The sequence below is a fragment of the Ambystoma mexicanum genome, chromosome 10, assembly GCF_040938575.1.
Source record: "Ambystoma mexicanum isolate Mex_15411 chromosome 10, UKY_AmexF1_1, whole genome shotgun sequence".
NCBI classification, from domain to species: domain Eukaryota; kingdom Metazoa; phylum Chordata; class Amphibia; order Caudata; family Ambystomatidae; genus Ambystoma; species Ambystoma mexicanum.
The window spans coordinates 1,135,045,691-1,135,189,869 of NC_090932.1; the positions used below are offsets into that span (position 1 = coordinate 1,135,045,691).

Below are 144,179 nucleotides of genomic sequence, written 5' to 3' on the forward strand. Positions count from 1 at the left end.
CACACATTCTTATCCGCCTATCACCCACAAGCCAATAGTGTTTGTAAGTGCCTCAATGGCCTCTTGAAAGAACGGATTGCCAAACTAATAGAGACCCTAAAGAGGAATTGTTTGCATTTCCTTCCATTGGCATTATTTGCCTTAAGTAATAAGCCAGGCTCTGACAATCACCTGACTCCCCATACGCTGGTGACAGACGCAGAATGCCCATGCCCATTGCTCCTTCAGCACAGGCTCATACTGATGGGAGAGTGCCGCTATTGTGTTAGGAAAAGAGATGCACGATTATTTGACAGCTAAGATGGAGTCTCTTAAATGTATGTCTCAAAAGGTACTGTAAGGGAGGCATGGTATCACAAGTATGACACTGACACAATAGGTACAATTTGTAAAACCTTTATTCAATTTTCAGGGTTTGGGAAAATCTCCTGTTTTGCCCTATAGCTATGATGGGAGTAGTCTCTAGCATAAAATAATACAGAAAACACAGCCCTAGTCAGTCTCTGTGAAATCAAAAATTGCCTATACTAACAAAACCAAATGCCTGCCCTATCTCTTATACAAAAAGTGTGTAAAGGGGAATATGTATGCAAAGGAAAATCAGTGTTAAAATATAAAGAACCAATGTGACTGAGTGAGCTCTCCTCCCCGCATTGGACAACAAGGCGAAAGGTGGCCCCTAGACAGGATGACACACTCTGGCTCAAGTTCTCAAAACAAAGGCAGTTCAAAACGTGGATCGAGGCCTGCTTGTCCTTCCACATTAAAGTCACGTATTGCAGCTTTCAAAAGTTCTTTCACAGTTCAACAAAAGTTCATGCAGGTCTCCCTTGGTCAGGCTTGGACCTCTCAAAACAAAATGTTCAAAGGACTCCCTCGTCGGGCTCAGACCTTTCAATCACAGCACTTAATGTTATTATAGAGAACCAGTCCTAAATTGTATGGCTTTCTACCATGTTTTCTCAAGAATTGTGCTGTAAAGTACCCAATTTCAATACATTATTTCATTTGTTTCCACATAGTGCGATCCCCCTCCAGTCACACCTACATTACTTAGTGCTCCCCCTCTGCAATGGGGCCATCATGGGAGCAGGAAATGTTAATGGCCAGTCACTAAAAATATTCACCTGCTACCAATGACCTTGAATTATTTGCCCTCCCATGAGACTCCTCCCCGTGTCACAAAAAGATGCATCCTGCACTGGTATGTGCATAATGTTATGGGTCATGCACAGTGGAAGCAGGTGCATTGGATGCATGTTTGTTGCTCAAATAAAAAGCCTCCATTAGTTTTACCACAGAAAGTGGTGGGAGACCCCTGCAGCCGCCTACCACTCCCCCCTCCCATGACCCCCAGCAATAATGCCTGACCCAACCAACCATCTATATTTTGATGGTAGCAAAGTTCACGCTAGGAAACCCAGCAAAATAAATTCTAGCAATTATTGGTTATATGATATGATGTGGCATTTATAACACGCCTATACACAAGTGTTTCAAGGCGCAACGAGGCAAGGGAGGGGAAACAGAGGGAAGACCGAGACAACAATCCTACTAGGCCAGGTGAAATTGAGATCGCACAAGTGCAGTGTAGGGGGGGGAAGGGGAAAAGTGCAAGGGGGAAAGGGGAGGGGGCAGTGCAGTACATAGCATAACAGTGAAATAAATAAAGAGAATAAATAAAAGTGTGGTCAGTTGGTGGCAAGTGCAAGGGTATGTGCAGACATCAAGTGTCAAGTGCTAGTGGAGGCTGTAGAGATACAGAAACAGCCCCAGAGTGCAAGAGTTGCCAGGGGGCCTGTGCTGGTGTGTGACTTGCGAGGGGGACCTGGGCCCAAAATCAGAGGGTAGCCAGGTAACCAGTGTAATTTCAGATTCAGCCAGGAGATCAGCAGGTAAGAGGAGGAGAGAAAGCAGAAGCAAAGAGGAAGGTGTTGAGGTGCTTCTGGAACTGAAGATGGTTCTCCTCAAGTTTCAGAGAGGTAGGGAGGATGTTCCAGAGGGAGGCCCCAGTATACAAGAGAGCTCTACCAGTAACTTGCTGCTTGGAAAAGCGACTAACCCTGAGGGAGTTGGGGGCGGATGAGAGAAGAGCTCGAGAAGAAAGATATTTAGGAAGAGAGAGTTGAAGGTATTGAGGTCCCAAGTCCCAGAAGGCCTTGTGGACAATGTTGAGGGTTTTGAACTTAATCCTCGCCACCACGGGAGCCAGTGCAGAGATTTCAGTCCTGGAGAGATACGATCCCTGGGCTTGAGGCCAAGGACAAGTCTTGCAGTTCTGTTTTGGATGAGTTACAGAGGGCGGAGAGGAGAGCCCGGCAGATTTAGAAAGAAGCTGTTGCAGTAGTCCAGCCTAGAGAGAACCAGAGCTCTGGAGACAGTGAACTTCTGGGTGAAGGAGAGGAAAGGAAGAATACCTCTGAGGATGTGCAGCTGGTAGTGTGACTTCTTAGAGACGTCAGAGATGTGAGGAGAGAAGGAAAATGTGGAGTCGAAGATGACCCCAAAGTTTTTAGCCTCACAGGTGGAAGCAGGAATAGGGCCAAGAGAGGCTGGCCATAGAGTGACAGGAAAGGAGGGTGCAGGTGTGCCCATGAGGAGAATCACAGTCTTACTGGCATTAAGTCAGAGATCATTGGCAGCGCACCACTCCTGGATGGCGGAGACACAGTCGGAGATGAGAGAAGGAGTAGAGGTGCCTTTAAGGGAGCCTGAAAATTAGCTGAGTGTCATCTGCATAGCACTGAAAGTTGGGGCAGAGAGCGGCAATTCGGTGTGCAAGAAGTGCCAGGTGTTGGTAGAACAGCCAGGGAGAGAGGTTAGACCAATGGGGAACACCACACGTAGAGATAGAGGGGAGGAAGGACGCAAGTTGGGTCTGGGAGGGTCGATCGAAGAGGATGGTCAGCCAATACAGGGCCTGATCAGTGATGCCCAGGTCATCACAAAGATGGTTGAGCAGGATGGCATGGTTGACCTTGTCAAAGGCAGAAGAGAGATCAAGTAAGATGAGGACACAGGGGGTGTTGGGATCGAGGTTGGAGAGCAGGGTTCAGGAGAGCAGTTTCCGTGCTTCTGGCAGCTCTGAAGCCAGACTGATGGTCAATGAGACAACCAACAGATTCAGAGTGAAGATTAAGCTGGGAGATGGCAAGTTTTTCCAGGAGTTTGCCCAGAAACGGAGTGATGGAGATTGGACGATAGTTAGCCGGGCAGGAAGGGTCGACTGTGGGTTTCTGAAGAAGAAGGTGCACAAGGGAGTGCTTCAGGGGGGAGGTGAAGACTCCATTGGTGAAGGGGTGGTTGCAGAAGTCAGCCAGAGGAGGAACCAGGGTGTCAACGTGGTCTTTGATGGTTTTGGAGGAACAGGGGTGAACCTGTTTTGATGAGATTTTCATAGATTGGACTTGTCTAGAAACCTTGTCTGAGGAGAACAGGGGAAAAGCAGTGGAGGGAGGAGAGGTGGCTGAAGAAGAGCCAGAGGAAGAGCAGGAAGTAGAGAGAGGAGGAGAGGAAGAGAGAGGAAAGGATGTCCTGAGTTTTGGAGATGAAATGAGAAGCCAGGGCCGTGCAGAGGGTCTGGGAGGGGACAGGAGAGGTAGAGACTGCAACAGGATTGGCCAGCTCCTTGCAGATTTTAAAGAGTTTGGCTGAGTTGTTAGATGCCGCAGAGACGCGGGCTTTGATGTGGGCTTTCTTGGTGCGGAGAGAGAGCCGGTATTGCCTTTGGAGCAGGCGTCAGGCCAGTTTGTCAGTTTATGTACCAGAAGCATGCCATTTCCCTTCAGCCACCCTACACTTGTGTTTAAGGGTGACGAGGTCTGAGTCGTACCAAGAGTTGCACTTCACTTTGGGCTTCAAGCGGATACTCATAATAAAGCAGTACTTTGCCATATTCCTCGAGTCTTTCCGATTATTTGGTCTGAGATCATTATTTGCAATTCCATCTAGCACAAAAGACGCTTCTAGGGGCTAGAGCACGATACTGTTCTCTAATACCGGGCAAAATGAATAAGCTGCATGTTGATGAACTGATCAGTGACAGTGTTAGGAAAGAGGTCAGTGACTGCTAAAATAGTTACGAGTGACAGTTACCTCTGTGAAGGGGGTGAGGAGTGCTGTGTTTGTGTGTGTGTCTGTGTGTCTGTGTGTTTATGGGTATTACAGACCCAGTCTTTCAATTCCGAAAGTTGCTTTTAAACGTGACGTTTACATAATGGAGTTAAAAATTCTGTGTATATATAGGCACATTGTATGCTGTGCAGTTAATCATTATACTCTCCTAAAACAATATGCTGTTTTTGTTGTTATATTTACGGTTTCACTTGAGTGGCAGACAGCAACTGCTGCAAGATGGAGGCAAGCACTATCTTAGAACCCCCCAAGCAATGGACAGTGTGCGGTGTGGTGTGAAGCAGTAGTTCTCAGATACACAACTATTGTATTATTCCTGCAAAAGGCTGATTCTTGGCATCATTTTTCCCCTGCACGGAACCTAAACAATTGGCACTTCTGTCCCAGCATTTTGTGCACATTGCTGGATGTGCCATGTTAGGCAGAATTACATTACACACAATTAGGACTACAAGTGGCAGCACAAATTCACCTTTGGTACAAGCCTGTACTACACAGTAAAGTGGTAGCAATGACCGAGCAGCCAGACTTATCTCACGAGCAAGTGAGCAGTATCAAATAGTTACACAAAGGACAGCAGTTACTATGATTCAAACAAACACTGACTCAAGGTTTCCAAGTAAAAGAATATACATTTATTTACTTTTCAGTTGTGTAACATTTCATTAAAGTGAAGCAGTTCAAACAGCATACTCTTAATACATCACACCACTCCCAATAGTTGACAGACAAGTTAAGCTGACATAATGAAGTGGAAGCAAAAGGGTACTCTGTTAATTAAAAAGGGAGGGAAAGACAAGGTTAGGCTGGAAGAAGCAGTACCAACAGGTAAGTAATCAGGGCAATCTAGAAAGAGGAACTACAATGATAGGATCAAGTAAAATAGGCTTACGGCCAAAGTCAATAGGACAAAAGTCTTTTGCTCAAGATCACACAGTTCAGGGTAGTTCGCGGTTAAGTCTTTGCCAAAAGTTCAGAACGAAGTTGATCGGCAGAAAAGTTAGCTTAAAGAGAAGAGAAGGACAAGCCCTCGGATTGGCGAAAGGTTTCACACCCTTCCTCCGCGGCAGGACAAAACGAACAAACGGATGTTGAAGAGTACCTTAAATGGAGAAGAAGCTGTAGCTGCGGCGGACGTTCCTGGTAGTTCCTGCAACCTCACGGTTTCTGAAGCGACTGTCGGACTGAGGGGAAGTAGGAAGACTGGAGGGTCATGCACTACCCAGGGAAGAAACCAGCAGCAGAGCAAAGTAACAAATAAAACGTGTGCACCTTAAAACCCAAGCAGAGTCCGACCTTCCTGGCTATCCGGCCCACTGTAGTCTGTACAGCGAATTCGACCAGAAGAGGGGGTCCTGGCTTGGAGTTTGGGTGAACTGGTTGGTCCCACCAGCTCATGGAAGAAGATTCTTGGAAGATCCTCTCTGTCGTTGGAGTCTGAAGAGTCGGACCTGCAGCAGGGCTTCACCGGGCGATCCAGTTCTTGTAGGGGTCCTCTTCTGTCAGCTCCTCTTCAGTTCTCCAGTTCCAGTGGCGACTCTGCTCTTCCAGACCCAGAGACCTGCTATTTATGCAGTTTTCCCCCATTTACACAGCCTGGCTATCAATCACAAAGCAGGGTGGCTGTCCTGGTGGGACAGACACCCAGCCAATCAAACAGGAGTGCGACTTGGGTTACCAAGGGAACCCATGGCAGGGGTCCTAAAACCCCTCCCTCACATCCTGCCTACCCAGACTTTCAGGTGCCTAAAGGAGGGCTTCTGTGCAGAAGCCTGCGAAAAGACAGTGAACAAAGGAACCAAACCTGGTTTGGCGCGTAGAGACGAACACGAGGAAGACTTTTCCAAAAAGAAATGGCGACTAAACCCAGCTGGAGAAATAGTAAAAACAATATGGTCAAGCGGATTTAAGTTCGAGGCTACCAAGATAGCCTAAAACAATACCATGGTTATTTAAGATAACCGCGGTAGAAAAAATAAGGGTAGTTACCTCTGCCACCAGCCAAGTCTTAATGGAAAGGGAGCAAAACACTGCTCCAAGAGAAACAGTCAAAAAGGGATAAGTAGTAACCCTTTCCAGTACCCCATGTAAGATGGTTTGTACTGGGTCTGTGGTTTTTAAAAGAAACTAGTAAAGTTAATGGCAACTTTACATGTTCTGGGGGACAGTAGTCAGCCCCAGAAAATGGAGTCTGAGTGGGAAGTCTAAAAGACAACCCTGTGTCACTGCACTGAAGGTGCTGTGTAACACACAGTAAAAAGATGATGCCTGTGGAGTAGGTGAGGCTCCACAGTCTATGAACACAAAAATGTTAAACACACACAGCAACACACATGTAAGAGTGGGAAAAAGGGCTCTCACTCTTACCAGGTGGAAAAAAATAAATCTTAGAAATCCAGCAAAGCGGCTGAGGGACTCACTAGGTAAGGGAAATTAGCCATATATGAGAATTCTCCCTAACACGCCACATGCATTTAAACATGGGCACCTATACAGGCCCCTAAGATCATGACTCTGGCTCCGTAGAGATCAGGTGCTAGTGCTGCTTTTGACACTATTGGCTTTGGGCCTTCAGCTGCCAAAGCAGCTCTTCGTGTTCTGAGTCGCCTTGTATGGCCACTAGCTTGATGCGGCTGTATTTCATTTTCTGGTTTCCATGCATTATGCGGTTTGCCTTGAGATTCTTTTGGGACCAGGTCTTATGCTCATCCAATTACATTTCTCGCACATGTGTGTGTTTTCTCAACCAGAGGTAGCACTGCCACTTGCCAAGGAGCAGTGGTGCTGGTCAGCCTGCTTTCTTGGACATATTTCCCTAAATAAAGATTCCACTCACTGCCAAAGCCTAAGGCAATTTTGGCTAGCAGTAGCTCTCGCAATTACCTGATAGGGGAGCAGACATGTGTTTGGAAGCAATTCCTTTTTGCTACACTCGTACGTACGTCCCTAGGTATTGCCTGATATGGTGGATGTCTTGCTTGGTCAGAGTTAAATCATGGGTTTAAGATTTTCCCCAAAGGTTCAGAGTACGCAGGGCAAAAGGGTAAACCCCATATGGAAATCCTTATAGAAACCTTGCACCGAGGCCAGTACTTGGAACAGATGAATATGTAAATTACATTTTCACTGAATATGCAAAATTAATTTAGTGTACAACTTTCTTCGACATAAATCTTTGGACAGATCCGATTTAATTTCTTACTATACAAGAGAGAGGAGCATTTAGTCATCTTATTTTTGTTTTTTCCATCAAAAGAAACATGTCAAAAAAATATAATTGTAGCTTTAGTTTCAACGTCATGCATTGAAAACTACAAGTCCTAAAATGCAAAATAACGCGAGACTTTTAAATCTCCTGTTTTTCACCATAGTACTTTCAGCACTTAACGACAAACACTAAAATAAATTGTGCAATAAGGTCCACTCATACTTGCCTAACCTCCGGATTTTTCAAGGAGACTCCGGTATTTTTACAATTTCTCTGGGTCTCTGGGAAAGACCCTGGAATCTCAGGAATTTTGGTGTTCTTTTTATGAGGTGAAAGAAGTAGAAGGTGTGAAGAAATTGGCGTGCTTTATTTTGCCCACTCGCGTTTCAGTTGGCAAACTTTAAGCTGTTCTAGATAATAGTTAATTTCCTTTCCGAAAAAGTTCTCTTAACAACAATGAGGGCATTCCACTGACAGGTGGGTGGGGCGTGTGGAGGGAGCCAAATGGGCGGAGTCTTGTGTGGTTGTAGGCGAGGCATACATCTCAGGAATTTTGATTTTCAAATGTAGGCAGGTATGGGTCCTTTTGGTATAGAGTGTTTTTGTCACAAACTTCCGTGTTGCTGTTAAGCAATGATGTTAAGAACATTTGACTATCCACAATAAAAGCAAACCCTTTTTTTGCATGATTAGACAGATGGAAACACATCTTGTATTTGTTTTGAAAGCAGAAAGATTTGGCAGGTAACTGGAGCCGTGTACGATTAATGCCCCATCATGGTGCCACATTTATAAGCACTCATGAACGAGGAAGGTGCGGCGAATAACCAAAGGATGCGATTACGAGGCTGTTAAGGCGCAGGACGTGCAACCCAGGACACAGTTTATCTGCTGTATGTGTTGTCCTGCGCAAGACCAGCAGGTCCCCCCAGAATTCTGGAAGGGAGGAGGCGAGGGGGGGCTAAAGCCAAGGAGCCCAATGCGTTATACGCCTCGGGGGCAGAAAACTCACTTGGTCACTGTATCAATCTTTACAGTTTCCAGTCACTGTACATCCCGAATGAGGCCACCATGCTGGAGCGTCCAGTTTCTGATGCAGGAAGCTGGAAAGGCCAAATCAGGCCACCAGGTGGAGCAACTATTGCTGAGCTGGACATGTTGTGAGGAGCCTTTAATATCTATAAAATGTTTACAATTTGTTGTCAAAAACGTTCCCTAAAATGCACTGTTTCCACCACGGACCAGGCCTCATAGGACTCACCTCTGAGCTGGAGAAATGCTGTTGGTGTGCAAAGAAATGGCAAGAGCCAATTTATGCACCCAGGCATGACATTGGTTACATGCACCAAGATTGACCTTTCACTGTGGTTTATCAGGCCCATTTCATGGTCTGGGCGAGGCAGGCAACTGCCTGGGGTGCAATAGCCCCAGGGGGGCGCGATTGCCCCGGTCCCTGGAGCCTCTGGAGGGGAGGAAATACCCCAGTTTGTGGGGCGGCGCATTGCCGTGGGGAAAAAACTGTACTACGTGACATTAAAGTCAGAGTGTCCCTCTGACCACTTTCCCACCACTTGGGTGGGGGATAAGCACAACAATTAAAACACTTCAGGTCCCCCTGCAGCTAAGACCAGCCCCTCCCATCACAATGCCGGCAGGAAACTGCTAATGGGGGACCATTAATCACTGAATGGTTTTGTGCTGGCATTTTGATGGGAGGGGAGGTACAGTGGAGTGTGGGGAGTGGGCGTACATTGTAGGCAGCTTTGCCTCTCCCAAAATAATAATTTAAAGCAACGTTACTTCATTATGCTGATAATAGTTTTGACCAGTGTTGCTGAGTAAATATTCTTTAAGGCACTACCCGGTTTATTTATTTATGCAATGTTTGTCGGGTACATGGATACGGATAATTTATGTATTTATTTATGCAAGGTTTGTCAGATACCTGTATTCGACAATCATTGCATAATAAATAAATAATCCGGGTCCATGTATCCTTATAAGAAGTCAACAGTCAGACTTTACTGTATCAAAGCATACACTCGATTCCCATTCAAAGAATTTTAAAGTGATTGTTTATTGGGTTCAGGTGTCTCCTTGTCATTGCCCTTTTGGCTTAGGTTGCCTCCAAACCCCCTTCAGAATCTTTTTTTTTTTTTTTTTTTTAAGACTTCCGTCCCCCCTTCAGAATCTTGTGTTCTTTGTTGGTTGCATATACTGCATCCTATGCCATATTCAAGGTCTCTTAGTGAGCCCATTCCTCATTATCTGCAGCCTAAGTGGGACTGGGGCATACAATTGTCTTGGGCACCAATGAAAAAGTGGCCCACCGTTGCAAATGGCAATTCATTCCTTGTGTGACTGTTTGACTTTGGCTAGGAGTCCCTTAACGGTGCAGTTTGGGAGTGGCACGCGGGGTGCAGTGGGGTTGGCGCGCAGGATGCAGTGGGGTTGGTGCGCAGGATAGGGTGTGGGGGGGGGTGCATTCCTAGTGTTTCGCCCTGGGCACCAACTGGACTAGAAACTGCCCTGCAATGTATGACCATGTTCCTGCAACAGCTGTGCTTGCTCCCCAAGAATCCAAAACAGCAAGTTGTGGCACACTACAAACGACAACTGTATTTGTATTGTTATATTTATATAGGGCACATGACGGACCAAATCATATAGTGGCACAGCTGAAACACTAAATTTAAGCAAAGCATAACAAAGGTCCACAACCGGCGCACAGAAAAAGACGCTAATCTAGCAAAGACCCTATCTAAACAGAAACGTCTTCAAGGCCTTGTGAAACTGATAGAGTGATCGAGTGTCCTCATTTCTCTGGGAATCGAGTTCCACAGTTTCAGACCAAACACTGTGAATCTTCCGTCTCCCCTTGTTGTACACACTGAGGGGGGATTGACAAAAGCAAGCAGCCCTTAGACTGCCATTGCCCAGTGCATTGATCTGTGAGGGATCAGTGTGAACTGGAGGCGGGCAGGCTCAAGCAGACAACGTTATAATTCAGATACCACAAGATTGCCTGTGTTATGGTACAAACAAGAACAGTAGTCTTCTATTTAATGACAGCAGGCTCCTCACATGAGGAAATGGAATCTGTGAGACAGCTTGTACACCTTGGCACCACACTCCTGGAGGGTACGCATACAGGTCTGGTGGGACACTCGCATGCTCTTGTTCACACTGGAACAACACTGTTCCGAAATCTGAGAAAATCTTAGCAGTGTCTGAGCATGGGAGGTTAGGCAGGCAATGCCAACTACACGTTGGGGTCCCAATTCCAGCCTGCGGTCCAGAGCCTTCTGTTTTCATGTGGGTGCCCAATCTCTGCCTCGGGAGACATTAGCACACAGCCCCACACTCATGACCCAAGCACAAGGGCACAATGCCTTAAAAATGTTTGTTTGATCTTAGCATGCAAATGAGTTGTAAGTTAGACCGGTTCTATCAGCGAAGTCATCACTTGGTGTGTCCCTGCAAATTTCACAGCACTGGGGATGCCCACTCACCTCAGCAGCTAGAAACGGAGCATTACAGTGCCGGTGACCCATGGAATGGATTTGCCTGCCTGTTCTCTTACCAGAAATAATTGTGCAGTTGAAATCATGTCACAGTTAGAGCAACATGATTAAGTAAATAAAACACAACTCTGTGGATATTGCAAATTCTGATGCGATGCAATAGCGCGTGTTTTATGCCCTGCTCACCTATTAATAGAAACTCCAGAAAAGCATAAAGGAAAGGAAAGATTGGACATTTCACCTTTGGGGTCAGAGAAGCCTTGGAATGATTGGATGTCTGCATTATATCCCTTGTTTGACCTCTACTTAAAATAATGTCTTGATTGTAAATTGTCGAACCTCAGGAGAACAGGAGCTACACAAGTCTGCTTAGCTACAAGGGTAGGATGGTTATTCTTCCAATAATAAGATCACTAACATCCTGATTGGAGCAGCTGTGATGCAGCTCAAATCTTGACCATCTATCCTGTTGGCAGGGCCATCTTAATCAATTTTGCGGCCCTGGGCACAGGCAGCTTTGACCAAAGATGCTATGGAATGCAAATTATCTCGTTGTGCTCTCCTTTCATCGCACTCGTAACCCCATAGCTTGGTTTGCGGTCTTACAGAATTCAAAAGATGTCTGGCATTGCTTTTGAGCTCCTTTACCTTCTTCATCCTTGCTGGAATCAGATTAAAAAAAAAAAAAACAAGGGGTATTTGAAGGGAAAAATGAAACGCAGGACACAGATCTCAAGAGGTGTTGCCATTAGATTGCAAGGAAACAAATGGCTCTGGTATGTAATATTTCAATGATCACTCTTATTACATATGAAGCAACAGTAGAGCCAGTAAAAACATGAGCGAGGCTTTTTTGAAGAGCATATGTTGAGAACGAAATCACTCAAGGGCTAACAATTTTGAAATGTTTAGGTACTGCCAATTTTGACAGGTTAGGGAATATGAGATTAAATGTGTTGCACGGATTTTGGGGTTTAATGGCAGCCCCAGGATGAAATTAACAGAAAGGCCATGTTAGGCCACACAATATTTTTCTGTGAAATGTGATATTTTATAAATAGCTCCTCAAGCCCTGTTTATTTATTGCCATCTATGTGCCATGATGCTATCTGAGCCCACACAGTTGCCTTCCGCAGAGTGCCGAGGCCAATTTCTAGCATCCATGTGATACATACTCCTATCCCGTTTCAGGGGTATCAATATTTTTTGTTTAATTTTTTCACTGGTAGTTACACGTGTAGAGGTAATGACACGTCTAAGCCTCAAAGCACCATCTATAATACACCTCTCATGTAGGTTTAATGTCAGGCCCATCGCCTCCCTTTTGGCAAGGATGTAGGAGCCCTGGCTTTTTTGATTTTTATTAAATTAATACAATTATGCAGGTAATTCCATCTTTGAAAGAGTAATCTGCTGAACAGTTTCCCCTTTCATAAGCTCCATGCCAAAAGCATGGCGAGTACCCGTGTCCTGCTGCATCAGTAGCCTGATTTGCCGCGTGCTCTACCAGTGGCACAGAGGAAGTTCATAGGTCACAGGTGCCCATGTGACAGCTGCAGTGACCGTCAAGCCCTGGCAGTGGACAGGGTGCATTTAAGTGATGCACCCTTGTTCCAAAACTCTATAAATTATGGGTCTACGTCCTGGTGGCAGAAACATCTTTAAATAGAAGCCATACCTGGGTTAGGGTATGGTAGATGGTATTCTCAAATATTACAGCCACATCCAATTTGATATCACATCTATCAACTCCGGTGAGCCAAGCTCAGCTCTGGAAGGTGATGTGTATTCAGGTCAGAGGGGTTGAGTCGGACAGGACAGGAAATTGAATGGCCATGCCTCTTTGTTGATCTCTTTGTGAGGGCAGGTAACCCTCCTCCAAGGTCTGCGGAACAGCAGGCAGCTGCCCTGGAGCCAGCATCATAGGAGCACACCCATTCATACAGAGTAGCCTCACAGCAGGGTGCTGCATTTCTAAAGGCTTTTTAGTCTAATGAGAAGGGGAGGGGCAGGGTTAGAGTAGTCGGGAGCGATCTGTTCAGTGGAAGGAGACTGCCATCATTGCGTCTCATTCTGCCTCTCTCTCCTTCCTGTCCCCTCCACTTACTCTAGAGTAAAGAACTTTGGGTGGGATGTCAGAACGGCAAAATCCACTTGATTGGGCCACTAAGGTAGGCTAGCTTTTGTAAAGTCACCTGCAGGTTTTTGCTTTTAAAAGGAGGGTTCTCCCACCACTTCTTTGACTTTGCAACGACACCTGAGAAGGATTCACTGGACCGCTTTTGGGACAGTTTTACTTTTCAATGCCCTCAGACTGAGGTGAAGAAGGAGCAATCCAAGGCAGAGGAGTGCTCTGCCCCCTACTACGCACTTCCCCGGGCACACTGGGGGTTACCTTTGCTGTGGACTAGGATCTGGCACTCTGCACCATGATCACCTAAAACTGGGAGAGCATACCCTGAACGGAACCATCCTGCACTTGAGTCCCTCTGAGTGGGCTTCACAGCGACCGGAGGACCAGACCAGCTGAAGCTCCCCATTCTATCACACTGAACCAGTCGCACCAAAGTCACTGCACCTTGAACGAGAGGGAAGTCGCTGTAGCTAGATTTTGTGCTTCTCCACCAATCTGAACTATTGCCTGCACTTCGCACCAGCTCAACGTTGCATCATCCCCTAGCTGAGCCAGTCACTTGCTAGGCCTGAATCCACTGCTTGACGCCGGGACCCAATTCAAACTGCTGGAGAGTCACACGCAACTTTGGCCAGGGGTTACAACCATGGATCGACCCGGCTTGCCCTTGAATGGCTACCTCACCAACCCGCAAATCGACGTCACTAAGATCACCATTTCGACGACTGTCAGCCACTGACTTGAACCGCTGGAGCATCACACACTGACCCATTCCAGTGTCTAAGTCCTGACTAAGCCTGGTCCAACTACGAAGAGATCCTGGGACCACCCCAACCTGCATCGCTGAGAGCCCTCCTTCGTCCACACAGAGTGACCGCTTTCACCCCTGCTTGATGCCCGCTTGCTGCTTGGACCCACACAATCCAACGTACCCGAACTGAGCTTGGTCCACTTGCATAAACATTCAGCACCAGGTAATGACAACGTCAACCCACCAAAGAACAGAAACAAGGTTCTTTTGATCACTAACTGTCCACTTTAGCTCTAGAAACTGGTTAAGTCACTACTGTACCTTCTTTCACCCAATGACATATCCTTTTCATGGTTAGTAATTTGCCCATCGCTCCTGTATTCATGCTCAGAGTGCTACTTTCTTCAGTCTGTTGTATTTTCTCTGTCTTTCCAAAAGGGTGGGTTTTGTAGTTATCTTGCAGATGGTGTTTGATTAAAGTATATTTATTTTATAGGAACTCGATTGGACTTTGCCTTTAGTCTGTACTGTTCTGCTTTGATGTTGGGTTCACTACTGCATCACATTCACACCCCTCTTAGGAGCACAGCCTATCCTCGGCCCACGCGGAATAGAGGACAGAGCAAGCCATAGAAGCAATGATGATGTAACTCCAGGAAATAAGAGCAGCCATAAAGTGCAAACTTTAATCAAAGAACAGAGAAACACTTGAGAGCCAATGCTGCATTGCCGGTGGAGCAACTATTGCTGAGCTGGGACATGTTGCGAGGAGCCTTTAATATCTATAAAATGTTTACAATTTGTTGTCAAAAACGTTCCCTAAAATGCACTGTTTCCACCACGGACCAGGCCTCATAGGACTCACCTCTGAGCTGGAGAAATGCTGTTGGTGTGCAAAGAAATGGCAAGAGCCAATTTATGCACCCAGGCATGACATTGGTTACATGCACCAAGATTGACCTTTCACTGTGGTTTATCAGGCCCATTTCATGGTCTGGGGGCGAGGCAGGCAACTGCCTGGGGTGCAATAGCCCCAGGGGGCGCGATTGCCCCGGTCCCTGGAGCCTCTGGAGGGGAGGAAATTGTGGGGCGGCGCATTGCCGTGGGGAAAAAACTGTACTACGTGACATTAAAGTCAGAGTGTCCCTCTGACCACTTTCCCACCACTTGGGTGGGGTGGGGGATAAGCACAACAATTAAAACACTTCAGGTCCCCCTGCAGCTAAGACCAGCCCCTCCCATCACAATGCCGGCAGGAAACTACTATTGGGGGACCATTATTCACTGAATGGTTTTGTGCTGGCATTGTGATGGGAGAGGAGGTACAGTGGAGTGTGGGGAGTGGGCGTACATTGTAGGCAGCTTTGCCTCTCCCAAAATAATAATTTAAAGCGACGTTACTTCATTATGCTGATAATAGTTTTGACCAGTGTTGCTGAGTAAATATTCTTTAAGCCACTACCCGGTTTATTTATTTATGCAATGTTTGTCGGGTACATGGATACAGATAATTTATGTATTTATTTATGCAAGGTTTGTCAGATACCTGTATTCGACAATCATTGCATAATAAATAAATAATCCGGGTCCATGTATCCTTATAAGAAGTCAACAGTCAGACTTTACTGTATCAAAGCATACACTCGATTCCCATTCAAAGAATTTTAAAGTGATTGTTTATTGGGTTCAGGTGTCTCCTTGTCATTGCCCTTTTGGCTTAGGTTGCCTCCAAACCCCCTTCAGAATCTTGTGTTTGTTGGTTGTATATACTGCATCCTATGCCATATTCAAGGTCTCTTAGTGTGCCCATTCCTCATTATCTGCAGCCTAAGTGGGACTGGGGCATACAATTGTTTTGGGCACCAATGAAAAAGTGGCCCACCGTTGCAAATGGCAATTCCTTCCTTGTGTGACTGTTTGACTTTGGCTAGGAGTCCCTTAACGGTGCAGTTTGGGAGTGGCACGCGGGGTGCAGTGGGGTTGGCGCGCAGGATGCAGTGGGGTTGGTGCACAGGATAGGGTGTGTGGGGGGGGGGGTGCATTCCTAGTGTTTCACCCTGGGCACCAACTGGACTAGAAACTGCCCTGCAATGTATGACCATGTTCCTGCAACAGCTGTGCCTGCTCCCCAAGAATCCAAAACAGCAAGTTGTGGCACACTACAAACGACAACTGTATTTGTATTGTTATATTTATATAGGGCACATGACGGACCAAATCATATAGTGGCACAGCTGAAACACTAAATTTAAGCAAAGCATAACAAAGGTCCACAACCGGCGCACAGAAAAAGACGCTAATCTAGCAAAGACCCTATCTAAACAGAAACGTCTTCAAGGCCTTGTGAAACTGATAGACTGATCGAGTGTCCTCATTTCTCTTGGAATCGAGTTCCACAGTTTCAGATCAAACACTGTGAATCTTCCGTCTCCCCTTGTTGTACACACTGAGGGGGGTTTGACAAAAGCAAGCAGCCCTTGGACTGCCATTGCCCAGTGTATTGATCTGTGAGGGATCAGTGTGAACTGGAGGCGGGCAGGCTCAAGCAGACTTTCTTATCAGAGCATGAACACGTTATAATTCAGATACCACAAGATTCCTGTGTTATGGTACAAACAAGAACAGTAGTCTTCTATTTAATGACAGCAGGCTCCTCACATGAGGAAATGGAATCTGTGAGACAGCTTGTACACCTTGGCACCACACTCCTGGAGGGTACGCATACAGGTCTGGTGGGACACTCACATGCTCTTGTTCACACTGGAACAACACTGTTCCGAAATCTGAGAAAATCTTAGCAGTGTCTGAGCATGGGAGGTCAGGCAGGCAATGCCAACTACACGTTGGGGTCCCAATTCCAGTCTGCGGTCCAGAACCTTCTGTTTTCATGTGGGTGCCCAATCTCTGCCTCGGGAGACATTAGCACACAGCCCCACACTCATGACCCAAGCACAAGGGCACAATGCCTTAAAAATGTTTGTTTGATCTTAGCATGCAAATGAGTTGTAAGTTAGACCGGTTCTATCAGCGAAGTCATCACTTGGGGTGTCCCTGCAAATTTCACAGCACTGGGGATGCCCACTCACCTCAGCAGCTAGAAACGGAGCATTACAGTGCCGGTGACCCATGGAATGGATTTGCCTGCCTGTTCTCTTACCAGAAATAATTGTGCAGTTGAAATCATGTCACAGTTAGAGCAACATGATTAAGTAAATAAAACACAACTCTGGATATTGCAAATTCTGATGCGATGCAATAGCGCGTGTTTTATGCCCTGCTCACCTATTAATAGAAACTCCAGAAAAGCATAAAGGAAAGGAAAGATTGGACATTTCACCTTTGGGGTCAGAGTAGCCTTGGAATGATTGGATGTCTGCATTATATCCCTTGTTTGACCTCTACTTAAAATAATGTCTTGATTGTAAATTGTCGAACCTCAGGAGAACAGGAGCTACACAAGTCTGCTTAGCTACAAGGGTAGGATGGTTATTCTTCCAATAATAAGATCACTAACAACCTGATTGGAGCAGCTGTGATGCAGCTCAAATCTTGACCATCTATCCTGTTGGCAGGGCCATCTTAATCAATTTTGCGGCCCTGGGCACAGGCAGCTTTGACCAAAGATGCTATGGAATGCAAATTATCTCGTTGTGCTCTCCTTTCATCGCACTCGCAACCCCATAGCTTGGTTTGCGGTCTTACAGAATTCAAAAGATGTCTGGCATTGCTTTTGAGCTCCTTTACCTTCTTCATCCTTGCTGGAATCAGATTAAAAAAAAAAAACAAGGGGTATTTGAAGGGAAAAATGAAACGCAGGACACAGATCTCAAGAGGTGTTGCCATTAGATTGCAAGGAAACAAATGGCTCTGGTATGTAATATTTCAATGATCACTCCTATTACATATGAAGCAACAGTAGAGCCAGTAAAAACATGAGCGAGGCTTTTTTGAAGAGCATATGTTGAGAACGAAATCACTCAAGGGCTAACAATTTTGATATGTTTAGGTACTGACAATTTTGACAGGTTAGGGAATATGAGATTAAATGTGTTGCACGGATTTTGGGGTTTAATGGCAGCCCCAGGATGAAATTAACAGAAAGGCCATGTTAGGCCACACAATATTTTTCTGTGAAATGTGATATTTTATAAATAGCTCCTCAAGCCCGGTTTATTTATTGCCATCTATGTGCCATGATGCTATCTGAGCCCACACAGTTGCCTTCCGCAGAGTGCCGAGGCCAATTTCTAGCATCCATGCGATACATACTCCTATCCCGTTTCAGGGGTATCAATATTTTTTGTTTAATTCTTTCACTGGTAGTTACACGTGTAGAGGTAATGACACGTCTAAGCCTCAAAGCACCATCTATAATACACCTCTCATGTAGGTTTAATGTCAGGCCCATCGCCTCCCTTTTGGCAAGGATGTAGGAGCCCTGGCTTTTTTGATTTTTATTAAATTAATACAATTATGCAGGTAATTCCATCTTTGAAAGAGTAATCTGCTGAACAGTTTCCCCTTTCATAAGCTCCATGCCAAAAGCATGGCGAGTACCCGTGTCCTGCTGCATCAGTAGCCTGATTTGCCGCGTGCTCTACCAGTGGCACAGAGGAGGTTCATAGGTCATAGGTGCCCATGTGACAGCTGCAGTGACCGTCAAGCCCTGGCAGTGGACAGGGTGCATTTAAGCGATGCACCCTTGTTCCAAAACTCTATAAATTATGGGTCTACGTCCTGGTGGCAGAAACATCTTTAAATAGAAGCCATACCTGGGTTAGGGTTTGGTAGATGGTATTCTCAAATATTACAGCCACATCCAATTTGATATCACATCTATCAACTCCGGTGAGCCAAGCTCAGCTCTGGAAGGTGATGTGTATTCAGGTCAGAGGGGTTGAGTCGGACAGGACAGGAAATTGAATGGCCATACCTCTTTGTTGATCTCTTTGTGAGGGCAGGTAACCCTCCTCCAAGGTCTGCGGAACAGCAGGCAGCTGCCCTGGAGCCAGCATCATAGGAGCACACCCATTCATACAGAGTAGCCTCACAGCAGGGTGCTGCATTTCTAAAGGCTTTTTAGTCTAATGAGAAGGGGAGGGGCAGGGTTAGAGTAGTCGGGAGCGATCTGTTCAGTGGAAGGAGACTGCCATCATTGCGTCTCATTCTGCCTCTCTCTCCTTCCTGTCCCCTCCACTTACTCTAGAGTAAAGCACTTTGGGTGGGATGTCAGAACGGCAAAATCCACTTGATTGGGCCACTAAGGTAGGCTAGCTTTTGTAAAGTCACCTGCAGGTTTTTGCTTTTAAAAGGAGGGTTCTCCCACCACTTCTTTGACTTTGCAACGACACCTGAGAAGGATTCACTGGACCGCTTTTGGGACTATTAATTGATTATTTTCAGATCACCAATCATAGACTCCATTATATAGCTTTCCTTGCCTGAACACAACCACTGCTCCAAATAATGGGCTGTCCCGCAATCATTTTCCCTACAACCAAGGCATTGACACATCAGTGATGCCCTGTAAGATCAAGGCAGGTACTAGCGCATGTGCACTGGGTCTTAGTCAAATGATGATAATTTTGAGAGTGATGAAAGTAGTACCACTGAAGCGAGCAGTACTACACAGGGAAACATCCCCCTCGCAGGCAGCTTAATCTATGGCAGCCAGAAATATGGCCGGCGTTCATGGTTCAACCGTCTCAGCTTTCATGACTACCATTGAAGTGGGTATTATAAACATTCACATTTTAAGGACCTGTGTGTCACATTCTCAGTACTAGATCTGCAGTGCTGACATGTGGTACAATTTGTTTCAGCATTTAATGGTCCATGCAGTTAGCTCTGTGCAGAACATTTGATGCAGTAAAGTGATAATACAGCGAGTTTTCATAGGGATCTTGCAGGATCATAGATCTTAAATAGCGTCAGTTTCACGTCAGTTGCGCCAGAGTTCCATTGTCCAGATGGCAACAAACCGAGCACCATTGCGGTGGATAATGCCCCAGGCCCGGGACGCATGAAATGAGGGACAATAGAGGGTCTGGGAGTTTAGGCGCGGGGTGGGGGAAAACGGCGCAAAAGCGTAGGGAGGGACGTCCGAACTGCGCCACAAGAAACAAAAGCCCAGGAAAGGGCAGGAAGCAGCACCTGGGAAGGTGCGAAATATAACAGCAAGGTGGCAGGGGGGTAACCCGGCTGCCCCCAAGAAGGAACAAAAGGCCGGGGGTGTATAAGTAAGCCAGGAGAAGGAGAGGCGGCACAAACCAGGTAAGAGCTCACCTCTCTCGGGTAGGCTCTTAGTGCCTGGATAAGGGGAAGGAAAAACGTTTGCCACCCAACCCACCCTACAAAAATAACTGAAGAAGAGGGGTGCAGGCAGGAGCCGGTACGCCGAGTACTCTTTCGGTACACGGTCCAAAAAAAAAGGAGCAGGCACAAGTGGGAACGCTGAGTACTCTTTCGGTACACGGTCCAAGGCATGTCGTAGGTGGCATGTGCCCAGGAACGAAGGCCTAGGGATAACAAGGACTCAGGAGGAGCCTTGGGTACCTTCGGGACTGGACACAAGGTGCCCAAAAGCATATGGCAGTGTAATGATTTTTGTTGTGTTGTATTTTCTGTAAGAAAATAAAATGCCTACGGCCTACAACTTTTCCATACACATAATTGGTCTGTGATTTATTATTTAGGTAGGGATCTGCTAAGAGGAGCAAAGCGAGCCCACACTACTCAGCCTATAAGAAAGGGGAGAACAACGCTAAAGGGCCGGACTCCTTGACATGACAATTTTGCACGATTCGAACCTTTACTAATTTATTTAGGCTGACAAAATAGGACTTTGTTAAAATGTCAGTACTATACATTGCGCTTGATGCTGCGTTCCTCCCGCTTCGAGGCACTGTAATAATAGCTGGTGTTGTACCCAATGCAACAGTGCTCAATTCAGTGCTTTAATTGGGATCAGACGAGTGGTTTGGGGGCGGGCTGTGGTTGCGCCATGGTGCAAATATTTGGGGGTCAGGCTTACAAAGGTTTGGGGCACCCTTAAATCCCAAAGCCTTCAAAACAGGTGGGGTATACGCAATTAAGAGGTACCTAACAGACCCAATCAAGCTGTCACACATGCAATTAAAAATTCGACTTTAAAATATATAATCAATATAATAAATGTGCTTAGAAATATGACCAAAATAAATATATTCATATGTAAAATAGAACTTCAAATCAAAATAGGTCACTGCAAGATGCAATCCAATAGTTCGTTTGAAAGAAATCTGTGATTCTTATGCAGTAATCAACATCATTGTAATGATAATGCTTTGAAAGGCGTTACAATAATCAAACCTGTTTGAAATGAACCCAATTAAAAATATATTTAACTTAAGTTGTATTTGTAAACATGACCGATAGTGACATCTACTGGTGAAGAGCAGTATTGTAACTCGGCCTTGTATTTACATTACTGCAAGGAAGACATCTGGTCGGGAAAGTCCGTTCGAGAGCCCAGCATAAGTGCAATATTTAGAGACTGCAGGGGCTGAGCCCTAACTAGCCCTGGCCCACACAAAGCCCTGACTCAATGAATTAAATTTGGAAGTCCAAAGAGCGGACTACAGGCTTCTGGGATTTGAACCTGCAAAGTACACACTTTTCCCACTCTGCAGAAATGTGCATAACCTGTGATCAATCTAAGCTAAGACAATACAGGGGTTACAGGCAACACTTTCAAAAGAATGATGGGGCAGTGGCAGAGTCAGCCGACTGAAGTATTGAACACACATACAGCCACAAAGTACAGTTATCCCACACTCTTATGGATAACACACAGATATGTCATTTACAGTAAACAGAACAAAACAAACCCAATGACAGAACGCGACTTTGGCGCAAATGAGAGCCCCCCCCCTACTTCAATGCAGCGTTCTCTTATACACAAAGGAACACATACATTTCAATGGAAGGGGAGGTCCAGACTGGGCAAATAATTCTACTGAAACAATGTTGCAAGCAGGGAACAAAGCCCCTCTATGCAAGTCTATGGATACCAGCTCTGCTGTCACATAGTGTCATCAGGGATGCCAGTATAACATGATATATTTGAAGTTGAACATACTCCTCAAAGATGCACACATGCTTTTAGGCAGGCTCTTACAGTATGACGCCTTCCGTGTGCTAAAGCCGCTTTTCATAAGAACGTGGGAGCCTAAAACACACTTACATATGCCAAAAGGGAAACACGTCAGAAGCGAGAGATGTGAAGGTGAGCATTCCTGAACACTAGGCAAAGAGCCTTCATTGCAAAGACATGCACAGTAAAGCCTAAAGACTCACCTCGCATGGGCAAGAACCAGTGTTTAAACATGGCAGTTTACAGTGCCTACTCAATATCATATTACAACAGTTATCAGTCCCAGACTTCCCCCACAAATGCGTATTGCATACCGACACACAATGATATTCATTATTTTATTGTGGACCTAGCTGGAGAGAAGCAGAGCTCTGTACAAGGTTTTAGGCTAGCATCTTATAATGGCAGCATAGTACTGTGAGGTGCGTTCTGTGCGTCCATTGGGCTTAGTCCAGGCTAAAGTGCCAAACTGTCGGCTTTGTCAATGCTAATTAGAGCTATAAAACACATGCTTTTTCTGAACAGTCCCGAAGAAGAACTCGCCAACAGGCAGGGGAGCATCTGAATGGATTTGGCAAGAGGCATTTGAAATGTTCCCTCTCGCAAGTTAATTTCCAATCCGATGCTCTTCAGACTTGATAGGGTTAATCAGACAGTTCTGTGACCATGATGGTAAGTTTGCATTTTACTTACGGGTAGATCTAGGACAGGTCCCATGATTTGGCAAGCCATCCCAGTCAGGGGGGCAACCATTAACCCCCTTTTCCTTTTCCATGTGTGTGGCCTTTCCATCTTCAGCCAAGTCAAAAAAAGAAGAACTTTTACAAAGGTAGCGGGCGCCCCTCTCTCGCAAGAACAGACATGATAACCTGTTCAGTGGTTATTAACCACTTGAGAGTTCGCAGCCACTGCTTTTACTCACTGTGCCTTTCACAGATGGGAAATATCCATTTGCATATCAGTCTTTGTCCTGCCCAGGAGCAGTCCAGCACCGAAATACAATGGCAATTCCAATCTGAACGAGAGTACCGCCAGCAACCACATACACGTGTTTCACCCTTGTTGGGGATCATCAGTGAGGTGAAGCTGATGCCTCTCTAAGCACAGTGAGAGGGAGACCACGTCTGGTTGCCCCCAGGAGACCTAGGGTTACCAATCCCAGGTTCCTTAACAAATAGTTTTACAAAGGTAGCGGGCGCCCCTCTCTCGCAAGAACAGACATGATAACCTGTTCAGTGGTTATTAACCACTTGAGAGTTCGCAGCCACTGCTTTTACTCACTGTGCCTTTCACAGATGGGAAATATCCATTTGCATATCAGTCTTTGTCCTGCCCAGGAGCAGTCCAGCACCGAAATACAATGGCAATTCCAATCTGAACGAGAGTACCGCCAGCAACCCCATACACGTGTTTCACCCTTGTTGGGGATCATCAGTGAGGTGAAGCTGATGCCTCTCTAAGCACAGTGAGAGGGAGACCACGTCTGGTTGCCCCCAGGAGACCTAGGGTTACCAATCCCAGGTTCCTTAACAAATAGTTTTACAAAGGTAGCGGGCGCCCCTCTCTCGCAAGAACAGACATGATAACCTGTTCAGTGGTTATTAACCACTTGAGAGTTCGCAGCCACTGCTTTTACTCACTGTGCCTTTCACAGATGGGAAATATCCATTTGCATATCAGTCTTTGTCCTGCCCAGGAGCAGTCCAGCACCGAAATACAATGGCAATTCCAATCTGAACGAGAGTACCGCCAGCAACCCCATACACGTGTTTCACCCTTGTTGGGGATCATCAGTGAGGTGAAGCTGATGCCTCTCTAAGCACAGTGAGAGGGAGACCACGTCTGGTTGCCCCCAGGAGACCTAGGGTTACCAATCCCAGGTTCCTTAACAAATAGTTTTACAAAGGTAGCGGGCGCCCCTCTCTCGCAAGAACAGACATGATAACCTGTTCAGTGGTTATTAACCACTTGAGAGTTCGCAGCCACTGCTTTTACTCACTGTGCCTTTCACAGATGGGAAATATCCATTTGCATATCAGTCTTTGTCCTGCCCAGGAGCAGTCCAGCACCGAAATACAATGGCAATTCCAATCTGAACGAGAGTACCGCCAGCAACCCCATACACGTGTTTCACCCTTGTTGGGGATCATCAGTGAGGTGAAGCTGATGCCTCTCTAAGCACAGTGAGAGGGAGACCACGTCTGGTTGCCCCCAGGAGACCTAGGGTTACCAATCCCAGGTTCCTTAACAAATAGTTTTACAAAGGTAGCGGGCGCCCCTCTCTCGCAAGAACAGACATGATAACCTGTTCAGTGGTTATTAACCACTTGAGAGTTCGCAGCCACTGCTTTTACTCACTGTGCCTTTCACAGATGGGAAATATCCATTTGCATATCAGTCTTTGTCCTGCCCAGGAGCAGTCCAGCACCGAAATACAATGGCAATTCCAATCTGAACGAGAGTACCGCCAGCAACCCCATACACGTGTTTCACCCTTGTTGGGGATCATCAGTGAGGTGAAGCTGATGCCTCTCTAAGCACAGTGAGAGGGAGACCACGTCTGGTTGCCCCCAGGAGACCTAGGGTTACCAATCCCAGGTTCCTTAACAAATAGTTTTACAAAGGTAGCGGGCGCCCCTCTCTCGCAAGAACAGACATGATAACCTGTTCAGTGGTTATTAACCACTTGAGAGTTCGCAGCCACTGGTTTTACTCACTGTGCCTTTCACAGATGGGAAATATCCATTTGCATATCAGTCTTTGTCCTGCCCAGGAGCAGTCCAGCACCGAAATACAATGGCAATTCCAATCTGAACGAGAGTACCGCCAGCAACCCCATACACGTGTTTCACCCTTGTTGGGGATCATCAGTGAGGTGAAGCTGATGCCTCTCTAAGCACAGTGAGAGGGAGACCACGTCTGGTTGCCCCCAGGAGACCTAGGGTTACCAATCCCAGGTTCCTTAACAAATAGTTTTACAAAGGTAGCGGGCGCCCCTCTCTCGCAAGAACAGACATGATAACCTGTTCAGTGGTTATTAACCACTTGAGAGTTCGCAGCCACTGCTTTTACTCACTGTGCCTTTCACAGATGGGAAATATCCATTTGCATATCAGTCTTTGTCCTGCCCAGGAGCAGTCCAGCACCGAAATACAATGGCAATTCCAATCTGAACGAGAGTACCGCCAGCAACCCCATACACGTGTTTCACCCTTGTTGGGGATCATCAGTGAGGTGAAGCTGATGCCTCTCTAAGCACAGTGAGAGGGAGACCACGTCTGGTTGCCCCCAGGAGACCTAGGGTTACCAATCCCAGGTTCCTTAACAAATAGTTTTACAAAGGTAGCGGGCGCCCCTCTCTCGCAAGAACAGACATGATAACCTGTTCTCACTGTGCTTAGAGAGGCATCAGCTTCACCTCACTGATGATCCCCAACAAGGGTGAAACACGTGTATGGGGTTGCTGGTGGTACTCTCGTTCAGATTGGAATTGCCATTGTATTTCGGTGCTGGACTGCCCCTGGGCAGGACAAAGACTGATATGCAAATGGATATTTCCCCATCTGTGAAAGGCACAGTGAGTAAAGGCAGTGGCTGCGAACTCTCAAGTGGTTAATAACCACTGAACAGATTATCATGTCTGTTCTTGCGAGAGAGGGGCGCCCGCTACCTTTGTAAAACAATTTTTGAGGAACCTGGGATTGGTAACCCTAGGTCTCCTGGGGGCAACCAGACGTGGTCTCCCTCTCACTGTGCTTAGAGAGGCATCAGCTTCACCTCACTGATGATCCCCAACAAGGGTGAAACACGTGTATGGGGTTGCTGGTGGTACTCTCGTTCAGATTGGAATTGCCATTGTATTTCGGTGCTGGACTGCCCCTGGGCAGGACAAAGACTGATATGCAAATGGATATTTCCCCATCTGTGAAAGGCACAGTGAGTAAAGGCAGTGGCTGCGAACTCTCAAGTGGTTAATAACTACTGAACAGATTATCATGTCTGTTCTTGCGAGAGAGGGGCGCCCGCTACCTTTGTAAAACAATTTTTGAGGAACCTGGGATTGGTAACCCTAGGTCTCCTGGGGGCAACCAGACGTGGTCTCCCTCTCACTGTGCTTAGAGAGGCATCAGCTTCACCTCACTGATGATCCCCAACAAGGGTGAAACACGTGTATGGGGTTGCTGGTGGTACTCTCGTTCAGATTGGAATTGCCATTGTATTTCGGTGCTGGACTGCCCCTGGGCAGGACAAAGACTGATATGCAAATGGATATTTCCCCATCTGTGAAAGGCACAGTGAGTAAAGGCAGTGGCTGCGAACTCTCAAGTGGTTAATAACCACTGAACAGATTATCATGTCTGTTCTTGCGAGAGAGGGGCGCCCGCTACCTTTGTAAAACAAAAAAAGAAGAACGTCTGCAGCACCTGATGCAATATGGGACAGAGTAATATTAAACAATCTTTCATAACTGCTAGGTAATCCTTTCCAGTGGCAAGCTCAAATAAACACCCCTATCACGATCTTTACGATGGTGTCATTTCTCTAAAATCACAGAGACAGCACACACCCTTTGACCCGAATGGCTGTGAGCGCAACCACAGCACATTCAAACCCGATAACCAGCCACAACAGACCCCTGTGGTCTCCCTTGCTATCCCTGCAATCTCCCTTGCTACCACTACATTAAAAAAAATGTTCTAAACAGAAGCTCCTGTGTACTGGATTAGTTGGAGCCCCTGCAGTGCGGGCACCCCGCAATACCGGATCTGGGGGGACCCAGCCCAGTCCTCACCTATCAGGGTGAAGGCTGGTCCGGGGCTTGCTGCGCTGAGTAGGGGTTGGAACTGACTGGGACATGTGGCACGTGTCACATGTCACGTTCAGCTCCAACCCCTTCTCACATAGGAGTTCTGGCATATATTGGCAGAGCCAGCTCTGTGTCTAGTGCCAGTAATGATACTATCAAAAAACATCTCAAAGCGAACATAGCATATGTTGGTGGAGCCAGCATGGAAATGTATGGGCACAGCCAGTATTAAAATGTTTTTTATACTGGCATATATTAAAGGGACTGGCATGACAATACATTGAGAAATGTGCTTGTGCACATTTAGTGGCTTGCATCTATTGTACTTTTTTTTACAAGTCCTAAACAACCGATTGTAAAGTGTCTGGCCTTTTACCCACATTTTCAGAAGTATGCTGTGTAATGCACCATTTCAACCCCTTATTGAAAACATTTTCTCATGGGAGGGGGATGAATCCCCCCCCTTCCCTCCGAGACCCCTCAAACCCATTTTCGTTAGTTCGGGCCCCCTCGCTATGCTTAGTTGCAATCACATGCTTTTTGGCAAATATTTACACCCTCCAATAAAACAACTCATTAAACACCACCGGTGGCTGGTATATTTGTGGACCAGGCACCGCCCCTTCTTTGTACATGAAACATTTAAGCTTTGAACAAAAAACGTATTTACTTCTTTCACTTGGAGTAGTGCATGCCCCTGCAGCGGCACAATCATCATGGACATTGTGCACACGTGGTGGTCCGGGCCCGCCCGGGGTGTGGCGTGCCCTGTGTTTTGTTAAGGAGCTACCCCACTGATTAAGCTCTGCTCACCATGAACTCATTCAAGTGTGATGTGAATGATTGAGAGGGGCTGCAAACTCGTCCAGGACCCTGCTCTGGTGCAACACTGTTTAAGAAAATAAACGCTGGACACAGTCTCAGAATGGAGAGATCCATGGACTGACCCACCCCTCCCCACTCAAACACCTTCTTGGAAAGAGCTTTATGGAAGCTTCATTCACTGGCCTATAGAGAAGGAGCTAAGTACCCCCACCTCAACCACTTTACCCAGAATGCCTATATGTTGGAAAAAAGAGTATTTGACCTATGCAGAACCATTGACACGACAGATGCCAAAGGAAATCCTGGAGGCAAGGTTCCTGTTGAGAAAACCATACCTGCATTCAAGACAGTATGATGGCCGTTTAAACAAATTCCCTGAAGAAGCCGGACGTCTGACTGACAAAGCAGATTGGTGACATCATGTGAGAGTCGAGCTGACGTACATAGAAGAGATGCAGAGATGAGAGAATGCGGATATTCCATAAGGCATCAAGAAAGTACCAAAGATAAGCAACATCTTGGGCTCAAGATGAAGAGGCTTATGCTGAAGAAACGATGAAGATATTAAGCCAGTTCACACGTGTACACACGCAAAGTAACGCAAGCAGATGAAGTTTTCATGAGGCTAGCTTTATAGTGAATAGATTGCGGCAAGCGACAATGTATGGATACATAGGAATGAGTAAAGAATGGATGATCCCATTATGAACTATAAGCAGAGCTGAGCTAAAGGAAAAAGGCCACTTTTTGCAGCATGGCACAGTTAGAAAACAAATGAATTACAAGCGAATTTCAGAAAGGCGAGGTTGAACGAGCCAAGAAGCCAAGGTCGTATTCGGCTGAGAACAGAAATGAGTTCCAATCTTGTGAAGGAATGAACCTCCTGTTCAGAAGCTAGGAGAGAACAAAAAAGACATCAGAGGCTCATTGGAAAATAGTATTTTTAATACACTGAAAGCTCAATTTCGTGGTCTCCAGTCAGGTGGGGAGAAGAAGTTGGACAAGCAGGATGGTCGCACCTACATACGAGGGCAGAACACGCCTCTACTCACCTGTATCTTCGTGAGCAAAAGAACAATCCCAAGGACAAGTTCACAGGCTCTAATTGACAACCAACCACTGAGGTGATGATGGATGATGTTCCAATTCGTGGGAAGCGGATATTTAAGACTAACTCACCATCACCTGGCAGTCTGGCCTGCGTGCGGCTAGCGTGGGCTGAAGGATGCTGACGGAGGTTAGTAGCCAACTAATTATAGAGGATTGCATGATTGGGGGGTCATATAATTTTGTAGCCAATAGGACGTTGTATATTTAGTGACGTTCATAGTGACCTATTTGGAGGGAAGGGCTTAGTTGCCCCACCTGATGTTAAGAAACCTATCACCTTTCTCACACCCATTAGATGAGTATGGATTTTATACTTGGTTGTTCCCTTAGACCCTATCACTCTCTTCAGTAGGTTTTTGTAGTTTGCCACGTAGGATGATGTTAGTAATATGCAGGTTGTACGCCATCTGACACGGGATTTTAGTATAAAGGTGTGCTTTTTATGAAGTTCGTTGTGACCTTACTATAATACGTCCGATGACGTTCGTTGTACTCCCCGTTTTAGATAATTGATATTAAAACAGTTATCTTTTTGCCAACTTCCTGAGTCGTTTCATTTATTGATGTTTGGGTAACCTCTGCATCCCCATTCCTCTCAAATGTATTGCTGACCCGTCTTAAAGGGCTGGAAGTTCTCCAGTTCAGGCCGGTTCTGGGCGGGGTATAATTTACCTTGGACATAGAGCTCTGAAAATCGTAGACGCATTGAACCCCACTCTTGAGGGAAGTGCAGCCCCTCCTACACCTCACCCCATTAAAAAACATTGAAGAAGTGTCATGTATCAAAACCTAGGACGTTAAGGTGTTCTGTCCGGCTGTGGGTTATGGTGGACAACATGTGGTTGCTTGTCACATAATTTAAAGATAAATACACACAGAGACAGATGGCCTCAGTTTACACCCACACAATAGGTTTATTCTATCTCAGTGGTAGATGACTCGTAGATAGATTTATAACCAGGGAATTTTGCTGATACTAAATCCTAGTCAACGATTTAATTTTCAGGCCTTGCTCATGCAGCATTTTGCTCCTGGGTAAACAGACAGCGCACGGCTGCCCAGTTCAGTGCTTTTTTAAAAAACTTGTTTAACACATCAATGCCACAGATAATAAGAACTTCTGTGTCCATTGATCTATAGATGTTTCATACACAAGCTGTAGCCTGCGTTAGAGATTTCGGTTACCCTGTTACAAGTACGGCATTATGTATGTTTTACATATAGGCCACATGTCGAATCTGGAAAATTCCCCAAATGTGTCATTGTGGACAAATCACGCCTCCCTCTGTGCCTCAGTTCTTATATCTGGCTGAAATGAGTGCACCTGGACACACGGGTCTTAGACACATCTGAAGGTTGTGTGCCATCACTTCCTGTGATGTCACTTGGGGGATGGGGTGAAATGAAATAACATTGCATGATGTCATCAGGGGTCAAGGTGTCATGTGATGTCACCTCCGCTAGCCCTGGCATTTTGGTAAAATTATGTCCCTGGCTGAAATATGCCAACAGGTTATTAAATCGGTCAAAAGATAAAACGGCTTGCTTCTTTTTAATAGATCAGAAGTTAGATTGATTAGATGACTATGGTGGCAAAGATGTACATTGGCGTTCCTTATAGCAGCACATGGTCAACATTTGCTACGTTACCTTACATAACGAACCTGTATCCGAGCTACAAATTCAGGGGAGGTCTGCGTGCATAGCATCAAACTTTACACAACCCATATTACTCCTTACCTTCCACCTGATTTGACAGTAAGCCGTACTAGAATCAACATATTCATTTAAACCAAGTAATACATCAAGTGGACTTGAGATGTGCACAGACAAGTTGGATGGACACAAGTCTTTATTCCCTAAAGTCTAAACTGCGGCTTGCTACTTTCTGAAACCGAAGCCGGAGTATGTTTGCGGGACTTAGATGTGACAAGCAAAAGCTGCAATGATACTGCAGTTCATTGAATATTAGGCTTGATCAATAATTTTATACATACAAATTGCAGTAGCTGTGACTAGATTACATGAATTCCTCGAATGGTACGAGCTCTCGTATCGTTGTGGACGTGACTGTGAGACCGAGGAATTCATGTAATCTAGTCAGAGCTACTGCAATTCGTAAGCAGACAAGAAACTAATATCATTACTTATCTGGGCTACAATCTGTCCCTGGATACACAAGATTAACAGCCAATAGTTACCTCGGCATCTGAAGATCCATGACTTGGATGTTGACCCTACATTGACATTCCCAGAAGATTTCGTGACGACTAAATCACTTTATTAGAATACCAACTTTTTGATGCATTTCCGGACACAGCCCACATGGGATCCATCCTAGAATATCGAACACTCACTTCCAACACTTGTATAACAGAGATTATATTGCTCACCCCATCCTCCTACGAGGCAACTAATAGTGGATAGTTGACCTCTGTCCTGATGAAGGTTGGCAGATTCGAAGGGCACGAGCTGTGAAGCCCTACTCAATATCAACCGAAACTCGTGTCAACTGTTAAAAGTCTTGTGTAATAGATAAAGAGGGACACACCTAAAATGAGAATGGGTTTAAGTTCACATTTGTATTGCGTTTTATGACATGGTGAAACCAAGACTCCGTTCCTTGAAAACACTCTAGAGCCTATGTGTATGAATTAGTGAGAAAGAGTATGAATGATGGCTTAAAAGTTATGAGCTTCTTTTTTAGATATTAACTTTGTATTGTATTGACATATGATGAATTAAAATCAATCTCTGAATTATTGAAACAGAAAAAAGCGTACTCTGTCATCTTTATCTATTGGTCAATGTTTTGTTACACTGGAATCAGTAAGAAAACACATGGCCCAGCTTCACTTTTAAGGGGAAATCTAGTGACTGTATCATGAGGGAAAACAACAAAAGGCCCTTTTTAATAAGAACTGGTGGCAAAGTATAGGGCCAGAAAGATAATGCGGTGAGCACATTGATACCGATCTGCTGGGATATTCCCCTTTTACTTTCTTCCAAGCTCCTATAAACAAGCCCCCCTCCCAATCTTACCAAAATCAAGCTCTTATAGAGGAACCGATGGGCTCAGATTCCCCACCTCGACAACTTGGTGAAAAAAGATATTGGGCCTCATTACGACCCTGCCGGTCCGGAAAGAACGGTGGCGGTAAAAACGCCACCACTGTTCTTTCCGGATCGTCTGATTCAGAGTCCTGCAGAAGGAAGGTGTCACTCCCGTCAGGTCTGACCTGGCGGGAGTAATGCCACCCGCCTGCAGGCGCAAATTGAAACACCGGCTGCGTCATAGACGGAACCAGTGTTTCCATTGTCCCCATCCCAATGGAGTCGGAATGGGGACTTACAGAATTCCGCCTCCGGAATTCCCGGGTCGATTGGGTCATAATGCCCCAGTGATTCCGGAAATCACGGAGGCAGAATTGTAATACGGGTCTGGCGGTAGCCTGCCAGTTTTTCCGGCACGGTTACCGCCAGACTCGTAATGAGGCCCATGGACTGTGTCTGCAGTGTAACTATTCCCAGCAGAAAACCTTCCTAACATGCAGCCACATGGAGAAAAATAAAAGCATACTGCAACTATAAGTTCAGGCTATTAGGTCATCTCAAACCATCAGCTCAACATCGGCTTCCTGTACGTAAGCGGATTAAATTAAAATCCCCACGTATGAAATATTTCTCCGATTTCAGAAAAGGCCCTACCTCCTGCTTTCTAAATTCCATCCATACGGCCCCTCGAGAAACTCGTGCTCCTAATCCAGAAACCTGCTCACAAACTGCTTCTTCAACAAATCCGGCTTGAATGGTCAAGCATTTGTTGCACCCGCATCAAGACACACCTAGGACCTTGCTATTCAAACCGCACCGACTCTGTGTCCTCTTTCCACCATCCCAAGCTATACCACCATGATGTGGCCAAATAATAACAATGGGGATCATAAACTGAGGTTTTAGATATTTCTTTTCAACTGGATTACCGGAAACGTATAGCTCAGCAAACGGTTTCATTCAATTTAATAAATGTATTTAAAGCCATGATTGCTCATTCATAATAAAAAAAAAAAACATTTAAATAAGAAAACTGTTACAAACACAGCTACTACCCTGATCCGTGTAAAACCTAGCTAAATCTAATTTCCGGATTATCTACAGGACCCCACATTTTAAAAAGGTAGACTTTTCTAATGCCATCTTTTTATTTAATGTTTTCCCCAGTATCCCGCCGGAATTTCCGCGGGATACCGGGGAATGACCTTAACATCTCTGCCGCCTGACATCCTGGTTATACTGGGATATTAGGAGTAGTGGAGACGCCGGTAACTCCCCATTCCATGGAGTCCAATAGGACGGGGTTGCCCGAATCACTGACACCGTTAGTAACGGTGCTGGTGATTCAGGCATTCAGCAGCCTCTAGGGAGGGGCCTGATCTACCTGCAGGCCTATCGGTAGATCAGAGCCCCTACCGGCAGACTTGAAGTTGGCTGGTTCGGAAAGGTGCCGGTATACGTTGTTACCAGCACTTTATTTCCAGACCGGCCAACGCGTTATGAGGTTAAATGTCTCATAAACCTCTGACAATTTGTTACAAAATTGCGATCTCAAGAATAGTAGGACATTTAAAAAACTTTAAACAAACCAGATTTATTCATTAAATATCCAGGGAAAGAAAAGCAAGACAAATACAATTCACAAAGACTATATATTACTCAGAATTCAACATATCACATCTTCACATTGATTAGGGGAAACAGGAAAAATGCAGAATTAATATATATTTATATGGAAAATACTGTAAGCGTTTCTGTGATAATAACAACAACATTCCTCTTGCATCATAGTGCTGCACCAGGGGAGTTGCTAGGTCTGGAAAAGACCCGGGGCTAAGCTGATGTCAGTACTGTTGGGATTGGGGGCTAGCTAGTCTTTTGGCTGTAGCTCCTGAGATTCTATCCGGGGCTACAACCAAAAGATCGGGGGCTATAGCCCCCTTAGCCCCCCCCCCTAGCAACGCCCCTGTGCTGCACTAAAACTGGTTATCATTACTCAACCAGATAGTACTTCATGTATTGGATTTGGAAGGCTGAAAATCTGAATCTTCCCCTATGGTATTTGAACTTGTGATGGCAGGCTGCACTCATTCTATTTATTTATTTAAATTTATAAATGGCACTAACAGCCCAAATGCGCCAAGGCTCTGTTACAGGGAAATGAACTTAGTTACATGAGGTGTGAGTCAGCCATAGTAGAAACATTGCATACATATAGTGCGATCAGACATTGTAAAAACATTGCATGCATATAGTCTGGGATCAGGCGAATAAAAATGTCTTGATGGCTTTGCGGAAGGCCATTTCTCTGAAGCAAGCATTCCCCAAGTTACTTGCAAAGGCAATGCGGAGTAAGAGTTTCTCATGTTAGCACATTATGGGCAGTGGACAAAGACCCAAGAAGTGGGCTATGTCTTCTAATATGACTCCATTGCACTGCATTACGCACAAGACCATCAATCTCCCTTAAAAGGTGCTTCAGGTCCACCTTCTCGCTAGAACATCAAGTGCATGCAGAGTCTACATTTAATGTGGACGAATCCAGGTTCCATTGGGAAGCGGTGCAAACTGTATTTTTGCAGAGTTAACATTGGGACATCATAGGCTGAAATGAGACTCTAATAGGATCTGCAGCCAAAGCCCTGCCTACTCTGGTTGGGGGACGTCCACCAGCAAGAAACACTTTTGAAAGATGGGCAGATGCCAGGCGAGGTTCCAGATTGCAATTCTTTCTGCTCGCTTCTTCCCGTCCTGCTTGCCTGTTCTGTTCCAGGATTCCTTTCAGACAACCGCCTCTTACCGTAATATAGAGTTGATCTGCCATTTGGAATTGGCCAATTGACAACTATACCAAGTTGTGCGCTTCTCACATTTGTTGAAGTAACCCCACGTTAAGCCTCATTGTGAGGATGGCAGGAATGCTGACACATGTCTCGGGATGATAGCTCAGGGGCAACGTGCTCACCTTGGAAGCAAGACGACACAGAGCAACACAGGTTTCGATCCCCGGGTCTGCGCTTAGAAACCTCAGGGTAGTAAGCGTGTTATAAATAACTTATGATATCATGCAGTATTTAAGTACCTCCCATTCGAAAATACTGCCAAATTAAAAGTTGGGACTGCATGGGGGGAAATAGGAAAGCACTGCAGTTAGTAAATATGAATGACCCTATCGAGTATTCTCTTTGTACTGCATGCAGTAAATATCCAATGAGACCCCAACTCAAAATTAGGAGGCGGTTTAAAATAGAAGTTATTTAAAACACTGCAGGTCTTAACCATTCATGCCATAACAATGCCCTCGGTAGCAGCAGCAGGATCATCCTGTCCAAAGACTGGGGAATAAAGTTGGGTTGGAAAAGCTTCCATGCTCGATCATTTCCATCTCTGTGCTACTCTGCGTACACCCATCCCTCCGAAGAGGGTGGCCAAGCCCAGAAGTATCCCTCGTCAATCTTCAGCTGTTCCACAGTTCATGAAGGAGGTCAAGACCCTCCACTTCCACCTAGACCCAGACACCCTAAACGCCCCACCCTGCCCGAGACAAGGTGATCTGACCCCCACTGTTTCCTCCCCTGCTTGCTTGTAGATTCCTTGCTGACAAACTGCTCATCTTCCCCCTTCTTTGTTGTTAACTCCCCACTCTCTTGTTTCTCTGCTCCCCACACCATGTGGTTCCCCCTCCCGAAGCCAGGTCTGTGCTCAACAAATACCCCAATAATAAAAATAGCTGTGAAGCGAACGCGAGGACAGAAAATATGTGCTGGATTGTTTTTAAGGCCCTCTACTTCCTGTCCTTCATTTATGTTCCTATTACCCCTTCACCACTCGGTAAACGTCATGCAATGCAACAATGGTCTTGTATACAGGCACCCTTTCCTAGGACGGATTTCTGTTTGAAATGACACCATAGTCTTAATTAATTACAAATAAAATACAAATACTTGGGCCTATGTCTAGTACCTGGTTTAGCACAGGAAATTACTCTCTCTCTCTGTAAAAGCGGTGTTGTTAGCTGAATTGCAGATAGTTGGACATCATAGCACTTCACCAAACATTACCACTGACTCTCAATGTTCCCCGACATTCCTAACCCTTTTGGATCCGCAGCAGATTCTGAGAGTCGACCGCTCTCTACCAGCTTACTTAAAAGTGGCATGGAGGGGAGCAGTCCTACAGGACATATCGCATTCTTGCTTGCAATTGCCCTCACGTTGCTATAGCCAGCCTGTGATATTGTTACTGTCGGAGCCTGAAACTCCTGTTTTGTTGTCATTGCCAACTAGTGATGGTGGATTCTGGTCCTTTGGTCTGCACCACGAGGCTGAGTTGGTAGCTTTTTATCACTAGGCTGTACTTTTACTGTGTGTGTCTGTGTCTACTCATTGGATCTTTAGAATTTCTTGAAGGAAGGAAGGTCTTGGTGGGCCTGGGCACTCGGATGTGATACTGGTGAATGGAGAGTGTATGACTTGTGCAAAAAAGCCAAAGAGACAACGTCATCTCCGAGTCCTGTCTGTGGATCTGAGACAACTTGAGTTATGTTGGCAGTGCCAACAACTTTCTGTTCCATGTGAGTCTCCCCTCAGCTGAGAAGTTTCATCATTTTCTTTGTTCTCAGAGCAAGAACCACCATTGTGCATTGCATAACTGCCCCCCGACGGGGGAAGAGGAGCCCAATATGGATGTCAATTCGTAAAAAACAGAGCAGTGTGCTCACTGTCAAGGTTGACTTCAAGGATGGTGTATGCTGAAATCCGTCATGGCGACTAAGCATGTCCAGACAAGTGAGGCAGAAGGGAGGTGGCTGTTCTGTGCCTTGAACTGTGTCTATATCTCTTGATCAACTCAATACGTTGGAAAGGTTACTGTTCGCGCTGCTGTGGGGGAACATGCTGAAGGGGGATCGATGGGGAAATTCTGAAGCCTGGCTACTCCTGCTTTGGTGGAAACCTTTCCGGATATGTGGAGGAGGAGGAGGGTGGTCGCATTACGCCCTTCTTCTGTGCTCCAAGCAACACCCGAGAGGAAGCCATCCTGAAGGAGTCCTTTTGTTGACTTCCTATGGTGATAATCTTGCAGAGTGTTGAGAGGCTCTCCGGATGCAATGTCTGCTATTTTGTCCTCAGTGGCCTCTTAATTCAGTTGTGTGATGATTTGCTTGCTACTTCATGCTGTTTGTATATCGGTTTGCAAATGCAGAGTATGATTGTATACAAACCGTCCATTTTTTTGGAAATGGGCTAGGTTCACTGGCCCTAGTTTTAACATTCGCAATGAAACGACGGAGTCTTTGAAGCATGACGGAGGACTTCTATCTAGGATGGACACAGCAAACGGGGACCTTGTATCCCAATTGCATGCATGAAGATTTTCTATACAATAATACAAATATAGCCATTGTTTGCCATCTCAGGCTTCCTTTCGTCATGAGTTCCATAATAACTATATCCGGTTTGCCTGCCGTCACGTGATATATCCACTGCTTCTATGCCATGCCTGGCTCCTTTTACTGTGGTTTATGAATTATTATTATTGCAGTCGCTGCTTCCCGTCACGTGATATATCTACTGCTTCTAGGCCATGCCTGGCTCCTTTTACTGTGGTTTATGAATTATTATTATTGCAGTCGCTGCTTCCCGTCACGTGATATATCCACTGCTTCTATGCCATGCCTGGCTCCTTTTACAGTGGTTTATGAATTATTATTATTGCAGTCGCTGCTTCCCGTCACGTGATATATCCACTGCTTCTATGCCATGCCTGGCTCCTTTTACTGTGGTTTATGAATTATTATTATTGCAGTCGCTGCTTCCCGTCACGTGATATATCCACTGCTTCTATGCCATGCCTGGCTTCTTTTACTGCGATTTACGTATTATTATTATTATTATTATTGCAGTCGCTGCTTCCCGTCACGTGATATATCCAGTGCTTCTATGCCATGCCTGGCTCCTTTTACTGCGATTTATGTATTATTATTATTGCAGTCGCTGCCTCCCGTCACATGATATATCCACTGCTTCTATGCCATGCCTGGCTTCTTTTACTGCGATTTATGTATTATTATTATTATTATTATTATTATTATTATTGCAGTCGCTGCCTCCCGTCACATGATATATCCACTGCTTCTATGCCATGCCTGGCTTCTTTTACTGCGATTTATGTATTATTATTATTACTGCAGTCGCTGCCCCCCTTGTTGTAATATATCTAGTGTTACTCTCTCTGGCCTGCCTCTCTTTACTGGGTCATGTCTAGTGTTACTATCTCAGACTCTGTTTCTCATGATTGGGGCTTATCTTGTGTTACTATCTCTGCACCTACGAGTCATAGGTTGCTGTTACTTCAGCACTGCCTCTCTGGAGCCTGATGTGATGGTTTTTCTGCTCACTGTCACGGGGCTGCCACTCTCGAGTTGGACACACACCCTGTACACATCCCAATGCTGCATCACTGCATTGCAACACATTTAACGTTACCCCTCCAATTGCTCTTCCCAAAATCAAAATCTCTGTTTTTCACCCCCTCAGGAGAAGTCAGGAGATTGAAGTCTATGCTTGTATTCGTGACCTGGCACAGCAGCAGAAGCCTGGATACACAGACATGCTTCGGACAAGCGAGACTGCCCAATAGGAGCCATGTGGGGACATAAGGGAACGTTCAACTGACTCAAGAACCTCCATAGGGTGATGTGTGGAGACAGAGTAAAGTAATGTTCGAGCAACATAAATCTGGACACCTGGCGATGCCTGACAAAGGAATGATCGGCTAAGTAAAGGCACTGCACACAGTAGTCTGGAGAGCTAAAGGAATGCTCGCCTAACTCAAAGCTATACATCCAGTTATGTCCATTGCCCTACAGAAATGTTCAGACACTACCATCGGGCAATGCCTGGAGCCCTAAAGGAATGCCTGTCTAACTAGAGGCACTACAACAGAGAAGGCCTGTAGACTTCAAGGCAGTACATCAGGCAATGCCTGGAGCCCCACAGGAATGCCTGTCTAACTAGAGGCACTACAGCAGAGAATGCCTGAAGACCTCAAGGCAGTACATCAGGCAATGCCTGGAAATAGAAAGTCACATTCAGCTAACTCGAGACCCAGCATCAGGTGATCTGTGGAGACACATAGTAAGGCAATGTTTAGACAACTTCAAGCTCTACAACAGGCAATGCCTGGAGCCCTAAAGGAATGTTTGGCTAGTAACGGCACTACACTAGGGAATGAGTAAAGGGATGTTCAGCACAGTTATGATTCTAAATCAGGAGACAAGAGACAAACCTTGTGTTTGTACCTATGGCATTTTCTGGTGCAGAGCCTTAATTTATCCAGAGGACAATGCTCTGGTCATCAGACCTGCTACATTATGAGATGTCTGGAAATGAAAGCCAATGATCACCTCTGTTCCAGACATACATGAGAGCTTGCGGCGGCACCAGTCTTTGCTCTTCAGGGTGCGGGTGTACTGAGATTAGCATGCCTCTCATTCCCCGCCTCCATTCCCTCAGACTCTGCCCCCGTGCCGTTGATGGACAGAACGCATATGAGAATGATGAGGATCAATCCCGCAGCAATGCAGGTGCCTATGATGATCTTGGACCTGGTGCTGGTGCCGGTGGTGGTGGTGGAGCTGCGCGTCTTGGACACCGCTGGATCCCGCGTCGTCTGGAAGTGAACCTCACACTAGTTGGAAAGAGAAAAAGAAAATGCTCAGCATTTTGAAATGAAACATTTGTTCCTGTTACCAAACATCTTTTGGTGAATGCTAAAGTATCACAAAACTCCCACCACCATCTGCACCCTCCTGGCAGCAAGCTATTGGAAGGGTCATTTTAACAGTATCGGGGAAAACCTTTCTTTGCCAGGGAGAAGGGAAAGAGCAATTAAACTATTCCTAGGTAACACAAACAAAACTTATGCCGACACCAAGGATACATGGAAAGCCCAACGCCAGCTACCCTGTGCCATAGAGACAACTCCTAGGAAACGCACAAATGAGCAAACTCGTACCAACGCATATGCCAAGAAGCCATGGAAGTTGTGAAGGTTGTGCTTTTCAAATACTGCAAAATATAACGTAACAACGGAATCACTGTGTGTCCGATCACCCTCTGCCAACTACCCAGACACGGTTTCCCACAGGAACGTAGAATGGTCAATTGAACTCAATGTGGCCTATTGGTTAGGTTCAGGGAAAGGTCGGCGAGCAGTTATCCTAGAGATACGGCCTAGTGGTTCCGTTTAGAGGCCTCTGGCCAGGTGATAGGACCTAGTGGTTACACTCTGGGGCACGTGGCCTGGTGGTTGAGCATGGGGAGAGGGGACTTGGTGGCCACATTCAGCAGCATGTGACCTTGTGGTTGGGTACATGAGCTGTGGCCTAATGTTTACACTCTAGTGCACGTGGATCAGGGTGAAAGCCTGGCTAGATGCGGCCCGGTGTCTGAGCAAGAGGAAGTGTGTCCTAGGGGTTAGCAGTGAGGAGATGTGGCCTAGTACTTGCATAGAGGAACATGTGGACTTGAGGTGAAGCATGCAGTGATGAGGCCTGGCAATTACATTCGGGCGTATGCAGCCTTGGATAAGCATGGGGGCATTTAGCAGAGTATTAAGTGCAGGTGGGCTAGCCACTAGATGTGTGGATATGTGCACTACTGATTGTGTCTAGTAGCAGGTCTGCTGTCTGTGAAGCATGAGGTGATGTAATCGCAGTCCCAGGATTACATTATGTGTCCTAGTAGTCCAGCATGAGGAGATGTGGATTAGTAGTTAAACAAATGGTTTAACCTCGTGGTTAGGCATGTGGAGATATAAGGAAGCGAATCACATTCATGGATATACGACCTGGTGGCTGGGCATGGGGAGATTTAAGGAAGCGAGTCACATTCATGGATATGTGACCTGGTGGCTGGGCATGCAGAGATATAATGAATCGAATCACATTCATGGATATGTGACCTGGTGCTGGGTATGGGGAGATATAAGGAAGCGAGTCACATTCATGGATATGTGGCCTGGTGGCTGGGCATGGGGAGATATAAGGAAGCGAGTCACATTCATGGATATGTGACCTGGTGGCTGGGCATGGGGAGATACAAGGAAGTGAGTCACATTCATGGATATGTGACCTGGTGGCTGGACATGGGGAGATATAATGAAGCGAGTCACATTCATGGATATGGGACCTGGTGGCTGGGCATGGGGAGATTTAAGGAAGCAAGTCACATTCATGGATATGTGGCCTGGTGCTGGGCATGGGGAGATTTAAGGAAGCTAGTCACATTCATGGATATTTGGCCTGGTGGCTGGGCATGGGGAGATATAAGGACGCAAGTCACATTCATGGATATGTGACCTGGTGGCTGGGCATGGGGAGATAAGGAAGTGAGTCACATTCATGGATATGTGACCTGGTGGCTGAGCATGTGGAGATATAGGGAAGCGAGTCACATTCGTGGATATGTGACCTGGTGGCTGGGCATGGGGAGATATAGCAAAGCGAGTCACATTCATGGATATGTGGCTTGGTGGTTGGGCATGGGGAGATTTAAGGAAGCGTGTCACATTCATGGATATGTGGCCTGGTGGCTGGGCATGGGGAGATTCAAGGAAGCGAGTCACATTCATGGATATGTGACCTGGTGGATGAGCATGGGGAGCTGGGCATGGAGAGATTTAAGGAAGTGAGTCACATTCATGGATATGTGACCTGGTGGCTGGGCATGGGGAGATTTAAGGAAGTGAGTCACATTCATGGATATGTGGCTTGGTGGCTGGGCATGGGGAGATTTAAGGAAGTGAGTCACATTCATGGATATGTGACCTGGTGGCTGGGCATGGGGAGATTTAAGGAAGTGAGTCACATTCATGGATATGTGGCTTGGTGGCTGGGCATCGGGAGATTTAAGGAAAAGTCACATTCAAGGATATGTGACCTGGTGGCTGGGCATGGGGAGATTCAAGGAATCGAGTCACATTCATGGATATGTGACCTGGTGGCTGAGCATGGGGAGAGTTGAGGAAGAAAGTCACATTGATGGATATGTGGCTTGGTGTCTGGGCATGGGGAGATTTAAGGAAGCGAGTCACATTCATGGATATGTGGCCTAGTGGCTGGCCATGGGGAGATGTGGCACAGTGGTTATGCTCAGGGACATTTGGACTAGAGGTAGGTTTGCCTCTTCTCGGATGTCAATCGAGCTACACATCTAGCCATTTGTCTCTCCATCTACCTGCCTCAGGCTACCCCTGCATTGCAACATATTAGGATATGTGGTGTTCACAGGGACACCCAAAAGCCAATGCACAACACCTCCCCTGAATCATCCCATGGGAACACACAAATCATTTTAACAAACCTAAAGCGGAAGGTGATGGGAAGGGCCGTTGCTTTTCCAACCCCCTGCCTAGACCGACCCCTCCCAAACGCGGATGAACTGGAAGGAGAAGGGAAGGGCTGCTACGTTTCTGACCTCCAATGTCAGGACTGTCCCCCAGACACCCCGACTTCCTGCATACTGTTCTGGATTCAGCGATCACATAAAAAAGGAGGATCATTAGTACCTGCGGGGCGGGTCCACATAACAGAAGAAGAGGGTTATCTAAACATAGGGGCGATGGATGGATAGATTTCCCAATACAGTTTAGTTTGGCTGGCCGCTGGATACAGGTTCTTTCGGGAATATGGGAAGAAAAGGAGAGCAAATGCTCGAGGTGGGTACAGAGATGACAGAATTCCACTGCACATGTGGTGTAGTCAGGTGATCCACCCTTTGCTGCATAATTTGAAGATTTTGGCAAAAATGTAATAGTTACAACAACAGAAAAACCATCTAAACATGCAGGCATTTAAAGAGAATTGTGGTTGTATTAATTTTGCCTTTTTCGCATTTTTAGTAGGTTTTCACTGAAATGACACCAGTTAGCAGGTACTCAAATGTGTGAAACATTTGACGATACATTAAACAGGCATTGGCAATGCCAACAGTTTAGGCTTTTGTGTAGGGATGGGAAAGGAGCGTGCCAGACACTGTCGTAGGGGCATTAACTGCCCATTGATGGTGCAAATACCTTGGCATCCAATAGCAGTGCCTGGCAAGCAAAAACTGTTGGTTTTGCCAATGCTTGTTTTTAATAGGCCTTCATTGAAGGATGCACAGAGTGCTTATAAATAGAATGGCTGAAGGCAAACCTGGTTAAGACATTTTTTATTGCATATAAGAGTGTTTACAACTCCAATTAAGTCGTTGACTCTCAGAAGACTGCTTTGAAAAACACTGGCAGGCTTGAGTGCAAAGTTTGATGGGAATGGTTGATTAAAGTGGGCTCAAAGAGTTCCCACGAGGAGGGGTTTTTGGCAGGGAGGGGTGAGAAGTGGGTGAGACTGGATAATGGATCAATGGGTGGGCAAATAACCAAACAACTACAAGCTGTGCGTCCCTCATCATATGCCATTTCTCCCTATCTGCACTCTTATTCAATAGTTTCGACTTGTAAGTGGGCCACCTAATAGCCCACAATAAAAAACAATCTCTGGATAGAATTCAAGGGCCGGTAAAGAAGTCAATGAAATCAAATTGCAATATATAGTTGAATGGCAATTTAATAATGGCCAACTCCTTGGGAGTGATTGGCTAACAGGGCACTAATTATGATATGTAAAGGACGTGATGATGAGCAGACAGAAAATCTTCCAGTAGGAGAGGTTGTAACCTACTCTAACAGGACGGTAAAAGGACAATTCAAATTCATGGTTTCAGGTGTATGCATAGAGGGTCCCGGGACGCAGTGCTGCGAACCAAATACACAAATACAAATGAGTGGGGGGAAGCAGGCTTAGACCGAAACTTTAAAACAAACCCACAAGCCAGCACCCACGGACTGCCAAATAAATACTGGATCATTTTCCAGCAAGTACCTGAAAAAGTCTACTACTCCAGTGGTAGAAGCAGATGCCGAGTTCTGCATTATTGCAGAATCCATGACTATAGCACCCTAGGGCTATGCAAGCAGTGGGCCGCAGGATGATCTGACCTACGACTTTCATGATCCCTCAACATTGACTATAATGGCTAGGGCTGACGGGAGTTGTAGACCGAAACATCTGGGGAGTCGAATATTGACTACAGTGACAGAGGTATTTACCCTGGAATGAGCAGAGGCTTTACCCACCCTGAACACTTCCGGGGCACAGGCCCGTCAAGGGTTAAACTTTCTTTCACCCAATACCCGATGATGCCATTTATATAGGGTGAAGTGCAGAGAAGAGAGCTATATGCCTGGAAGCAAGAAGTGTCAGGGTATGAACTCTCTGAACACATTACTGCATGGGTCATATTTAAAGCAGAGAGTCATGTATATTTAGGAACTGCCATAGGGACCTGCATACATTTTGGGAAAATCCACACAGAAGGCATGATAATGTTCATGAATACACTTTGCGAAGTCCAAGTAGTATCTCTGTGTACAGACTCCTTGGCAAGAGACAGCATATTAATTTAAAGGGTCCCTCTAGCCCCAAAAGACTGCATGTATTTGGAACCGTCCCAAATCATAAAATGGGTTACATATTAGGGGGTACCCCAGATCTTATGTTTTTAAATGTGCATAGAACACCCGAGCTAACAGGCAAGCACATGTTTGGACATTCTTCCCATGAAAGAAACAGCAACTACAGGTGTGTAGAGAGGAAAAATAAAGTGTAATCCAACAAGACAATAAGGCAGCTGCTCTAATTCTAGTACTGGTAGACTTAGAATTTTTGGGGTATGGAAATTCTGGGTTTCCACTAACCCTGAGCTAAAAGCAATGATGGGATGTAGACTACCTCTGGCCATACATATTACATGATGGTGGGGGATACTCTCAAGTAGAAGGGGGACACACAGTTAAGCACATGGCAAGTCGCTGCAACCCATCCTGTGAACTCACATCCTCATTAAGGTTCTGCAATCGATCCATCATGTCGGGCACCTGCTCGCTCCTGTCGTTCACCTGCTGGACGGTGCCCACCATTAAGCTACCAATCTCGTCGACTTCCTGCTGGAGCTTCTGCAGGTGCTGGTCACCCTAAAATGAAAGTAAAATACAAGAGAAGGTAAATACTCCACAGAATGCTTAAACCCCCACTATGCTACAGGCTGCCAGTGGGAGGGTGAATCTGCAGATAGTTAGCAACAGATTTCCACCTGCTTCCCTCATTCTTTGCCCCAGAAGATGGAAGAGCGGTCACCTATACAGAGACTCATCTTCAGCCAAAGACAGTTATACCGATTGGCATTAAAAATGCCAAAAAGGATCAGATTGCTTTCCTAACCATGTAAAAAGGGGTTGGGAATGGGCATGGACACAGGCCAGTTTCAGGCTTTGTTTTCAGCAGGAACTGGTTGGTTTCCTGGTGAATACAACCCTAAAAGTACTTTATCGGAAGGAAGGAAGAAAACTGAAACTGCTTCCAGGATACTTGGTAAAAATTCCCAGTCGTTTCCATTGAGACCAGCTCCTATTAATACGACTGAACCTCTTCCCTACTAATGAGATAATAGCAATAAGATCAAAATCGGACCAAAATGGGTGTCATTTTTGTAAAGGTGTTGACACAGTAATGCATCTTCTGATCCATTGTTCTGGTTTAACCAAGGAGCGAACGAAGATACTAGGTCACCACTTGTCGAAATTTCCCTCGCTTGATGCAGAGGACTGGTGGGCAACCTTAATGCATGGGGGAAAAGCACATTTGCGCTAGCAGTGGTGGCATTCATAGTCAAGATTTTCCCAAGAAAACTTAGTTATCAGACGTTATCCCCAAAGGAAGGATTTACAGTGGTACCTTGGTTGTATCTTATGGAATTGGTACATTAATTAAAATGTTGTAACAAAAATGTATTTCAAATAAAAAATACATTTTTTAAAAATAAAGTACTTTATTTTCCCTATACAGGTTCTGGATAGGGCATACTACAGTAATTTTGCAGTCCTGAAACCCCTGCATGCGAGATTGGCGAGAACAAGCCGATTAGGATCGCTAAAATGAAAAAAAAGTGGGCCCTCACCTGGAGGGTGTGGCTGGAGAAGGGCCAATAGCCAGGAGGGAGCAGCCTCTTTACCCATACACGGCCACTATTCATCACTTGCCGGCTCCCTCTGTGCTTGCCCAAAACCCTCCCGATTCCTTAGTTCTGGGGCGAGGCTCTGTGCTGAAAGCACAGGTGTGATTTCAGGTCCCGGGGTGATGAGGTGCAGAAGGTCTACATTTAGCTATTATTATTATTATGTTTATTGTGTTTTGGTTTTACATAAAAACCTTTCGCGAATTCAGTGCATAAAACATTTAAAGCCATAAATATCATATAGTTGAAAACATTTCCAACACTCAGACTGTCGAACATTATTAAAAATCCAACACAATTCCTCAACATCTTCTCAATACTAATGTTCAGTAAAATCAATTATCCAGACTTAAGAGCAATTTGGTTTGAGTACAGATATCACCTAACCTTGCAAAGATTCCTTTTAGAAATGCAAACAAAGCAATCGATAAAGATATATACTTGGTAGACAGCAACTGTCTGAACAAATTCTCTGACAGGGCAGCCGAGGGAGAGTGTATCAAATGATTAAAATAAAACAAGCCTCTTGGTATTAAAGCCTCACATTGTATAATTAAATGTTGCAAGGTCTCAGCCCTCTTGCACAGTCTGCAAATCCTGTTAGAGGCTAACGGGCCTAGGCGAGGTCCTACCACCTCCAATGAACGGAGGCAGTTTAATTTAAAGTGTAAAAGCCATGTCCTAAAATTCCTCGAGGGGAACGTACATGCATAGGGCTGAGGTACTGTACCACTCTGAACTACACTGCCTTATGTATAGACTCCCTATAGAGCTTCAGCTTCTGCAGGGTGTCCAAAGTTCTCAATATGATCCCAGTCTTTTAACTGTTTAATTATTACTGATTCCTTCCAATCTGGCTTTACAGCTGCTGCTCTGAAAGATTCAGCACAAACCTTCATAAACTCATTTAGGGATGTATCGGTTTCTTCTCTGAATGTCTTCCCCAAGTTTATAGCCTTTAACTCCTCTAATTTTAAAATATAATTGCAGTTTGTTTACTTTATATAGGTGCCACCAAGACACAAGTGCTCGTTTGATACGAATTACCCCGATGGGCACCGCCAAGAACAAGTTTAATATAGAACCCCACATTCTCCCCTGAGCTATTTAGCCATTTTCTAATATTACTGGGAAGCAACTCAAGACCATACAAATCGAGGAGTGACTTTGGCCCGGTAAAATTCGATCAAAAGGTAACAAGGAATACAAACTGAATTTTCTTTGGATTGGCTTAATTTGTAGAATAAAAGCCTACATTTTCACTTCCAATTTCTCCTTTAAAAGAAAAAGCTACCTTTTGGTTGCAAAGATAAACCCCAAATAAGTTATGCTATTAACCTCTGCAATCTTCTCACCATTGATGTACCAACCACAGAGTTTAACATTAGCCCTTTTCTTGTGTACCATAATATGCGATTTAGTTGGATTGATTAGCAGATTCTTTTGCAGCATAATCTTCCATGCAAATCAGCCTTCTGTGCAATCCTAGAGTGGAAGCATCCAGAAAAATAAAATAATCTGCATTGGCCATCCAACGTATTTCCAAGCACCCCATTTTTGGTGGAAAATAGGAAACCTCTATAAATGCCAGCACTAGATCCGATTTATATAAATTGAAAACCGTGGGGGCAAAAACACAGCCGTGTCTTAAGCCAGATTTTACCCCTATGTCCCGAGATATTAAACCCTCTGAATTCAATCTTACCTTCAATTTATTGTTAGAATGGAACAATAGGATCATACTTAGTATTCGCAACTGGGGAAAGACACACAGCCAATCAGGTGGCTGGAACAGCGGGTGAGAATAATCATTCCCTGCCCGCTGTTCCAGCCACCCGAGACCCTTCCCCGGGTGGCACAATCTTTAATACATTTTTTTGTAATGTGGGGAGGCAAAATGGAGCCTCTCCTTGTTGCCTCCCCACAACCCCAAAGCAATCCCAAACACTTCCCCACACCCTCTCTCCCTTCCGACTTGTCCGCTGTACCTCCCGCTCTGGATGCCATAGAAATGGAAAAGAGACTGTCCCTTTTCCTTATGGCGGCAGCCATCTTCGGAGATTCGCATCGCTTACAGCAGCCAATCTCCGGCGGAAAAAAATAAAGCCATTCGCACCTTGGATGAACCCCGTGGGGGGCTGGTGGATTGTTTTCACGGGAACGGCCATGACCACCCCCGCCATTGGGGCGTAAAAGCCATAATCCATCCAGTATACTCAAATTACTCAATTTAGCCCATGATCTACGACGACCCACCCTATGAAACGCTGATGACATGTTCAGGCTAGCCAGATACAGAGGTTTCTTGCTGCCAATTTTCTCTCTTAATAAAATTAGTGAAAGAATGAGGCTAATCGAGGAAGCTCTCATTCCTCTTCTAAAACCTATTTGCAATAAACGGAGGCTCTGGGAACTTTCCATCCATTGCGTCAGTTATTTCAGCACAAAGCTAGCCAGATATAGGAATTGCAGGTCCTCGATATCCTCTCAAGTGTGGGTCCTGGATCTCTCCTTGCATCCGTGTCTTTTGTTATCAACCCCTACCTTGCAGGTAAGGCTGGATGATCCTCAGTTAAGGTAGCAGGCGATGGCCTGGGTTGAAGGAAATGTCGGTGTCACGGTCATTCAGATGCTGTGGGAAAATGTTCCTCCCAGATGGGGACCGAAGGGGTATCAGCCAAACCATATGCCTTTGGGTGCTGCTCAATCACTTCTGACATTCCGGCTGGGAGGGCATGTGTGGGAGAAGCTGGTCTGAGCTCTGGGGAAGGGGACACACAAGCTCAAAATTGATGAAAAAAGAGGCCTTGGGGACATAGGGTACCAAAGAAAACTGCCCCCGCCCGACATGGTTGGATAAAGAACTTGGCAGTGGTCTCACAGTGGGTCCGATGGCAGCAGGCTGAATCACCCATCTGTGGAATGTTAAATTGTGTGGTTCAAGGATATGATGTGCAGTGGTAATGTTCTTGAAGCTGAATGTTTTAAATCTTTTTCTTTTGAACATTGCAATTTTTGATCATGTAATATTTGTGCCTGCAATAGATATTCCCTAGATTTCAAAACAGATTTGTTGACACTGTTTTTGTAGGATAATTGAGTTACTGGCTTCCCTTCAAGGGCCGATGTAGTGCACACAGAGGGACGTGTAATGGGCCCTGTTAGCAAAATCAGGGCATATCAAGCCAGGCAGGCAATTCAAAGTCAAGTACAAAATCTTGAAGGTGGACTCACAGGATGCCCGTGGGGGGAACGTCTAAGCCAATTGTTGTTTGCGACTTATAAAATCTATTTTTTATGTATAGATTCTTTAAAAGCGTGAACAGAGCACTGTATAAAAATAACATACAAATATTAAAAGATCAAAAAATAGTCCATAGGCGCCCCTCTACGAGAAGGAACACGGCCCATTGACCTGTTCTTTGGGAAGGTACCCACTCGACAGTCCGCAGCCACACTTTAGCTCACTGCACCTTTCACAAATGGGAAATATCCATTTGCATATCAGTCTTTGTCTCGCCCACATGGGCAGTCCAACACCGACATGCTATGGCAATTCCTCTCTGAACAAGAGTACCAAAAGCAACCCCATACACGTGTTTCAGCCTTGTTGGGACTCATCGGTGAGGTGGAGCTGTGCCTCTTGTTCAGAAGGGAATTGCCATAGCATCTGTGAAAGGTACAGAGAGCTAAAGTGTGGCTGCAGACTCTTGAGTGGGTACCTTCCCAAAGTACAGGTCAGTTAGCTGTGTTCGTTCTCAAAGAGGGGCGCCGATGGACTATTTTTTGTTTTTTAAAAATATTAAAAGATATACATTGATACAGAATCGAAATGTAAATACAAAATCAAGCTAATACAACAATAACTAACTGTAAACCGTCCCTACCAAAACTGGTTAGCATAGGAAGAATCAAAATTTGGCAACATATGCCTACATGTCATCTAGTTTAAACTGAATCAACACAGCATGTAGGGCGGCAAGCTTTGGAGCATTTATAGTGGAAACACAATCACTGGTCTCCGCTCGGATCGGTTATCCCTACACTGGGGTGTGGGGGACGGTGGCGGGGGGAGGAGTTGCCATTATATTGAAGTCCAAGTTTACTGGTACACTTCTTGCCATTCTGGTTCGCCTCGTCCTTTCCCCCACTGCTTCAGTCCACATTCTGCTTGTTTATCCCCCCCAACCCCCCTCCCCCCCCAGCTCTGACCTTAAGTTTCCTGTATCATTCATTGAATTGGTCTTTGACCTGCAACTCAGTTTCTCTAACCTCTAGGTATTGGGCGATTTCAATCTTAAGCCTAATGAGTCACCCAACGCCCCTGGAAACGGCATTATCTCCGCCATGCTTGATCTGGCTCATCCCCACTGCCCCACTCACATTTTGGGCAACACTCTAGATTTCATTTGTGCATCTGAGTTATGTATCACCACCTTTGCTCACTGCTCTGTGACCTGCTCTGATCACTTTTTGATTTCGCTTGTGTGGAAACTTTCTTCTCCTATTGCCAGACACAAAATTCCCTTGGTAGACTGCCACAGGTGGCGCACTGTCTCCCCTGTTGATATTGCCACCTCTCTGCTTTCTCACTGTGATGCTCACCTATACGTAGATCTGGACTGCGTTTCTTGGGCCCGTTTGGCCGCGGCTGATTCCCTCACCCCTCTTAAGTGCTCAAGATCCTGAGCTCGTTGGTCGGAGCCTTGGTTTGATGACTCCCTTCGAGCACTGTGCCTTAAGAGGAGGCAAGCCGAGCAGAGATCGCGTTCCATCTATAGCCCCCAAGACAGTCTCCTACGGCGGCAGACCTCTTTATACTTTAAGGCTGTCAGTGAAGCTAAATGTACCTATTTTCTTTTCAAATCGAGGGCTCCCTTAATCGGCCTAGAGAGATGTACAGTATTGTAAGCTCTCTGTCCTCTATTCCTCCTTGACTGTGGCCCTGTCTCAGGCCCTATGTGACTCATAAGCCCTCTTCTTTGTGGAAAAAATTTACACCAACCGCAAACAGATATGCCCTTCTGGTCTGCAACTGGAGCAGAGTACTCCTACCTCTCATGCTATGAAACCTGGTGAACTCTGGTCCTTTTTTCGGATCTATGTCATCACTGCGCCGCTTGTACCTGCACTGACGAAAATGTAGACAGCAATTACGGCATGGTGCAGTGATCAGATAGATCACTTCTGTCCGCCTGCCCCAGCCTGCAATCCCCAAAACCTCACCCCGACCCCCCACTTACCTTTACTGCAGCACATATCTGTGTGCACGCCATAATTCTTGTACCCCAGCAGCGTCAGCTCCTCCCATTTACATGGGGTGGTGCTGATGCTACAGGGTCCTTTTTTTTGTTATCTTATCCACCGCTTACCGTAATGGTAAGCTGGGGACACCCCTGAAGCCCTCCACCCCTGTTACTGCACCCGAGGAGAGCGGGGGACACCCCTGCAACCTCCGCGCTGCATGGTTACCTTAATGGTGGTCAGGATTTTTGAACCACGCTCAAGCGCAGTTAGTAACATCTCCACAATCGTGGTGACATTATGGTATGATTACCTTTTTTCTACCTTTCTCTGCTCAGGACATTAGGAAAGCTACGCCCAAGCTTAGGTCTGCTTCTCCTACTGATGCAATACCTCTGTGCTGAAGGATATTGTGTCTTCCATTGCTCTTCTCATCACCCAGGCCATTAATCCTTCTTTCAGCACAGGCCCTATCCCAGTCAGACTTAAACACAAGTTGGTCATTGCCCTTTTGAAAAAACGCTCACTGGATCCTTCTATCTTAGCCAATTTCTGCCCTATTTCTCATCTACCCTTTTTGGCTAAACGTCTTGAATCCCTGGTGGTTCAGTGTCCGAATTCTGTTTTGGAAAGCTCCTCCTCCTTTGATGTCCCTCAGTCTGGTTTTCACCCTGGGCACGGGACAGAGGGAGTGCTTGTTGCCACTGTGGATGATCCCACGCACCTCCAGGACTAGGGCGGTGAGGGAGCCCTCATTTTACTTGATCTCTCCACCACCTTTGTCACGGTTAACCACTCAGTCCTGTTGCAGCGCCTTACCCTGGCAGGCAACGCTCGAACCATCCTTGCCTAATTTCTCTATAACCAGACTCAGTCTCTTCTTCTCCCTCCCTTTTGGTCTGTCCCTGCCCCTCTCACTTGTGATGTTCCCCCAAGGGTCTGCCATCTCACCCATTTTGTTTAACATCTACATTCTGCCTCTGACCAAACTCATCGCCTTCCACGGTTTCCTTGGTTACTCCTATGCCACCCAAATAATTGTGTGCCTCGACTTTCCTCTGAGGAGATGACCTCTTGCTTTAGAGCATGTTTGGCAGCCAAGGGGGATTGGATGAGTAGTAATTGGCTCATGCTTAATGGTAGCAAAACTGAGGTGTTGGTGGTAGCCTCGCCACCCCCCGCCACTGCTTTCTGGACTCCTTCTCTTGGACCTTTACCTGCCCCCATCGCTATGGTGAAAGACCTGTGGGTCAAGCAGATTGGTGCGGTATGCTAACAGTGCCACTTGCCGTTAAAAAAACTTAAGTAAGGTTCTTCTCTTCAGTTCATGGCTCTAGTTGTAGCCTCCTTGGTGCGGTCTGCCTTGGTGGACTACTGCAACACCCTGTACTTGGGGCAACCGGCTTGTCCGATTCATCGACTCCAGGTTCTCCTAAATTCGGCAGCCAACTCCGCTCTCTGTTTTTCTCATGTCACTCCCATTTTGTGCCACCTATACTGGCTCCCTGTCGACAAGATTTCTTTTGTGCATCTGTCTTGTCCACCGGGAGTAATACACTAGAAATGTGCTCACTATGCCCCCGTTCGAGCACTGCAGTCGACTCATTTGTGCTTAGTTGCTGTCCCTCGGGCTCCGTATACTCGGATTGGTAGCCGGACCTTTTCCATCCCAGCTGCCAGACAGTGGAATTCTCTCCCTCCTTCCCTCTGTGTTATCGAGGACCATCTCCACTTCAGTAGATCTCTTAAAACCCACTTGTTCTGATCCCCGGCTGCTCTGTTTTGACTCCCAGTACCTACCCTTGGGCATATGTCACACTTTACAATTTCCAAACCAATCATGAATCACTGTGCACTACTGCTTCCATTAAGGCATTGAGACAAAGATCCTCTTTTTAAAAGGATCCCCGAGTGTTTAACCTTTCTGGCAAAGATTGGGTCTGTGCCAGGTAACGCTACAGGACTTGGAAGTAGGTTTATTAATCAGAGTTGAAAAAATGAGGATCCGTCTTTCTGGCTTTTCTTTTCAGATAACTTGTGTCCTGCCAATCTGCAATTAATTCAAGACCTTTGCCACCGAGAAAAGGCTATCCTGAGTTTCCCTGACAGCACAGCTACATCTGTGAGCTATGAGAATAAGGTTGAAAACACTGATGTTCTTTTGAAGTTTAAGATAGATATTAAAAAGAAGAAGCAGTATAAGGCAGTATAAGGCAGCACTGGAGAACCTCTCATGGCAGACTTGGAACACGCATGATGCAAGTTAACCCACAATCAACAAAAATGCAAAGTCTTGTATGAATAGTGAAAACCATTCAAGAGCCAACTCAGAAACCTGGGCCACTGACTTGTGCCTTTCCAACCGAAGAGGAAGCAAAGCATTGTAAAAATGATGCAGACAGTTCCATTATCATCAGAAAGGGTAGAGACCTAGCATTTCTTTGGACCATGATACTATCATATATGGCAAGCAGCCTCAGTCACTGCTCAGAATACATAGTTGGCCACACAATCTGCATTCTTCAACTCATGCATCAAGGTTCAGAGTTGGGGACATCAATATTGCTGCTCCGACCACTTCCTGATTATAGGTCAAATGACCAACCTTGGGTATAAACTTCTCATCTTGAAAATGACAACCGCTGGAGATCAGGTTCCTGTGGGTTCTGCACCACTGAAGGTGTAATAAAAGACCTTGTTTTCTTTAATTTCATCAGACGTACCTCTGCTCCTAGAGCTTTTCACACATAGTGGCCCTGGCCAAGAGAAAAAAAAAATCTACATCCGAGTGTAAAGCTGTCAAGAAGTGGTCCATGATAGAATTAACATATCTCATAAGATTGTGCCAATGTCAGGAATCAGGATTTAATTAAGGCAAGCTAGTGTGCAAAAATGAAACTGCTGGAAAGGAAATCGATTTCACAAACAAAACCACAGACGAGGATATCCAAAGGAATATCAGACCCGGACCAGGTGAAGAACACTTATCTCCTTCAAGAAGCTTGCAGACACAGAAGCTTTTGCTCTTATAAAATGACAATATCAAACTCAGAATAGAAAAATAGAAGAATAGAAGACAGTTGCCGAACATCCTCACCAATAGCCGTGTCAATGCCAGACATTAAAGCAGTCTGCACAGCCCTTCTCCAAAATTACAATAACATTGTTAACCAAATAGGTCACCCTGAACAAGACCCCAAATGCTTATTGATCATCTTGTCTGATGAGCTTCATCAAAGGCCACACCTCCACTTTTTTTAGTGCTGAGATAATTTACCATCACTACACTATGGTCTAGTGCAAGAGAACCTGAGAAAGATGCACAGGAGCTGATTCACATATGTCACTTAAGAGAAATACACCACGCCAGAGTCAAACTCTCTGACCCATGGTACACCCAGGAATTAGCTGAAAGTAAATTCACGATCAGAGCGCGTAAAAACTGTGGAGAAAAATGTGCAAACCAGAAGACTGCCTCACCCCTAAAAGCCTTATGCTCAACACGTCATTTTACATGCTGGTCCCTGGAAACGAAACCAAAGCCTCTTAATACTCAACAATTGCGGCAGCTTCCAATATGGTTAAAGTCCTCTTCGCAACAGTCAAACATTGCACAAACCCCTTTCCAGACTAAGAAATACCACAGTCCTTCAAGAAATGCAACATCAACAGTGGTTTCTTCTTTAGTAAAATGGGCACAATTAAGACATTGCATCAATGCCTCCAAAATCACCTGTACCACCGCTATTCATCCCACCCCAGGCCGCCCCACCCTTGAGTGACTTCACTCGCCTCAGATAAAAAGGATGTTGCAGACAAGCGCACACCATGGAAGCCAACCTCTTATGCCATTGCTATCCTACATCCCATCACCCTGCCATGCTCTCATTGCTCTCCATCATGGTTAATGCTGCCCACCAACAGGACATTTCCCAAGCTTCTCAAAAAATGACTGACCTTCTCACTCCTTAAGAAACCCACAGTGGATCCAGAAGACCTTGCCAACTACCAACCAGTCACCAGCCTTTCATTAATTGGTAAAATGATTGAGAATGTAGTGGCAAATCAACTTCACAAGCAGATGAACCAGTAAGCATTGCTCCAGGACTACCGGATATTGCACTTGCACGATCCGAATGTCTCAAGGCCCGGTAGGACCGATATTGTTGTTTCTCCTCTGTCCCCCCCGCACCCCTCCTTTTTGTCTTGTGGCACCTGGAAACACTTTCTGCTGTATAGGCACCATACAAATGCTCAATAAATAAAATAAAATGGATACCATCCCAAATGCAGCATCGATGCAGCCACAATCCAGGTCATCAATGATCTCTCCAGATTATGCACAAAGGAGACTCTTGGCCCGATCCATCACCTTAGATGTGGTGGACCATTATCATCATCCCACAAAGACAGGGTTTGTGGAAAAAGTGCTTAACTGATTTTCCACATACATCTTGGACAGATACCAAGCTGTCCAGATCGGAACCTTCAGATCTGACCTCCGCCCGGTTACCTGCAGAGGTCCACATGGCCCAACCATCCCCCAGGAGATCTTTAATCTATAATTGGAAGCACTGCAATTACTCCTTAATGATCCAGGTACTGCACTACACCAGTATACAGACGACAAACAGTTGTGCCTTAAAGGTATCCCAGAACATCACTCGCCCCCAGAAATGCCTTGCCACCATTCACATATGGAAGGCAAGAGCATACCTGAACCTCAGCCAGACCAAAACGGAATGCATGCTCCTCGCCACCTCTCCAGACATGAAGCCATCCAAAGATGGCTGAATGAGATGCACCTGGTTTCCTCTGGTTCATAGTGGACAGCAACATCTTCTTTCAACTGTAAATCAACAGAAATGCACACACAGCATTTTAGCAGATCCTGCTGCTCAGCTTAATGAAGCCCTTCCCCCTCCCTGCCCAGGACTTATGGATCGTGATACAGGCTCCCATGACTGCACACATTGATGGGGATAACACCCTAACTCACCACGCTACTCACAGTAAACCTGCCTCTCCTTAAAGGGGTTCATCAAGCTGCAACCTGTCTCATCACCAGTGCTAAAACAATTCAACCTCATCATCCCCATGCTGTGTAACCTTCACTGGCTTCATATCACTGCCCAGATCCTTTTTTAAAATGTGCCTGTATCACCTACCAGGCAACAGATACCCACCTACCTTGTGGACAAACTTGAACATCTCACGTGATACACACTCCTCTAGGAGCCAGACCATTGATAGGATGGAAACTAAACTAGCCTGCAGGGAAAAGTCCTGGAAGAAGCCTTTTCTCCTGATATGCCCTGGCATACTGGAATACCATCCCAGTTGCCATCAGGACTGCTCCAAAGCTCCTGCAGTTTAGTAAACAACTGAAAACTGTGTTCTTTAGGGAATTCCTAGGCATGACTTTGGTATCTCTGTCCCCGGTTCTACCACAACACCGGAACTACTGTAAACCGCCCTCCTCTTCCTTGAGTTCTTGGACATTGCTCTGTTGCTCTCAGGCTAGGTTTCTGCCATATAAAATACACAAATGCAAAATGTGCCTGTCCCAGGAGCTGCAGAAAGAGTTCACTGTCCAGTGCCCAGAGGTAGGATCCCCTCTTTACCTGATGGAGTGCGTAAATGGGGTCAGCTAAATCAATTTCTGAAACAAAATGGCGTTTCACTTGGAAGTCCTCCACCAGCCACTCTGGTCAGCTCTCCTCCCAGGGACTTCCTCCCTTCAGAGTCTGACCTGAAGACTGTCAGAACAGATCTGATGTATACCTTCTCGTGTGTTCTTGAAACCCAAAAGCTACGTCTCTATCAGCACCATAACGGAGGACTTTAAGCGTGGGTGAAAGCTAGTTTCTGGGCTCTGGCCTTGTCAAAACCTACTTGGTGATTAAATCCAATCACAGCAAGTATCTGGCCTCTCTCACAGTCCTCTGAAGCCTTCACGGTATGTTTATCCAGGCAGCCATGGAGTCAAGTCTCCACAGACTCCAAGACGGAAGTACAGGAAGTCGCAACTGAAGTGGCAATAAAAAGGCAATTGTCCATTGAACTGGCTCAGGGAAATCCCAACAAACCCTTTTCGGACTGTTCTTTAAAGGCACGAGACTCTAACGCTGGTACTTGCGAAAACACTTTAGGGGTCGTTTTACAAGACTTGGTAATCCACAATGTGTAAAAGCAGGGTGTAAACCAGCTCTGCCTTTCTCGTACAGTTCAGGGAATTGTGTTGTCATTTGAAGGAGGAGTATGCAACTAACTCCGAATTGCGTTTGTAACAGGCTCCTGTAGAGGGGTAGCAGATAGCAAATAGCAGATAGCAAAACGTTCATATTGATCAATCGTTGATTTAACCGCTTGTTAAACTACTATCTTCAAGGACGTAATCCTCGTAATTGCGGTTGTGGAGTTGACTCATGTTAGTGGGTTGAGAAGATTCAAATCTTAAAAGGTTCTTGCAATCTCTTAATTAGGTTGTGTGCGTGAACATCCTTCTGAACACTATGGTGCCAACAAGTTGATTTAGTCAAAGCTGAATGTAGCTGTGGAGGTTCCATGTCATTTCACTGACAGTAATTACTTTGAGATAATTACTTGGAAATGTTACTACGATTGTTTTTTTTAATTTCGTTTTTTTTATATTGGGGTCCCCCATGCCTTCCTTTCCCCTTCATTACTACCCCTACACCAAACCCATCCCCACCCCCTAAAACCCACAAATACCTGTATTATTCAAAGTAATTTCGAAGTAATTACTTCGAAGTAGATTACCTCGAAATAGTTACTGTGGTTGAAGCCTGGGGCTTTAATGGTTGGGTCACCATTTTATATCCATTGAAGATGCCTCACAGACAAAATGGTTTGTATTGCAGTGATTTTTGCTGCCAGTTTCCCATTCTTGATGTTGAAAGATGTACAGCGGCTCAGATTGTTTGGCTCTGAAACCTGGTGAAGGAACTCTATAAATATAAACTCATGATTCACGTGCTGGCTCCCTGGGGGGGGGGGCGGGTCAAAGGGTAATATTGCAGTTTATTTTTCCGACGTCTCTCACAGTAGAAAAACAAGCATTAGCAATGCCAACAGTTTTGGTCGTTTACAGCCGTTATTTGCATTTATAGGTACCAGGGTACGAGGAGGAGAGTGTAAAGTTTCTAACGAGGATGTGATAAGGGGCGCGGGTGTGCAAAAGAATGAGAAGGAAGGAGAATAGTGGAAGGGAGGAAACGATTGCAGGAGGGTGCCATCGATGATGAGCAAGAGGAAACACGAGTGAGAAAGGATGAGAGTGAGAGGCTAAGAAATAAAGTCAGTGTGTCAGAGGAAGGAGGAGGGGCGGGTAGAGTAGGGTGAGGTGGGTGAGTGAGTGGGTTGTAGAGAGATTTTGGTAGAGATTGGGGGCAGGGTGGATGGGTGAGAGTAGGTAGAGTGGACGAGGCTGCGTGGGGTAGAGAGAGTTGGTGTTGGTTTACTGGGGGTAGAGAGAGTGGAGGTAGCGAGCGAAGGAAGAGATAGTGGGGGTAGGGTTGGAGGTGTTAGAGAAAGTGGAGGTAGGGTGGGTGGGGTAGAGAGAATGGGGGTAGGGTGCGTGGGAAAGGGTAGAGAGAATGGTGCATTCTGGCACTTGCAGTTTTACCTTTTGCATTATAAATATTGGCTTGCACGTTTGCGAGTTAAGGCGCGGACTGGCTGAACATCACCCACTTGACATGGGAATATCACTTGTACATTTATTTAGACTTTTTGACATGTAATTTAATTTACTGTGAGTAAAAGGTTGATAAGCACTGCTAATTTCTGTTGGAATCAAGTGCTAAACAGCAAGAAATGATCTCTTACCACGTGTAGAGAAAAATACAAGATTCAGGGGTTTAACCAAATTATATAAGATTTAATTAACCGTTTGTATTAAACAGATGGCACTTTTGTTTTTTTAGAGAGAAACGCAACCCCTTAGTTTTAAAGTTGACGATTCATAAATGTAGTGAATAGCCAAATACCAAAGTCTCTTAAACTGTGCATTTACCATTATGTTTAAACATTTCAGGGTTCTTTTACAAATCCACCCCAATAGACAATAGAGGCATGTGTGTGCATCGCTCTGAATGTGTCCGGCTCGGCAGGGTCATAGGGAAGCAGCGTCATTGGCGCACACACTCCATAAGCCAAATCGACCTCTAGCCTCGTGCAGAAGTCAGAATCGAGGTAGTCAGAATTGCGGGAAGGTGAAGACCAGCAGCTCTGGTGCCGCCTGGTGAAGATGTTGCTGGTGATCAAGCTCTGGGGCTACCCTATGCTCTCTGGTTAGATACCATGAAACCAAAACACACACTAAGCTGCCCCTCTGCTGCGGGTGGGCAAAGTTTCGAGCAGCAAAGTGAATTTCACCTTACATTTACCTTTTAATGAGAAAAGGCATTTTGCGCGGGCATTTGCACCTGTGCAAAACCTGAAATTTCGTGTTCATCCGCAAGCATGATTGCTGCATTTTTGCAATTTTGCAGCAATATCGGCGGTGCCAATTGCTGCAAAATTGTGGGAAACGTGACATTTCAGACGGAGCGAAATCGAGCCAAAGACGTGAATCTCACACAAATGTTGTGTCAATTTCTACGAAATTGCTAGCAAACTAAATCACAGACTTCCATCAACCCCTGGTCATTACTACATCCAATACAAGTTCTATGGACTGTTGCACCTGCTTTGCTGGTGTTAGTGTAAATGACCGCAGTGCAAATCTCCATGCTGGGAAATGTGCAGATGACATCGATAGAGGAGACGACAATGTTTTGACAAACTCAATCGCCCGAGAGAATCGACACTCCAGCCCCCACTGAGCATTTACAGCACAATGATCTCCATGGAAGCGACTCATTTTACTCCCATTTATAGTACAGCACATGTGCCTTCAAAGCATTAGCATGCCCTACTGCACAGTGCACACGCTTATTGCAAACAATCAATGTACTAGTGCACAAACATGATGAATCGTTTCGGACTCCTGCTCTCGGTGCCGGAAGAAGTGCCCTGCGATCGCTGTGGCAAGCTCCGTAACAGTGAAGAGTAGCGAAGAGAAAGCTAGGAGACCTCCCTCAGGCAGAGGGGCTGCATGCTCCGAAGCGCAGTGGGCCTGGGCCCCATGGATTCTGGTGTCCCCGTCTACACCGCTCAGTCTCTGTCTCCCAGAGATCACTCGGCGGCTCCCATTGCAAGTCCCACAAACATGTGACAGTACTCCAGATTGGTCGAAAATACCTTAAACAACCCCCTATTGGATTACATCTGCGTAGTACAACAGGAATGAACACTTTGTGCATTGGGAATTGTATGCCACAGCATTTCCAGTTGTCATGCCAACCACATAGACTGCTTCTTGGAACCCCTATCTTGTAGCAATTGTTCTGGTGATATTTTGGTGGGATATGCCACCAAAAAGCACCTTAAAAAAAAAAAAGAAAAGAAATCGCAATAGGCTGAGGCCAGGAGCAACTAATGTGGAGTGCACTACTCACAGGGATGTACAGATATCATGGTTCTCTTCCCTGGGGGTTTAGGAATCTTAAAATAAAAGGTGCAGACTTTCCCAGAAAACGATTAGCATATGGATCTCATTGCTTAATTTTTACTGGTTTGGTTTAGTATGGGAAACACTCAAGGGAAGGAAGGGCACATTTCCCTGACCCTTCATTCCCTCAACACTCATGTGTGGTATTCCATTAAAACTGTGGAATTGCAACCATTTTTACAGGCTCAATTTAAACGCCATCACTGAAGTCCAGGGGATGGGGTTATGACTGTTCATGTGCATAGTGTGTGTTGAGTATCATGTAAAAAGTTCAGTTATTTTCTGCTCTACTCTGACTCCGTTAACTCCTTTTTTTCAAAGGAATCTTTTTTATTGTTTGATCACCATGAGATTTTTACAATATTATAGTCGAAGCTCGTCTAAACCATGATTGGGTACTGCTTTACGGCAGCGTGGATGATGTTTTATTACTTATTTGTGACCGTGTCGCCTTCAGAGGAGGTGGTTTCCATTGAAGCAAGTTGTTCACAATATGTTCAAGCATTTTTGCTGTTGCGATTTGCCAACTGGTTCTGTCACCATCTATGAGCCTGTTCCTCTTAAGTTGGTTAGGTATCTTGCTCTAATCGATCGCGTCCCTGAACATACCATCAAAAGGTGTCAAATGGTTTCTTGGGCGGGGGGGCGATGACTCTTGGCAAAAGCGGCAGGTTGGTGTTAGAGAACGGCCTCTAATGTCTAGAATTTCATTTGTTTGTAGCAGGTTTAATCTCGCTCTTAGTATCATATTTCGAGCCACCCTGTTGGGAAATTTCTTTATGTAATTTAGCAATTCGTTGAGCTTTTTGGCCGCCGTTTCTGTCGTCTTTGCCCAATCTAGGTCTTTGATTTTACAGAGGACTCTGCATGGATTTCAAATGAGCTCTTCTTCAGAAGCAATTGAGTCCAGTAAAAGTTAATTTTCCTTTTGCCAATTTGTTAACAGATCACAGCCGTCATCCTGCATTTCTTTGTTGATCATTTTGTAAATTGGGTTGCCGTCAGCCATCCTACACAGCATTATCGAACTGCATCTGACAGTGCATTCAAGTGATAGTAGGCTCAATTTGAGTCTGATCACCACTCCAGACGTTGACTGCGGCAACCCTAGGACAGATCTTCAGACGATAAGTCCCTTGGAATGGTTGGCATGGCCTCGGATCCATACGTCACGGCCAGCACCACCTTCATTTTGTAAAAGTTAATTGTCGGGATCAAGGAGTACATTTTCCGTCTATGGCTTTTGCCCGGGCCACTAACTTTTTGATCTTTCCATATAAGGCGACTTGCATTGCATTTTTGGAACTGTCCAGCATGATTCCCAAGTATTTAAATGTTTCAACTGTATCTACTTTTGTTTCTCCCCAAAAACATTTTTTTCCATCAGCTTTCCTGGTAGATTTTTGCAGGATCATCACTTTCGTTTTTTCTTTGTTGATCAAGAAAGTTTTCTTTTGTGTACAGGAGTAGATTATTTAATTGCCGTTGTAGGCCGATGGGTGTTTGATCGAATAATGCAAGATCATCGGCGTACAGTAGCTGTGAAATTGAGGTGTTTCCGATTTTTGGAGGAAATGCACATACCACCGCCTCAGTCTTTGGAAATCTCCTACATAGGCCAAGAATAGAGCTGAAGCCAAGGGACATCTCTGTCTGACTCCACGTGTGATTGGAATTTCTGCCGATAGATCCCTTTGTCGGCTGAGGCGAACTAAAATGTAGAGCGTGTATTGGAGCCAAGATTTCTTTGGGGCACTTCCAGTCTAGGAGTTTCTGCCAAAGTCGAGGTCTTTCGACGCGATCAAACGCCTGAGTGAAGTCGACTAAGACAACAAAGAGGCGATGACCGTGTTGTAAAGCCTTGCTTTTCAGGATGCTGAGCAGGAGAATGTTGCCTGCAGTCCCTGCATTTTTTTTTTTAATTCCAGTTTGCAGATGGTCATTGCAGTTTGCAGAGGCGGCCCAAGTTTGACATTTTTTTAGCAGTAAAGACCCAAACACCTTTCCCATAGCGTCAAGGGGGGCTATGGGTCGGAAGTTATGGGGGTAATTTCTGTTCCCTTATTTGTAAATCGGAATCACTGCAGTGGTGCATGATGGTGGAAGTGACCTTGATTCTGCACATCGACGAAAAATTATGCTTAACATGGCAGCACATTCCATCGGGATGCGCTTTGAGCTCAAAGTTGGTGATTCCGTCGGGTCCCGGAGCCCTGGAGTTTTTGAGCTTCATAATTACTTCCTTGATGTTCTCGCTGTTTGAGGTTGATCCACTTCATGTTACTATGTTGCACATCTTCTCTGCACTCGGGCCTGACAGATTTGAATACTGCGTCGAAGCGTGTTTCCCAGGTCTGCTGTCTGATGTTATTGGGCACTGGATCTTCCAATGGCGCATCAATGGATTTCATCAGAGTCCAAAAGTCTCTTGTATGGTATGTGCTTAATGTTTTGACAATGTCCTCTGCATCCTGTTGGTATAGCTTGTCCCGGTGACATCTCACCCATGCCTTGTACGCTCATGTGATTTCTTTGATCTTCGTGCATGCATTTGGCATTGTCAGCTTTTTTGCCATCCTCTGGTCTCTTCTGAATTCACGTCTCTTGTCTACAAGCTCTTTGTTGTAGGCGTGATTTTTTGGGATGCATGGACACTTCTGTCTTGGCAAATTTTGTTTATATGCCGATAGTAAGTGTTGATAGTCAACCGATTTCTCTACCTCATATTGCCCATTCGTCTTGTATTTTGCCGTCAGTTCTTGGATTGCCTTTGCGCTCAATTTAATGCGCGATCCTTGCGAGTTGGTCGCGACTTGTGTGCTCATCCTGTTATTCTGCTTGCCAGGGATTTGCCAGCAAGTTATGATCACTGGCAATTGTTCGCCGAACTTCGAAGGAGGTCATTAGTGTCAGCAAAGGCTGAGAAACGAAAATATAATCGATTGGGGCAACCGAATCAGCAAGTTCCCATGTTGGTGGTCTGTTAGTTTGTATGAAGACATCATCTAAGTTGGGAAGGTCGCTTGACTGGGTCAGGTCAAGTCAGGCTTTCCCTCGCTGTTCTGCCGGAGGTTTCTTGAGTTTGTCTCGATTGCCCATCGCTGGACGGCATACTGCATTGAAATCCCCACAGATAAGTAGGAAGGTCACCATTAGCGTAGCCATGGACTCATCGATCACCTGCTCACCTAACGAGATGAATTCTTCGGCTTTGATGGCAGCTGGGTTCCAGTAAGTATTAACAATCACTACTGTGTTTAATGCGTCACATTCAGTCTTATTTTGATCCCAAGTAGCAGTAACTGCCAATATCGACAGATTTGCGATCAGCGTTTTTCCCATGGAAAGCCTGCAGCCGTTACAACATGCAATCAAGAGGCCTGTTGAAGGGCGGGCAAGATTACCTTTTGCTGCTGGTGCCATGGCAATTTGAGAGTCCTCTAAAGTCGGTGGTTGTAATAGCCAGGTCTCCTGGAGACATATGATGTTGTATGTTCCAAGATGTAACTCTCCCGACACAGTTAGGTGAGAGTGCCATCGAGTATTCCATGAGCACAATTTCACTTTTCGCGGTGTTGCTTCTTCTTGAGGAATCAGAGCCTGCCTGTGATCTTTGCTCGCTGGTTGCTACTTTTTCAGGTGCACAGTTAACGGGAGTATAATCCTTTGCTCATTCTTCAGCCTTTTGACATTACAGACTCAAGCTGCTGGGGTGCCCGCAAATGCAGTGCCGCATCTCACGTCAGGCGTAATATCTTGGGTTTTCATTTTGCATGAGGTCACAAGGGGTAAAAATGTCCAAGTTGCAAACTACAATCCAGCATAAAAGGCCCCTTGGCCCTTCAGTGGTCCACATGCACACACTCACAGCCCACCATTTCTTACTCGCCAAGAGGCAGGTATCACTCGCTAATTCCATGTGGCAAGTGCAGAGGCCTGCTGTCACGATACAACTCATTCTGGGAGCAAATGTCACATTTACCCTGTCACAATCCATGACCCTCAGTCTAAGTCTAGTGAACCTTTGTTATAGTGGTTCAGTCCATAGCATGGACTGCTATATAAAAGTCTGATTGGTAGTGTCAGAGTATGCATTGCATATGAGAAAGTATGCCACCACGTAGCTCTATGCGTCACCCTTGTAGCGTGCATATAAACAAAAGCATTGGATGTATTTGTTTGTGCTGTTTAAATGTGTCCATGTATTGGAACATGTCAAACTAACAAACAACATTTTGGAAAACAGTGCCCCAGTCCAACATATAAACGTAATGGGAGCTACTGCTGCACACAGTAAAATGGGAAAAGGATTGTTCAAAGCATGTTATGCTATACTTGTGTTATATATGTTATGCCCCAAACAGAAGTCCCTTTCACATGAATAGCAAGATTTTAAACAATGAAACAAAAATGGCCTGGCCTTTGTTTTGTTTTTCAAGTAAAATTAAAGAGCCATGTGGAAATGGGCCTACATGTCATTACCAATGGATAAGCAGCATTTTAATTTACAAAAAGAAGGAGGAATGAAAGATCCCCGTCACAAGGAAAACCGGATTTTTAAACATTTAAAACAAAAAACGGCCTGCACGTGTGCGCAAATAAAAACGGTTTGAAAAAGTAAAAGTGAAGAAAAAAAAATCACTGCTCACAGAAAAATGTCAGGGAAACAAAACATGATGTGTGATTTGACAAATGGCAATGTATATTATGTTTCACCCACAAACCTCCAGTGACATTTGAAGAGCCACTTTGTCTTCATGAAAAAATGTCAGCCCAAGGCAGACCCTTTTGCTGGCTGTGGGCAAAACCTCACCAGGAAAACTTCCACTCCCAGCCTGGATGTGACATCTCCCATCTAATGACCAACTACATTAAAAATGTCTTGCTAAAGGCATCGAAATGCAATGTTCTCCAGACCTGCTGGCACTGAAAGCAAAAGTTACCCTTGGCTGGAGCATGACTAATATGTGTGAAAATGGGGGCAATCCCCTCAAAGAACAAGCTTCCAACACAAAGGAGACTGATAAAGGCAGAGGCTGACCCAGTGAAAGCAAATGGCTGGAAGCAGGAGCAGGACCATTTGTCCCACATGAAGATTCATAATTCATTTAAAAAGGACCATCATAATTTAGGCCTTTTTCTCAGCCATCATAAGGCGGATGGATTTCATCTATGTACCATTTTCTATGTAATTTCCAGGCGATTTTGGGGATATACAATTCATCTTCCTGTGACTCAGGGAACTGTAAGGGCCAGTTAAACTAGGTTTGTAGCTGATCTGAACTTGGTGAGTGGGTGGAAATTGAAATTAAGGATATGCTTAATAACGGACATATTCATAACTGTTGTACTTTTTATGGACATGGCAGCACGGTGCCACATAGCCGTGCTACATGATACAGATTTGGTGGTCGGCTTATCCAATTCCCCCTGATTAGCTGAAATATAAAATATGTTTAGTCTGGCATTTGCTAGTAAAATTATGAAGTTGTGATACATAACTAGTTTTTGCCAAAAAGTTGGACGGAGAACAAAGGATGATGACAAATGGAAATTGACATATGATGCTGCAGACCCATAAACCAATCCGGACTTGGAGGCTGGGTTTGGGAGGAGAGAGAAGGGTAACTGTCCAATCCTCGTGGCAGGAATTATTGCAGGGTACTTCCCCAAGATATTAAAATTGGTGATGTAATTGCTGCTATATAAGGGGAACTGCACTAGGACAGAGACAGAAAATGGAGGAGATGATCAGACAGACAAGAGACAGACCTCCATCAGGAAGGGTGCTGAAACTTACCATCTGACATCTGTAAGCAGACACCAGAGGTGATTGCTGAGAGTGCATCTGGGTGGAGCGGTCTATTTCTAGGACGGTCTCAAAGCTGCCTGCGTCCTATGGTGGCAAGCGGGAGGCCATCTTTGAGAGTGGAATGACCAGAGCACTGCCCTATCTTTCCAGAGTGTCCCGAGATGAAGCTGGCTTTCCTGAACCTTAAACAGAGGCTTGCTATGCAAGTAGAACTGAGCCCTGGGAAACCAAACGGTGGGGTACTCTGCTTGCCTTGAACACCTTCCCTTTATAGTGGGTGGGGGAGGGCAAAACTGTGTAGATCCTTAGCCCATTTAACCAAAAATATTAATTTAATTAATACCCCATTTGGCAGAACACTACAGGGTGAATTGTGTTAAAATTCGAGAAAGCTATGGCCTATAAATTGAGGAATCCTTGCTGTCCAGCTGACCCCGACTTCTTTAAGGAAGAGGGTGTCTTTGTTCTTAAATCAGTCCAACCTTTTTATTCATCTTGCCCAACACACATGCCTTTCAGTAAGGGGGGTCTGAAATCCAGAATTCCCCAAAGCATTCCAATTTTTCTGTATGACTTCCCAACATAGACCAAAGCAATGGGAGGTTTGAAAAACAAAGCGATAAATCACTCTGTGTTTAAAGTGTGTGCAAAATTATGATTGCCATATGTATTTTTTTCCAATCTTTAAATCCTACTGCTACCCTTGTAAGCCTGCAGAAAAATCAAAATCGCACATTACATAAGAGACTTTGTTATTGATCAGTGTAATTATTTTGTGAAGTGAAATCTGCAGAAAGTTACGAATTGTGATTGTGTTCTTTGTAACTCACTTTTGAGATTAATTATGCTGAGAGAAGTTGATTGTGTTATGCCACGGATAAAGTGTTTTTTTGATATTTTCGTGCTCCTTTTTATTACTTTTAATTTCAATAAATACCAATATATTTTCCGTACACAGGCCTTGTTCTTGGCTCATTGGGGGCTAAGGGGAGAGGGATCCAAGGGAAATGATATGTGTCTGAGATAGACCTAAAAAATAATCTGTTAAACAGTTTGTTGTGTCACCACTTGAGTGGGGAGGGAAAACTCCCTGCATTGAGGGTGGCTTCTCAATAAACCGTTACACATTCTTTACAAAACAACAACTGAAATGCTTACCTGTGTATCATTTAGTGTGATGAACAGGACTCAAAGTCAGGCAAATGGGGAAAGGCAGCATTTCCTGGAGCTGGATTATGTTGGAATTACTGGTTTAAAGGATTGACTGCAGACGTGGAGGTTTTCATGTTTAAGTCTTTCAGGGGGATCCAGGACAGGTGCCGGTCATCAGGGGGGCAAAGAGGAACGAAATGTTTTCCTCATGATAGGTCTCACAGGGAGATGAGATCCTCCGACCCATGCCCTGCTTGAGAGCCCCTCCCCCTCCATAATAGCCCTGGACAAAATGATTACCTGCGGACCAGACCTGTTATCAAATCCACCTGCCCCTCCTCCACTCTACCCAGGTTTGCTCACCCATCCCCCTCGCCTCCAGACACCCTCCCTCAGGCCCTCCGGAGAGGGTACACCAACTGCCTCTGGAGGGAACAGCCCAATCTGGCAGGCAGTGGCAGCAGTGGACACTGCAACCTGTGACACTTTGATAATGCCTCAAGACGCAGGCATCAGCACAGGGGAATCACCCCTGTATCAAGTCAGCCACTTCCACTTACTGCTGCTTTGCCATCCACAGCCCACTGTCGGACCCAGAAGAAATACGGGGGCCTTGGCTGGGAACCCATTTGACCCCACCCATTGGAAAGAGGAGCAAAGAACATGTGGGGACTAGTCATGGCTGGATATGTGGTTATGAGGACTGTGAGCGATAGCAGAGATGATATTGTCTCTAACACAATAAATGACCTAAACACAGACTTAAGGCTACCTTCATACTGAAAGTGTTCAATCAGCATTCCCATGCATATCTCATTTGAAATCTACTGTTCAAGCCAGCACTGCTCGTTCTTTAGTGCCTACTGATGTGGTGGGTGGCCTACCGTTTAACCCAATAGTACACATTCAACTTATCTCCAATAGATTTATGTCCATAATAATTGAAAATAAAGGAGAGAGCAATGATAGACACAGCGCAAATATACTAAACATCAAGTCCACAAAATGTACACAGCATGAGCAATACATAGATGTTACATGTTTTCTCAAAAAGAATGTTTCACTATTTTGTCATACTAAGAAAAATGTACCAACAAAAAAAATAAAAATAAAAAAAAATCAAAGAAGGACTACAAAGATTTATCAAAATATAATTCGTTTTAACTTGTCTAATGTTACAAAAAACCCTACATTTAAAAAGGAAAACAAGAAAAAAGTACAGACCAGGATACATGTTTTAAGTACTATGCCAAAAAAAGAAAGGAGAATGTGATGGGACACCAATTAACATTGTTATAGATGTATAGGTCTAAGGGCCAAAGAAAATAAAGGCAACGAGTTCAATGATGTTGCCCAGAAACGAAAAAAGTAACTTCTAAAAGGAAGTTTCATGATGAAGGTTCCTGGACCTCAGTCAGAAACAGAACACTATTGGCCTGATTCACAGAAGCGTTTTATAATCCCACAATCCCATTGGAAAACGCTCTGTGAATCAGGCCCTATGTTGGGCCTGTCCTTAGTGTTCCAAATTAAGGCCAGGTTTCTCACGGACAAGGTCCAAAAATTATCTTGTGTCCCATCACCTCACAACCACATAGTCTCACTCATTGGTTCTGAGTTTGGAACCTTGGAGCTCAGAATCACTTCTTCATTATGCATCTCACAATCTGGAGTCCAGCCCCCCTCGCTGCCACCTTGAATGACTGTTTAGGTCTTTGGGTGGGAGGATATCACACTTCAGAACATAGCCACTCAGTTGACTCACATTTTGTGCCACAGTCACACTTACTAGGTGCGAGTTTCACACCCTGGAGCACAGTGTCACGGAGGGTGAGACACGCACCTATATGAGGAACCCCAATGAAAGGGTGCAAGTCTCTCTCTCTCACCTTTGAGCAAACTGCCCATCAGGTGTGCATCTCACGACTCAGAACAAAGACGGACTCAATACCAGTCTCACACACAATCTCTTTCGCACACATTGAGGGCTTCGGTTTCACCTCTGTGGACATATACTCATTGCCAATGAATGAGAGTTACACCTCAGAAAAAAAGAATCTCACTCATTCCATCTAATCCCTTATTGTGTACGTGTTGAACCCATTCGAGCACAGTCTCAATCAATGGACCATGACTTTAAACATTGCGGGACTCTCCATGGCAATAGCCCACCATGGTTCATGTTATCACTCATACCATAGTGCACAGTGCCACACATTGGGTGGAAGACTCGCATCTCGGAACACAGTGAGGTGCATTCGGAGCTATTCTCACTCCACAGAGGACAGCCTTGGCGTGTGTGCATTCTCAATCAATGGGCGGGACTCTCACTCTTTGGATCGGTCTCTCACACTACACAACACATTCAGTAAAGGTTTCTGTGAGGAATTCGACCATCCACACGTGGAGTGTGCACTCGACTGGCCTGTTGTGATATTTCTTTCAAAGGAATTGAATGTTGGTACATGCACCTGCGGGAAATGTGTGTGGCTAATCCGCACACATTTCCCAATGCTCACTGCACAACAGACACATAGTCAAGTGTGCACTGTTGGACACAGCATAGTGGCGCAGTCCTCCTGTCATGTTCAGCTGGAATGTGACAGTTACGGGTACTTCAAAGCATTTCTAGAATGGGGAAGGCAACACCATGGCCAGCTTAGTTAAAATATCAAAGGCTCCATGGATCCGCCCTGCCTATTGGTAAGTAATGTGTGATGGTAGCGCATACTTATGACAGTTAAATGAACCAGGCCTGCGAAGAGGCCTGTTCACAGAACTAACAAAGGGCAGGAAACCCCAACACATTTTTGATATGTATTTTGTCAGCTTGAAGTTAGCTCCCACACCTCTGTCTGAAGGGCAGTGAAAGTCATGTCTGGGGAAACTGTTTACAGTAGGCAACCCCTGCAGGGAGACCCCCTTTCAGAGGGAAGTAGTATGTGATTTGAGGTAGACAGAAACTCTGTTCACACCTCAAACTTCAAGGGAGAACAGAGCTTTGATCAGGAGTCACAGAGAGCTCAATTAAACAGAAAGACAGTTTGATCCACAACAGATAAGATGGGTTCGGACTTATTAGTACATGTTGTCACCCCTTACCTTTGCTGTTGCAAAGCACTCTGGTTATGACCTCACACATAACAGAAGATTGTTGGTCGGGTCCCAGGATTGGTTCATTAAGGTAGGCTCAGCCTGCACCAATATCTGGGGCCCATTCAGCTATAAAAGAGGGCTGAGCCCCTCACTTAGCAGATCATATGATGACTTTGAAAGGAGTAAGAAGGACTCATTTGGACCCTGGCTGAAGGTACATTCTTCCTTACAGCTTCTGTCAGTGAAGGAAGGCCAGGATTTCCAAGAGGGAAGCAAGATCCCTCCCCATAACATCTCCCAGGGAACAAAGGGGGATACCGGACTCAGAGAAGCCATCCAGCAGCTCCAGAACAGATACCCAGCCAGCACACATCGTGCCCCGATAGGTTCTGCCAGCAAGCTTCCTAGGTGGGAAGTGCCTGAGAGTCTCTTAACAAGGTACAGGGCCATTGCCTGCAAACACTCTCCTCAGATATGGGCCGGCCGCCTTAAAGGATGACACAAGCACTGCGAAGAAGCTAGGAGTGCCACAACAAGCACCAACCAGCATCCATCTTTTACGGCCATTTTTGAGGCATTCGAGCCCTCAAACCACGACCGGCTGCACTACTGACTGTCATCACGCTGCAGTCACTAAAGCCGTCTGAGTCGCCTCGACCAGCATGATCCGCCAACCAGCACAGAGACAATTCTTGATCCCAAGCCGCAGTGTAGGCCAGCCTGCAGCTGTCCCTCCAGCCTTGCTTGCTGAACTGCCTGCTGCCGGATATCCGCAGCTATCTCCCATCTTGAACTCTGTTGCAGGAGCTGAAAAGCGTCCTGGAACCAACTCGAATCCGTCGAGCATCAAGATCATCACAAGCACCAGGTACATTGTGGTTCAGTGATTTACAACCACTTGGTCCCTTGGTGCTGAAACCAAATATCTGTGAACAGTTAAGACCGATTGCTTTACCGACTACCCTCTTTCTGTCTTTGAACGTCGCACCTTCAAGCGCAGCCTCCTTTATTTATTTAATATGGTCGTTATATGTGGGTGTGAAGCCTCGATTGGTGTTGATTTGTTTATTTAAATCCTATGTGCTGCCTTTCAGCTGCCTCACAGTGTTATGGCCATGCAGGAGGATACAATGGAAGGAGGTTAGAACACTGATTACATTACAACGTTTATAAGTGATGTTGCCCCCATAAATCGATTGGAGGATTGCAATAGCAAGTTTGACAAGAGTTCATCAGTGGAGCAATCTGAAGCGACGGGAGGGTTCTCCCGAATTGTTTCCTCTCCGCTCTATCCTGCACTGTGAGTTTAGGTCGCTGTTTGGTCTTCATCCCTCTGTTAACATTTCACCTTGTCTTGCCTCCATTTAATGGCTACCTGTCCATCGACGTTGCGAATAAAAAAAAATAATAGTTTTCAAATCTATTCTTCCTCTCGCCCGGTTGTGCCATTAGGCCTACGGAAGTAGTTACAGAGGACACGTACCACCGTCTTACTTCAACCAATAACTTATTTTTACTGCCGTTTCTTCCTCCCTGAGGCTCCTCCTCTTCCACCTACTACAGCCTTCCACCTTAGCCCTTAAGGGTGCAGGCGCTTCCCTCACAACACGCCTCAATTTCCCTTTACCAACCCACGTGGAAACTCTGTTTTTAGTAGTTGGTTAAAGCTTACATTTTTTATTTCCTCAACAATTTCTTTGCTGTAGGGGTTGGAGAAAGATTTCTGAAATACCCAGAACACTCATGATGAAAGCCCATTTGTAAAATGTCTTGGCTAAACAACATCAAGAATGTCAGATCGGAAGGCTTTGTAACTGAAGAGCAGGTGTCATACTAGGAGACACAAAGAACGGAGTAGGGTTTGAGATGCGTTTGACAAGAAGCTACTTGTATGACCCATACGTCAGGCCTTTGCTCCCATTGCATATCATTTGATGGGAGCATATGAAGGACACCCCTTCACTCCTGCCCCCTACACTAGTCTTTGTTATCATGATATAGTGCAGGGGTCTGAAACCTTTGGCTCGCCAGATGTTTTGGACTACATCTCCCATCAGCCCTAGCCAAAACGTCTGTCATATAGTACGATAGGAGCGTATCCGTGACAGAGGAGAGGGTAAGGCACGAGTGTGGAGATGGAGAGACAGAGAAAAGGTTGCACGTAAACAATTGGATAGGGTGGAGGAGACTATAAGAAAGAGGAAAAGGGAGCAACTCTTGGGGGAAAGGCCAATGAAACTAAGATCTTCAAGATCCGGGTTAAGAGGGTGACTCCCAAGCTGATGGAGTTTCCCAGTGGAGGGCTAGAGTTAAGGGGGAGACAAGAGAGCAGGGGATAAGAACTCTAGTACAGCCATGAATTGAGAGGGAGAGTTTCTGAGAACAAATAGAAAGAGAATGGCTAAAGCACCATGGGGTCCACCGGTTTATCCTGTGTGTTGTCTTACTCTGTTGGACGATCTAAGGGTGTGAGGTGGTGGTCCTCCGTGACCTCAGCACCAGCCAAGAAAGTCAAAATGACAAAATGAAGTCCGTCTTCTTCATGCATAACACAGAAGGAGCAATGCTTCTCAGTGGGGCTAGAAGGCCAAATTGTCATGATTGCTCTCAGAGAAAAGCAATTAAAGTGAGCCCAAGTTATTGGGATTCTTTCAGTCGGCTTGTTCCCCAGACCAAGTCATTTTCAATCAACCCAGAACAAATTATTATATGGTTTTGACTGAAGGCTTTATTAATTTCATATGCCTTTCGCTGGTCTTGGAGATAGCCCTTAGTTATTAAAGCTGATCCCAATCTAGAAAGTGTTAAATACATTAAATTTATTTCCCCCAAATAGACCTTGACATGCTTTAGTCAGGGGATTGCATTCGTGCCATCTTTGGCCATTATAGCAGAAATAATTGCTTGCGATAATTGTGCTTTTGGAGTGCACCATAAGCGAAGCCAATGATAAATCAGCAGTACAACCATTATCAAACAAGAAATCCAAACCCAATCCAAGATGTGCTCCAGAATTGGAGAACGATCGAGGTAATAAAAGGACTCTCTTTGTGAAATCATTTTCCACTACTTGAAAGTTTTGGCATTCATGATCCCCCATAGATGAGAGCCATAGATGGCAACTGCAAGACCTTCACACTTATAAACTTGTAGAATAGAATTAAGGGGTTACATTTTAAGAGATCATCTGAATTTGTTGACTGCTCCCTGAGCTCGATTGAACCGAGTTACCTGCTTAGTAATATGAGGCTAGTGGCAAATAGTATGCCTAGATAATCTTATGCACAAACATGGTGATCTCATTGGTTTTGCTAAGCATGGTGGGGACACTTGCTTTTCTATTCTAGGCCCAAGTTGACAGACCATCACAGCAGATTTTGTTGCATTGACTAGGAGGGTGCTTTCAGCCATAAAGTCGGTATACGCTGCGATCAGGACCTCAAGTGCTCGGCCAGTATGGGCTAATAGAGAAGTATCATCCGCATAGGGCAGGACAGTTGGTAGTTTAATAGTTCCTAGTTTAGGAAAGTCAGCCATTATTTGAAATAAGACATCTTACAGATTGTTTATGTAAAGAAAAAATAGCAGGGTAGCTCATGTGCATCCCTGATGGACACCAGAGTTCACCTTAAAATAGTCTGTACACTAGCCATCGGCCCCACTCATAACACATGCCATAGTATTATGGTGAAGGGTAAACAGTAATTCCAAAGGACAATTTAGTGACCCGAGCAGTGACCAAAGCTTAGTAAAACATACCTTGGGAGAGGAAGGGGACATAGAGAGAAAGAGAGATGGGGAGAGAGATTCAGTAAAACAATTTATTTTACTTTGTTCCACACCATCATCACTGCATTTTTGGACTGGAGGGAGGATACAAGAAGAATAACCGAGTCATCTCACCTTGGTCCCCGTCACAAGGCAGGGGTCGATCACAGTGCGACAGCTCAGGGTAAATCAGTTCGAGACCAATACCCTAGTTCAGCAAGGCAGCCTGTGGCTGATGGCCTTTTCAAACACATTGGGAACCATTACAGAGTGATCTGGACAAACCCTTTCAAAAATGACAGGCCTAAATTAATGACACTGAAAGGGAACGCTATCTCTTTAAGGAAAAAGGTTTGATACATTTGTCAAAGATAGCAAGCGTTTGAGGTATTGAATGAAGTTGCAATACCATCTAAAAAGCAATGTACCTAGGGCTCATGGGAATGTAGAAATGGCCTTGAAGGATCACAAATTAGAGTTTGCTGAAAGCTGAGTGTGCTTGCAGACTGGAAAGGAGTAGAAGAGACAAACTCAGGCAAGATGGAAGAGAGTAGAGGAGTGACAGTGGTTGACAGCAAAAAGAGGTGGTAATAGCAAAGCATGCTCAAGGAAGAGAAGGTAACATGAGAAGAGGTTAATGTGCAGAAAGAGTGGTGGGAGATGAACATTTTGAAACATTAGAGAGAGAATGCCCTCCTAATCCTACATGGAAGAGAAATCACTCAACGGCAGTAATCGACTACGTCTTTATTTAATCTAAAGTGATAACTTTGATCAATCAATTCCAACCTCTCATTGTGATCACAATATCCTAGCCATTAACTGGCACTATGTCTACTCAAATCAGAAAAAGTACAACACACCAATAAGCAAAATAAGAGAGTATCATAACGAAATGAAATGGACAATACCAAAATTAAACCAGATACTAGATAAGCTGACAGCCAGAATCACCTCAGGAACTGATGAATTAGACCAAACCTATACTCAAGCTCTTATGTTCTTCAACAAGACTATGCATCCATGCTCAAGCCCAATCTTTCAACACAAATATTCCTTCGACCCAATTATTAAAAATGCTAGAGCAAACATGAGACGGAAAACAAAGTAGATAAATCATTCTAATGTAAAAGATCTTAAAGAAAAACCTTCAAATATCTGCACCAAGTACAAACATTTTATAAAAAATTACAAAGCACTGAACTGACAAAAGGCAAATGAACAAACTATATCAGCCCTTGCATTAAAATCTAGTGCAAGAATATGGAAACTTCTAAATGAATCCTCAAACACCGGAACATCATCACTACTTCTAAATAGAATACCAGAAGACACATGGGCAAAACAGTTTTCAAATCTTTTTGCAGATCCATCATTCAAGCCAACCAATATACCAACTACAGTCTGCCCTTAACCCCCTACAATTTGACTATCTTGACTCAAATAAAAATAATTACGTGTATCTCTAGCTCCAGGCCCAGACGACCTCTCAAATGCAACACTAAAGGAACATCCTGAAGAATGGGCCGCAGTCCTTTGCGAAATATTCAGTGAAGTAAGAAGAACAGGCAGAATCCTGAAAACATGGAAGCACTCTATATTAATCCAATTTTTTTTAAAAAGGCAATCGGAATTCTCCGACAACTACAGACCAATTGCATTACTCAATACACCAGGAAAAGTCTTCACAAGATTACTATTAAAAGACCTAAATAACTGGATAAGTACAAAGAAATTGATAGATCCCCCATCAATCTGGCTTTGTAGCAGGACTTGGAACAGCAATTAATGTACTAGTCATAACAGCCTTAAAAAAATAAAAGAAAATCAAGCATGGACTTCCAGCCAACCATTGTATATGGCATTCATCGATTTCCAGCAGGCTTTCGATTCAATATCCAGAGATGCCCTGTGGAAAAAGCTCCTAGATGCAGGATGCCGAATTATATTCTTCAAGCATTACACCAATTATATACGACTTCCGCTATTCAAGTAAAACAAACTCAAGATGGACTCCTAACAAAAAATATTCTCGACAGCTAGAGGTCTGAAACAAGGATGTGTCCTGGCAGCAATCCTTTTTAATTCCTGCATCCAAGAAATAAACAAATCCACTCTGTAACAGCTTTTCCACCAAAACCTGGCACCTACCGAAATTCACATTTACTATATGCGGACAACCTAGTACTATTTGATCAAACACCAATAGGGCTCTAGAGACAACTGGAGGGACTAAGACAATTCACACTTGAAAACAAACTATCCATCAATACAAGTAAATCAAACAGCTTAAGGGCTACTGCCTAACCACCGATCAAATAAATATCGATTCTTTAACTGGACAATTGGAATACAAAAAGTGGAAATAATTAGTGATTATAAATACCTATGTATTAACATGAATGACAACAAAGGAGAACTCCCATATAAACACACTGTGAAATACAAGATGCAATCTCTATGCTCCCAAGCAAAACGTATCCATAAGAAATATGGGACTTACTCATACTTACCACTAATCAAATACTATAAAGAAAAGGTCATTCCAAGTGTAACCTACAGAGCTCATACCAAACTACAGGAAAATCATCCGAACTGGAATTACCTCGAAGGTCTCTTTTGGAAGTCCATCCTACCAATACCATCAAGTGTTCCGATCCAAATAGTATATGATATGAACTGGGCCTCCTTTCAATGAAAGGGATTGTAGCATGGAATGCCATAATGCTATTCAATAAATGCACTAACAAAGACAAATTCAAAGACATCATGATACCATCTCTAGCCAATATACTGGGATCAAACCACCAATCCCCTCTAACATGCTGGGAGGAATGCAATAAATATAAGATCTTCTCTACTGGACACTTTATTTTAAAAACAGCAAATCAAATACGGACATATCTGGTCAAATTCCCAGATCAAGAATGCTGCACACAAATCATGCGACTATGCTTCGACCTGTGGCCTACAAACGAAGTACTGGCATCAAGATCCAAAGATAAACCAAAAAAGATGTGCCGCTTTTGTAAATTGCTTAACACGCCTGAAACATTGGAACATCTTCTCATAGAATGTAAAAAGTTAACTCTATTAAGGCAAGAATATTTCCACAAGTTTCTCATTGACTATCTGTATTATGACCTTTCAAGCTGAAAATATATAGCGAAATTTAGCAACAGTCAGATATTTAACAAGACTAAAGATCAGACTAAAACCTGCAACCGGAGCAAATCCTTTGATGAACCATTAGAAATCATGCTTTTAAAACTACAATTGGAATCGTCGCACTATCTGACCCTACATGATTCAATTAGTTTGTCCCAATGTACTTGGCCTGCACACATTGTAATGAGTTTTGGATAAATTCTATATTCTACATGCCCCATAATCACCTTTACTACTGTTTCATTTCTTCTCATGATTGTACATGGCTGTGTTCTCCGTTTGTTGTATATTTTAATTCTGGAAAAACTCTAAGTTGTGAAAATCACTTTTAATCTTATGTATGTATTTGTAAAGTTGCTTGTCAACTAAAGCAAATAAAAAAATAAAAATAAAAAAAGACTCTAGTCAGGCAATAGAGTTTGCAGGAGCAGGGGAATTGTGGTTGGAGACTAGAAAGCAGTAGAAGAAACAAACCCAGGCATGACGGAAGAGAGTAGAGGAGTGGCAGTGGTTGACAGCGAGAAGAGGTGGTAATAGAAAAGAATGGTCAAGGAAGAGAAGGTAACATCATCGGAGGTTAGTGAGCAGAAAGAGTGGTGGGAGATGAACAGTTGAAGCGGGGACAACCGAGGAGTAGTAGAGCAGACAGAAGGAGGCGGTGAAGAGTAAGTTGAAGGAGGATGTGATGACCATCAAAGGTGAAGAACAGACAGGTGGTTACATTTTCTGAGGGCAAAGGGGAGCCGGAGGAGTTGGTAAGAACTAAGGGGTTGTAAGAGGCGGTTATAATATCAAAGGAAGGTATCATGAGAGGAACCCAAAGAGTTGAGTGGACGAAAAGGGTACAGGAGGATCTAGAATTGGGTAGTGACAAGGAGTGGCATGCACAGAGGCAGACAGGGGCCGAGCACAGAGACAGACAGGGTCAGAGACAGATAAACAGAAACATCAGACAGTCAGGAAAGAGACGAGCACGAGAGCAAGAACAGATAAGTTCCAGCAAGCCCGGTTGGCCATAAGCAGGACGAGGCAGTAGGTGGAGGTGCAAATTGGGGTCAGGGAGTTTACAGCTAGACATGGGAATGAAGAGACTAGAATAGAATTCAGCCAGATAAACATTTATAGCTCTCCCTACCGACTATGTCCACTAACCCATCTGCTTGCAGGAATATACAATAGATAGAGCCAAGGGGTACTGGTCCCCAAAAAGCCTGCATCAAGCTAAGATGAATAAGGGATCAGGTCACCCTTGAGATCACAATACAAGGAGAGGTGCAGAAAATTGAACAGAGTCTTTTGCTTATCAGGTTGAAGGGGCCAAAGTGTCTGCAATTTGTATGAGAGGCATTCGGCACAGGAGGACTCTGCTTTTTTGATTTGCTGAACTTTGTAATTAAATCCTCATAAACAAGAGACACCTGTTCTTGGCAGTCATCTTGGTCCCAGGTGCAACCTTGCGACAGCAGACAGTTTAGGCTTTAGTCATCTCACATCTGCCTGGCAGCAACGCTATCTTTAATGGCTTGCCTGCATCAACCAAGGTACCTTTATGATCTTTCCTACTGCACCTCGCTTATTGATGGCAGTATATAAATGCGACCATATGAATCCTACCTTGGAAAAACTCCACTGCATCTTACGTTTTGAGCACAGTTCAAACTCTGCTCTATCACGTTCAAGATACTTGTGCTATCACAACCATTTTATTTGGCTCAAGCGCTTCTCATGGCTGGAGGTGAATGCTGAACCAGAAGTTATCTGGATTTATACTGCGTACCGCTGCCATTTTCATGGTCTCCAGGCACTCAGGCGGATCAGAAGAGGGTTGTGTGGGTTGGGTTGCTAGGGGAGAAGAGGGAAAAGACAAAGCATTGTGCTTAGATGTTTGTGCGTGTAGAACCAGGAGCAACTGGCGTCGGTGTGGGTGTGCTTTCTAGGTGGGGTTTGCTGTGTGCATATGAGGCATATTGTTTCCATATGGGTGATGTCTGGTACTTAACTTGTTGCAAGGGTGTTGAGTCAGCTGGTGAGGTCTGCGCGGCGATTCAAGATATGTACGGTTTTGGAGTGTTTAGGGGAAGGTTTTCTCTAGCCATTTGTGTTGGCGTGGTGGTCAGTGGTGGACTGGGAAACAAAAGAGGCCCTGTAAATAATTTTCAAAGCGGCCCCACATTTTCAGAAAGCTCAACCCTTTTCCTATGGGAAAATTTGGAAATGACACACAAAAGAGGCCCAGGGTGCAGAGGCCAAATCTCCAGAGTTCCCTATAGGCCAGTCCACCCCTAGTGGTGGTCAGTATGTGAGGTTGCTAGTGGGGTTTTGAGATTCCATTTGCGAAATACGACAGAGCACAGTAAGACAATATGATTGGCCTTTGCTGGGACATCTTCACGCAAACACAACAGTGAATAATTCAGAGATGATGGATAAATATTGGATAGATCTAGATGTGAAACAGAATGAACGAATACAATAATGCATGTTTTTTTTGTCAGGAATATCTAGTTGTGGACATCATACATATTAGTATAGAACAATGCATTTACAAAGATGTTCCTAGGTAGGCAAACACAATGGGATACAATATAGAATAATTCAATGCACTATCATTAGTTTCTAGGTTGGGATACATTGGGTGCTTGTTAGGGCACAGTACAGAGCAGTGCCATGTGTTTACAAAGGGCACCCAGAATGTGATAATTAGTGTGCCTCAAAGAGATAAGGCAATGCGTTTCCTGGGAGGTACCAGATTATTCTGTAGGCATAGGCGAGGGACAGTACAAAACACTGTGTAGAATAGGTTACAGACTTGGGAGCAAATGGTGTATAAGCAGTGTAACAGCACAAACCCTGAGCAGAAGGGAGTCATCATCCCTTACCCGATTGTTGCAGATGTCATGACCAGGAAACGATGTAGGACTAGGGCGCCAGGTGAACAAGAAGGCACTCTTAGCTTGTGCCCTTATGGGCAGCCTTGCCTGGGCAAGGACGCCCTAGGAGGATGGATTTGGGGGCTCCCTTCTGGGGCTCCCTTCTGGGTCATGTGACCCATGTTTTACCCAATCACGCAGGGGGTGTAACCAGGGGGCGGAGAGGCAGAACCAGGGAAGGGGAACAAGTGCGGCCTGCGCTTGAAGTTGATCAAGGTGGGAGACCAAAATTGCACAAAGGGAGTGGGGGTGGTAGAGGGTCATAGGTCCTGCTCTCTCATCTTAGTTCAAACTGGGGCAGCGGGTGAACAAGAGAGCAGATATCCATATCCCTGGTCACTTCAGGAAGGCCACATGTTCAAGCAAAGCCTTCTTAGCTGCTACAAAACTCTGGAATTCTCTGCCTTCAGAAACATGTTGCATCTCAGATTTGATGACTTTTAAAAAAGCCATAAAACACTTTTTTTTTAAGTTGGCTTTGTCTTCATAAATTATGTGATTCACCAGCCAGAAACTTAACTGTGAGACTGTGCCCTTAGAAGTCGACAAACCCAGCCCAAACCCTCATGGGGGCTCTTCTGCAACCCTCCCCCATCACAAGGACCTCCATCATAACAGAGGTTCTTCCCTCCATTCCGGAGAGGTGTCGGGAACCGGAGGCCAGAACGGGTGTGCTAAACCCAAGCAGTATGCCCTGGGTACACGCAGCAGCGAGGGAGAAGGCCGCGGGATGATACCAGAGGGATGGTGATGCTGGGGATGGCATCGAGCAACTGAGACCGGAACAGGCGTACTGGACTCAAGGGATGTGCTGAGAGGATGTGGGGTATTGAGGGAGAGAGTCTGTGACCCAGTCTCTGAGTACCTGTGATGCCGGGGAGCCACAACATGGCCAAAGAGAGGCGTGCGTGCCGGGAGAATTCGGGCTCATAGCAGCGGCAACAGGGAAGGAGGGGAGGGTGGCCATGACATATTGTGGAGGGTCTAAACGATTTAAAGTTTGTAACAGGTAGTGGATGATGGGTAAACAAATGGCTATAAGTAAGAACAGAAGGCGAGTAAAGGTGGTCACTTGTTTTTATGATTCCAGAGAGAGCAGAGCCTAGAGAAAGAAGCAGGCCAGTGGTGGGCCTGTTACAACACCAAGGAGATGAGCAGGAGGAATACCTTAGGTTAAGAGAAGCCTTGAGACAGGCTATGAAGCCGCTACAGGGGAGAATATTAACACATATGAGCGAATAGCCTGAATTTCTATACTTACTAATAAATATCTTACCCGGCAACTCCTCGTCTATGTGGTCGGCCAACTCCACTGAAACATTAGATTACTTAATATTGTTGCCGTCAATCTTACGTTTTAAAAATTATTTTTTAAATGTTTAATTTTATTTACTTTCTTTTAAATTAGAATATTTGTGTTCTTTTATTTTGGGTTCGTGTTTGCCTCCTCAAAACGTTGCAGCAGAGAGCACACATTGGACAGCAACTGCCACTGGCCCGGTGTCGCTAGTGTCACCGCTTTCCATCAGCAATAAACATTGTCCGGACTCTGACGGATCGTAATCTGTATCTTGATCATCATTCATGTCATGCCACACATCTTCATTTTCGTCACACTCCTCTTCAGTACATAGGGGTGGAAGAGACAGAGCCTTGGAACATTCAATTTCAGCATGCCGTTCAAGGGCGCTGTGTGTTGTCTTGTCCCGATCTTCATTGCATGAAATCGGCCATTTGCCCCCTTCAACAGTGGATGGAATTGACAGTGCAGCCTCCTCTGAAAGCCTGGATGCACAATCATAGTGCTCCATTTCTTATGTAGTTGTACTGCATGCATCTCAGGATAAGAGCGGTCCTGGGAGGATAGCTTAGCGGCAACGTGCTCGCCTTGGAAGCAAGACGACACGGAGCGAGCGACACAGGTTCGATCACCGAGTCCGTGCTTAGAAACCTCTGGGTATTACGCGCATTATAAATAACCTATCATATCAATATAACCCTCAATTGGCCTCATGATATTCTGGCGTGACCGGTGCACACAGCAAGTGCTGCAGCTGGTTTAAAATGACCACAAGAAGCACCCCTCCCCAGTCCTCTATATGGTTCCTGTGCTCCAGAGATATTGTCCGTACAGCGCAGTTCACTCTAATGAAGAGAAGGACTGTCACTCGTAGTTATCTCCTACATCCCTGATCACTGTCTCACCAAAGAACAGCACAAGCTCTGGGAAGGAATTCCCTGCTGCACCCTGAACCGCAGCGTCACCCAGGGCACCGGGAAAGTTTGTCCGTTTCCTGCTTCTGTAAAAATTCTCACTCCCAAGCGTTGTCACTATCAGCACATGCCGCGCTAAAGGATTTTCTGCCCCTCCCTCAGAGGCGCCTAGGCAGTTCGTCCTTCTCTTGAATTGAGTGGTCACTGGTAGTCATCTCCTGCCTCCCTGGAGGTCTCTACAATTCTCCCTCCCAAGCGGCAGATCACTTTCTCAGCACACATTATAAGGACTGTTGGGACAGATGGCAGGATCAGAGTGACCTGTTTCATACACACAACAGATCTTCCTGCTGATAGCAGGACTCTTGCGGAGAAAGGAAATACAAGGAGCCGAGGGCTCAAGTGAAAGGTCAGGAGGATTTCCGCCCAGCTCTCTCCTGTGCTGTATGAAAAGGAGCAATACGTCAGTACAGGTCAGACCCATGCTATAGGTTAAAGTGCATTATGGCGACCTGGGTAAGCCATAGGGGGCCAAGCAGACCCAGGACCAGGAGAGCCGGTAGGGGCTACATGACATGTTCTTGGACAGTGCATGTTATCCCCCATCCCAAACAACATGTTCTCACCCCAGCATGCTTCTCTTCCCTTCCCTGCAGCCACGACAAAGCCTTTCAGACAAGTGATGGTGTACCCAGCTTTGTGCAGCACTCGACCTTCATATTCTGCTCTTCTTTTCATCATGAAGAACACCGTGCAATGTTGCAGCATCACTCCGAAACCCTGGAGTGGCCTCAACACCTGGCGAGTTGTGGCTGTTCAGGGCAGAGGTATTTCATTTTGGCCTGTGGCGGTGGGAGAAGGGTTTTCGGCATTGTGCGAGACTGCATGGTTGATGGAGAAGCAAGCAGGGATACTGGCTCTTGCCCTTATGAACACCTGACCAATGCCTTGTGCCAACCCCAATGGGCAGCATGTTAAGAATGAGGCTTGAGGCATCTCTCAGCCTGCCAAACAACTACTAAGGAAGGTAAAACGGCTGCCTCTGGATTTCAAATTTCAGGCAGCCCTTGTGCTGAGCCAAATGTTTTTGCCTCCCATAACCATTATTGTGTAGCTCAAGGAACAAAGAGGAGCTTAAGTGAAATGGAACCGGTCTAAAAGAGGCCAGTGGTAGAAGTGCAGAGTTGCAGGTTGTTCTGAATTGTAAGGCCTACACCCTCTTTCCCCAACTATTTGAATCCATTTGAACATCTCTTACCATCATAAACTAAACACACAAATCCCCCCGCCCCATAGTGCCACCACAGGCCTAGCTGTTAGCACAACAGCACTAATCGAGCCACAACGAAGATCTCTTCTTTAGCCCGATCACACACTCCAACATCAGTGGCTTACTAGACCCAAAGCATTTTAGTCTATCTGATCTTGGGCTCTTCCCGATGGATAACATACTGCAAAGTCTCTCCACCAAGCTCATAGAATGATTTGCATACAGGAACTGAGTACTTCTAACCTGCACCCATCAACACCCCATGGTCTCAATATTGACTCCCCTTTTTATTTTTTTTATTACATAGACATGTGCAGCAATGCCATCAAGGGTGGCAGTAGGGCCCTATACAAGATCTCCTACATTAAAGTACTTCTGATGTTTCCACTTCCTCCTTCCCCCTTCGCTTTCACCAACTCTTCCTACTCTCCATGTTGACCACCACTCACAGCTCTCAAGCCTCTGGTTCACCGATCTCCTCCAAAGGCACTGCCAAACTAGAGGCCCCTGCCCCTCCTAGTTTGTGAGTGTGCATTTTGTGAAACTACAACAATGTCCCCTGTCTGAGGGAATGCTCTGCCAGAAGACAATCCCCTGATAACATCTGTTTTATATATCATCTGCCTCGGAAAACTTCAAGCTGGGTCCCTGGTTCACTGCATGTCCCTTTAAAGTTATAACATCTGATGCTGCGGGCCCCCATAGAACAATATTAGAACCCTCACTATCAACGCTGGGTGAATTTAACAGACTCCCAATAAAGGGACAGGTGCATGCACTTTCCAGCTTTTGGGTCTGCTTAGAGAGAGCGCTCACCTCCCTTGGTTGGGGAGAGGGTGCCTTGTCGCTGGCCTACATGGTCTTACTAAGGGGCTGGGGAGGGTCAAGGCAACCACAAGTGACCATCCCTAGCTGACTTGAGGAGTGGTGGGGGTCAAAATCCCCAGCAATGGTCCGCATTGGGGCACTGCGATTGTTTATGATAAGCGACGGGGACCAAGAAAGGGTGGCCGGGTGATCCCCATCGCCCATTCCGCCGCCCCAGGCCAAACATCACTAACTTGGTGCAGGGGTCAGTGGGGGCGTTACCAGCATTTCCTCAGGGTTCCCTGGGACCCCACGGGGGACTTTATCATAGGGTCTACACAAAATCAAATGGAAAAAAAACTTTTCCAGCACATTATGTCTTTACATGTTAATGGCCATTAAAGTAAGTCCCAATACAGCCGACCTATTTCTTTGTCAAATTGGATGCTCGTTCACGGTCAACAGTTCTGTGTAAAATGCAATACACCCATAAGTACCTTGTTGCTTCTGCAACACTATTAGAATTTTGAAAGGGATACACGGAATGGTTATACGTTTATTCATGCTAATTGTAAACAAAACCCTTCATAACCAAATGCAATGAACTGGAAATAACAGATAACGTGAAAAACGTGGACGTACGTGGGATACAATGTAAAGGTCAACAGAAAGGCGGCGTCCAGCTTTTGTAATACGGCTTCAATGGGGAAATAAAATAGGGCCTACAGAGCCGATAACAGCGAGCTGGTCCAAGCTGCAAGTCGTACACACTGGAAAACATCCGGGAACTAATTTCTTTTTTTAAGGACAATTCGGCTCTGCCTACCATGTTTGCCAGTTTACCTTAAAACAAAAACTAAAATGTTGCTGAACATGGGAAAGGGATCTCAGGTGTGAGTTTCTTCACTATTTCAATGGAAGCCATCTTGAAACGAGGAAGGGCGACAAGGCTGGTGAGGAGGGGGTGGGCAGCGGGCCACCATGTGAGGCAACCCAATGGTACAAGAGGGACTGGGCGTGGGTGCAAGGGCTGCGTTAGTGCCAGTGTGGCATTGTGCCAAGACGCTGGACCTGCACGAGGGGCGCTGGTAGCCAGGGTCGAACATGGGCCTTTAATGGCGATTCGCCTGTGCTCTTGGCCTCCTGATTGGCTGGTTTAGTACACTTCAAATAATTGACATGAGGAACAGATAAGCAATGCAGGTTTTATGAAGGTGACGAACGGAGAGCGCAGCAAGTGGAGGAGGCACCCCGATAACCGGGGCAGGGGCCTTCCTCCTTGACGCTCTCTTGCCCCTCCCCCCCAGGGGCAGGGGAGAGGGCGACAAAGGAGCCAGAGGAGAGGGCGACAAGAGCCCGGGAAAGCCCGCGAAGGGCAACAAAGGAAGGAGGCGGGGCTTGGGACATAAAAGCGGCGGGCGCCCGGCGCAGGGACACTTGCAGCTCTTCCAGCAACCGGGCGCCCGCCAAAAGTGGAGGACTTCGTTTTCCCACCCTCCCACCCTACAGTTATGACAGAGCCTGGACGTCGATGTCGCAGGATGGACAGGCGGGTTGTGGCAACCTATGATAAGACAAAGACTCCGAATGAGCCATTGCTAAACCGGAAGGGGATTCGCCCATTCTAGACAGCGCCTCCTGGGAGCCTAAACGGCGGGGGTGTCTGGCGGTAGCAATTGGAGCTCAACTTCCCCCCAACAAACGGCGCTCCCCCAGTCCGCAAAGACCTGCAGGGGCAGGCGATTTCTCAGACTCGAAGGCCTTGGGGGAGTTGTGCCTGCAAACAATATGGAGGTAAAGGGGGAAGCAGGACGAGGAGCAGTCGCCACACCTTTTGGAACTAATTTTTAATACCTGTTTGCAGTGGTTATGTATATGTAAAAATAAATCTGCGGCCTTGTTATGCCAAATCAAAGGAAATGTCTCATGCAGCACCTTACTGGAGGGGAAACGAAAGGGGCTGACAAAATGAGTAATGTTGGATACAACGGCATAGCTATTGGACAAATGCCCAGGTTATTACACAGAGAACAGGCACAGCATGAGCAGGAACAGTATAACCTTTCTTCATGCACACACACACTATAGAATGTGCAACAGCAGTGCACACTTCAGGCAAAAAACAGAACCGACACAGCGCGGAGTAGCAGCACACACTACTTGCACCCACAACAGGACTAACACAGACAGCTCTGCGCAAGATACCCCTCACTACCATCCAGTCCACAGCAGATTACGTCAGGGGAAAACATAGAAAGAGGACTAGCTTCTCCACATAAGCAACAGATAAGGCACCATTATTTTTATCCCAAGATACAGAACAAATACAAACTCACCAGTTCAAGTTGGTTTTAGATGCCAAGAACAGGTGCAATACTGGCAGCTGCATCACAACATTCATTCCATTCCGACACACAGAGCACGGACAGAATATGCAAGGTCAACACATAGACCTGTAGCATACAACATCGGTGCAAGCATCAACCACAAGCAGGGGGGTAGCGGGAGACTGCACCACTGCAAGCACACCCCTCTGACAGAAAAACTGGCACAGAACCAGCAGCAGAAGCCCCTGGGTCACTTGTACACTCGATAGAGCATGGGCATTAGCAGTGAAAGCTTTCATGGGCACATAGCGGGTACAGCACCGGCATCTACTTAAGCTTCTCGACACACACAACGGGAAGACAACAGGCAACAACCAGGCAAGGTGCTTTCAACAACACAGGCCCAGAACGGAGTGCATCGGCAGTACAAGCTTCACTTGAACACAGGATACGGAAAGGGGCCCCTCAGGACACGCTTTCCACGGACACAGAAGAAGCACAACACAGACAGCAGTAGTGAAAGCGTCCTCCATGCACACACACAAGAGATGTACAGTACAGACAGCAGCAGTACTCTAGTTTGGTGCGAGGAAGGCTTGCACGGCCACCACCCATGATGCGCATGGGGAAGATTGCCTCCGCATGTACATCATTCACTGCATACGATTCATACGCCCATCCTCCCACCCTCTGCACTACACCTACCTTACTCATGCTTCATAGTGTATGTTGGTCAGCACGTAAACACTCAGCCTACATATCCAACTGCATCACCCTAGACATCATTTGCATCACAGAGACATGACCCGCACCTACCAGGGCATCACCAATGGTAAACATACATCATCATCATTCATCTCTCGCTGACATGTGTAGTGCGGTACCATGGTCTATGAAAACATTCCACATTCGTCATACTCTCGCATGTTTCAAATACTGCAAATGCCAACTCTACCCAATCACTTTACCTCATCTTCTGACCTTAGGTTACAGCAGGGAGATCACTGGCCTTACAGCCTCCCCCACTATTGCAGACACTGGTAACACGTTTCCTGGGTATTTCAACCCCAAGACCATGAAAGAAATACTATTGGAATATCTTCTGCATTGAACCTTATGTTTCTCATTTAGCACAGCCACCCACACACCGCGCAGGACCCCGGACCATCTCAAACTCGAGAACGAACACCATGCTTCTAGCACCCACAAACACCCACACCATCATAGACTTCAAAAACCTCCCATTCGAAACTGTGCAAGCAAGCACTCTCATCCCACAATGCACACACACTTCTCGACAATCTTAACCCTAGACTCACCCCCGTACAAGACACACACACACTCCGCCCCACTAAAAAAAGCTCCAACCCAAATCTTCTGCTCCCTTGTGCAAACAAAGAGCTCCAATCCAAGGAAGTACCCATCTTCAAATTCAAGCAACTAGCACAACGGCTAAACCTCCACCCACAAATCTCACAATCCTCAAAACACACCTCAAAGCAAGCAAGCTTAGCATTCCCATCACCAAATCTGAATACTTACTCAAAACCGATACCAACAACGAGGGCAAATCATGTTCCAAGGCAGCCTAACACTGCATCAACCAAAGCCAAACTCATTCCCACTGAATAGAAAAGTTTACAGCATAAACCACTACTAGCCAGGCCACGCCAGTCGGCGACAGGGACTGACTGCCCCCCTTGCTCGACGAATCTGTGTCATGCCGTCGCCTGCTAGGCGGTCGCTGGGCATTCACTGCCTGATGAATGCCTGTCAGGATGCTTCCCGCTTTCTTTGGAGTTGGACGGCCGGCACAATCTCAAAATCACTTCACACACCATTAAGCGTTCACACCTCTTCACGAGTTCACCTCAGGCTTACGCTTACCAGGTTCTCCTGCTTTCTTTGGAGTTCGGGGAGCCGGGGACTGAGTCTCTCTCCTCAGGTCGAGGCTGCTGGACCGGCCAAAACAAAAAATAAGGGCTGACTACTTGTGACTGCTGAGGCCGAGAGGGAAGCGCAAACTAGGCCTCACGGGCACGGCACCACACGTGCTGAGCTACAGACTGAGGCTGCCTCTCTCACACGACACCACTCATCGCAGACTCGGCATGCCCTAACACAGCAACTCGTGAAGAGAAGGTGGCACTGCGCTGCATGCAAGTTGCAACAACAGCACCCATGTGACCCACCTCACACTCACAATGTAATTTCATTGGGCCAGAGAAACAGCCAATGAAAACTGTATATTCTGTGTTACTATGCATAATTGAGCAAATACTGCATGGTAACAACAGAATATTAGTTTTCCATTGGCTGGTTTGATTGCTGTAGGGCCAGGCCCAGCCCAGCCATGGCCTGCAGAGCACGCACAAGATAGAGATCAGATTGAAGAACATTAGAACTCTGAACAAACAAAACAATTACACTCCCCGGCCCGCAGCCTGAATCAAATAGTGTTCCGGTGCAAAAAAACAAAAACAAAAAAAAAAAAAAGTGTGCTGGTGTTGCCCACCAGCAAAAACCGGCACAAATTAAATACTGTGTGCTATAGATATGAGGAACGGGACTGGGTGCAAGCTAGTAGAACCTCACCTGGGCAAACAGATCTCGGATGAAGTTGCATGGTGTACAGGTGTGTTTTCTCACCGCTCTTGCACTGTGTCCCTGATAGTACAGCGGTTCTGATTTTGATCCTGGGAGCTGATGTGCAGTGCACAAGAGCGTTGTTCCTGTGTACAGGAAACAGATGGGCTCCAGGCTGCACCAGTCAGAGCCCCGCATTGGCGGGGACCAGTGGCAACCTCCTCCAACACATTGTACGTAGGAAGAGGAACCTCTCCTTTCCTGTGCCCCTCTTGAACCCTCAGCAGTGCCACTCTCTCAAAGGGCTTGCCTTTTATACATCAGCTCTGGAACTTCTAGCACCCATAACATGTTTTTATGCATTGCCACGTTGCCACAATTCCTGGTCCTTTCTAGAGCTGGACATATCTGGTGCTACATCACATATCTCACCCACCCACCAACCCTAACACCACCAACACTTCACTCACTCAGCCTACCCCCACTCTCTCCACCCCACCCCCACTCTCTCTAACCCACAATAGGCCCACTCTCTCTAACCCCACCTAACAACCCTACCACCACTCTCTCTACCCCAGCTGATCTACTCTACCTCTACTCTACCCACCCACCATACCACCACTCTCTACCCCTCTCTCTCTACCCCACACACCCTACGTCTATTCTCACTTCCCCTTCTCTGTACCCCCACTCTCTACCCCATTCACCCACCCTACTGCCATTCTCTGTACCCCCACCAAACCTACCCAACTCTCTCTACCTCAACCCAACTCTCTCTACAACCACTAACCCACCCCTCCCATCCTTCCTCTCACACAATTGCTTTGTTTCTTACCCGCTCATCCTTTTTCACTCATGTTTCCTCTTGCTCATCATCGATAGCACCCTCCCGCAATAATTTCTTCCCTTGCTCTATTCTCCTTCTTTCTCATTCTCTTGCACACTTGCGCATCATATCCCATTCTCCTTTGAAACGTTGCACTGTCCTCCTTGCACAAGAGTTGGTTCCAGGAGGGGAGAAAGTGTTGCGGCATCCACTTTGCGTGTTTTGTAGAAATTGAAGACATTTTTGGTGTGCTGTGCCCCATGGTGATAGCTGCGCAGGGTGCCCTCCATGCCATGAGGTCATAGGTAGTAATTTTCCCCAGGCCGACACCCACGCTGGCTATGCACCGCGCCATCAGGTGCTTCTTGATGGACCACTGTGCCGTGTGACGCCGCGCAATGACTTTGCTGCACCACTCTGTAGCTGTTACAAGGAGTTATTTATAACATTAAGGAATTATTTATTAACTGGGCAGTACAATTGTATAATACCCGAGACATTTGCACTGATGCAACGTCACGGAAATGGTGCAAAGTTTTGTTCATATAGCAGCCTTTCAATACCGGATCACGCTGGCCCATTAGAAAGGGTAGTGTGCACATTTCGAGTTTGTCTTCCTGTTTCTAGGACCCAAAGTAGAGTTGAGGGCAAATGGGACAGTATGTGAATGGCTAGGCATGGGTACATTGAAAGAAAAAACATGTCCAGGATCAGGCCCACTAGAACCTTCCATGGATGTTAAATACATGCTTGCTTTCTGCCATCCCCTGTGCAAAAGTACCATGGGACCATTTCTCTGTGTTCGTCAACGGTGGATGCAGACTATAAAATATTTGCAATGACTGCTTTTATGAACCGAGTATGTGCTTTTGCACTTCTGGAAGTAGTGTTGCTTTCCTAGACGGGCAGGAGAATATGATGACCGAAAATGATCATATGTGCAAATAGGAGCCGGCATCCAAATGGTTGATGGATTTTATTATTAGAGTATGTATTGACCATGACATAACTTCAGGAAGTGACAGAACCCAGAAGAAATATAGGGCTTTACACCACCACCCATCCTACCCCTCTTTCTTTACTCAACCCTAACCCTTCTCTCTGCACCCTGACAGTCTCCAAAAAGTGAGGCTGAGCCAGGGCCCTGCCAGAACCCCCTGGTCCCACCACGCCACGGTGGGGCGCATTATTTATCACCACCACAGCCGTAGCCGCGACGGGAGATGCACTGCCAAGTCAGGCAAGCTGTGACTGTCAGAAGTGCCAGCCAGCCACAGCGTTGCTCAAACTGGAAGTTGCAGTTCCAAGAGCGCTGTGGCTGGATGGCACTTCTGTCAGTCACTGTAACTTCACAGAGCCTCCTGGTTCGCTGAGGGTCAAAGACGCCTCAGGCTCAGCGATCTAATCTGTTCTGCAGCGCACAGATCACCAAGCCTGAGATGTCTTTGTCAGTTGGCAAAGTCTTACAAAAGTTGACTTGAATTGTGTACTTTTCAAGCCATCTTTTATAAACATAGAAATAAGCGTATTTCTATGTTTATAAAAGATGGCTTGAAAAGTACACAATTCAAGCCATCTTTTGTAAAGCGTTGTCTACGGACCAAGACGCCTCAGGCTTAGAGATGGCTTGAATTGTGTACTTTTCAAGCCAACTTTTATAAACAAAGAAATATGTTGGTATTTCTATGTTTATAAAAGATGGCTTGAAATTACACAAACCATAGTAAGGTACTCACACAAATATACAAATGCAAGCATTTATATATTTGTTCACGTAGCTTACTGTGGTTTGTGTACTTTTCAAGCCATCTTTAAGTACACAAACCATAGTAAGTTACGCATATAAATATATAAATGATTACATACATGTATATATTTGTTTGCATACCTTACTATGGTTTGTGTACTTTTCAGGCCACGTCCATCATGGAAGCCCCACCCCAAATGAGCCCCCGCCCCAATTTCCTACCCTGCTTAAAGCACTGAGTGACCGTACCTACTCTCTCTGGCTCCCCTACACCCTTTATTGCTCCCCCCCCCACTCTTCCCCCTCGATTCTTCCATCCACATTACGCCCTCTCCCTATCTGCAGGTTTTACATAAAAGGGCTGGGCTAGTGAAATTTGCTGGACGTAACATAGACATGAATACGCTTATGGAGGAGTGATAACATACTGTATACGGACTTATTAACAAAACAAACAAGACACCCAGCTTCGCATGCCGCCCCGCCGAACACATGATAAACTATTCAGAACTCTGCTGAATATCGACGGTTTACAGTTAGTCCCACTCGTGCCTGCTGCTTTTGCCTTCCTTACCATTCTTCCGGCAGCAGAACGTTCACTTCTCCTCGACCTGGGACCTATTTAGTGCCCGCCAGGCGGTGCGTTTCGGCTGCCGTCAGAATCAGCGAGTCCTTAAACCACACAGTATACACGCTGGCCCGTGGTTGTAGAGGGCATCACCCCAACAGATCCAAAAGTCCGGTGAGTTAGGTGCCAAAGTGGGGCCAAACGTCTGCGCTCTCGGCCTGGAACTCACGCGAAACAGGTCTGTTGACTAGCGCCCCTCCTCTCGTTGTGCCCCACTCTCTCCTGGATCCGGGATCGCTAGACAAGGAACTGAACGCACCTGACGAAGCAGGTGGGCAGAACGGGGAAAGAATGTGGGCGGGGAGACAGCAGGTGCTTCAAGGTTTACGAGTCCCTCTGAAACTTGGCTAACTTTCTCGTGTGTGTTTAGAAGCTGGCAAGCCGTAGAAGCGCACCTCACATGGTTTGCAGGTGACAGGGGAGGAGGGGCGTTGGTTTGAAGTAAGTAGTTGGGGCTACATTTGGAATTAGGTTAAACCTTTCCCTAATATGCACAGTATAATCGACAACCATACATTACCTCCACTTCCCTCTTCCTCGTCACTGTACTTTTGAGGTCCAGCCTACATCTTCCTCGTCACTGTACTTTTGAGGTCCAGCCTACATCGACAGGAACACCGTTTCAATCCAGATTGTTGCACTCCTCCACAGGAGGTAAATGTTATGTCCTCGTCCCCACACCACACGTGATTGCACACGGGCGGTGACATAGGTAATAAATACGGTGTGACCCTGGGACACTGGCCGAGCAGCACGAGCCACATACATATCTTCTGTCTCAGGCTTCCTCCTTTGCTGCACAGTGCCAGGCCCTGCAAGCTGTCATTCCCAAGGCTCTTATGATACTGGAGCATCCTAGAAGTCCATGATGGTGGACAGAACATTGGCGACGAGACAGGATCCCCGCCACACCAAGAGGAACAATTTTCTTAGATAATAAATACAAACTTTTTTCCCCCATTCAGACAGGCAGTGAAAGCCAGTAATATACAAGAACACCCAGCGTGCTGGATAACTGGGAAGAAAAGACTAACGAAACTCACAGAAACATGATGGCCACACCAGGAATGAGCAGTCCCCCAGACCACAGTTGGATCACAAGCACACCAGCCTCAAACAGGTTAGCTGCCAGTTTTGACCCCTCAACTGCGATGCAAAACCATAGCAGGTTAGGAACGCTATTGCCCCTGTTTGACTCATACTCTGACCCATCGTCAGTTGGTACCAGATGGGCCATATGACTCAAAAAATGTGAAATGCTGATGGACTGCAGAGATGTCACAACCCTCAGAAAAATGAGATCACACCGTCTTTTGAATAAGGAGACGAATCGCTACATATATTTCATTCACTTGTGAACAGTGGAGCCCCAGATGAATATGACACTGAAGACAAAGGTCCAAGTGTGGCCCTTGGGACACCTACCTGACTCGCAGCCCAAAGGCAGAGAACTTGCAGATTGATTTGATTTGTACATTTGTATCTCACAGATCCATAGAAATCAAGCTAAACAAATTGCATCTGACGCAGATAGTATAATATGGGACCTGCACAAGAAAAGCATCTCTATCACCCCACAAGACGAATCCTGATGGAACCACCAAAAGATGTTGTCCTGAGGATCTGGGTAGTAGGAGAAAGTCTTTGAGGAAAGATATGTAGGGGCAGACCCATGAAGGAATGTACTCTGGCTCGTACATGTAGGGCATTATTGTAGCCATTGTGTGTTAAACTAAAATAATTTATAGCGGTGGTACTGGTATCTGTTCACACGGGCTACAAGCGGCGAAGGTAGCTGACCAGAGCACTGAAACGAGTCACAGAATACTCAAAGTAACCCAGAGAGAGGAATGGAATCGGAAATCGTCTGCTGTGTGTTGTGAAACGGTCTGTTTATACTTATTGAGGAGAGAGGCGTCCTGCCGTTTCCATGGCAACACGTCATTAGCTGAAGCGCAGCGAATGTTGACACGAGATGTGCTTTGGCGTTGGGAAATGGGCGGTACGAGTCTGCTGATGACAGGCTCAGGGGCGGGGGAATTGATTTAGTGCCGCAAAAGCAGGTCAGCCAGGGCGATCGGGGAAAAGATAGGATTATCAGAAAATCGCGGCTCCCTGGTGCTTGTTTTCGCGTGTGTTTTATGGACGAAAACTCGGGTAAGATCCATAGGAAAGTTTTCTAAAATCGAGCCACTTAGGCTTAAAAAAACATGGCCGACCCGTAGGGACAATAAACATTTTTACTAAACCATGCCTTTAAGTAGAGCGCCTTAAACAGGATCCTCTGCTGTACCGGTAACCAATGGAGATTCTTTCGAAATAGAGAAATGGCCGAGCGTCTAGGCAGTGAGTATACAAGCCTAACAGCAGCATTTTGGGCAACATGCAACCGCTGTATTTGGCCCTTTGGGATACCCAAGAGTAAAGCATTGCAATAGTCTAACCTAGAGTTGAACAGTGCAATGACTACCATTCAGGGATCTTCATCTGAAATAAGTGGTATTAAGGGTTTCAACAATTTAAGATAGAAGTAGACAGATTTGATAATTTCGCTTACCGGCAAATACAGTTTATGTTTGTCTGCCAAGTTTTTTTTCCTTGGATGGCAATGTTGTTGGGACCTCAAAAGGTGCAGGGCAAGAGACACACTGTAAGATGTTAACAAGTTTTTTCTTTGACCCAAATATCATGATCTCAGTTTTAGGTGGATTTAGTTGGAGTTTGTTGTCCAGCATCCAACTTTTAATTGTATTTTTCACAGGATAACACTCTGTCCATGGCTTCAACAAGTTCTTTTAACCGAACGTAGATTTGAGAATTGTCGGCGTATGAGTGGTAATGTAGACCAAACGCTGAGAAAATATCCAGCAAAGGGCAAATATAGGCATTAAATAGCAGAGAGGGGACAGGGAGGAACCCTGGGGCACTCCACATTTTAACAGGCAAGGAGTCAGAGGTATGTGGGCCTATTTTAACATACTGTATTCGATTGGTTAAGAAGGATGTAAACCAAGTCAAAGATTCTTTGGACACCTGAGCCACAGTGGAGAGTCTTTTAGATCAAAATCTCAAAATTAACTGTATCAAAGGCCGCTGATAGGTCCTGCATGACCTGCATGCTAATTTCACCCTCATCGGCAGCCTTCAAGATATCATCCCAGTCTGACACAAGTGCTGTTTCAGTGCCATGTCCTGGCCTAAATCCCGATTGGTACGGTCCAATGTATTTTTCTTCAGAAGAGGCGTAAGGTTTGATTTTTTTCTTAATCCATTGGAAAGTGTCCCTGTTTTAAGGATGCAATTAGAGTGGATAGAAAAGGCACGCATAGGGCCGCCGCATGCCGCTTAGCTAAATAAGCCCGAATGGAGTTGTAGTTATGATTTGTAGGCTCTAGTTTAAGCAGAAGATTAGAAACTGTTTCCAGATCCACATGAGTAAATACAAACATGAGACACCTCAAGTCTTCCTTCACACTTGTCTTACTATTTAACATAATCCCTTCATGGGCTGAAAGCTGAGAATCAATTTTTGCCCTAATCTGATCAATTGTATCTGTAAAAAAGACATTAAATTCATTTACCAAAGCCAAGGAAGGGGGAAGCCGAGAGATAGTGCATGCCAGAGATGTAAAATGTTTTACGGTTGCAAATCGAGATTTTGGTCAATTCTGAGCAAGATCAATCTGTCTTTGAAGACATGAGGCTTTAGCTGAAACAATACTCTTCTTATAGCCTTTTAGTGCTATTCTTGGCTCTAAGCGATTTGCAGATGTCCTAGACCTTAACCATAGCTTTTCTTTTCTATGATACCCTTTTTTCAAAGTTCTTAATGGTTCATTATTCCATTGATTATTCCTGCTTCAGGGTTTGTGGCTGCTTTTTATGGGGACAAGAGTATATTTTATGTTATGTTATGTTAAGACATTTGCAAAGCGCAGGATTCACCAGCAAGGGCATCAAGGCGCTAGGCAAAGAGAGTACTAGGTCAACCTGAAACAACGAGAAAATATCGAGGCTTAGTACCACAAAGGAAACACACCAATCACGGGCTAGAAAGATTCACAGATCTTTTATTACTGTACAGTTTTACAAAGTAACACAGATAGCTATCTGGCTCTCAACACCCAGCAATGTGTACCAGACCGACAGAGAGAGGCGAGAGAGTGCTGGATGTCTAAACATTTGTACTTTTATACAATTTCATGTAATATTGTTCAGCCTCTCTTCACATTAATAATTTGTGGTCTAGAGTTCGTACCTAGTTCACATTCAGCTTATACAATAATATGCAAAGGATTGCATAGGTTTGCATTTCCATGAAGGTAGAATGGTGATGTATGTTCTCAAATCCTGCAGTAAGCCTTATTCTATATTCCTACACAATGTAGTTTGGCCTGTGTCTACGCTCGAGGTTTGTTATACATTGTCCTCAATGTGTATCCACAGATGGGTCTTGTGAGCGCAGACAACACTTAAACAACAGTTCAATTGGAGTACAAGGCCTCATTACTCAGTCAAAAGCGTCTGCTCTTGGAAACTCTAAACATTAACAGAACTCAAAGGTCAGGAAGCTTAGTTGCAAGTTGAAAACATAATCCACCATTTTAGAACGAAGGACCATACAAGTAGTAATCAAAATGGCAGATGAATTTTAATATGGCGGCGAAGTCAACCCAAAATCTGAACTTTGCAACGCGGTTTTCCTCGTATAGCGACTAGGCTTAGGCCAATATAAATATAAAGGAGGCACTATACATTTACCGTTTCACAAACTCTCCTTTTGGCCTAAGCCAAGAGCTTTACTAAAAATAGTCGCTTTACTCGCAACTCCACATTTCAATGTCTATACATCCTGAATCATATTCATCAGATATATCAATCGCCATTAGATCTTTCACAGTAATATCCTTCATCACAAATACATTAGTCATCTTCTCAGGCGTGTGCACTTTCGGTCCTAGTGTTACTATTGTTTATGCGCAACATCTCCCTAACATTGAACATATGGCAGGAAGACATTGTATGCAACAACAACAGAACAGTACAATGCCAAGGATTACCATTAAAACTGAAAGAAGCTTCCATCCCCATGACCGTAAAGAGTCCCAGAACCAAGTATTAAGATCCCAGTTTCCCTCGGGAACGTGCACTTCTGAGCTTAGGACGTGCAGATTTTGTATTGCCTTAAATATGGTCGGGGAGGAGTCAGGTACGAAAACACAGCAAGCGGACCCCACCAACTTGCATACTCCACCACGCTCGGCCAGGATGACGTCTAACACCATCCGGTTCTGAAGAGCCACTAATCTAATTGCTTTTTGTTCTAGAGTCATATTGTAGAGTATGTCAGTGGTCCGGTTGATGGTCCTCTCCAGTACTCTCGCTAGTCTCCTAATATCCTAGGAATTCACAATCTGTCCCCAAAGGATTTTGCTACATCACCCAAGACTTGTGAAGAAGTATCACTGTTCTCGTCCCGCCTTGGACGAGCCCTAGAGATCTTGGTGGTACTAGCTACATATACCCCTCGGTAGCAGGATACCCAAATAACAAGTTCCCTACCAATCCCTAGGTAGCCACGGATAGGCTTCATTACCGCAAACAAAGTAGACAGGCTCACCTACATACAAAGGTCTGTCCTCCCTGGTCAAGTTTGCAACATTGGTACAACCTTTGAAATCGCTCATTGACTGAGTACCATTCCTTTGTATGCAGAAAGAGATAGCGGTGGGGCTAGGATTGATAGTATAAGAAGATGGCATGGCATCTCGGTTGCCTACAGGAGCCATCTTGAAAGAAATCAAAGATTGGAAAGGTCGAGATAGTCTATCGGAAGGCCTAATAGAAGCAATATTAAGCTTGCTCCTATTTGCAAAAAGTGAGCATCCAGGGGCGTCAGGACTCGCCATTCAAATTCATTCAAATTAGTCCCGTCAAAGTTCCCTGAGATGCTATCATTCCATTGACCAAATAATTGCCCCCTTAGAGAGGCATAACATGCAGTAGTTAAAGGCAAAGGATGAATATGCCAACTCAACTCTTTTCCCCATGTTGTGGCAAATGCGAACAGATCCAAAGGTTCGTTGTATTCAGAATCGCATGAGTTGCATTCATTATTAGCAGAAGTGTTTGGTTGTGATAGCTTTGCTGTGTCGGGAGTCCCTAGGAGATAGAGTGTGCAAGTGCATGAAAGGTGTAGACAAAGTAGGAACATTCTCAGTAGGCAAAAATGTTTCAAGTGGGCGTACTCCTACTATACACCAAAACCCAAAAGCAATCAATACTGTAAGACTGGTTAACACAATTACGAGAAAACAATATGTCCTCACGGACCATGTATTTGATCGTCCAATGTCTTTGTTGGCCATACGATTATTTGATTGTTGCGCATGAGTAGAGATAACGACAGGTATTGTTCCTCAAAGTTTTTTCTCGAAAAGTTCCTGCGAAAACTCCGTAGTCCGTTTGCTGGTGATCTCCTGATCACATGGTTTCCTGATTGAAGATAGTCCTTCCCAGTCCCCAGCACTCGTTTATACTTCAGCACAAAAGTGGCAAAGGACACGTTCAACAATCGTTTCCTGTGGGCACAGCTGTGCTGTGCAGTAAGTCTAGTGCCGTGGGCTCAGATTGTACCTTTTGACTCCTGGTACCGTGTGATCTGCGAACAGTGTGTCATTGCTTCCTGATGGAAGTGATGAAATGGTAACAGAATCGTGCAAGGGTGCAGAAGGATCTGCAGAAGAGTTCAGAGACAAAGCAGCAGCCTACCCAGCCCCGCGGGCTCAAGAAGTGTCTCCGAAACACCCTTGTTGCTTTTCAAGACTGATTGATCGTTGGGAACAGTGCAAGTAGATTTCTTCTTACCGTCTCCGTCATGTGGCAAAGGGAAAGGTATCCTCTTGACATGCGTAGCGTGGATGCAGTGTCGTTTCCCCGTACGGCAGTCTGTGTGGCCAACAGGACCTGGAAAGGTCCTCTCCAGCGCGGTACAAGACTGGATGCTTTTTCAAATGACTTCATGAGCACCCAGTCGCCGGGTCGGATCCTGTGACCTGGCCCCTCATATTTAACTGGGAGGGCTTCTCGCACCTGTTGATATATCAAATATAGATTTTGAGTTAACCGATCACAGTATTCAGAAAGAAGTACATGTTTTACATGCTTTAGGTACTTAGGCTTGGGGAGGTTCCAAATATTAGCTGGCCTCCCCATTATGATCTCATAGGGGGAGAGTCCAGTTCTAGTTTGTGGGGTTGTTCGCATGGATAATAGTGCTATAGGTAAGGCGTCCAGCCATTTCAGATTACTGCCGGCGCAAACCTTGGCTATTTTATTTATCCAAATACCATTGTGATGTTCTACAAGTCCAGCACTTTGAGCATGTCTAGCCGAATGGAACCGTTTATCGATCTGTAATCCCGTGCATACTTGCAGAATAACAGCAGCGATAAAATGTGGACCATTATCCGACCAGATGACCCTCGGCAGGTCAAACCTAGGGAAATATTCCTTAAGCATGGTTTTCACCGTTGTCATTGCTGTGGCATCTTTCACAGGGAAGGCTTCAACCCATTTACTAAAAGCACAAATGACTACCAAAACGTATTTAAAATTGTTACAGCGCTCCATTTCATTGAAATCAAAGTGAATTACCTCAAAAGGAACAGAAGGTGGACCAAAACGACTCCTTGATGTCGATGTACCTTTCCCCACATTCTGCTGTAGACAACCATACAACTCTGGACAAAACGCTCAGTAGTTCTTGTGATGTTAACATTTTCCCAGACCAGTTCTAACATTTTGCAGATCTTTCTAGCACATATATGAGTGGGACCATGGGCCATTGGAACCATTGCAGTAACATACGCATTTGGTAACATCCATTTTCCCTTCGAAATATCCACCCAACACCCTTCTTCATTCAAGCTTGCCAAACCCTCAGGCCATTGTTTAGTTTCCTCTAGAGTGGCATCTGTTTGAATATTTTTTATGGAATCAATCCCTTCAGCCATAGTACAAGTGTTTGTGGCTTCCCTTGTAATATATATATATCTGAGTAGAAGTCAGTAGCAGTCTGTTTGGCTATCTGGTCAGCAAAAGCGTTCCCTTTTCCTCCATCATTTACAATTTTCTGATGTGCTGCGCACTTCATAATTGCTAATTGAGTGGGAAGCGTGAGCGCTGAGAGTAACTGATCAAGGTGCCATATTGAATTTACGTACCATGTGAGGTCAAGAAACCTCGTTCAGCACCATAATCTACCAAAGTTGTGAACCACCCCAAAAGCATACTGGCTATCAGTATATATATTCACTCTAAGCCCTTCGGAAAGTTCACAAGCTCTAGTTAGTGCAATAACCTCTGCGACCTGCGCAGAGTTATGCTAAATTTTCTTTGTTTTCCACAATCGTGCTTAGTGTAGTGATGGCATAAGCAGCAGTGGATGTACCATCCGGAAGGTTGAAGCAGGAGCCATCACAAAATGGCTCCCCTTGAGGATCGTTCAGAGGTGTATCTTTCAAATCAATCCTGCCTTTAGTTTCTTGTTCTGTAGTATAAAGGCAGTCAAGTGACATTTCATCACTGCAAGCAATATCTTGCGGAAGAGGTAACAGTTCAGCCGGATTTGATACACAACATCTTTTAATTTGAATATACGGTGCAAACAAGATCAATTCATATCTCGTTAATTGTGCGGAAGTAGGGTGTTGTGTTTGCATTCTATTTAATAGAACATCTACAGAGTGAGTTACCAACAAATTTAAAGCATGGCCTAGGACCATACCCTCGTTCTGTTTTACAGACGCAGCAGCAACAGCTCTCAGACATCTCGGCAAAGTGCATGCAACAGGATCAAGGGTGGAGGAAAAGTAACCGCACAGCCTATTCTTCCCCCCCCATGTTCCTGTGTTAACACAGCCAAAGCACATACAACTCTAAGCCCTTTTCATAATTTGGTGTGCCCAAAACTGGTGCTGAACACAGTGCAGTCTTGAGCAGATCAAAAGCTTTCTGGTGTTCCAATTTCCACGGTAGTGGCAAAGAAATGCCCTTCTTTGTCAATGTCAACATTGGTTTGATCACTAACAAAAAGTTTGGGATTCACTGTCTACAGTAAGAAGCCATTCCTATCAAGGCTCTGACTTCCTTCTGTGTATTTGGGACAGACATGCTAGAAATGATTTTAATTCGTTCAGTTGTCAATCTTCTTCCCTCCTTTGACCGGAGATAGCCTAAATAGGTGACCTCCTGTCGACAATATCGACATTTTTTCAGTGAAGCTTTATATCCATGTCTTGCTAGATGAATAAGCAATAACACATTGCCTTCCTTACAAGCACTTTCTGAATCTGCAGCTAAGAGAAGATCATCGACATACTGTAGTAATGGACAAGTAGTAGGCAACTCAAGTGTATCGAGCTGTTCTTTCAAAGCCCTACTGTAAATGCTCGGACTCTGGGTGTACCCTTGTGGCGCATGGGTGAATGTAAACAAGTGTCCCCCTAGGGTGAACGCGAACAGATATCTACTATCCTCGTGTATAGGAATGCTAAAGAAGGCATTCTTAAGATCCACAACACTAAAATGAGTAGCAGACGCTGGTATCATCGTCAGTATCATCGTTAAACCAGGTACAATTGGAAATTATGGAGCACAATCTTGTTGATAGCGCGTAAATCGACAATGAAACGGAAAGGAATTGCATTATACCCTTTCTTATACAAAAGTAAAATTGGACTATTGTAAAAACTACCTGCAATTTCCTCAATTACCCCACAATGTACAAAATCAGAAACTATACACTTCAAAGCTTGCTCACCATCAACTGAAATCTTATACTGTGGAATTAGTGGCAACTTAACTCTTGGTTTCAAAACGATTTTAACAGGCTCAATTTGTAAAATACCAACAACATTGTCATCAATTGCCCACACACACTCCGGAACTTCACTAAATTCCAGTGGCAAAAGTCTAGTCAGGAACTGCGAGGCAAGGAATTGTTGTGCTGAAATCTTCAAACGCACTCCATCCGAAGAACAATGGATTACCCCATTTAATTCCTTCAACAGATTCATCTCCAACAAATTCTCTCCACACTTCGTTGTCAAAAGAAACAGACAGTGATCCGTAAATGGACCCAGTGAGATCAGTACCGGCAAAGAAACCGGACTAACCACTGGCGTACCAGAAAACCCTACAGAAACATTAGCCTGCCCTGACAGTGGAATGTCTGGAACCCGTGAATGATCAATGGAACACTTCTGTGCTCCTGTATCTATCAAAAATAGATGTTTCCTATTTCCCACCATCATTTCAACATAGTGACCTTTCTGATTAACGAGAATAGGCATTGGTTCCAGACCCTGCTTCGGGCTGTCCTAACAGAACAATATATCATCAAAGGTAAGATCCTCAGAAAGATAGGCAGTAGAAGGTTTATCGAAAGTATTTCTGCGATCTACATTAGATTGCTGATTATCTTGCGAAAAAGACTGGGAATTTTGAGCAAACTGGCTGCTACCAAGACCCCCTACGCCAGGGCGGCCTCTGGGTCGTCTACCCATGATACCAAATGTGTTATTCGACCTCTACTGGAGGATCAGGCATTGTTCTCACCAATGACCCTCTTGTCTGCAATAAGCACATTGGTTTGCGTGTACAGGACCCAACGGCACATTACCTTACGGAACATACTGTCCTCGAAACTGTGTACTACTCCCGCTAGGCCCTCTAACTATCTGTTGCAGCAATACCTTAGTTTTCAAATCTCCTTTCTTCTTTTCAATCCTTTCTTTCTCATTATTAACTCTATTCTCGTAATACTGAGCCATATCCAACACTTCGGACTGTGATTTAGCTTGCCAAGCACTCTCGGAAGTCCTAATTTGTGACTGGATATCAGGCAACAATCCACGCACAAATTTGTCCACAAATAATCTTTTTCTGGACTCAGTGCTTAAATCCTGTCCACTAAAATCTGAGAATACTTGTTCAAACCGATTAAAGAATTCGGTAGCACCTTCAGATTTTCCTTGGGTACAAGCAGTGAGTTTGTCCCAAACAATCCTTCTCTCAGGAATTAAGGTCTTCAGTTTTGCTACTATTCTATCTGGCAAAGTCAGTATCGCCTGTGGTGGTCTTTCACCAGCTTTCCTTTCTCTATCTTGCCTAACTAAGCTATCCCATGTGTCGCCCAACCCTGCTGCATCATCCACAGTTCTAATTTGTTTCCATAGATCAGCAGGTAGGAGCACAGAAAACAACAAGTTTATGTCACCCAGAGTAAAAACTGACGATTGTAAGACAGATTTGATTTCCTTGTAAAACGCTGTCGGATTTTTCCTAATATCTGGAATGGATTGTCTAATGGTATTCACTTCCTGTCTTGAGAATGGGACGTGAACAAACTGTGATACATAATGTGCATCAATATCATAGGTGGCAATGCCTGTTGCGGCATTAGCCGGAACCTCAACTTTAGCGACAAATGTCGGATGAACCTCTCTCATAGGCAACTGAGAAACAGGCAACTCCGAACGCTTACTAAGCAACAGAGCTAAATCGAGCGCTAGAGCGGCGGAAGTAATGTCAGATGAAAAAGCTCTCTTATAGGTATTCAATAATTCTGCGGGACAACACATCTTTCTTTTTATACATTCATCCTGTAGGTATTCTACCATTACCTGTATCACTTTCCTCTGCATTTCTGGAGTATACTGACTGTATGTGTCATATACTTCTACGGGAGATATCAACATATCTGAAATCCATCTACGTGCATCTTTTATCCAAATTCGTGTTTCTTCACTCATCGACTTACAAAGAGGAAGGCACCGTTTCTGTACATAAAAAGTATACAAACCATTACCATCTATTTCATCATTCTGTAACCTTTCTAACTCCCTTGTAAACTCAAAAACCATCTCGACGTGCTCATATACTTTCTCCACAGTATCTCTTGAATAAGCTAAAACATTCAAATCCCTCAACCCTTGTGGGATATCGACATCCTTCAATCTATTCCACATTATGGTTAAATGTATTCCCATCCCTTCAATAAAGACATTTTGTTCAGGAAGACTTTCTAGATTAGAGAGTGTAGCTAAGACATCAGATTGTACACCTTCTCTATACATTGTCTAGACCATGCATTCAAGTCTCTCTTTCTCTCTTTAGAAACTGTATTACGAGTTATGATTTTTGATTCACCACTCGCTCCTCTATCAACTACAAGTGGAGCAGAACCACTTGGAAAAGAAAGTGTAGTGCTAATCACTGGTAACTCTCCTGTCCCGTGGACAGACCACCATCACATCCAATTTGACCTGGACACTTCTAAAGGGCCCCCTAAACCCACCATCCCACTTCCCGCAGCTCTCGCAAGAAGCTCCCGCTTACTAACTGTAGAAAGGATCACGCCCTTCCTTGAGGTACCGGCTCTCCAAGCCCCCTTTTCAACTGACCCTGACACCCTTGCCAACGCCTTCAAACTGACAATCACCAATGCGGTTGACGCCGTCGCCCCTCGCACTCTCAGAAAATCTAAGAAAGCCAAGCATACCAACACATGGTTCTCCCAAGAGCTTCTTCAGCTTCGGTCCAAGAAACGAGCTGCCCTCTCAGCCTGGAGAAATAAACCTAACGATGCTACCAAATCCTCCTTTAAGACTATTTCCAAGGACTACAAAACAGCTATTATTTTCGCTAAAGCTAACTCCTTCAACAATAGGATTGCCAACGCCAAATCTACTACCAAAGAAATCTTCACCATCTTCAGGGAACTTGAAACTCCATCCACCTCACCATCCACCATCCAGAAAGATGAAAAATGGTGTAATGACATCCAAACCGCCATGTTTAATAAACTAAATACCCTGCAAACTAAAATTCAGGCACACCAAAAAGCTATGACCCTCCTTATCGCCAACCAGAACACTAACACCAGCAAAGAGACCAAAGCCCACTCCTGCCCGCCCTTCGACTTCAAAGACATCACTGAATCTGAGGTCATCACGCTCTTAAAGACCATCAAACCATCTAATTGTAAAGGCGATGTATGCCCTGCACAGCTAGTCAAAGACTGCGGTCCCACCCTGGCCCCCTTCCTCACAGCCTTCATAAATGCATCCTTTCAGTCTGGCCATGTTCCAACTGACCTTAAGGAAGCCTGGGTCCGTCCGCTCCTCAAAAAGCCCTCACTTGACCCATCAGTACCAGGGAACTACAGACCCATCACTACTGTCCCCTTTCTATTGAAAATTCTGGACAAAGCGGCCTACCATCAAGTCCAAAAATTCATCGAAGAGCACCGCCTTCTCGGCCTTCGACAGTCTGGTTTCAGACCTCGTCATGGGACGGAAACAGCCCTACTTGACCTAAAAAATCAAATGGATGACATTCGTGACGCAGGCAAACCAGCACTCCTGCTCCTCCTTGATCTATCAGCAGCATTCGACCTCGTTGATCACAACACACTCTGCCACCATCTCTCTATAGCAGCCAACTTCTCCCCAAAAGCATGCGCATGGATCACCTCATTCCTACAGGAAAGGGCCATGAAAGTCTTCTCGGACTCAGCATGTGCATCTCCTAGTCACATCAAATGTGGGGTGCCCCAGGGTTCCTGCATAGCACCCACCCTCTACAACCTGTTCACACGTCCTCTCTTCAATCTCCTTGATTCTATGGGCATCTCATACACGAATTATGCGGATGACACCCAAGTACTCATCCCGCTTACAGGTGACTATGAGCTGGACAAAAACACCCTCAACTCCATCTACGCCACCATCCAAGCCTGGATGGCTGACAATTGGCTTTGTCTCAATAGCGAGAAGACTGAGCTTTTACTTATTGGGTCACCAACCATACTAGGCAACCTTGACAAACAATACACCTCTTTTACCATCGACAACATACCGATTGCGGTATCCCAATCAGTCAAGACTCTTGGAGTCTACCTCGACTCTAATCTCACCATGGATAAGCATGTCAATGCCATAGCCTCCTCTTCAGCATACTACTCCAAACTCATCTACGCAGCAAGACCCTTCCTATCCTCACAAAATGGCCTCACTATTGCTAGGGCCATCATAGGATCTAGGTTGGACTACTGCAACGCACTCCTTGGTGGGACCTCCGGAAAAAACATGGCCAAACTCCAGCTTGCCCAGAACAACGCCCTCAGGGCCGCTACAGGTTTTTCCAGGAAAGACCACATTTCTGACCTTAGGAGGCAGGTCCACTGGCTGCCCATTAGGCAGAGGATCATCTTTAAAATCCTCTCCCTCACCCATAAATGCCTCCATGACCTTGCTCCCCCCTACCTTGCCCAGAGAATTTCACGACCCTCCTCGGCCAGGCCCACCAGATCTGCCTACACCAACCTGATTTCTACTCCCAAAACCTGTAGAGTACGTGCGGGCGGTTCGAGCTTCTCAGCCCTAGCAGCCTCACATTGGAATGCCCTACCTTCGCTCCTCAGGGGGATTGACTCTCACCTAGCCTTCCGAAAAGCCTTAAAAACCAGGCTGTTTGTCTAAACCTTCCTGCCTTTATATCTACAGGCTCACGAACATCATTTGTAACCATGTTCCGCTCCTCTCTCTGTAACTAAGTACCTTTGTTTCCTATGTTTACACAATCTTGCTGCTTACGCCTTCATGTAATAGCGCCTCGATGTCTATGGGCTGCAGTGCGCTCTATAAATGTAAATAAATAAATAAATAAATAAATAGATACATCCTGTACAACAGGCAGTGAAGACACTACTACTGGTGGCAATGACAAATCTACTGGAACCACAACAGCTGGCAAAGGTGAAGGTACAGGTGGAGGAACAGCAATGGGAAACGGAGCAACAACTGGCGGCGGAGGAACAATAGGAGGAACGATAGGAAGAGCAGGAATTGCTGCGAGAGGAGGAACGACAGCAGGAAGAGTTAAAGCAACAGGAATAAGTACATAAGGAGGAGGTGCAGTAGCACCAAGCCTACGTTCTTTTAAGAGTTTATCCATTAGTTCATCTGATTCATGGAAATCTTTAGACGGATATATTTTCTGTATGCCAAGTTGAAAAGCCCTATCCATGTTTCTATCAGACTCTGACTGTTTCTGTTGATCATATAATAATGCCTTTTCGGCATTCGACATATGTCGACGTGTATGTTTCTCTTTACTTTTAAATTGCTGCATAGCTTCTTTTTTCCAATTTTGTATTACATCGAATGCTGCAGATCTAGCTTTCTTCTTTAACAATATAGATTCTAAATACTCTATACGGGAAATCTCAAAGCTACCATTGATTAGCCACTGAAGTTCGGAGGAATGTCTAGTTTGTCTGTGCCAAATATCATTAAATACTATGCTACCAATGCCGTACTTACAGTACATAGACATGCCGGTGACCCCTCCTGTGGTGCCGGACGGGCAAATTCCAAAGATTGTCTTTCTCTGCGGAATAACTCCCTGAAACAGGCAGACAATTTCCCAGGCATATCAGATTACTGGGGTTACCTGGCAACAATTGTACGCGCGAGGACAATACTACAAATCAAATATCAGGATACTTAGGAATCGAGGCACGACTCACCTGATTCAAAGGACTAAGGGAGGTCCGATCGGATTACTAAGGACAACAAAGGACCCTCGTGGTTGGTGATTTTGGCAAAACTGCCCGCCTCGATATATGGACCCTCATCAAGATGCCATCTCGGACCGCGAGCTCACCATCCAGGGATCGGGTCGTGCAGTACTGTTGATGTGTCGCGTCTCATCCAAGAAGGGGCCCCCTTTCTCACTGTCTGATCCCGGTCCGATAACCGTGTCAACTCTTCAACGAGGTGGCATCAATCTTGAGGGTCCCTATTCGGGCGCCATCTGAAAGAACGAGAAAATATCGAGGCTTAGTACCACAAAGGAAATACACCAATCACGGGCTAGAAAGATTCACAGATCTTTTATTACTGTACAGTTTTACAAAGTAACACAGATAGCTATCTGGCTCTCAACACCCAGCAATGTGTACCAGACCGACAGAGAGAGGTGAGAGAGTACTGGACGTCTAAACGTTCGTACTTTTATACAATTTCGTGTAATATTGTCCAGCCTCTCTTCACGTTAATAATTCGTGGTCTAGAGTTTGAGCCTAGTTCACATTCAGCTTATACAATAATATGCAAAGGATTACATAGGTTTGCATTTCCATGAAGGTACAATGGCGATGTATGTTCTCAAATCCTACAGTAAGCCTTATTCTATATTCCTACACAATGTAGTTCGGCCTGTATCAACGCTCGAGGTTTGTTCTAAATTGTCCTCAATGTGTATTCACGGATGAGTCTTGTGAGCGCAGACAACACTTAAATAACAGTTCGATTGGAGTACAAGGCCTCATTACTCAGTCAAAACAGTCGGCTCTTGGACAGTCTAAACATTAACAGAACTCAAAGGTCAGGAAGCCTAGTTGCAAGTTGAAAACATAGTCCACCATTTTAGAATGAAGGAACATACGAGTAGAAATCAAAATGGTGGATGAATCTTAAAATGGCGGCAAAGTCGAACCAAAATCGGAACTTTGCAACACGGTTTTCCTCGTAGAGCGACTAGGCTTAGGCCAATATAAATATAAAGGAGGCTTTATACATTTATCATTTCTCAAACCAGAAAGGGAAGAAGAAGAAAGGACACACCAGAGTTAATCCGAGTAGAGTCTTGAGTTGACAGCAGAAGGCAAGATGGTCCTGTACCCGACACAGCGGGAGGGGAAGCATGTTCCATAGCTGAGCAGCACAGAGCGAAATAGAGCGACCTCCAAAGAGGGCATGTCGGATACAGGGGACAGAAATGACAAAGGCAGAAGCTGAGCAAAGAGAACAAGAGGGAATATGATGAGGGAATTTAGCTTGAAGATAAACAGATCCATTCTTGTGAAAAGCATGTTGGACGATACACAAGGATTTAAAACTGACCCTGCTAGCAATGGGTAACCAATGCAGAGTTTTCAGAGCGGATAAGGCTGAGGAAAACCGAGGGGCCCCCTGAGCCAAGCGTGCCACAGAGTTCTGAAGATGTTGAAGCAGACATTTGGGCTGAGCTAAGTACCGGGAATTATAGTAATCAAGGGAACCAGACACAAGAGATGAAACAACCGTAGAGTGAAGGGGAGCCGGGAGAAAGGAAGAACTTTACAGAGAATACGAAGTTTGAAATGTACAGCCTGACAGACTGCACTCACCTAGGGAAGAAGTGAAAGAGAGGAGGACCGCTTAACCCTGAGGGTTTTGACGACGTGTGCAGGAATGGGCAGAGGACCTAACTCCGGAGGCCAGAAGGCCGTGGACCAAAGAGAGGCATCCCTTTGAGGACCAAACAGGCGTACCTCAGTTTTGTCCCCATTAAGACCGAGCCAATTGCCGACCATCCAAGAATGAATTGCTGACAGACAGGACCGGCAACGGCAGGCGGTGTCAGACGAGGCCAAATCCAGCCGCATCAGGATCTGGGTATCGTCCCCATAAGAATAACAGCGAAAGCCAAAAGACTGAACCAGCAGGATGAGTTGGCGAATGTAGAAATTAAAGATTAAAGGGGAAAATGCTGAGCTTTGAGGGACTCTACAGAGAAGAGGAAGAGCAGAAGAGGTTAAGGGAGATAAAAACAGAGACTGGGAACAATCCCAGAGGAAAGAAAGGACTGTGTCAGAGATACCTAATTGAGAAAGCCCCTGGATGAGGATGCTGTCGGCGATGGTGTTGAACACCGCAGAAAGTTCCAGGAGGAGGAGGGCACCCAACCCCCCTGATCAGCGATCTCCGTGAGATGGTCCACCACTGATATTAGAACATATTCAGTGCCTTGACCAGGCCTAAAACCATATTGAAACGGGTCAAGGGAACCAGAGTTTTCCAAAAAGGAGGCTATCAGAGGCCTAATAAGAGATTCCTTCCAGTTTCATGGGGTATGAAAGAAAAGAAATGGGATGAAAGTTGCAGGAAGAGAAGGGTCCAGGCTGGGCTTTTTAAGAAGAGGAATGACAGCGCATCTTTAAGAAAGTCAGGGACAACACCAGAAGACAGAGAGAAATTTACCAAAGAGGAAACAAGTCAGGCGATCTGAGGAATCATTTCCTTAATGACCCAAAGAGGAACAGGGTCAGCTGGGGAGGCTGATTTGAGGCGCAATGTAGCAGCACTGAAATCTGCCTCCGAAAAGACCGAAAACTGCGACCATAGTAGAAGGACAGGTAGCCTGATCAGAACAAGGAGATAGAGAGTACAAGCGCTGAGCAGCAAGGATCTTCTGATGGATAAGAGACATTTTTTCCTGGTAAAAAGATGATAAAGAGCAGCACAGAGACTTAGAAGGCAGAATGGCATTGTCAGGTGGAAGAGTGGACAGAGCCCGCACTGTTTGTAACAAAATCTTTGGGGTGTTAAAGGCTGCTTCAATAGAGGAGGTAAGATGAGCACGCTTAGCCTTGAAAATGGCCAGATGATGGCAGTGGCGCCACCGAAAGGAGTCAGAGCACATGGAGAATAATCAGATCTCCATTTGCGTTCAGCCTGTCGTTGCGGTGAGCATAACTCAACAAGAGAGGCAGAAAACCAGGGTTGAGAGAGGCGACTGCAAGGTTTGGCTGGGTGGAGAGGAGCTAGAGGGTCAGCCACTGCAATGAATGCCGAGGTCAAAGAAGAGACGTCAAAGTAGGAAGATGTTCAGTAATATTACGAATAATGGTGGGCCGACTAACCATGTTCCAGCGGCGAGTGGGAGGACGAGGTAAAGTGGTCACCGGAAGGGCCGGGAGAGCCTTGATGGAAAAAGGGATGACTAAATGGTTGGACCAGGCAATCGGGTAGTCCGTGTGAAAACTTACCAGGTCCAAAGAGGCAAAGATCAGGTCAATCAGTTATTCTGTAGACAAGACATAAGTGTTTGATATAAATGAGAACATTTTACGTTAGGTGAGGGAGCGGTCAGACCATTGAGTAATTGGGCAATTGTAATGGTGTCCATTTTATTTTTGCTGTGTGCCAATTGAACTTTGGCAGCTGAGATCTTTCCATGTTGGATCTGTCCCATTGGGATAAAAAAGGTTACCACATAGTGATCGGACCATGTTACTGGTCTAGTCGCCTAATGGCACAGAGTTTTCCCTCTGAATATTACTATCCCCAAACCGTGGAGGCCTATATGAGTCGCCAGCTCAGATAACAGCCAAAGGCCATGAGATTGCAGAATATCCTTGAGCTGGATCTTTTCCAAATTGTTGGATTCATTGCACCATATATTAAAATCACCCAGGATAATTATATTTGAGGGATGTAGTGCTTCTGTTCCAAGATAAGTATAAAGGCCCTGTAAAAAAGAACTGGCAGGGCAATGCGGTTTATAGAAAAGAATTAGATGATACAAGTCATTAGGAGAAATGTGTAAAATACAGGAGATATTTTGGGAAGTTGTGTCCCAGGTTGGTTGGAAATTAAGTAACTCCAAGGAGGACCTTGCAATATTACCAACCCCGCCTCCCATCCTCGGCTCTCTGTTTGCCCACCTCATTTAAAAAATATCCGGAAACCAATAAATGAAAATGTGCAACGGAACTGGCTTTAAACCGGGATCTGGCGTTAATCAAAGCCACCTCCAAATATAATGTAGGATGTGATGCTAACACCTAATGGCTATTTGTTTTTTCGTGCATCCCTCCAGTGTATTTATGCAGCCTGGGGTCATGGAACGTTGGGAGCTAGGATTCATGTTAGAATGGTTATATTGGAACTAAATCAGTTGGCAGTTGGAGGAAGAGCTGAGCAGTGCAGGGGGCTGTTAGGTGTTATCATTGTATTAGCAATAAACAAGAAGAATTCCTCCTACCACAGCTGAGCTGCATCTTGATTTCACTGGCGACGAAGGTGAACCATACCAGCAGCACCGAGCAGGGTCAGGACCAGAGCGGGATCCATCCCATGGTCGTCTATACTTCCAATGCTCGGGAGGATCTCCTTGGCAGCGATGTATTGCTGAAACAGTGCGGGGAAGCCAACCCTGCCCACTAGGCCAGCACTTTGCCACCTGTGCTGCGGCCTGAGTGGTTGTGAGCAAGAGAAACAGCGAGAAGCAGCGAGGCACCTCACTGGCCAGGAAGGTGAGAGTGCAGTGCATCTTTCTGCATCTCCCCACATTAAGGATCGAGGTGAAGGAAAAGGGAGTGTAGTAGCATACGCACTCCACATTGAAGAGAAAGAAGGGGTCTATAGGACTCACCAGGGGCATGTGTAGGTTGCGCATCACATTCCATAGCAACCAGGGCCAACGCTGCGCAGGCCTCATTGAAGGAAAGCTCCCTTAACGACGCACATCAAGTTTGTTTGCAACCAAGGTTACCGCCGCCCGGGCCTCATTGAAGACAAGCTTGCCCTGTGTGGAAATCGTGTGACAGCCATCTTGTTTGGATAGGTTGCCAAGGTGACCATGTTTCTGAGCATTTCATTATGATACACTTCAGGAGGACAGCTGCATAGCAAAGCGTCTGAATCACCAATATCACTGAGACTTCAAGCACTTCCCTGGAGACACAACAGGGAGACGCTTCGTTTTAATAAAATGTGTTCCTCGCCCAACATCCCGTTGCTGCATCTACTGCAGGCATATACTGTATAAAGTTGAGTTATACAGAGGTGGATGTACAGAAACACAATTGTCCAATTTAATATTTCAAGAAAGTGTCATAAAGCGGCATGGCAATGCCAGGAGTCCCGGGTACCCATACATTCATGGCTTGTCCAGGTCCTGCGGGTACCCCTACATTCATGGCTTGTCCTGGTCCTGCAAAGATAAAGTGGGCACAATGGAAGAAGGGATTCCTACACTATGTGAGGGCTGCTTGTGTGAATACCATTTCTACAGACTGCAAAGTCTCACTTTTGATGCATTTTTTGGGGTGCGAAGGGCAATGCATATATGAAACTTTACCGGAATTGAACCAGGGGAATGATGAGTCTGTTTGAAATGAATTTGATGCTGCCCTGCTGAAACTGGACATTCATTTTAGTCTGAAAACAAGCCCAATTTTGGAGAGATATAACTTTGGAGTGAGAGTGCAGGAAGATGGGGAATCGGTAGAGGGGTATTTGACAGCGCTTCGCCATCTCTCTATCCTGCACATTTGGGGACAGGTTATATGAGTATATAAGGGATCAATTTATGATTTACTGTAGCAATAACAAGATAAGAGAGGAATTGTGGCTCAAGGACAAGCCAAGTAACAATGAAGTTATTTGTATCGCAAAAAGAGTTGAACACTCAATGTCGTGCGCAGCTAAATTGGCAAAGAAGGACAACAAAATGCCCGTACCTGAAGTATTAAGGGTGGGGGAAATGGTTAAAGGGAAGAAAAAAAAGAACAAGGAAAATGGTCAGCATGTCCAAGAACCCCCTGATACTAGTTTAAAGGGCAGAAAACTGCGGTTCGTTTGTGTTTTAGGTGTGCAAGTGTCCCCTGCATGTCCAGGAAGGAAAGTAACATGTTCTAAATGTAAAAGATGGGGCCATTATGCAAATTGTTGTAAAAACCTTTCAATGTGTGCAGGACGTAAAGTGCTATACGTGACGGAGGAAGAGCAGAAATCCCCTGGGGATGAGTATGAAGATCAAGTGGAAGTAATTTCATTTAATATGATGAAGTGTAGTGGTGTTCAGGATTGTGAGAGTCCATTTGCAGATGTTGAAGTAAATGGAAGTTATGTGAGAATGATCGCAGATTCTGGAGCAAAGAGTTAATTGATGTCATGGGATGTGTTCATGACGGAGGTGGGTGGGAGTTGCTGCCTCCCAAAATCAAACCAGGTGGTTATAACCTGGGAAAAATTGTTGTTATGGCGTATTTTATTGCAAAGCTACCATTTTTTTTCAAATTTGTTTGTATTGGATATTAAACAGAAAGATTATACAACATACTTTGGCATTTGTATCAAATTAAAACCACATGTTATTTCTCCTTCCTCTCTTCTTCTAATGGATACATAACCAACAAAATAACTTCTATTCATCCCCCTTCTTCCCTTCCCCCCACGACAGGTTATCAGCACACTACAGTCACTATATTATACATTCATACTTGCTTCTAATGGGGATCACTTTTCGAACGTGTTCGTCCAATTTATCTGCTCAGAGTCTCGATCTTAGCAATAGGTTAGCACATGGATCGCCAGGCTTGCACATCGCGTTAATGTTAGAGTGCGTTATTACCTTTCGCCAGGGCTGTCATTGTCTTGTGCAGGGCTCTTTGCGGGCCAGGGACATACATGTTTACAAAGTCATTCCACAGCACTTCATGTTGGGCAGTTCTTTCGTGGAGGGCTACAGTGATCCTTTGCATTACATATATATTTTTGGCTACCCCGATCCGCTAAGACTTGCAAGGAAGTTGTTGCGCCTTCCACCTGATCACCAGGCAGGCATGTGTGGCGAGTAGTGAGGGGGCCACAATTCCACTTGCTCTCATCATTCCATCATCACCTTCTTCTAAACCAAACAATATGAGGAGAGGCGTCACCTCCCGGGAGATTCCATCAATCTGTCCGATCCATCCCAAAACTTCGCTCCAGTACACCTGGACCCGGGGACATTCCCACCACATGAGCCAATAATTAGCCCTTTCTCCACATAATCGCCAACATATTGGGTTAGCCGTCTGAAACATTTTGGACAATCTGTAGGGGTCGTATTGCCACCTATGCAGCAACTTAATAGCATGTAATTTGTATTGTGCAGCAATCTATACCTGCGAGGGTGCCTTGCATATCTTTGCCCATGTGCGTTCTTCTAGTTCATGCCCAAAATCTAGTTCCCACCTATGTTTGAGCTTAGAGACCGACCTGAACCCGTTATCTAGTAGTGCCCTATACATACTCTTGATCAAGCCCTTAGTTTCGGTCACCGTATCAAGTAGCTTTTCAAATGGCGTGAGTTCCCTTTGTATTTTCACTCGCCATTCTTTTCTCGACAGAACACCCTTAAGCCTTAGATAGAGGAAAACCGGGATCAGGCGTATTTGGAGGGCCTCTTCAAGTTCCTGGATCCTCCGAGAAATCCTGCCCTTCCACAGCTGCCCTACCCTCTCCAGGACCGCCTCAAGCCAGGATTAATATAGTGGGTGGTCCGGAATCTCCTCGCGATTCCTGGGGTCCATATGTGGCTTAGGGGAACGGCCACGTTGTGACTGTTACGCTCACCTGGACCCCACAGGGGTGTCGATCGGACCCGGACAGCTGCGGTCTCCTTCAACGTGATGCGTCGTGCAGAGATGACTGTCTGGACTGGCCCGCCTAGTCTTGTCTGCTGGACCCGAAGAAGTATTTTCCTGCAAGTGAAGACAGGGATTAAGCACCTGTGGGTTTTAGTGATGGCCTCCCAACTGTTCTCGCTCTCCCCCACTAATCACTTCCGATATTCACTTAGTAACCTCACCTTATGTTCGTAGAAGATGAGCTCTCCATCCTGCGTGTCTTGCAGGGGCGCGTAGATACCAGTTACTTCACTGGTTTGAAGGCGTTGGGAGAGTTCCGGTAAGTATTGACTCTGAAGTCCCTGGCGGGATTGGTAAGTATCAAGTTCAAAGAGTTCAATGTGCCCAATGCTCACTCTTGTCCCCTTCCTTCCTTAAGTTGCAACTGAGTTTGTGAGAAGAAGGTCTCGTAGCTGCTGCTGGCGTTCAGGTAAGAGTCTGTGTTACCCAACGCTGTCCGGTAACTATTGCATGCGTTAACATGTTTCTCCCTCTTTACAGATGCGGCATATGAAAATGTGGAGAGTTATGGGATAATACCGCCGGTGGTAAATCAGGTAAGTCTATGGTGGTAAAAGGTTGTATTTGTTGATTGCCTTGGCTCACCTTGTTTTTTCTTGTGTCCCCTAGGTGCCGGATTACGGCGAAGAAATGATGGAGACAGTGCCGGATCGAAAGATGCTGTGAGAACGGGTGAGTATGGCGCCGTGCTGGAACTGGCGAAGCGACGCGTGCAGGACTGATGTACATTCCAGGTGCGGAGATGAAATGGTTCCGGAATTAGGTGAGGAATTTGAAATAAGTTCATTTTCTAACCTTGTCCTTTTCTTCTTCTTTATTCTAGGAGCTCCGGATTCGAGGCGGGCATGGCAAAAGACTGGATGCTGACAGCAGGCATGCGGGCGTGGCAGAAGACTGGATGCTGGCTGCCGGCACGGTGAGCGTCACGCTGCTGGATGCAGAATAACGCGAAGTATGTACTGCTGTTCGGGTGTGGTTTAAATAGCCTCCAAAGTAGTTCCAGGTAAGAAGTTCCCTAGAGCCACGCCCGAGTAAAAAATAGTCCCTGTAACAAAATAGTCCCATCCAGGCCTCATGTAGGCTTGGACTCTTTTGCAGCATGGTCTGCATCAGGTAAGTAAAGTCTATGAGCCTGGCGCCTATGGCACCAGGACGGATTTCTATGATGAGCCTGGCGCCTAAGGCACCAGGACTGAACCCAGACAGCCCCTAGCCGGGGCTGCTGAGGTTTAAACAAATGTCTGGATGCCTGCTCCCAGAGCTGAGGGCCTTGGTCCTGATTTCCGGGGGTAGGCATCGTGACAGCACCCCCCCCCCCCCAAGGCCCCTCCTAAAGTTGTTCTTCCCCCAGGCCCCGGTTTGTCTGGGAAGTTCCGATGGAATCTTTTCACCAACCGACGTGCATGAACGTGGTTGCTAGGCTCCCATGATCTTTCTTGTGGTCCGTAGCCCTTCCAATCGATCAAATAAAAAGGTTTTGATTTAATCATCTTGGAGACCAGGATATTTTCTACCTCGAATTCAGGTTCTCCATCTATCAAGATGAGGTCAGGTGGTTTGGCTAATCTTGTCCCTGGTTGAACTGGTTTTAGAAGTGAAACATGAAAGACAGGATGAATTTGCATATTAGAGGGTAATTCCAATTTGACGGCCACCGGGTTGATAATGGCCTTAATGGTGTAAGGTCCCAAATATCTAGGATTAAAAGTCTGAGTTCCCTTCAGAGGTATATGTTTTGAAGCCAGCCAAACTTGATCCCCAATCTGGTATTGTGGAGTTTCACTTCTATGTTGATCAGCATTTTTCTTGTATTTCTCTTTTGCTTGTTTCAAATGTTCTGTGGCTTCCTTAAAGGCTTGTGTAATAGTAGAGTGCAAATGACTAACTGCGGACATTTCTGAGTTCTGAGGTTCGAAGGTGATGTCCATATATGGTATAAAAAGGGCTTTGTCCGGTTCCTGAATGTACAGAGTTATTGTATGCGTACTCGGAAATCCATAAAATATCTTTCCAATTGCTTTCGGTCTGGTGTAGCATGCAGCGTAGGTACTGTTCAAGGGTCTGGTTGGTCCTTTCCGTCTGACCATCGGTCTGGGGATGGTGACTTGTTGATAGCCTCACGTCGATTTGTGCTAGTTGACAACATTTCTTCCAAAAATGCGAGATAAATTGACTACCTCGGTCAGAAACCAATACGGAAGGGAATCTGTGTAATCGAACAATGTTTTCGAGGAACTCCTTGGCCAGAATCGAAGCAGAAGGTAACCCCTTTAAAGGAATAAAGTGGGCCATCTTGGAAAAAAGATCCACAATAGCTAGGATGGTGTTAAATCCATTACATGGAGGTAGGACTGTAATAAAGTCTAAAGACAAGGTGTGTCATGGTGTAGGTGGAATAGCCAAAGGTTGTAAAAGACCAGTAGGTTTTTTTCTTCTGGCTTTTGTTTTGGGCGCAAATGCCACAAGACATCACAAATGACTTTACATCTTTTCGCCAAGTGGGCCACCAGAACTGTCTCTTAATTTTCGCTTCAGTTTTTGTGATACCTGGGCGCCCTTCCATCAGGGTGTCATGGTAATTGGAGATGACTAGTTCTTGTATTTCCTTGTGAGGTAGAAATAGTCGTCCTTGATAGTAAGGTAGGTCATTGATGACTGAGTAGTCCGGGCCTTTCTTTACCCAGTCCTGCAGGGTTGCTGGATCGAAGAGTTGTCGGATTTTTGAATGAATATCTTCTAGTGTCTGTAGAGTAGTTATACCAATAATTATTTGCTCGGGAATTATTGGCACCGGTTCCGGGTTTGCATATGCTTCTCCCATTCCTATTCGGGATAAGGCATCTGCTTTGCCATTTTTGCAGCCTGGTCGATAAGTGATCACGAAATCGAATTCGGCAAAGAACAATACCCATCGAAGTTGGTGCGATGATTGGGCTTTGGCTGTTTTTAAATACTGGAGGTTCCAGTGATCGGTTATTACGGTAATAGTATGCCTGGCACCAAGAAGATAGTGCCGCCAAGCCTTAAAGGCGGATTTGATGGCTAATAGCTCTTTATCGGTAACTGCATAGTTTAACTCAGGTGCTGAGAACTTTCTGGACCAAAATGCTCCTGGGTGAAGTTGACCGGTCTCAGGATCCTTCTGGGACAGGACAGCTCCATTGGCTAAATTGGATGCATCAGTTTCTACTATGTATGGAAGCTCAGGGCGTGGATGCTTTAAGACAGGTGCTCATGTGAATTTCGCTTTCAGCTCTTGGAAGGCCTTTTCAGCCTCTTCGGTCCACAAGAAGCGTTTGTTTTTTCGCAAAAGTGCTGTGATGGGGTGTACAACATGGGAGAAGTCCGGAATGAATCTGCGGTAGAAACTAGCAAATCCGAGCATGCTTTGTACCCCTTTGACTGAACTGGGTGATGGCCACTTGAGAATTGCGTCCACCTTTCGAGAGTCCATTCGGACTCCTTTTGGAGTCGGGATAAATCCAAGAAATTCAACTTCCGTAGCAAGAAAAACACATTTTTCCAATTTTGCATATAACTTGTGCTGGCGTAGTTTCTCAAGGACTGCACGCACGTGCTTAACATGGTCTGATTCTGAGGAGGAGTACACTAGAATATCATCTATGTATACGACGACACAGACGTCAATGAGTTCACGAAGGACATCGTTCATAAAATACTGGAAGGCTGCTGGTGCATTGCACAACCCGAAGGGCATCACCTGATATTCGAATAATCCGTACTTGGTGCGAAAGGCAGTCTTCCATTCGTCGCCTTTCTTGACACGTACCAGATGATATGCCCCTCAGAGATCTAACTTAGTGTAGATACAAGCATCCTTTACTTGGTCTAGTAATTCGGGGATCAGAGGCAATGGGTATCGGTTTTTTACCGTAATCTGATTTAATGCACGGTAATCTATGCACGTTCTAAGGTCACCTTCCTTTTTTGGCACGAAGAATAAAGCTGAGGATGCAGGAGACCTGGAAGGACGAATAAAGCCATTAGCAAGGTATTGGTCCAAGTATTGCCGTAGGTGGCGATTTTCAGGTTCCGTGAGGGCGTAGATTCTACTGCATGGGGGTTGTGCACCTGGTAGGAGGTTGATTTGACAATGGTATGATCTGTGAGGAGGTCATATATTGGCCTGTTCTTTTTGAAAAACATCCTGAAATTCTTGATATTCCTGAGGTAACTGCACGATTGGGTTAACGACTGTAGCCAGGCCTTTGTTCAAAGTTTTCTCCGGGTAACAGGTGTGTGCACAATCCGGGAAGGTTATTCTCTTCTCTCGCCAATCTATACAAGGATTATGTGTTTCCAACCATGGCATCCCCAGTATTATCTGGAACTGTGGGGCTTTGATTAGATCAAACACAATAGTCTCTCGATGCCCATCTTGACTCAACAGTGTCATCTCTGTAGTGGAATGATTTACATGCCCCGAGGCAATCTCAGTTCCATCAACTGTGGTGATGACATCCGAAGTGGTCTTTGCAAAGAGGTAGATTCATCGTTGACACCAATTTGTGGTCCATATAGTTTCCTACGGCCCCGCTATCTATGTATGCCCTTACTGTGTGCATACGTGATGGCTGCCTGGGATTAAGTAGGACCATTGGGATGATCAGATGCGAGGTCTGAGTGTCTTTCTTTAAGCTCGGAGAGTGGACCTCTACGCGTGTCGGGCGTGGTCGTTTCCCGAATCAGGCTCTATGTGGCTTTTATCAGCAACTCCTACCACCTTCTTGGGAGGTTTTGTAGGGCAATCCCGTAGAAAATGTCCTGAGGTTCCGCAGTACAGACACAACTGCATCTGTCGTCTTCTTTCTCTTTCCTTTTGAGTTAAGGGTCCTTCAACCCCCCCCGATCTGCAAAGGTTCGATGCATCTGTTCCTTTGGGGGCAACATTGGGTTTAACCAATACCCGGTTTTCGAACGTAGCTCAATCAGTCTTTCGGTTCTGAAGTCGGTGGTCTAGCTCGACCAAGTCTATACATTCTGTGCAATCCTGAGGTGGGTTCACAACTTGAGCCAAGACATCTTTGAGTTCTCCCCGAAGTCCACGATGAAACAATGTAATTCGTTTTTCCTCCGGCCACCCGGTTTCCACCACCAACCTATTGAAGGGTGCAATATAGGTTAGCAGATTCTGGTTACCTTGTCTTAAGGATAAAAGTTTGTTGTCCAGGGCTTGACCCTGTGAGTGTCTGGCGAATAGTTTTTCCATGCTCCTTTGAAAACTCTGAAAATCCCGGAGAAGAGGATCATCCTGGTTGACTAATGGAATGGACCAATCCGCTGCGCTGCCACTAAGATATGACAATACAAAGGCTACCTTGGCTTGGTCATTTGGAAAGGCTCCCGGTCTGCATAAAAAGTGTAAGCGGCATTTGTTCATGAACACGGCAAACCTTTTGGGGTCCCCAGCAAAGCGTTCGGGTGGAGCTAACGGAATATTTCCTGGTAAAACCACTTGCACAGGATTGCTTGATGAAACGGGGGTTGGGTTTCCCCCATATCCAGGTAGGGGCGTTTGCCTAGCTTGGTTTTGCAGTAGTTGCCTAGCCAGATCATCTGTGCGCTCCTTTGAGACAATCAGTTCTCTCCTGAGGGCATTAGTCTCTTTGTGAGTGGCATGTACTTCCGCCCTAAGTTCCCCCAATAATTGGGCCAGTTGGTCGGTTTCCGAGGTTTCCATAACACCCGTGTGGGTATTTGTAGAGAGGCTTTGCATTCTGTTACGCTCACCTGGACCCCACAGGGGTGTCGATCGGACCCGGACAGCTGCGGTCTCCTTCAACGTGATGCGTAGTGCAGAGATGACTAGTCTTGTCTGCTGGACCCGAAGAAGTATTTTCCTGCAAGTGGAGACAGGGATTAACCACCTCTGGGTTTTAGTGATGGCCTCCCAACTGTTCTCGCTCTCCCCCACTAATCACCTCCGATATCCACTTAGTAACCTCACCTTATGTTCGTAAAAGATGAGCTCTCCATCCTGCGTGTCTTGCAGGGGCACGTAGATACCAGTTACTTCACTGGTTTGAAGGCGTTGGGAGAGTTCCGGTAAGTATTGACTCTGAAGTCCCTGGCGGGATTGGTAAGTATCAAGTTCAAAGAGTTCAATGTGCCCGATGTTCACTCTTGTCCCCTTCCTTCCTTAAGTTTCAACTGAGTTTGTGAGAAGAAGGTCTCGTAGCTGCTGCTCAGGTAAGAGTCTGTGTTACCCAACGCTGTACGGTAACTATTGCATGCGTTAACGTGTTGTTTTTCTCCCTCTTTACAGATGCGGCATATGAAAATGTGGAGAGTTATGGAATAATACCGCCGCTGGTAAATCAGGTAAGTCTATGGTGGTAAGAGGTTGTATTTGTTGATTCCCTTGGCTCACCTTGTTTTTTCTTGTGTCCCCTAGGTGCCGGATTACGGTGAAGCAATGATGGAGACAGTGCCGGATCAAAAGATGCTGTGAGAACTGGTGAGTATGGCGCCGTGCTGGAGCTGGTGAAGCGACGCATGCAGGACTGATGTACTTTCAGGTCCGGAGATGAAATGGTTCCGGAATTAGGTGAGGAATTTGAAATAAGTTCGTTTTCTAACCTTGTCCTTTTCTTCTTCTTTATTCTAGGAGCTCTGGATTCAAGGCGGGCGTGGCAGAAGACTGGATGCTGGCTGCAGGCACGCGGCTGAGGCAGAAGACTGGATGCTGACTGCAGGCACGGTGAGCGGTACGCTGCTGGATGCAGAATAACGCGAAGCATGTGCTGCTGTTCGGGTGTAGTTTAAATAGCCTCCAAAGTAGTTCCAGGTAAGAAGTTCCCTAGAGCCACGCCAGAGTAAAAAATAGTCCCTGTAACAAAATAGTCCCATCCAGGCCTCATGTAGGCTTGGACTCTTTTGCAGCATGGTCTGCATCAGGTAAGTAAACCCTATGAGCCTGGCGCCTATGGCGCCAGGACGGATTTCTATGATGAGCCTGGCGCCTAAGGCACCAGGACTGAACCCAGACAGCCCCTAGCCGGGGCTGCTGAGGTTTAAACAAATGTCTGGATGCCTGCTCCCAGAGCTGAGGGCCTTGGTCCTGATTTCCGGGGGTAGGCATCGTGACAGCACCCCCCCCCCCCCCAGGCCCCTCCTAAAGTTGTTCTTCCCCCAGGCCCCGGTTTGTCTGGGAAGTTCCGATGGAATCTTTTCACCAACCGACGTGCATGAACGTGGTTGCTAGGCTCCCATGATCTTTCTTGTGGTCCGTAGCCCTTCCAATCGATCAAATAAAAAGGTTTTGATTTAATCATCTTGGAGACCAGGAGATTTTCTACCTCGAATTCAGGTTCTCCATCTATCAAGATGAGGTCAGGTGGTTTGGCTAATCTTGTCCCTGGTTGAACTGGTTTTAGAAGTGAAACATGAAAGACAGGATGAATTTGCATATTAGAGGGTAATTCCAATTTGACGGCCACCGGGTTGATAATGGCCTTAATGGTGTAAGGTCCCAAATATCTAGGATTAAAAGTCTGAGTTCCCTTCAGAGGTATATGTTTTGAAGCCAGCCAAACTTGATCCCCAATCTGGTATTGTGGAGTTTCACTTCTATGTTGATCAGCATTTTTCTTGTATTTCTCTTTTGCTTGTTTCAAATGTTCTGTGGCTTCCTTAAAGGCTTGTGTAAAAAATAGTCCCATCCAGGCCTCATGTAGGCTTGGACTCTTTTGCAGCATGGTCTGCATCAGGTAAGTAAAGTCTATGAGCCTGGTGCCTATGGCGCCAGGACTGATTTCTATGATGAGCCTGGTGCCTAAGGCACCAGGACTGAACCCAGACAGCCCCTAGCCGGGGCTGCTGAGGTTTAAACAAATGTCTGGATGCCTGCTCCCAGAGCTGAGGGCCTTGGTCCTGATGCCCGGGGGAAGGCATCATGACAGTGACAACCTTCATGTCCGCCCCTTCCTTCCATATGTCCCATATCGTACCAACTATGGGGTGGTCTCCGAGTCCGCAGAAGTTTAGCCCTAGGAACCCATAGCCATTCCGAGACCGTGGCAGGGGCTAGGTTGTAGTTATCTAGGTGGATCAAGTCCAGATCTTTTCTTTCCCTAAAATGAGGAATCAGTAAACCTAACTGGACTGCTTGGTAATATCATTTGACATCTGGGAGACCTACCCCTCCCCCCTTTTCTTTGGGCATTATGAGTACTTCATACGGTATTCTTGGTTTCTTCCCCTGCCACAGGAATCGTAATATGGCACTTTTCACCTCTCGAAAGAACGCCTCTGGGATTTTCAAGGGGAGAGCCTGGAATGGATACAGAAATCGTTTTGATGGCGTTCAGGCGCCCCATCCAAGAAATTGTGAGAGTTCGCCATTTTGCCAAGTCCGCCTGAAATGAGGCAACGTGGGGGAAGTTCACATTATACATATCATCTAAGTTCCTCGTTAGATTGATCCCTAGGTAGCGTAGTGTCGTTCCTCCCATCACCAGACCCAGCTGAGAGAGTCTCTTGAAGGAGTCAGGGGTGGGCTCGTGCAGTGGGAAGAGTATGGATTTGGACCTATTGATTTTAAACCCCGACTGTGACCCATAAGCTTCGATCAATTGGATAGCGCGGGGCATTGGGGACATAGGATTCTGGACATGGAGTAGGATGCCATCGGCATAAAGGGCTAGTTTGTATTTTTTTCCATCTACCCACAGACCTTCCATCTGGCAATCCGCTCTGAGTGTCTGGGCGAGGGGTTCTAGTGAAAGAGCGAACCGTATTACCGAGAGGGGGCAGCCCTTTCTCGTGCCCCTCCCGAGAGAGAACCATCTAGAGTATGCTGAATTTACTATGATTAATGCTTGGGGGGAAATGTACACTGCTTTGACCCCTTTTCTGAACGTCGGGCTGAGCCCTACTTTGCGTAACACTGCCTCCAAGAAGTCCCACTCTACTCTGTCAAACGCTTTCCCAGCATCAATAGACAGTAGCAAGGGGTCATTCAACGTGTTCTTAAACTCATGTATTAAGTGGAGAGTCTTCCGCATTGTGTCAGCACCTTGGCGCACTAAAATATTTCCGACCTGATCGGGGTGTATCAAAAAGGGCATATGGGTCTCCAACCTAGCCGCCAGTACACGTGTGTACATTTTCACGTCGATGTTGAGGAGGGAGATGGGGCGGTATGACCCGCATTGTTTGGAATCACAGAAATGAATGCTTGCGAGAATGACTCGGGTGCTAATCCTGTTTGAGGGATATCGTTGAATAGGTCAACCATAAAGGGGAGGAGAGGTGTAAGAAAAGTCTTATAGAACCCATCGGTATACCCATCATTCCCAGGTGCTTTCCCCATTGGTAGCCTCTTAACCGCTCTCTCCACTTCGTCAGAATTTATAGGAGACTAACATCTCCATCTTGTCTCGGGAGAATTCGGGCATGTTTATACCGTTCATATAACGGTCTATATCTACCTTACTCTGTGTGGATTCAGATCTGTAGAGATGCTCCTAAAAATCATCAAAGGCCTCAGGGATGTTCTTGGAGTTTCTTGGCTGGAGATCACTACCTCCTTCGATAGCTGCAACCCATTGTTCCGCTCATTGTCCCCGCAACCTAGTGGCCAGGAGTGCATTGGTCTTAAAGTGTTTTTGTTTGAGAAATTGGAGCTTATGTATGACTAGTCCCTCTTTAAGTTGCTGGAGTTCCTCTCTCTTTTGAACCACTTCGGCAATTCTCTCCCTTCTCTCCTCCTTATCACTCTGCGCTTCAGCCTCCAGCTGTGCAATTCCCCCCTAAGTCTATTTTCTATCAGAGTTCTCTCTCTTTAGTTTTCAGCCCCCTCCCTAATCAGGAGGCCCCTCCATGTTGCCTTCCCCGGTCCCACACCACGTTTTTAGGCACCTCTCCTGTGTCATTCGTTTTAAAGTATTCTGTAATCTCTTTAGCTAACTGTTCACGAGAGACGGGGTACTTTCATTGCAACTCATTACATCGCCATTTCGAATTTTTTTGTGGAAGTGCCAGGAGACCTATGTCAGTAGTGACCATATCGTGATCCGACCAGGAGATCGGAGTGATCTCTGAGGCAGCTGCGGCCTCACACAGCCCAGTGGCGAGGTGTATATATAGTCTATTCTTGTGAATCTGGAGTGTGGTGCGGAGTAGAAGGTGTATCCCATGTGATTGGGCTGGAAGTACCGCCATATGTCTCTTAATCTGTATAGGTCCATCATATTAGCCACCTCAGCCCGGCCGCCATCAGGTGGTTCATTCGCTTCTGGGTTGCCAGCCAGTCTATCTAGTGTAGGGGCGGCCCACATATTGAAATCACCGCCCAAAATGACCTGTCCAGCAGCTTCTAGCATAATCGGTGGAACCATACGCTTAAGGAAGCGGGATTGTCCAGTGTTGGGCGCGTATAGTGAAGCAAGAGTGAGAGTGGTGTTATGCATCTTACCCACCAGTACAATGGCCCTCCCGTCTACGTCTAACCAGACCTTTGAAACCTCAAAGTTGAGTCCCTTTCGCATTAGAATACTGACTCCTGCTTTTAGCAAGGGGCCTGAATCCCAATATTCAAGTCCCGCCCTGGAATAAAGGACCCTACGTTCCTCCCCCATGTGTATCTGGTCTCTTGAAGGAAGAGTACATCTAGGTTGGCCCTTCTGAATTCTCGAGTGACCAGGGACTGCTTAGTGGGGTAATTAAGACCCTTTACATTGAGAGTGCCAGCCATAAGGAAACCGGATTTACCTATCTGGTTGTCTATTGTCGTGGCTATATCTGCAGTCTGGGTGTTCATCTAGGGGTCCCAGTAATCCAATTTTCAGCCTACCAATAACGAATCTGCATGTTTTAATGTGAGTGCCGGTCTCATTCTCCCTGCTCCCTCACTCTCTCCGGCCCTCCACCCTCCCCTTGCGGTGTCCGATCTAGCTGGGTTATCCTCACTCAGTCAGTCTCGGACCACTAGTGGGAACCATACAACTTGCGGTCCTAGAACATAACAACTTAAATAACAGTGAGCCCCCTCTGCCCCCCTCCCTGTGCTCGATACCGCAAGTATATGGATCCTTTTCATTTTCTTTGGTGACCCAACTTTGTTCACCCGTTTCTCGGTCCCAAGTGACTTTCATGCGGGAGCCCGTCGCCGGGCCCACACCTTAGTGATGAAAGCATTTTGTGCCAAGGAGTTCATTGTTCCATGTCTTGGGATGCGTTCATCCTCCTAAACTTTCTAGAACCCGATATCTTCCTTCGCCTCGGTCCATTGATCCGTCACTCTCCGTCTTAATTTCTTCTTCCATTAGGGACTGCTCCATCCTCCTGATCTCCCACTAGGTCTGCTGCGCAACTGCAGATGTCTTTCTCAGATGTCAGCTTTATTGTGTTCCCTTCCCATTCGAATGAGAGCGAGTAGGGGTACCCCCAACGGTATCGGACACCCTTTTCTTTCAACAATTTGGTGAGGGGTAGACATTTCCTCCTCATAGCCAGTGTAAGGGAGGACAGATCTTGATAGATGGAGATATTTGCTGCGTCCAATGAAATCTGTGGTCTGCGTCTGGCCTTCTCAAGGACCCAAGCTCTGTCTGCATAGTTATGGAACAAGCCAGCACTGTTCGTGGGCCACCCGCCCTACCTCCGGCCCTGTGAATGCGGTACATTTTCGGTTCATCTACGAATCATCCTCGACTAGCAATTTCATCAGTGTATGCATAGTTCTTTTCAGGTCAAGCTCAGTTTCTCCTTCTTTCTCTGCAACGCCAAAAACGGCTATATTGTTGCGTCACTGCCGTATCTCCAACTTGGCGACTTTTAAGCAAAATTCCTCCTCTCTTCCCTCAATATCAGCAATCCTCAGATCCATTTGGGATTCCAATGTGGTCATGCAACTCTGGTTGTGCAACGACTTCCTCCTATCTCTCTTCCATTTTGTCGAATCTGTGAGTTATTTTCTCTTTTTTCCACCTATGTTAGTTCTCATGCTTCTCATTTCGGTCAGCAGATCAGCTACATCTGCTTTGGTTGCGACTGCTTCGGGTCCCGGAGATGTCACTGTAGCGACAAGAGGAGGAATGTTATGAGTGCGGTGGGGAGAGAACTTGTAGGATGCTAGCTTCTCTCTAACGTCCATGTGCACAAGGCTCAAGACGCTGCGAAGGGTGATGTTTGTCAAGATGTGGCAAGGTGGTTAGTGACCAAGTCAATCTCTGCGTTTCCGCGCAGGGAGAAGAGGGCACACACCCCAAGAACAAAGATGGGGCCCAACCTTCTCAGTTGAGGTTGGAGTTCAAGGCCGATGAGGTGAACTATTCTTTGCCATAGCACTTCCTGCAATGAGGGAACAAACAGCCCGAAATTCCCAGGCGTCTTCCACAGTGATTGTTCGTCGGTTGTGGGTAGGGTGTGGGTTCCGATGGTTTGTGGAGAGTGAGGGTGAGGAGGAATGTAGTCAATGCTTCGCGCAAGTTTTGAGGAGGGCACACGCTCTGTTCAACACTGGCCCAACCCTCTGATTAGCGGCCCTGCGAGGGACCAGCTAGAATCGTCCTGGATGCTGGGTTGTTTCTGGTTTTCATAGAATCCGCAGTTAGTATTGTTCAACAGCGGCGCCTCTCTTGCTGGTCTCTTGTAGCAGTGATGGTCTGCCCGCACTTCCCAGGGGATGGTGTTTCACATCTAGGGCTTTCTCTCATGGGTTTTCAGCTGTAGAAGTGTGTGCGACAAATTTGAGGGGTGTAGGGATGTTATTCCCAGAGTTCCACCGTGTTGACGCTAAGTATTTGTGGGAGTTATCCTCTATTGGATGTCTGCAGGTTCCCCTACCTTAATGCTTTACCTCAAAAGTGTTTCTGGGCCGCTTGAACACGACTGCACAGTGCCACTATGGGATCAGGTGTATTCAGAGTGATTCCAGGATTGTAGGCCAAGCAGCGTTCACAAGATGGGCTCGAGGTGGTCCTTGAGGTTAGGGCAATCTCTACATCGCCTCTGGGTGTCTCAGCCCCTTTCGTTTCCAATAGAAAGTTGCAGTGCCCTTTGATTTCATTTGGCTCTTCAAAGGATCTTATGTGTGCCAGGGCGCTATTGCTGCTCTGTGCCGAGTGGGTTCTGGAGTGCTAAATTCAATGGGGCTGGGGGTCCCCTGCTGTGCACCAAGCCGTGGCCAGGCGCATGTCTGAGCAGTTTAGCAGTGCAGTTTTATCCTTGTGTGGGCACTGGGGGTAGTGTACATGTTCTTCTGATGCTACAGTTTTTCTATGTAGTTGCAAGGTTGACTATGGGGGGCCGTCGCACTTCAGGATCCGTGATGTTGTATCTGGTTATTCCTAATATGCCCTAGGTCAGACCACTGATGTTGCTTTCTGGGAACTGTTGTATGAATAGTTGCATCGACGTTTTCGGGAAGGCCGCTGTGCTGAGCGGGCTGTATGGGGCAGGCTGCGCTCCGGAGGTGTACAGAGGCACAGCACAGTCCAAGATCCGCGACGAGGGGGGTCTCCAGCAAGGAGAGACAGCAGGGGAGTTTTAATTTCTCCCGTCAGTGGGAGGTACCGCCCGGTCGTTTGCCCGTTGCTCCCGGAAGAGGGGGGAGCTTTGGGTCCGTTGGTAACTTGTGTCCGGTGGGGTCTTTGGGTGCTCCCCGTGTCATCCTTGTTCTTCCTCTCCGAACAATGGATGTCGCTGTTGGCGGAGGTAGGCGCGGAGGCCACTTGGGAATGAGGATGTCAGTTTGGAGCTCGTTGGGCAGTCGCCGTCATGGTCACATGTCTTCACGTAGTATCCTGGGTCGGGCCCACTATGTCCGTATCAAGGGCTGGGGGGGTACGGGACCCTACGCACTCCGATTATAAAGGGTGGTCGCTGTAGGGGTGCCACCAACGATAGACACGTCTCAAACGGGCAAGTTTCACCGGATCGGACCGTGGAACGGTCAGGCTGCAACGCAGTGTAGGGCTTCCTTGTTGATGGCCCGTTGCCCAGACGTACAGCAGGGTTTCACCTACGCATATCTCAGTGAAAACAGCTCGTATTTGCGTCGGATTTCTTCCCACTGTGTTCAAGGCACCTTGTGTCAGATCCACGCAGTTTCCTTCCCGGGGGGGGCTCCATCCACTTTATAGGACCTCTGTACGGAGCTCAAACGGAGGAGCTGGTCATCCGTGAACCCCCTGGTGGCCAGTGCAAAGCTACATTTTAAAGGCACAGAAGCATGTGGGAAGATTTATGTCACTAAGTGTTGTGAGACACTTCTATGATGATGGGAGCAGAAAATATGGGCATAAGGCTTGATCCCAACACTGTTGAACAGGTGCTGCATATAGGAGGCTCTGCAGATGTAGTTGAATCATACCTGAATGTATTTTCCAAAAGTATTGGGCGTGTGAAAGGTATGAAACACAAGATGGGGCTCAAAGAAGGAAGCATCCCAATTGCTTCAAAATTGTGTTTAGTTCCCCTGATGATTAGAGAAGGAGTAAAGATAGAACTGGAGAAATTGAAAGCATCTGGTGTGATAGAGAAAGCAGGAAGTGTTGATTGTGTATCTCCGTTGGTGATGGTGAAGAAGCCCAACGTGGAGCTAGGACTCTGTGTGGATTTGCGGGAACTCAACAAGTGTGTCATGGAGACAAAGCTTGACATGGCGTCGGCTTACCATCAAATAGAATAGATGAACTATCTGTCATGTCGCGGCGGGGATGGCGTGTGTGGAATCGCTGGCGGTTCTGCCCGCCGTAGCATTTCACTCCTTGTCTTTTCCATGCACCGCTCTAGTCGTTGTATGCGATCGGGACCCGGAAGTATAAAGCACTCCACTTCCGGGTCGCATACGCGTTGCAACATTTCCGGGTTCCCTCCTGTGTTGCAGCCGCTCCCGTTACTGGTGAATTCCTGCCTTTCTGCCTTTCGTTTTCGCTGTTCCCACACAGCAGTGTTCCACCCTTTTGTTTTCCCTGCCTTGCGCAGTGCCTTGTCCTTGATTTTCCTTTCTTTCTCCTTTCCCTTTTCTTTGCCCCTGCTTGCCTCTTCCCTTTTCTCCCTTTTTCCTTCCTTCCTTTTTTTGTCCTTCTTTCCATTCCCTTATACCCATTTGGAACCTCCACCTACCAGACCCGTGCCTGCTTACCGGACTGCCTGTGCTCAACCCTTGTACCTATTTGGAACCTCCGTCTACCAGACCTTGCCTGCTTACCGGACTGCCTGTGCTCAATGCCTTGTACATATTTGGAACCTCCGTCTACCAGACCCGTGCCTGCTTACCGGACTGCCTGTGCTCATTCCCTTGTACCTATTTGGAACCTCTGCCTACCAGACCCATGCCTGCTTACCGGAATGTTCTTCCATCAGCGCACTTACCTTCTTTGATCATCCACCTGAAATACTACTTCTAGGGGTTTTTTGTGCCTTCCGGCTTTTTACCCACTGTGAGGCGCTCTCGGTAGGATAACCCCCGTTCCCCCTATTATAGTGGCACAGTGGCATCCTATCGAGGGCGTCCTTATCTTCACAAGAAAAAAGAGAAGCCTCCAAGACGTAAGGACGGGAAGATCAAGCAGAAAGTGGAAGGTGAGGAGTTGGGGGAAGGGGGAGAATCTGCAATTTCATCCGAAGAAGAAGATATAACCGACATTAGTGACACTATCAAAGAGGTTCACTGCTTTCATCACCCACGAAGGTGAATTTCAGTTTTGTCACATGCCATTTGGGCTAGTTTCTGCATCTTCAGTCTTTCAAAAGTTGATGGACATTTTGTTGAAGGGAATAAAGGGAGTAAATTGTTTTAAAGATGATATCTTGGTGAGTGGAGAGAACTTAGAGGAACATGAGAAAACATTGAGGAAAGTGTTGGATGTTTTCAAAGAAACAGGTGTTACACTGAGAGCAGAAAAGTGTGCTCTCAAGAAGGGTGTCGTAGAGTATTTAGGGCACAAGATCTCTGTGGAAGGCTTAAGACCCATGAGTAATTTGATTGATGGAATAAAACAGGTACTTTCGCCAAGAGACAAGGTTGAGCTGAGATCTTTCTTAGGCATGCATGAATTTTACCAGAAATGTGTGCATAAATTTGGCCAAGATGAGAAATTTGTTGAAAAGGGAGTAGAAATTGCGTGGAGAATGGCGTGTGAGGAGGAATTTGTGCAAATTAAAAGTAAAATTCACTTGGAGAGGCCTCTTGCCAAGTTTAGTACATGAAAAAAGTGTGTTATTACAGTAGATGTGAGTGATTGTGGGATAGGTGCTGTGTTGGCACAAGTAGGGGAGGAACATATTATCACTCATGCGTCAAGGATGTTAAGAGGGGGGCAGAGAAAATTGTGTGGGGGGCAGAGATCACCATAAAAATTGATCATAAGCCTTTTAGGGTGATTTGTGAGGACAAGGGGTTGGACAAGGTGTCGAGGAGAGTTGCTAGATGAGTTACCAGAATGCAGGTTCAGAAATATCTTGGCGGATCATTTGTCTGGGTTGAAGGTGTTGATGAGGAGGTAACTGATACTGGGTGCATGACACAGGATGGAGTAGTGTCATGAGAAGTATGTTGTAGAACTGTGAGTAAGGAGAATGTTTTGGAAAGGATATTTGGATTTGTGCGTTGTTTACTCTCTACACAGCTCCTTTTTCTTCGGGATGGTAAACCGCTGTCCTTTTATGTTTCACACCACACTGCTTCAAATACTCTTCAAAACACCCTCCTACAAACTGCTGTTAGGAAAAATTTCATATTTGTATGTAATTTTCCCTCCATATGTCAACCCCCAAACTTTTTGCTGCTGTTTAAACACGCTGAACTAAACTTTGCCAGAGAAGCACAGCCCTCAGCTGCACTCCTCTGGGCTTTCGCTCACTTTTTATTGGGAAACTGACATGCCCTTAAGAAAGTCAGTACTGGGAGACTTTGTTTCCCTTAGTCCTTTCCTCATGTTGCAACTTTTGTGCAACATGTAACAAGTGTGCAATGTAACTTACCTTACAGCACACTTGGGTCTCTGGTCATTCCAAACGCCCTAGAAACTCTTGCTGGACTTTTTATGAACTGTGCAGATGTGTCATCACAGGACTGGTGGCAGCTATCGTTTTCTTATATTTTGAAAACTTTCTTGCCATGTTAACCGCGCTTACTGTATTTGGCACGAATAGGTGGCCTGGCTCCAAAATGCCCATGCCACGAGGTTCTTTGTCCTGTCTTTTAACCATCTTACCCCTTCACCTTCCCCAGGTCGAGTCGACCCGGGTCAGTCCTTATTTGGTCATGCACTTTCCTGCGAAACTCAATGCTTTCGTGGGCTTCTGCATGTCTTGTGTGTGTGCCTCCAGGATGTGGGCTGGGATGTCTGTTCCCAATACACATCCTGGGTGCCAGAGAGTCTGGAGTGTCCTGAATGCCTGGGACCACTGTGGTCGTGATTGGTCCATGTATCGAGTGAGTGTTTGTGAGCAGATCTCCCATTGGGTCCTCTCTGTTTTGGCGCAAAGGGAACTTTGGATAAGAGGAGGCTGAAAACACCACTACCATGTCGATCGCCTAAATTCACATGAACAAAGGATAAGGATCCAAGTATCCTGCAACAAGAAGCAGAGTCAAGGAACCACTGGTGACCCGCTGGAAGGTTTGGCACCCTGAGCCCGCTGTCGTCCCGTGGAACCCCTCTGCATCTGATTGTCCTAGAAGGTCTGCGAAGATGCTTCGATCCATTGACATAGTGGGATCAACTATTCTCGGCACCTTCAACAAACCCTGCAGGTAAGCCTCTTCGGAAGTGTCCCTGGGTCAACCAGTGGGCTGACCAGCTTACACGGGATGTTTGCTCTGTTTCCCGCCGCTTTTTCGAGGAGGCCCTCGAAACTTGGTATACTGCTTGCTCTGTGTCTACTGCACCCTCTCACCGAATTTCATACACTTGGCGTTCCCAGGTCTGAAGTGAGACGAGTGCGCCCGGACCGGAGTAAACGCGGTTACTGTGTTGCCCTGCTGTGGCAACAACCTGCGCAAGTTTGCTGCATTTGTGACCCCCTTGACCCTGAAGCCTGCTGCAGTGGAATTGGGCTGATTCCTCCACCCGGAGCGGAGAAATCACCACTGTCCCGTTTGGGATTCCCTGCTGTATCTCGGAAACTACACAGTGTCGAGACATCCTGATTGTCGCACTCGAACCTGCTAGCGAAGTGGACTGTACTGTGAAGTTTGGGTCTGCCTGCGTCAGGAACCAGTGAGTAGTCCTTACCCCAACTGGTGGCCCCTAGCGCAGGAGCCCATTTTTACGCACAAAGTGGCCCCTGAGAGCCCCTTGCCTTTCCACCGCTATTGCGAAATAGCGACTCCATCCCGCACTCTCAAACTGCCTCTGTCCCCAAGTGGAGGTCCTGCTTGAATAGTGGGAACTTGTTCTTCTTCACCTTATCCACCTTCCTGAGATTCTAGAGACCCTTGAAGAGACCCTATTTTGCCCATTGGCACAAGCGCGTGCATGTACTATTGAGCATAAGGCTCCTCTCTTCGTAGGGCTTGGACTGCCTCTTAGTTAGGTGTATTCTTGATGATGAACTGGGTCTAAAGATTACTTGCATTGCCTGTTTTCCTCCCCATCTAGGCGGTCTACATATTTCGTGCTTTTAACCCCTTAGATCTCATTGGTCTTGTATATATATTGTATTGATTGTGATGTATTGGTTTACTTTAGTGTTACTGTGATTCTTTGCTATGGTCTATGTTACAAAGGCCTTGTAATAAATGTGTCTATATTTTTAATATAACACCTGTCTGGAATAATTTGTAAGTGTCCTTGCTTTGTGTGCTCGTTGAGGTCTTTCAGTCATCCTCACCCCTCTTGAGACTTAGTCTTGACCGCCTGCCATAGCTGCCCTGATTGGTCTGGCTTGTCCAGAGGTTACCCTGTTCCAAGAAACTAGCTTGGCCTTCTGAACCTCTGCCCCTCCAGGTCAGAGTTCAGAAATCCTTCTTAACAAATTGGTAGCAGCGGTGGGATGGGACTGAAGGTATCCAGTGTTGCACACTAGTGAAGGCATTTCAAGTTATTTCTACCAGGACACATAGTGAATTGTTTAGTATAACTTTTTAAAGGCCATAGTCCTGTCTAACAGTATGGAAACAAGTACCTTGTTAACTTTAAATGCTTCTAAATCCGACACCTTGAGAAAGATGTGTGCTGAGAGAGGTGTCTCCTCTCAAGGCACAAAAGTAGAAAGGATCCAACGAATCATGGACTGGCAAGAAGCTCAGCTTAGAGCTATAGCTCCTGGGGACAGTGCAGAAGGAGGTGGGGCTGCTCTCACTGGTAGAACCGATGGTTCTGCCGCTGTACTCATCCACCGCAACCATGAGGACATGGAGGATGTAATGTCGAATGTTTCCTCTGCCGGTGCTGATGGGGAGGCCATACTTGAATTCAAGAAGCAAGAGCTGCTGTTTAGGTAGAAGGAGCTTGAGTTCAATATGGCCAAACTAAAGATAGAGCAGCCAGAAAAACAAAAAGACAGGGATCACCAGTTGGAACTGGCCAAGCTTCAAGTTGCCAATGGGTCCAAGGGTTCTGGACATGGGTCTGGGGCCTTCTTTCATCCAAGGTTTCCAAAAGATCTGCTCAGTGTGTATGAGGAAAGGAATGACATTATGGACTGGCTGAATACATTTGAGTATGCATGTGAAGTTCAACAAGTTGACAATGCTGATAAAATTGCCTGATTACTTAGCAGACTGCCCCATTTTGGCTGCAGTGCCATTATGGAAATGTCAAAAGCTGAGAGAGCAGATTTTGCAATGTTGAAGCAGACTCTCATCTTAAAGTTTGGAAAGACTCCTGCCCAATACTTAAAAAGATTCAGATGTACAAGAAGAAAGAAGGTGGTACTTGTGTATCTTATGTAACTGAATCCTTAAAAAACTTGACTGGCTGGGTTGAAGGTTATAAGGTCTCTATCTTTGAAGGCATGATAAGTCTTGTCATGCTGGAACACATTTTTGCATCTTCTTCCCCTGAGCTTAAGCAGCATTTGGCAGATTCAAAGGTGATAGATACTAAGAAGCTAGCCATTGCAGCAGATTTGTGGGTGTCACGTAGAGTGTCCCATAAGGACAAGACTCATCCTGGTAAACAGGAGGATTAGAAAAAGTCCAAAGATAAAAGAGGGTGAGGAAACTGATAAATCTTCCTCCCATAAGGGCCACAACAAGAAACATAAGGGTAAGACACAAGAGAACTTGCAGAGTAGTGGAGGACAGCCTCCAAAACAGAACTATGGTTATAGTAAACCTCCCTATGTAAACAGACCCAATGGATCTTGTTTTGCTTGTGCAGCAACTGACCACGTGAAGGGGGATCCCAGATGTAAGGTAAAAACCTTGGGGGTCCACTCTGCTGATCTTGCCTTCTCCTCCTGTGAGGAAGAAGAGATTACAGGAGCATCCTTCTCCTCAGACTCCTTCCCCAGTGGGATAGAAGCTGAGGTAGTTTTAGTTTCCCTGGGTTCCTGGGAGCCTAAAGTCTCAGAGGCTTATGCTAGGATTCCAGATAACACCAAGCAGTACTTTAAAGACTGTGTGCTGATCAGTGGAGTAGATACTCCAGTGCTTAGGGATACTGGGTGCAGAAGAACTGTAGTGGATTCTACCTTGGTATACCCAGAGGAAGTTGCCAGAGCTACTCTGATGCCCACTAAGTTGGCTGATAGCCCACCTCTCATGTTCCCAGCAATACGTGTAAATATTACTATAAATGGTACAGCAGTCAGGATTCCAGTAAGCATACAGAGAGGTCTCCAAGGAAATGTCTTGTTGGGTAATGATCTCAGAGCTTTAGGGCTTGTGGGAGACACTGCTGACAGACCCTGCACAAGGTCTCAAACAAGGGCAGCACTGGCCAAGACCAATGCCCTGCCCCAGCCAAAGGGGAAACCCAAGGCTAAAGGAGTAAGAAAATCAAAAAGAGGGGAGGAAAATATTCCCCCTAACTCACCAACCACTGAGGTGGAGGTAGTTGGTCAATCACCAGGACCTGACATGGAGGTGGTGATGCCTGAAGTATTTGACCCCAATGACCATCCTGAACTAAAAGATTTGTTAGTAGAAGGTGGTCCTGACAGGGAAGAATTCAGTAAAGGCCAACGTGAGTTCCCATTTCTGGAAGGCCTAAGGAGACAGGCCTGCTCCCAGTTTGAGGGTGAACCTCCTGGGAAGCATCGGATTTATTGGGAAGGTGGGCTCCTGTATAGTGAGCCTACAGAGTCTACAGAAGGAGACCATAGGAAGTTGGTGGTTCCCCTTGCTGTAAGACCCTTCCTCCTGCAGCTGGCGCATGAAGTGCCCCTTGCTGGTCACCTTGGAATTAAGAGGACTAAGCAAAGGTTATCCATGCACTTCTACTGGCCCAAGATGGGAGTGCAAGTAGAAAGTCACTGCAGGAGTTGTGCCTCCTGCCAGTTATCTGGTAAGAGTGGCTCAACAATCCAAGCTCCATTGGTACCACTTCCAGTTGTGGGGGTACCATTTGAGAGGGTACGGAGCGACATTGTTGGTCCCCTTGATCCCCAAACATCCTCAGGCAATATGTTTATCCTGGTGCTGGTCGACCATGCCACAAGGTATCCTGAGTCCATCCCATTAAAAACTGTGACTGCCAAGTCAGTTGCAAAAGCTTTACTTGGCATCTTTACTAGGGTTGGCTTCCCTAAAGAAGTTGTGTCTGACAGAGGCAGCAACTTTATGTCAAAGTATATGCAGGCTATGTGGAAGGAATGTGGGGTCACCTATAAGTTTTCTTCCGCATACCACCCCCAGACCAATGGTCTGGTAGAAAGGTTTAACAGGACCTTGAAAAGTATGATTGGGGCTCTGGAAGAACCTCAAAGAAGAAAATTGGATCTTCTTTTACCATGATTACTGTTTGCCTACAGAGGGGTACCACAAGAGGGTGTTGGCTTCAGCTCCTTTGAACTTCTGTTTTGGTCACCTTGTAAGGGGACCCTTAGCCATAGTCAAGGAGGGATGGGAGATGCCCACTCCCCCCATTACTACCAACATAGTAGACTATGTGCTAGGGCTCAGAAAAAGGATGGTACTCCTGATGGGTCTGGCTAGTGACAGGTTGAAGGCAGGACAAGCTCTGGTGAAACATTGGTATGACCAGAAAGCTTCCCTAATCAACTTCACACCTGGTCAGAAAGTTCTGATCATGAATCCCATAAGGCCTAGAGCTTTACAGGATAAATGGGCAGGCCCTTACATAGTGTTGGAGTCACTGGGTGAGGTCAACTATTTAGTGGACCTTGTAAGGCCTGGACAGGCTCCAAAAGTGTTCCATGTGAATAGGCTGAAGGCTTTCACCCCAAGAGTTCAAATTTCAGCACTGCTATTGGCTTCAGATGTTGAGGAAGAGGAGTCTGAACCTCTTCCTGACCTATTCAAAAACAGTCCTTCAGATAGCTCCATTGAGGGTGTCCGAGTGGCCCCTCACCTGACTTCTGATCAGCAGGCTGAGATGAAAATTTTGCTTAGGCAATTTTCCTCCCTGTTTTCACAGTCTCCTGGTTTGACACCTTGGTGCAAACATAACATAGACACAGGAGACAGTGTACCTACCAAATGTAGGGGATACAGGATGTCAGACAAAGTAAGGTCTTACATTAAGACCAAGGTCAAAAAATGTTGGATCTTGGGGGTGATTGAACCCTCCAGTAGTCCTTGGTCCAGCCCTGTTGTTTTGGTTCCAAAAGCAGGTACTTCTGAATTGAGATTATGTGTGGATTACAGGGCTCTGAATGCTGTCACCAAGACAGAGGCACACCCCTTGACTAGAACAGATGAGCTGGTGGATACCTTGGGTGCCTCCAAGTACCTCAGCACGTTAGACCTCACTGCAGGCTATTGGCAAATAGCCCTTGCAGAACATGCCAAGGAGAAGACAGCTTTCTCAACTCCAGAGGGCCTTTCACAAGTTAGGGTAATGCCTTTTGGGTTGAAGAATGCACCTGCCACTTTCCAGAGGCTTGTGAATCATGTGTTGAATGGGTTGGATGAATTCGGTCTTGCATATCTGGATGATATAACAGTTTTCAGTGCCACCTGGGAAGACCATGTGAAAGACCGAGGGATTTTGTTACAGGCTCTTCAGAAGGCCCACTTGACCATAAATGCCAGTAAGTGCCAGATTGGACAAGGATTAGTGGTCTACCTTGGACATGACGTAGGTGGAGGGAGGATACAGCCTCTACCCACTAAAGTACAAGCAGTACAAGACTGGCCTACCCTCACTACACAGACCCAAGTGAGAGTTTTCCTAGGACTCACTTCGTACTACAGAAATGTAATGGCCGACTATGGCACCATAGCTGCCCCTCTGACTGCTCTCACAACTCCAAAGAAACCCAAGAAGGTAACTTGGACTGAAGAGTGTGAGAAGGCTTTCCATGGCTTAAAAGACTCCTTGTGCCAGGCCCCTGTGCTTAGGGCCCCTGATTACCAAAGACCTTTTATTGTGCAGACAGATGCCTCTGACACTGGGATAGGAGCTGTACTATCACAAGTAGATGAGAAGAGTAAGGAACACCCAATTGGTTTCATTAGTCGCCAGTTTAAGGACAGATAGCTCAGATGGTCCACAGTAGAGAAATAATGTGTTTCTGTTGTGTCGGCCCTTAGGAAGCAGAGGCCCTACCTCTATGGGACCCACTTCACTGTGCAAACTGACCATAAGCCCTTAAAGTGGCTAATGAACATGATGGGAGTGAATCCAAAGTTGCCTATGTGGTCCATAAGTCTGCAAGGCTTTGACTTCACTATTGAGCATAGGCCAGGTGTCCAACATAGAAATGCTGACGAGTTGTCCAGAATGTTTAACTGGCCTGAACAAGAAACTCATCCAGGGGTGGATTAGTTCCCCCTGTCCTTAGTCTGGGAAGGGCGAGTGTTAGGAAAGATTTCATATGTGTATATAATGTTCACTCCATGTGTCAAGCCCCACATTTTTTGATAATGTTTAAACACCCTGAACTAAACTTTGCCAGAGAAGCACAGCCCTCAGCTGCACTCCTCTGGGCTTTTGCTCACTTTTTATGGGGAAACTGACATGCCGTTAAGACAGTCAGTACTGGGAGACTTTGTTTCCCTTAGTCCTTTCCTCATGTTGCAACTTTTGTGCAACATGTAACAAGTGTGCAATGTAACTTACCTTACAGCACACATGGGACTCTAGTCATTCCAAAGGCCATACAAACTCTCGCTGGACTTTTTATGAACTGTGCAGATGTGTCATGGACAGGACTGGTGGCAGCTATCATTTTCTTATATTTTTAACCCTTTCTTGCCATGTTAACCGCGCTTACCACGTTTGGCACGGATAGGTGGCCTGGCTCCAAAATAGCCATACCACAAGGTTCTTTGTCCTGTCCTTTGGCCATCTTGCCCCTTCACCTTCCCCAGGTTGAGTCGACCCGGGTCAGTCCTTATTTGGTCATGCGCTTTCCCGCGAAACCCAATGCTTTCGTGGGCTTCTGCATGTCTTGTGTGTGTGCCTCCAGGATGTGGGCTGGGATGTCTGTTCCCAATACACATCCTGGGTGCCAGAGAGTCTGGAGTGTCCTGAATGCCTGAGACCACTGTGGTCCGTGATTGGTCCTTGTATGGAGTGAGTGTTTGTGAGCATATCTCCCATTGGGTCCTCTCCATTTTGGTACGAAGGGAACTTTGGATAAGAGGAGGCTGAAAACATCACTACCATGTCGATCTCCTGGTTTCACACCGAACAAAGGATATGGAGCCAAGTATCCTGCAACTTGAAGCCGAGTCAGGGAACCGCTGGTTACCCGCTGGAAGGTTTGGCACCCTGAGCCCGTTGTCGTCCCGTGGGACCCCTCTGCATCTGATCGTCCTGGAAAGGGCTGCAAAGAAGCTTTGACCCATTGGAAGAGTGGGATCAACTATTCTCGGCACCTTCAACAAACCCTGCAAGTAAGCCTCTTCGGAAGTGTCCCTGGGTCAACCAGTGGGCTGACCAGCTTACACGGGATGTTTGCTCTGTTACCGCTGCTGTTTCGAGGAGGTCCTCGAAACTTGGTATACTGCTTGCTCTGTGTCCACGCCACCCCCACACCGAATTTTGTACACTTGGCATTCCCAGGTCTGAAGTGAGACGAGTGCGCCCGGACCGGAGTAAACGTGGTTACCGGGTTGCCCTGCTGTGGCAACGACCTGTGCAATTTCGCTGCATTTGTCACCCCCTTGACCCTGAAGCCTGCTGCAGTGGAATTGGGCTGATTCCTCCACCCGGAGTGGAGAAATCGCCACTGTCCCATTTGGGAATCCCCGCTGTATCTCGGAAACTACACAGTGTTGAGACGTCCAGATTGTCGCACTAGAACCTGCCAGCGAAGTGGACTGTACTGGCGAAGTATGGGTATGCCTGCATCGGGGACCGGTGAGTAGTCCTTACCCCAACCGGTGGCCCCTAGTGCAGGAGCCCATTTTTACACATGAAGTGGCCCCTGAGGGCCCCTTGCCTTTCCACAGCTATTGCGAAATAGCGACTCCATCCCGCACTCTCAAACTGCCTCTGCCCCCAAGTGGAGGTCCTGCTTCCACCTTCCTGAGCTGCTAGAGACCCTTGAAGAGACACTATTTTGTCCATTGGCACAAGCGTGTGCATGTACTATTGAGCATAAGGCTCCTCTCTATTCATAGGGCTTGGAATGCCTCTTAGTTAGGGATATTCTTCATGATGAACTGGGTCTAAAGATTACTTGCACTTCCTGTTTTCCTCCCCATCTAGGTGGTCTACATATTTCGTGCTTTTAACCCCTTATACCGCATTGGACTTGTATATATATTGTATTGATTGTGGTGTATTGGTTTACTTTAGTGTTACTGTGATTCTCTGCTATGGTCTATGTTACAAAGGCCTTGTAATAAATGTGTCTATATTTTTAATATAACACCTGTCTGGAGTAATTTGTAAGTGTCCTTGCTTTGTGTGCTCATTGAGGTCTTTCAGTCACCCTCACACCTCTTGAGACTTAGTCTTGACCGCCTGACATAGCTACCCTGATTGGTCTGGATTGTCCAGAGGTTACCCAGTTCCAAGAAACTAGGTTGGCCTTCTGAACCTCTGCCCCTCCAGGTCAGAGTTCAGAAATCCTACTTAACAACTGCCTACCAGCGTCTCTGCAGCATCTAACAACTCAGCCGATCTCTTCAAAATCTGCAAGGAGCTGGCCTATACTGAAGCGGTTTCTACCACTCCTGACCCCTCCCAGGCCCTCTGCACATCCCTGGCCTCTCATTTCATTTCTAAAACTCAGGACACTCTGCCCACCCTCTCGTCCTCTCATCCTCTCCTCCTCCCTCTACTCTCTCCTCTACCTCCGGCCTCCATGTGGCCACCTCTGCTCCCTCTTTATCTTCCTTTCCTCTGTTCTCCCCTGACAAGGTTTCTAGACAAGTCTGATCTATGAAGGTCTCTTCAAAACAGGTTCTTCCCTGTTCTTCCAAAACCATCAAGGACCACATTGACACCCTCGCTCCTGTCCTGGCTGATTCCTGCAACCACTCCTTCACCACTGGAGCCTTCTGTTCCCCCCCTGAAGCACTCTCTTGTGCACCCTCTGCTCAAGAAAACCTCAGCCGACCCCTCCTGCCCCGCTAAATATCGCCCAATCTCTATCACTCCTTTCCTGAACTCCTGGGAAAGCTGGCCATCTCCTAGCTTAATCTTCACTCTGAATCTGTTGGTTGTCTCCATGACCATCAGTTTGGCTTCAGAGCACCCAGAAGCACGGAAACTTCTCTCCTGAACATCTGTGAAGAACTGCTCTCTAACCGTTATTCTAATCTCCCCTCTGTCCTCATCTTACTTGACCTCTCTTCTGCCTTTGACACGGTCAACCATGCCATCCTGCTCAATTGTCTCTGTGATAACCTGGGTGCAAGTGATGTCATTTGACCCCACCCAAAAGTAACATCCCAGGAAGTGATGACACATGACATTTCACCCCTTTACAAAACAGGAAGTGGCATCAAATAGCATTGTTCCTAAGTACACTACAAAAAATACGGTTATGATTTCACTAATGTGATATACATTTCATACAAGAATGGATCACCATATGTATCATTAATATCTGTGTGTACAGATCCATATTGTCAAATTACTGTGAATGCAAGCAGACGTCCAAGGCCAAATGATAATATGTTATTGTATAGCATTTACGCTTAAGCTCTTTTTTTACAGAACAAATATCCATACAATATCACCCAACCTGTGCTGGTACTCATTTATCAAACTAAGAAGGATGAAAGGCTGAGATGGCCTTTCTGGTACTCGAACCTGCAGATCACACACACATCGCAGCAGCAAGCGGTCAACCCACTGAGCTATCATATCGGCTATAGTAAAATGAGCAATTATTCTGTAGTGAATACCATTAAACTGGTAACTGAGATTTAACAGCAGATCAGTTAAGTTCATCTGCAGGTGTGGTGCAAAGTTGGCCGCATGTCAAGCCTGATTGCATCTACTTTCAGGCTTCAGAGGTTGGCAAAATAGGGAAAGCAGGACACTCACAGGACAAATCTGCTATAACATGTGATAAGGCAACAACAACATGTGGGTAATTAAAAACAATACCTACACACTTTTGAGATAATGGAGAAAAGATTTTAAATATTTTGGAACATTTCTAAAACCAAGAGGATTTGTTTAAGTTTCAAAATTCAAGTTTTAAATAAATGTGGCTTTTACCTTTATTAGCTACAAAACTAGTACACCAGTTCTGATACATTGTGCAATAAAAAAAAAAATACCACTACAAGCTAAGATCATTATGGTTAGAACACTCATTTAATGTAATCACAGCAACATGTATTTACGCAAAAAGACAAACATTTAAAAAAAACGTGTGTGAACATTGTCTTTGTGTTTTAAGTGGATA

The 144,179-nt window shown here is 45.9% G+C and overlaps 1 long non-coding RNA gene across 1 annotated transcript; it reads right to left on the minus strand.

Annotated features, from left to right (window-relative positions):
• Positions 1-33,256: 33,256 nt before the first annotated feature.
• On the minus strand, positions 33,257-93,210 carry LOC138492080 (uncharacterized). Its single transcript, XR_011276139.1, has 3 exons — positions 92,894-93,210; positions 44,618-44,755; positions 33,257-39,370 (listed from the first exon to the last, which is right to left on the minus strand). It is a non-coding gene; the product is annotated as an uncharacterized lncRNA (long non-coding RNA).
• Positions 93,211-144,179: the final 50,969 nt, after the last annotated feature.